This window comes from Sciurus carolinensis, chromosome 16, assembly GCF_902686445.1.
Source record: "Sciurus carolinensis chromosome 16, mSciCar1.2, whole genome shotgun sequence".
Lineage (NCBI taxonomy): Eukaryota > Metazoa > Chordata > Mammalia > Rodentia > Sciuridae > Sciurus > Sciurus carolinensis.
In genome coordinates, this window is record NC_062228.1 from 1112792 (window position 1) to 1249992 (window position 137201).

General features: G+C 64.1%; 2 protein-coding genes across 4 annotated transcripts; both read right to left on the reverse strand.

Annotated features, from left to right (window-relative positions):
• Positions 1-29935: 29935 nt before the first annotated feature.
• Positions 29936-82389, reverse strand: Zfpm1 (zinc finger protein, FOG family member 1). 3 transcript variants are annotated; one of them, XM_047530120.1, is made up of 10 exons: positions 82004-82389; positions 60980-61108; positions 58757-58885; positions 44025-44158; positions 36649-36751; positions 34973-35173; positions 32773-33006; positions 32447-32542; positions 32223-32369; positions 29939-32083 (listed from the first exon to the last, which is right to left on the reverse strand). In XM_047530120.1, exons 1-10 carry the CDS (start codon positions 82041-82043, stop codon positions 30348-30350), a joined length of 2949 nt encoding a protein of 982 aa, XP_047386076.1. In that variant the 5' UTR covers positions 82044-82389; the 3' UTR covers positions 29939-30347. The 3 variants fall into 3 exon arrangements, with proteins under 3 accessions (XP_047386078.1, XP_047386076.1, XP_047386077.1); XM_047530121.1 differs by having other exon boundaries at positions 29941-32038; XM_047530122.1 differs by lacking the exon at positions 44025-44158 and having other exon boundaries at positions 29936-32083; positions 34973-35154.
• A 9168-nt stretch (positions 82390-91557) lies between these two features.
• On the reverse strand, positions 91558-105894 carry Znf469 (zinc finger protein 469). The gene is made up of 2 exons (XM_047529894.1): positions 105867-105894; positions 91558-103887 (listed from the first exon to the last, which is right to left on the reverse strand). The coding sequence occupies exon 2, from the start codon at positions 103758-103760 to the stop codon at positions 92556-92558; it is 11205 nt and encodes a 3734-aa protein (XP_047385850.1). The 5' UTR covers positions 103761-103887; positions 105867-105894; the 3' UTR covers positions 91558-92555.
• Positions 105895-137201: the final 31307 nt, after the last annotated feature.

Consider the following 137201-nt stretch of genomic DNA (forward strand, 5'->3'; position numbering starts at 1 on the left):
CCTTTTCTCGTTTCTCTCTTCCTGGCCTGTGAAGATGCAGGGAGAAGGCAGCCCTCTACAAACCAAGAAAAGCCCTCACCGGAACCCACAGTGTGGCCCATATCTCAGCTTCTAGCATCCAAACAGAAAATAAATATCTGCTGTTTAAGTCACCCTCTAGGGGATTTTGTAACCCAAGATAACTCATCTATTTATTTATATGAAATATCCAGAATAGGGAAATTCATATAGTCAGGAAGTAGAGTGGGAGGCATGGAGAATGTTTATTGGGTACAAGTTGCTTTGAGAGATAATGTCTGTTTGATTAGGGAACGGTCGCACAACTTTGAATATATAAGACCCAGTGAACTGCATGCTTTGAAAGGGTGAGTTTTGCTGCATGTGGTGGTGCACACCTGTAATCCCAGCAACTTGGGAGGCTGAGGCAGGAGGATCACAAGTTCAAGGCCATCTTGGGCAATTTAAGGAGACCCTGACTTGAAATAAAGACTGGGGATGTAGCTCAGTGCTAGCATGCACCTAGGCCCTGCGTTCAATCCCCAGTACCACACACAGAAAAAAAGAGTGTGTGTGTGTTTTATGATGTGTAATTATTTGTCAATAAAGCTGACTTTTTTTTTTTTTTTTAAAGAAAAATAAGGAGAGATAAAGGTTAGGGGAGAAAGGGAGAGGGAGAGATGGGACAAATCTGCTTTCCAAATGAATCTTGAATTGTCCTTTCCTCTGTGCTGTCCACTGCTGCCACCATCACCTCTGCCAGGGTAAATGCCACAGTTTCCCTACTCTGGCTTTTGCCACTGCCCCATCCTCTCCCAAGCATCCAGAGCTGCCTTTTCTAAATCTCATGTAGGTTTTGGTCTCTCGCTTCAGCTTGAGACCCCTGCAGAGGCTTCCTCTGGACACCAGGTAAAATGCAGACTCCTGAGTGTGATGCACCATGCTCCTATGATCTGGCCTTGTCAGGCTGAAACTTGCCTTCACACCCTGGCTTCCTCCACATTTTTCTCTGCCCCCAGATCTTTGCACAGCCATTCTGGTTGTCAGGAACATGACTCCCACCTTTCTCCCTTGCATGGCTTGCATTTGGTCATTCTTCAGGTCTCTCAGCACCCACAGGCTCCCCCGGAGCCCTCCTGATGCTCCCGACCAAGTCAGGGTTCCATGCCACCTGTACTTGTCACTGGAGGGAAAAGAAAGCCGGGGTGAAGTTCATAAATGATGCTGAACAAAAAAGTCAAGTGGCAGAGGAAAACAAAGATGATTATATTAGTATAAAGTTTAAATGAACTTTTGCGAGGTTGTGGGGCAACTGGGATCCACTGCTGCTGGGAGTGTAAATGGTGAATCATTCTAAAAACATCTAAAAGGTCAAGAAATACTAGTACGAGTTATTTATTTTTTGGGTACCAGGGATTAAACCCAGGCATGCTTAATCACTGAGCCACATTCCCAGCCCTTTTTAATATTTTATTTTGAGATAGGGTCTCACTAAGTTGCTTAGGGCCTTGCCAAGTTTCTGACTTTGACTTGTGATCCTCCATCCTCAGCCTCCTGGGCTGCTGGGATTATAGGCATGCACCACCACACCCAGCAGTATGAATGCTACTGAGATAGGAAAAAAATGTGAGAGAGACAAGTTGAAAATAGTTGCCTTGTGGAGTGGAAGGGAGGGAAGGACAGCTGGCTTTTAAGTCCACATTGAACGAGTGATCTGTGAAGTGTCAGGTGGAGTTTTTACAAAGTGGATACCAGGCAGCCCCACCTGACTCTTGTCAGCCCTCCCATGTGCCTGGCATACCTCCCAGGGCAGACTTGGAAATTTTCTTCCAGTTCCCTTATTTCTAGAAGGGGAGAATGGGCCAGGAATTGCTTGCCTGCAGTCACACCCTGGCTTAGCCACTGAGCTCACACTTAAGATCAGATCTCCCAGCTCCACTGTGTGAAGCTGCTTCCAAAGAGGATGATGACCGCACCACTGAAGGGGAGGGGGACCACAGCCAGACTCCTGAGCAGGAGAGTAGAGTAGCATGTGGGTGATTTTTATTTACTTATTTACTTATTTTGGTACCAGGGATTGGAACCAGAGGCACTTTACCACTAGGCTGTACCCTCAGCCCTTTTTACTTATTTATTTTTTGAGACAGGCCTTACTAAATTGCCCAGACTGACCTTGAACTTGTGATCCTCCTGCTTCAGCCTCCTGAGTCCCTGGTATTACAGGTGTGCATCACCATGCCTGGCTCATGTAGGTGATTTTAACTCATAGTTGATAACTCCTATGTCCGAATCACCTTCCAGTCTGTTGCAGTTGAATGCCTTTTCTCTGGTTTTCAGTGATCTGTTCCTTTTTGGTAGCATGCCTGGTAACTTTTTATTTAATGCTGGATGTTGTAGATCAATTACCATGAGAGGGCTAGGATAGTGTCACCTGCTGTAAAGTAGGTGAGGCTTTCCCTGTACTGGCAGTCAGCCCGTTGGGGCATCATGTGGGCCTTGTTAGGGCTTGCTCTGAGGCTTTACAGAACTGGTCTGTTTTTTGGGGGGAGCGAGCCCTTGCCTCTGGAGAGTGGGACTTCCGTGCTCTCATGGGAGAGCCCTGGGATGTTACCCAAGTCCTGCCTCGGTGAGCTCTGCGTCAGCCTGATCCTTGCACAGAGTGCGTGCTGGGATGCAGCAGTTGCTCCTCCTGCAGGAGGCCTGGTGCAGGAGGGATAAGCCGTGACCTGTGGGGAATCTGCACCAAGGTTTCTGAACTCCACTTCAGTTTTTCCCTCCTAGGTTTGCTTGACTCCAGTCCCTGTTTCTCAGCTCAGCAAGGCCCAGAAGGTTGTCTGCTTTCTCTCCTCTGACACCAATGTGGGGAAACCGGGGCACCGGCTCCCCTGTTCCTTTACTCAGACCCCAGTCCTGTGGTGTGGGTGCCCTGCCGGCCTCAGTGCTTGTAGGCACAGGCTCATGGGTGTGTCCAGCCTCATAGTTTTCTTTAGCGAGAGGGTTAGCCCCCAAGCAGTTCTGTCTGCAGGGAGCATTTTTTATGTTTATGGGTGCATTATGATTGTACTTGATAAAGGGGCCATAGTGCTGTGTTCCAAGGTGCACATAGTTTGGTCCAGCTTATGCCCGACTGTCTCCTCTCCCCCATCTGCTTGCTCTGCTCTCCTTATGTTGTTCTTGTTTTCATTAATGCATTGTAACGTGCAAGATTTGTTGTGGCAAAGTCCTATGGTTTCATTTCTCGGTTCTCCCCAAGCCCTCCCTCCATCCCCTTCCTCTTGGTCTAGAAGCAGCATTTTAGAGCAGTCCCTGTCCTAATTTCTCAGATGGCCAGCAGAGGACGCACCTGCTCACCCAGCCTCCATTCTCAGGGCAAGCAGTTGTGGGTGTGGCTTGGAGAAGCGGTACACCCTGGGTTGTGTGGGACCCCCACCCCCACCCCCTCCCCACTTTTACCACACTCCTACTCCCCAGGCCGGGAGATGGTGAGAAAGGGTGGGGCTGGCCCAGCGGGAGGTCTGAGGGATAGAGGGTTATCTGACCCTACCCAGCCTCCTCCTTGCCTTGGAGACCTGCAGGGGCCCCACTCCAGTTCTCACAAGCCATTGCTGCAGCCCTGCCTCCCTGACAGAGTGAGGCCCCCAGGCACTTGGGCAGGATTCCTGGCCCTTACCTGAGCCTGGTAAGGTCCCTGGAGGGCCACAGCAGGCCAGGGAGGGAGAGTCAAAGAAGGAGTGTCACTCTGCTCCCACCCCGTGGCTGGGGGTCACTGAGGCCTAGTCACAAACTGCGCCCTGAAGCTCTGCTCTGTGTTGGTGTGGACCAGGAAGCCCCCCTGTGATCCAGCCAGGGCCTCCCCACGGGGCCCTCAGCAGAGCCCTTTCTGGAACAGTGGCTGTGGTAGCCAGTGTCCAGAGGCCCAGCAGAACCACCCTCTGTCTGTGCTGCCTGCCACTCCCAGGCAGCAGATGCAGAGGAGTGGTGCTGAACCTTAGGGAGGCCTGTGGGGCTGTGTGGGCAGTCTGGCTACTCTGGAGAGGCCTCCTGGAGAGGACAGGGCCCCAGGCACCCCAGCCTCATCCCAGAAGCTGAGCACCTGGGAGGCGCCTCTGCAGCCGCCTTTGCTGCTGCCCTGCAGGGTGTTGGCTGCAAGTCTCCTGGTGCCCACAGGGGTGGGCGTGGTGTGAGAAGAGCTGCAGCTTACGCCCTGGCAGGACTGGGGCAGCGGCAGAAGACAACCTAGGTTGTGGCCACGGTGACCACCACTCTCTTGTCCTGGTGGCTGGAGGAGAGGAGGCTGCAGGTTCCAGTCCTGCTGGTGAATGAGTTTTCTCCTTGTCGAGGGTGTAAGGTGGTGCCCTCCTAGTTGTGAGGTGTCATGTGGATTGGTCAAGACCTTTGCATGGTCCCCAGCGTATAGGAAGTGTTGGATAGATTGTGACTGTCATTGGAAGTCTCACTCACTGTTGCTCCGAGCTCTGGGACTTGGGGCAAACCACTTGCTGTGGACTCATGCTGTCACTTCCACACGTGGGAGCCTGGGGCAGATGGCCCTTGGTTCCACCCTACACCACACGTTCCTTTCTGCTCCTTTCAGATTGTGCCTTGGTTTCTCTGTGTGATAGATGCAGCTGGGGTGATTTCAGCACCTGCTGGGGTGGACAGCATCCCAGGAGCTGTCCCTGGGGCTGAATTCATGAGGGCCACCTGAAGGAGGAGACAGTGGCAAGTGAGGTGGGCTGGGGTGGCAGCCAGGATGGAGAGATGGGGAACCTGCATCTGCTGGTACAGCCTGTCTTGCAGGCAGCTCCCTGTGGGTTGTCGATTGGGGGTACTGGGGTTCACAGTCTGCCTGGTGTGGTTGTCCCCTCTGCCACCACTTTCTCTCCCGTCCTCATCCGCCTCCACTCATCTCTGGTGTCCTGACTTCAGCTGGGTCCTGAGAGTCACGTCAAGTGGATGGAAGGAGCATCAGCTGGAATTCCCATCCAGGGTGCTCACGGCAGCCTCGTCCTGGCCCACGACTGGAAGCAGCCAGGAGCCTGTTGATGGGGTTGTCCTTGCAAGGATCCTAGTGCAGCCTGACTGTGCTTCCCGATCAGCCCAGCGACAGGATGGGTGCATGGTTATATCTGGTCTGTCCGATCCCACACAGTGGAGAGAGGAGCTGCACTTACGTGACACAGGTGGAGCCACAGTTGAAAGGCAGTCTGGCATTGGGTGTCATCTGGTGGTGGTGGGTGGCCTCAGGGACGCTCTAGTGTTGACCTTATTGCACTACGCCACAATTTTTATGTGGTGGGTCTCCTCTGCACACTGCACTTCAGAGTATTAAAGTAGAAGGCGAGAAAAGCATTAGGGGGCATTGAGTTTTCTAGGGGAGCTAGTTTCTTAAAATCCACGTCCAAGGAACCACCCTGGGAGCCCTGGATTCTGTGAATCTAGGGTGCAGCTGGTGAATCTGCATGGCGGCCAGGTCTCCACTTGGTTCCAAGGCCTGGTCCTGTGGCACTGGACTGGATTGTGCATTTTTAAAATCTCTTGGCCAATGGTATTGGCACCAAAATAGGTAGATCAGTGGTACAGAATAGAGGACACGGACACAAACACAAATAAATACAATTTTCTCATACTAGACAAAGGTGCCAAAAATATGCAATGGAGAAAAGATAGCCTGTTCAACAAATGGTGCTGGGAAAACTGGAAATCCATATGCAACAGAATGAAACTAAACCCCTATCTCTCACCCTGCACAAAAATCAACTCACAATGGATCAAGAACCTTGAAATCAGACCAGAGACCCTGCATCTTATAGGAGAAAAAGTAGGTCCAAATCTTCACCTTGTTGGCTTAGGATCAGACTTCCTTAACAGGACTCCCATAGCACAAGAAATAAAAGCAAGAATCAATAACTGGGATAGATTCAAACTAAATAGCTTTCTCTCAGCAAAGGAAACTATCAGCAATGTGAAGAGAGAGCCTACAGAGTGGGAGAAAATCTTTGCCACTCATACTTCAGATAGAGCACTAATTTCCAGAATATATAAAGAACTCAAAAAACTCTACACCAAGAATACAAATAACCCAATCAACAAATGGGCTAAGGATATGAACAGACACTTCACAGAAGATCTATAAGCAATCAACAAACATGAAAAAATGTTCACCATCTTTAGTAATAAGAGAAATGCAAATCAAAACTACACTAAGATTCCATCTTACCCCAATTAGAATGGTGATTATCAAGAATAGAAGCAACAACAGGTGTTGGTGAGGATGTGGGGAAAAAGGTACACTCATACATTGCTGGTGGGGCTGCAAATTAGTGCAGCCACTCTGGAAAGCAGTATGGAGCTTCCTTAGAAAACTTGGAATGGACCCACCATTTGACCCAGCTATCCCACTCCTCGGCCTATACCCAAAGGACTTAAAATCAGCATACTACAGAGATACAGCCACATCAATGTTCATAGCTGCTCAATTCACAATAGCCAGACTGTGGAACCAACCTAGATGTCCCTCAATTGATGAATGGATAAAGAAACTGGTGTGTGTATATATATATATATATATATATATATATATATATATATATATATATATAATGGAATATTACTCAGCTATAAAGAATAATAAAATTATGGCATTTGCAGGCAAATGGATGAAATTGGAGAATATCATGCTGAGTGAGATAAGCCAATCTCAAAAATCCAAAAGACGCATGATCTTACTGATGAGGACATGTAATGGGGGAGTGGGAGGGGGGCAAGAATGGAGGAAGGAGGGACTGTATAGAGGGAAAAGAGGGGTGGGAGGGGTGGGGGGAAGGAAATAATAACAGAGTGAATCAAACATTACCCTATGTGAATGTATGATTACTCAAATGGTGTGCTGTTACTTCATGTACAAACGGAAACAACATGTGTCCCATTTGTTTACAATAAAAATAAGTTAAAATAAAAAACTCTCGGCCATTAGGAGAAGTAGTCTTGGACCCAGGACCCCTCAGTGCTGTCTGAGGACAGTACCAGCTGTCCCCATGTGGGAGAGCTGCACATCAGCCCCAGCAGGAAGGGCCTGGGCACGTCCGTGCCTCTGTGTCTCATGTGGGTTCCTGTCCCAGCCCCTCTGCCCCAGCAAGCTACTCCCCTTCATGCCTGGGTCTCCTCCCAGACCTTCTGTGCCATAGGGACTGCTCAGTGTCATCCCTCTGCTCCTTCGGGTCCCAGACCACTGGGGGGCCCCTCTGGAGGCAGTCGAACACCAGAATCACCTTCAGATGCCAGACCTCCGAACACCCCCACCCCCTCCCTGCCAGTCCCAGCTTGGCCTCCCGTGGACAACAGGACCTGGAGACTTTGACCCCGCACCTCCCCTGGCCCTCTCTGGGTCTCATCCTTCTCTCTCAGGCCAGGGATTGCTCAGCTGGCTGGCCAGCCTTCTGATTGGCTGACGCCTGGGTCCTTTGCAGCCTGGTGGACTCCTGGGGAGCCACCTGCAGTCTCACAGGTGCCCTTGCTGCAGAGGCCATGTCTGTTGGTGCAGCTGACGCTGGGCTTTGGGCTCTGCAGGGGAGGGGCGGAGGGACTGGAGCCAGAAGCGGCGGCTGCGTCTGTTGACTGAGAAAGCCCTCTGAGGGCAGGAGCCAGTCTCCTCGCCAGGTGAGTTCCCTGGCTTAGAAGTTTCTCGTGGGCCTGGGCTGAGAAGCAGTGGTCCCAGCTGCCAGAAGAGGAGAAGGTTCTGTGGGCAGACAGCAGACGGGGGCTGTGGAGACGGGGCTGCAGGGCCGGACCCTAACCCTGCCGGTCTGTGTCTGGAGGAGCCACTGTGGGTCGAGCCTCCAGAGGGTCCCCTCGGGCTGCCAGGAGAAGGCAGCCCCCGGGGGAGCAGCCGGGTTCTGGCTGTCGTTGGCTCCTGCTAAGTGCACGGGCTGGTCTTCAGGACTGGGGATGGGGTCGTGTGGAGCTGTGTGTGCGCTCAGGCGCGTGGTGCGCGGCACGGGGGTCTGAGTGCAGGCCTGTGCTGGGGAAGGAGCTGCTGCAGGGCTTGCACGTGTGTCGGCCCTGCGCCGCGGCCCGGGGTGTGCACGTGTGTGGCTGTGGCGCAGGTGTGTGCTGTCACCTGTGTGCGTGTTGCCACGTGCTGTGCCCCAGCAGGTGCAGGTGTGGGACAGCGTCCTCAGAACTCCAGCTTCCCCCTCCCCCACCTTGTCCTGCAGTCCTAGTTCCTGCCTGACGGTGGGCCACGGGCACTGCTGGTCAGGAGGAGCTAGCTCCCTGCACTGTCCAGCGGCCCTGGGGCTCGGCCAGCAAGTTCTGCACCTGCTGCAGGGGCGCCCAGAAGGGGGCACTGCTCGGGCTGCTTGGGTGTGAGTGGTGTTGCAGGCCTGTGCTGTGCTGTGCTGGGGGCCCTGTGCACGTGTGATGTGAGTTGTGTGTGCATGTGTGTCGTGTGTACGTGTCTGTGCACTCAAGCCCTCAGGGGTCTGCCAGGTCCTGGCTTCCACTCTGCTTGCTGAGCAGGTCTGACCTGACCAGCTCACTAGGTCCCACGTGGTGCCTGGTGCCAGCCCAGGGTTGCACCCACCTGGCGACCCCCGGCCCTTGCTCAGTTGGCGCCGTGTGTCCCCAGCACAGCAGCCCTTCACTGGAGGAAGGAGAGTCCCATGGCTGTTTGGGACTCGGCCTCTGCAGCTGTGCCTTCCTGCCCTCAGCCATAGGCCAGGGCCTTGTGGACACTCCACACAGCGGCATCGTCTCTGCCGGCCGCTCCACCCTCGCCTCCACCTCCAGCCCTGCCTCCAGGAGCCCCACGCACTGGGCCACCTGTCCCACACCTCAGGTACGGCTCCGCATGCCCGCAGCCCAGCGTCCTCCTGGCTTCCTTCCCTGCGTCCTGCGTGCCACCTCCAGACCACCTCAGGTTTGTCCACGCCTCTCCACGGACACCACCCACCCAGGCCCTGCCCTCCTACCTGGACTGTCCAGAAGCCGCCCCACCTGGGCTCTGCCTCTGGGACCTGCGGGTCCCACCATTGCTGGGAAAGCCTTTTGAAGACAGGCTGGGTCGTGTCACTGACTACATCCCACTGGAGGCTTCCTGCTGCAGGAACCCCACCAGGGCCCACGAGACCACCGACTGGGCTGGGACACCTCTGCTGGGCCAGCACACGTAGCCACAGGACAGCATGTCCAGCAAACTTGCCTACTCACCACCACAACCAGCTGCAGGGAGTGTTTTACCATCCCCCACCAGACAGAAGGGGAAACTGAGGCCCAGGATTAGTGCCTGGTGGCATTGACTACTTAGCAGACTCGAGACCCAGAACCTTCTAGGCCTTACCTACCTCCTGAGTGACCACAATGTCCTTGGCAAGCAAGTGCCTGTCCTTCAGGCTTCACAGATGAGACATTGGCTTAGGGACGCTGGGGGATGTGTAACTAAGGACCACGGGCAGCTGGGTGCTCAGCAGCCGGGCCAAGGGCTTGGCAGCTTTAATGACCCATGGACTCCTGCGTGGGAAGGCTCTTCCCCGTGTTTACGCGAGAGCAGACAGAGGCCTGCAGAGCAGCAGCATTGCCACCACTAGCCAGGATGGCCAGGCTAGCGTGGGTGCACCTGTTCCGTCCCCTCGACTGCTGAGCCGCACCCTGTGCCAGCTGGTCACAGGCCTGCAGCACCCGTGGGGCCTGTCCCACCCAGTGGCTACCTCCCAGCTGCCTCCTCTTGACCCCTACAGGCATGTCCAGCGCCACAGAAGCTGTTGGCAAAGTGGACACCCCAGGAACGTCTCACTGGCCCACAGCCATGCCACCCGGAGCCTGCCTGAGTACAGGCCAGCTCCATCCTCTTGGTGCTGCTGGTGTGCTCTGTGGGCATCACAGGCAACGCCGTGGTGGTCCTGGTGGTGCTAACCGCTCTGGACCTGTGCGCATCCACCAACTACTACCCGGTGAGCCTGGCCCTCATGCTGGTGCCTCAGGCTACCCAACATGTCAGACAGCATGGTGGGATCGTGGGTCTATGGGCGTGCGGGCCGCCTGGGCATCAGCGTCTCCTGCTCGGTCCTGGCGTTTGCTGTGGAGAAGTAGGAGCCCTTGCAAGCAGACCCCATTCTCCTGCTTCATCTTGCCCACCACAAAACCGGGGAGCCGGGCTGCAGGCAGGGGTCCCTGGCAAACTGAGGCTTGGGTGAGCAGCAAGGTTTGTTCCCGCTTACCCAGAGCATCTGTCTGGGACCTGGAGCACCGAGGGGGGAGAGGAGGTAGGGGCTCCCTTGCCGACGGGTGCCAGCCTCTGTGGCGGTCAAGGGAAGCCCCCGCGCTCTCGGCCCGCTTTCCACCTGGAGACGGGCACTTGGGCAGCTCTTCTGAGTCTCCACGCTCATGGGCAGGACCATTTCCTGGGGGACGGAGGGGCCACTGAAGAGACTGCAAAGGAGACGGGCTTCCTCAAGGACAGCCCAAGAGTCCGATGCCACAGGCAGGGTGCCTCCCTCCGCTCTCCCGGAGCGGCACAGCGTGGAGGCCCGTGGCCGGGTGGGCTCGGAACCTGTCACTGGCCTGGTGTCACCACTGTTTCCTTGGCAGGCATCTGGACACCAAGTCTCTCTCGGGGTCCCAAGGAGCCCCGGGAACCTCTGCAGCCCAGCCCTGGTCACCAGGGTCAGCCCATTTTCTGAAGGCTGTGAGCCACCCCAGGCCTGCTGGTCCAGTTCATGGCAGGACAGACGGTCCCTCCCTTATCATCCAGGACTGTGCTCATACAGGGCTTCGAACCCTGTCCTGACCAGAGGGGGTGGTGGGCCACAGTGTCCTGCCAGCCTCTGAGCAAGCAGGTTGCGTGGTGCGGATGTGGGATGCGGGTCCGGGCAACTGGCCTTGTCCTCCGTGGCACACAGGCTCTGCCCACCTGGGCACATGGCCTGCGCTTTGTCCAGGAGAGCATGGTTGCTCAGGTCAGAGCTGCACCTAGCAGTTCTCCAAGGATGCTCGTGGGCACCTTGAGTCAGGGCATCAGGCCCTGGTCATGGTGACACCAGGACGGAAACCTGGACAGGAGAGGCTGGGCGCCTCAGCCCCCTAGGCGCCCTGCTGCCCACCTGGGCCCCAGGCAAGTGGACAGTGACGTCTACCTGAGTGATATCTTTACTCTCAGCACTGGTTCCAACCCGTCTGTCCTCCAGTAACACCTGACACCAGGGCCAGCGTCGCCGCCCTCCCTGTCGCCCCTCAGCCCAGGCAGCAGACATGCGGTCAGCCCCTGACCGGCAGTGGCGCTCAGCACTGGCTTCCCCTTCCTCCCTTCTGTGCTGGAGCAGTGGGTTGGCACGGCCTCCCCGAGTCCTGGCCTCGGGACGGTGCCTGTGAGGACCCGGGGCTCTGATCTGCCCCACTCCCGGGGGGCTCCATGTTGACAAGAAGGAATGACAGAAGCACCACGGTGGAGCCCGACCCTTGGCAGGAAGAACGCGGCCAGCGCTTCCGGAACAGCAATGGAGACTCCGCCAGCAGTGTTGGAATTCACACTCTTGAGAGAAGATGAGACTTTTGGAAATCCTTTGTCCACCACTGGGTGCCACAGTGGCCCTGGGGCAGCAGCTTCTCCGGGGAAAGTGGTGGGATGCCAGTGCTGTTTTGGTGCCTGTGGTGGAGGGTCGGCCACCTTCGGGAGGACCCACGTGACTTGGCAAACTTACGTTTTTCAAGTGCCCCGAGGCTGGATGTTCCAAATCACGCCTGAGCAAAAGGCCCATTCAGGTTGCACAACAGACCGGAGAGCAGGAGCAACGTGACCACAGGCTGCACTTCAAGGTGCTTCCAGAACCTTCCATTGCTGAGCTTTGGCTTGCCATCTGAGGGCAGTCTGGGAAGGCCAGGAGCACGAGTAGTGTCCTGAGCCTAGATGCTCTGCGTAGAAGCCATCCAAGATGACATCTTGCAGGGCATCAACCACAGACAGACGGAACCTGCTGCCACCCAGGCCCAGGTGATCGTTGGAGAGCACTCTCACTGAAGCGTCTTACCTTAAAGAAAATCGTTTTCTGTAAAAACATTTGGTATGTTAGCATGTGATGGGTTCATTCCTGTAATTTTTAAATAAAGTGAATTTTACAAATTCTCAGTGTTCATCTGTAGCAATGTTTGTTTGTTTATTTTGGTACCAGGGATTGAACTCTGGGGTGCTTAACCACTGAGTAACATCCCCAGCCCTTTTTATTCTTTTATTTTGAGACAGGGCCTCACTAAGTTGCTGAGGCTGACTTTGAACTCAATCCTCCTGCCTCAGCCTCCCCAGTTGCTGGCTTTACAGGTGTGCACCACCGGCTTGGCATGATGTCTTTTCTTAAAGATACAATACTTCTAGATATAACCCACACAGTTCAAAGCTTTGGGATCATCAGTAATTTGTAAGAGTGCGAATGGCTCAGACCAACACGTCTGAGACCCATGCAATCAGATCATAGCTGGGAATTAAACTTTTAACCCAAGTGTTTTACCCAGATGCATTTTTCTTGCTTTAAATATTGAATTTTAATTGCCAAACTCACTTAAAAGAATCAACTCAAAAGGTCAAAAGGTGCTGCTTTTCCTTTTCTCCCCTTCTAGTGTGCGAGGGAAAGCGGTGGGCAGCAGCCGGTGCTCTGTGGGGAGCCCCGGGGCCTCCTGCGGGAACTCCCAGCCGAAGCAACCGGAGTCTCGCGCTGCAATGCCCCGGGTGCTGCCCCGCAGTCCTTTCTTGTGATGATTTTGTTTTGTTCTGGTGTGCAACACAGTTATCCACATATGTTAAGTAAGGGGTAACTTAAAAATAGCATTAAAAACACCTCTGTTTCTAACACAAAGAAATAGCCGAAAACTAGCATGCACGGTGCCCGTCAGATACGAGTCCTTTTTTTCTTGATATGTATTTTTTAGTTGTAGGTGGACACGATACCTTTATTTTATTGTTTTGTGGCGCTGAGGATTGAACCCAGGGCCTCACGTGTGCCAGGCAAGCGCTCCACCACTGAGCCACGACCCAGCCCTGGTACTGCATTACCTTTTCCTTTGGCTTTGGTTTTGGAAACCGAGGTAGCCGTAGGAGAGCTCTATCTACAGACACAGGCAGGGCCGGCTGCTGGACTTCCAGCAGGGCGCTCAGCTGTGCCCACCTGTTCTCTGGGGTCCCGCCCCTCTCCATCCCTCCTCTTGTTCCTCCCACTCGTAACTCCCGAGGTCAGCTGGACATCCTCAGGACACCTGTGCAGAATCCACCCCGGGGCAGAGCATGGCTTCCCACGTGTGCCAGGGACACAGGCATCAGAACACCCAGAGGAGAGCCAGGCGAGTTGGTGCACAGCTGTGATCCCAGCGACTCAGGAGGCTGAGGCAGGGGGATCAGAAGTTCAAGGGCAGCCTGGGCAACTTAGTGAGACCGTGTCTGAAAAAATAAAAAAATTAAAATCAGATATTTAAAGCAAGAAAAATACATCTGGGCACGGCTCAGTGGTAGAGCACCCCTAGGTTCTGTCCTAACACTGAAAAACTAAGAGCCCACATCTCCAGGAGGGCGTCTCAGACTGGACAGTCAATGCTTGCCCTTGAGGATCTCGTGTTCCAGGACTAAACCCGACAGTCACCCCCATTTTAAAGTGTGACGGCACGTGCTCATTATGGAAACTAGGGAGACCAGGGAGAGTGACAAGAACTCTGAGTACTTCTCATTCAGAAGGTGCAGCACAACGCAGCTTCAAGCTCAGCTCTCACTTGTTTCCTGGCAAGCCACGGCGGAGGCCACGGCGGAGGCCCCGGCGGAGGCCCCGGCCTCTCGGTAGACCAGGGAGGCGTGGGGTTCCTGCGGTTGCCAGCACCTGGTCGAGTCAGACCCCCTGCTCCTTCCCACCTTCAGCTGTTGTGGAACTAGAATTGACAGCCCCTCTCCTGCCAGCCCAGAATCCCCCCGCCGGTCGTGGGGAGGGGAAGGACGTGCTTGGCCCAGCCGGTGCAGCCGTCCCACGTCCCACACAGTAACTTGCCCTTGATTTTGGGGCCTGGCTGCACCGAGTGTCAGGCAAGGCCCATCCAAGAGCCGGGGTTGTTGGAGGGAGTCTGTGTTGGCACCTGCCTTCACCTCAGGGAGGGGTGAGGCTTCTCAGCCCCACCTCCACGGGCAGCTGACTTGGGCTCAGTCTTAGCTTTCACCGGACCCGACCGGCACAGCTGTACAGGAGGAGAGGTTTATTTGAGGGCTCACGGTTTCAGAGGTCTCAGTCCATAGACAGCGGCTACATTCCTCGGGGCTGGAGGCGAGGTAGGACATCAAGGCAGAAGAGTGTGGCAGAGGGAAGCAGCTCACATGATGATCAGAAAGCAGAGAGAGAGAGACTGCACTCTCCAGACACAAATATACACCCCATACCACATCCAGTTCCCACCTCCCCAGCCACACCCCACGCCTCCTGTCACCACTCACTGGTCCCATCAGCAACCGACTCACTGATTAGGTTAAGGCTGAGAGGCAACCACTTCTCCTCCAAACCTTCTTGCGTTGTTCCACATGTGTTTCTGGGGGACACCACATCTAAACCACAACAGGTTCCCTCCATGGGACACTACAGGAGAGGGCACTGACTTCTCGTTTGTGGCTCAGAGGGATCGCTCTCAGGCCCTTGAGGAAGTCCCTGGATTGCAAAACTGGCTCTTATTTAGCTTTATAGAAGTATTCACATGATTTTAAAGAGGCACAGAAGTAAGAGGTCATTTCTAAAGCAAATGTACTAAGAAAAGCGAAGGAAAAATCTCCTTCCCCTTTTGCAACAGGGAGATGTAAAGCATTTCCCGGTTTTCAGTTCATACTTGCCCTTCCCTACCTTCCAGGATGTCTGGAGAAGGGTCAGAAGGTTTGTGCCAGCTTGCATCAAACTGTGAGCAGAGCTGGAGGGGCAGGCGGCGAGGATGGAGAAGCAGGCCCAGGAAGGAGGCAGCAAGTCGGGTCGGCTGAGCCAGGGGCCTGCCCAGTTCTCACAGGTGCCTGGGGCTGCAGAGGCTCTTCCTGCTCAGGGCCCGGGGGCCAGGAGCTGGCTGTGGGTGTGCCGGGGACTGTGCCGATGGAGAAGAGAGACGGAGAGGGGCAGAGGAGAGAGCGGCCAGCGGGCCTAGCGCGGGCTCCCAGGGTACAGCGAAGCAAGACCACCCGAGATGAAGGCCTGGGCACAGCAGCACACTGCGCAGCTGCAAAACCCAGCAGGAGGGAGGAGCCGGTCACTGAGCCGGTCACCTCTGACTGGCCCTCTGGGACTGCAGCACAGCCACCTGACGCCCCCCGGCCCCCACCCCAGAGAGCTCTGTCCAGCAGCAGAGAAGAGCCTGGCAGGGCCAGGCATGGGCCTCCCCGTGCAGGGAGGTCTGCGTGAGGCCCAGGGGCACAGACGTGTGGCCGACAGGGAGCGTGGAGGGTGCTCACAGCACACTGCCCATTGGTTGGACGTCTGCACTGACAGCTGTGGGGACAGGCAGTGGGCACGTGCCACACAGCTTGCGGGTGGCTGCAGACGTGTGAGGAACGAGGCTTCTGGCCAGAGAGCAGCTGCAGGCTGCAGGCTGTGGGAGGCGGGCTGGATGCTGCTGGGACCCAGCGCATCACTTCACGGGGACGCTGTGGGGAGAGGCGGGCAGCAGCAGGGTCTCCCTCAGAGCCACTGCCTAGCCCGGGGCGTCCTGGCCCGTCACAGGGGCTGCCCCTCCACTGAAGCAGTGCCACCTGTCACTTCCCCAGGCTCTAAAGACCCCACCACGCCCCAGGAAGGGGCAGTGCCAGCGACACTTGGTCGCAGTCCAGCAAGCCTGCGGCCCCCAGACCAGAGACAAGCAGGAGAGGCCTGTGTCCTCCACCCTGCGCCACCTTCCCCTCCACAGCCGCCTGTCACCTCCTGACTGGCAGCTCACAGCCCTGTGATCTTCTGTGGAAGCTGGAACACTGTGTGTGGCCACTTTATCGGATCATGAATGTCGTCACCTCCCAAAAGCCGTCAGCTTGCTTGTCAGCACTTCATTCACACGGCTGAAAAATCATGGCTTTAGTCAGGCACAGTAGCCACACCTGTAATCCCAGCAACGGGAGGCTGAGGCGGGAGGATACGTGTTCAAGGCCAGCCTGGGAGATTAATGAGAACCTGTCTCCAAATACAAAATAAAAGGGCTGGCAGTGTAGCTCAGTGGTAGAGCTTCCTTGGGTTCAATCCCCAGCACTGAAAAAAAAAAACATGGTTGAGGAGCGGACAGGAGCAACGGTGGTGACTTCGGGGAATTCTTTTCAAGGGCTGGGCAGAACCTGTTCTCACTTGTGATCTGCACCTGGGTCTGTGAGGCCACGGAACCTGACCAGGCCTCCAGCCTGGTCTTCCAGATGCCTTAGGTGCCTGTGGGTGCAGGACTGGTAACCATGATGTGGGACTAGTAACTGTGATGCAGGACTAGATACCACGATGCAGGATTAGTAACCACATTTCAGAACTGGTATCAGTGATGCAGGACTAGATATCACGATGCAGGATTAGTAACAGTGGCACAGGACTAGCAGTTGTGATGCAGGGGTCATCCTCACCTGACCCAGAAGGCAGGGTCTGTAAACAGGCAAGAGCAACCAACCAAGGAGAAGTTCCAGCCCAGCCTAGGGCAGCCACGACACACGACCCCAGACCAGGGTCTTAAAGCGGCAGATAGTTATGCTCTCGTGCTCTGGAGGCAGGAAGGCCCCTGCCCACCCAGCCCTGGAGGCCCAGGTGTGCTCCCCTCGCCTCCCCCGCCCCGCCTCCCCGTGCGTCTTCTTGCGAGGACGCCATGCTTTGGGCCAGTCCCTCTCCTCCAGCACCACCTCATCTTGCCTGGGCTGCATCTGCACAGACCCTGTTTCCAAGTGAGGCCCACGGCGCCCGGGGGGAGGACAGCGTGACAGCCTCAGTGAGGGGCTGGGGAAGCCCGTCCGGCCCCTGGTTGTGTGGGGGTAACGACTCTCGGACACCGAGGCGGGGTCAGGGCTTGGCTGTGGAGAAGATCCTGGAAGGGAATCAGCCCAGGCAGGCCAGGCGGGTCTGCGTCGGGGAGCAGAGCCTGGTGGGCCCAGTGGGCGGGAGGCAGGCCACACGAGTCAAGTGGGTGCTGTAGGTCTTCCCGGGACACAGGGGTGGGGCTGAGAGCCGTGGGCGCCAAAGCGGGGACCGTTGCCGGAGACAGACCCCAGAGTGCTTCTTGGCAGGCATCACAATGGATGGGGCCCTGGGTACATGTCCCTGTGGGATGCAGAGCTTTCTTGCCTTTATTCTAGGGACAAAGACACAAAGCCCAGAGAGGTGGAGTGGCTCTGCCCGGGCTGCACAGCTGGAGTTTGAGCCCCAGCTCAGTCCCACCAAACTCACAGTGCAGAGCTGTCCCCTTCAGCTGCCAACAAGCAAGGGTCAAGATGCGGCGAGCCCAACAACCACGTGAGCCCACGCGTCAGAAGCCAGCCCGGGCTGCGTAGGGAGAGCCTTCCCCAAAACAAAACAAAATTTAAAAAGTGGAACGTGCAGGACAGACCGGCACTGACCAGTGGCGGGTGGTGAATGCAGTCCACTCACACCGCGAACCCAGGGCAGACAGACTGCGCCCTTCCCTGGATGTGTGCCGCACATGCGGATCCACGGGATGCCAGGCGGGTTGTCGGGCGGGGAGGACAGCGGCGGGCTTGCTAGCGGGGCAGGGTCCCGGGGGCAGGAACGCTCTGGAAACAGAAAGAGGCGAGGGTCGTGGGGCGCGCGGACCCTCGGGCCGCCTGGAGGGACACTCCCTCCACCCTGGTGCCACTCCGCTCTGGGACTTGCCACCCTGGCCCTGAGGACGAGGACGTGGGCTGCTCCAGCACACTGCCCGGTGGCAGGGCGCCCCTCACTGGCCGAGCCTGGAGCAGCGCTGCCCCGAGTCTCCCTGCGCCGCGGGGCAGAGGCTCCGAGGGCTGACCCGCGTGGTGCATCCCAAGTCTGCTTCCGTGCCTTGGGGTGGGGCAGCCTCTCACCCGTGCTGAGCTCGGACCCCGGACTCCCCTTCCCCAGGCCCTGAGCCCCCAGGGGCGTCGGCTGCCCTGACCCAGCTCCACCACTGCTCTCCCTGGACCTCTGCGAGGCAGGTCCAGGGCCACCTCTCATGGCTGTTGCACTGCCAACTGCGTCCTCTCTCCCAGGCCGGCTGCCCAGCCTGGGCCCTGTGCGCCTGGCTCAGGCGGGGTCAGAGTCCATGGACCCCTGGGGTCACCTGGGCTGGTCGTAGTCATCTCCTTTGCCTGTTTGGTGGGTGTCGGGGGGTGCAGTGGCCCTGGGGAGCAGAGGGGAGAGGCACTGTCCTCGAGGGCTGTGGACAGTGAGGGGCAGAAGGCCCCTTCAGTCTGAGAAGAGCTGGGGCGGGGTGGAGTCCCAGCCTGAGGAGGGGTGGGTGGGCGGAGCATTCTGGAAGGCCGCCCCCGCCCACCTGCACCCCCTGTGTTCTGGTAAGAAGCAGGACATCCCAGGAGCCTGCTGGGTGAGGCCCCGTTTCCTGAGAGCCGGCTGACTGCCAGCCAGTGTCAGCTGAGGACTAAATTACTGGCAACCTCACAAGCTCAGAAGTGACTCCAAAAGTCAGAGCACAGCAGTTAAGGGCGACCCCTTTCATGAAATGTGCTCTGAAGAGGTGCCCTCTCTAACCAGGAAGCTGACTCCTTGCAAACAGCCAGATTTGGGCTGGGGGCTCAGTTGTGAGAGTCTAAAGCAGTGGAGGAGCCCTGCCCATGCAGTGAGCCACTGGGACCCTCCGTTTCTTCTTCTGCAAGGTGTGGCAGAGGAAATCTTTCCTGGGTCCATAGTGAGAGTGGGGGTGGCGGTGAAGGTGATACTGGGGGCTGAGCCACTCCGTGGGGAAGACCTGCCGTGTGCCATCCTAGCACTCGTGGGGTTGAGGTGTGTTTTTACAAAATATTGACAATATGTTAAACAACAATTTCAATAATTAAAAAAATTAATGTCACTATCTGGCAAAAAATAGAGCAAGGCTGAAGCCCCGTAACCCAGGGTGGTCCTCCACAGTTTCCGGCTTGTGATTCTCCAAAGTCCAGCACCCTGCTCTGGGGTGGGGGCTGATGGGGCAGAGGCCCTGGGAGAGCGCTGGGGGCTGAGCTGTCCAGTTCAGCCGGGTGGGAGGGTCCAGGGCTCAGTCAAGCAGACTGGGCTGGAAGCGCCTTTCTCTGTGAGTGGGTGGACTGTTCTCCTGGGCAAGGGGACTGCAGAGGCTGAGGGCTGGAGCCCAGGGTGTGCTCCTCTGGCCTGTGGAGGACGGAGCCCTGAAGCCGTGAATCGGTGGTTGCCGCGAGGAGTGGCCGGGCTCCTGAGATCGGGGCCTCCGCTCGTGCAGACGCCGCGGGGCTGCCCGTCTGACCCTGAGCAGCGGGACTTCCCGCCTCCTCTGCTCTCTGTCGGGGTCCCGGGAGTAGGTGTGCCCAGCCTGCCCAGGGTCCCCGGGGACAGGTGCAGTCTGCTGCGCCCCGTGCCAGTGACCTCCGCCCAGCCTTTCCTCTGGCTCTGGGGCTGGTTCAGGGCTTGGTCTCAGTCTGCCCAGCTGTGACTCCGAGTCCGCACGGAATCTCTGCTGCAGCTGGCTGTGTGGACTGCTGTGTCCAACCCATCCTCAGGAAACCTGGAGTGTCTCCACCGCACTGGCCTGGTGAGGATGGGGGTCCTGGAGAGGAATCTCTGGTCTTGTAGCCGGCAGGGTCAGGGTGGGAACCTGGCCAGGGGCATCCGAGGTCCAAGTGCGTTCCTACCTTTCACCTGGACGATCTTTAGCTTTGTTTTTCTCACTTTCTGCCAGGACACCTGAGCAGAGGCTCCTCCAGAGCAGGCCCAGGAGTGGATGGCAAGCTCCTGCCGGGCGCTCAGCCTCCCTGGCCACCAGCTCAGCCACCTCCCATGGCCGAGGTGGAAAGGCCAGAGCCCGGCTGGGAGGATGAGCGAGCTGCAGCCCTCGCTGGTGGTGGGGAGATGTGGGGTGGGCAGGCTGGGCAGGGCCTGGCAGCAGCTCAGAAATTAGGCCTGGAGTGGCCACAGCCCCAGCAGCCCCCATGTAGAGCCAGAAGGGACAATGCATCCACACGGGAACTTGTGCTGGAACGCGGTCACGTCGTTGTTCACAAAGGCCCAAGGGAGAGCGACCCAATGTCCCCAGCTGATGATGGACAAGAGAAAAGCAGTCCATCCAACATGGAGGATTGCTGAGGCGTGGGACGTGCAAGGGTGTTACCTGCCATCGCCAAGGCAGAGCAGACCTGGTCGTGAAGGGAAATGATAAAGACCTCACCCCAAAAAAACAGCACCCGGGGAAAGGCCAGCCCCCAGCCTCTCTCCAGGAAGCCCGTTAACCCTGGGTCCCTGCCTTTCGGATTGCAAGCAGCTGCCCCGGGTCCACCACCCCTTGAAACGTGAGCATCTCTGCGACCGGGCCTGCAAAGGCCTTCAGCCAGGAGGTTAGGAGGGGTTTTTAAAGGGAAAAACCCCGATGATAGGATGGTTCTAAGATGAACCCACATGTGTTGTGAGAAACCGTGGGCCAGGGCTCAGAACCCGGAGCTTCCTTTCCTCTGGGCCCGCCAGCGTAAAAGGAGGTTGGAGTCCTCCTCTGCCGCTGCTGCTTGCTGCCCGTCGATGGGCCTGCTTCCCGCGCCCCATGGCTGGACGGTCTGGGACACAGAGGCCACAGGCCCACATCCCCGGCCCTTCACACCCAGTGCCCGGCAGGCACCCAGAGGCGGAGCGCAGGTGAGCCCTGCCTGGGCTGGGAGTGGGGCTGGACCCCACGGCAAGGCTTGTGGGGGCGGAACCTGACTGCAGTTGAAGGTGGCCCGGCGCTTGGGTGGGAGCACAGTGCATAGCCCGGAAACGGTTGGGTGGGCTGCGGGTTCCAGCTCAGGAGAGGCTTTCCTTGCCTCTGACTCAGGAGCCGGTGTGGGGCTTTGAACATTGACCGAGGTCAGCTCTGCCACTCTGCAGGTCCCCTGGACAGCAAGGGCTTCGGGGAGCCCCTGCCCTGGAGGAGGGACAGGCCAGGCTGCCCAGACCCCAGGGGGACCCGCAGTCCCTGCTCCCTCCTAGGGCGCCACACCCCCGCGGTGCCCAGGGTCTTGGGAGAAACCCAGGCTCCTCACGGAAGCCTCCTCCCTTCCTTCCTCCCCTGCCTCCTGGCTGGGATGGGCAGACAGCTGGACTGACTGCAGGGTGGAGGGAGCAGCAGCAGAGTCACCAGCTTGCCCCTCTGGGCGGGGCTGGGTTTCCTCCAGGAGGCTATCAATAGAGCCCTGGAGAGTGAGGCTGGGACTAGTCTGCCACCGCGGCCCGTCCTCACCTCAGCCTGCCTCTCCCACCCTTGTGGCTCTTCTAAGGCTCACTTCCTTCTCTCTTCCCTCTGCTTCTGTACATCCTTTCTATTTTTCTGTCCCCAAACCTGGGAAGCAGGGACCCGGCAAATCAAAAGGTTAATTCTAATGGAGACTTCTGCCCACTGAAGAGACCCTCGCCTACTCTCCCAGGGTTCCGTGGCGAGGTTGGACACCCACACACTGCCCAGCAGGGGCCCGGCTGGCTTGGGGGCAGCTGGGAGCCCAGCCTGTCCTCACTTGCTTGTGGCCACTGCTGCCCTGGAATGCTGCGCTAAGGGGCAGCTGGCAACACGCACTCTGCTGCAAACAGGTCAGGCAAAGTCGGCGCTGGCGGCTGCGGACCTCGGGCACACCCCGTCTGCACTCCAGCAAGTCGCCAGCAGGGGGCTCTCTAGGTGATGTTCCCCTTGTGGCCAGGCTGTGCTGGAGGGTCAGGGCAGGCTGGACTTCTGGGCTCAGCGTCCATTTGCAGAGGACACACAGTCCTGCCAATCAGAAGTGCCTTGGGCGGGGTTGGGGTTCTTCCTTGGACGTGTAGGTCTGCATAGTCCCTGAGTCCTTGTCCCCTGGGTCCTAGAATGTGGCCTTCCTGGAATAGACACTTTGGGTGTAATTAAGGCAAGGATGGAAACAAACCCGTCAGGGTGGGTTCTAAATCCAACAAGAACGCCCATGTCAGGGACAGAAGAGGAGACAGACAGGAGGAAAGGCCACCAGGAGGTGGAGCCCGGAGCCGCTCGTCCGCAGAGCCAGGACCGTGAGAGCCCAGGAGCTGGCGAGGCAGGGACTGAGCCTCCCTCAGAGCAGATGCAGTCAGGGTAACAGGAGGTCCATGGGTGGCCTGAGCCAGGGGCCGCTCCTCCCGAGAGGAGGGAGATCTGGAGGTGGAGCGACACAGACTCAGGGAGGGAGCCTTGGGGACAGGGACTGGAGCAGCGTGACCCCGAGCTGAGGAACCAGGAGCCCCAGGAGCTGGCAGGGGCAGGACTGGGCCCGCTGGCTGCGAGGGAGCATGGCCGCCCACGGCTTGTCTCTGCCCCTCTGTTCTCCACACTGTGAGAAGTGGCCCCGTGTGGTGTCATCCTTCCGGCTACCCCAGGAAACTCGTCCAGGGAGGGAGTGGAGTCCAGAGGCGGCAGGAGCAGGGGACAGCTGGGGTCCCTGGAGTTGGAGTTGCAGACACAGGACTCTATCCACAGCAGCCTCTGTCCAGGGGTCAGGGTCCCAGCCGGGTGGGCTGCTGGGTCCAGGGATGATTCTCTCCCTCCCTGCCGGACCCTCTGTCCTGCAGCAATGTCTTTTTCAAGTGTCAAGCCTACCCCATGGGGGCACCTGGACGAACAGCGTCTGACTGGCTCTTCCCCAGAGCCACAAGCTGACATCTGGGGGCCACGTGACCCGCCCGGCCCTCACACCAGTCCTCTCTGTGTGAGGAGCTCCGCCCCTCCCTGGCTTGGGTACCTTGAGAGCAACCCTTCTGGTCTTGTTCTGAAGATGGCTAGCTGGCCACAGGGGTCCTTCCCCAGTGCTGGGAGGGAACCCAGGTCCCTCATGCCTGGCAAGTGCTCTACCTCTGAGCCACACCAAGTGCTGGCCAAGGGCTTTTAACCAGGGCAGTTCACCTCTGGACACCTCTTCATCTGCGGATCGGGGAGGCACCAGGGAAGGGACGACATTCACTCTGGGTTTCAGGGGCTGTTGGGAAGCCGGAGACCACAGGAAACAGGATGGCTTGTGGAAGACAGATGCAGAGAAGGCCACCCCCCGTCACCAAAGCTCCGGCTCCTGGGGTTATGCTGGGTGTCCAGGTTCTGTGTGAGCTCTTGCTGTTTCCAAAGTTCCACTGCAGGCTGTTGAAACTTGACAAGAGCCGGGCAGAAGGCAGTCTACTTCCCGAACCCAGGCTGTGGCCCAGAGGGCCCCGCCTGCTCATGGCCTGCTTGTGACCTGCCCTGCAGGCCTCGAGGGCAGCTGGGCTCCTCCCCATCGTAGGCTGTGCTTAGGGCTCCCACCAGGGCTGGCCTCACGCTCAACGCTGAATCTCAGATTGGGGGCCGTCCCCAGGGCCAGCGGCTTGGTTCGACCTAGCTGACTAGGTTAGTCTGTAGGTGAGTCCCTAGCTGTAGGTTAGTCCCAAGGCAGGGACTGGAGGTGAATATTAGCATGAGTGGGGTCACGCTCTAAATTCTTACCTTTTGGTTTTTAAAAGTGCATTTAAACTATGTATTTTACACACTGTGAGAAATCATCCAGGAGAGACGCCCTGTGCATCCGCAGCCAAACCAAGTCTCCTGTGCGATGGTGGAACTGATGTGCTTCCCTGGGCAGCTGTAGGAGATGGGTAGTGGCTGGAAAGTGCTAAAAAAATGATCTGCACAAAACTCTTTACTGGATTTTGGAGTTGTGTGTTCATTCCCCCTGTGGAAAACCAGGAAGGACCCTTGCAGCAGCTGGGGGGCTGAGGCTCCACCCAGAGGTCAGTGGCAGGTGGCCAGGGTGTTGATAGGCTGGTCAGGAATCACTGGGCTGGGGTGCCTGGAAGGGGCTGGGCCTGGGTCTTCATGTGGTTTGCACCGTAGGAGGTTAGCCTTACTGCAGTGGGGTCTGTCTTCTGGGCGAACCCTGCAGGAAGGCCTGGAGGTGACCAAGATGGAGCGAGCAGCGATCACTAGGCACCGTGGGTTAGGTCCATGCTGGGCAGCAGGTCAGACGGGCAGACACCTCACTCCCGTCCGCACTGACTCAGGCAGACCCACCTTGGGTCAGGTCTTTTGCCCATTCTCACTTACCCACATGTGCGTAGGCAGAGGCCTGTGGGCCCCAGGGGAAATCCACACAGTCTAAAGGAGGAGAGACAGCCTGGCCTGGGGAGCCGGGCCTCGCCCCAAGAGGCTGTGTGTCCACACGGGACTCTTCAGCAGCCCTGCCTGTCTTCTAAGTCGCATTCCCAGGAATCCATTGGGTCACAGCCACAGGGAGGAGCCTGGCTCCTGGCCTGGACTGGCCCATGTGCACTCTGAGCATCGGGACACTGTCCTCCCGGGGCTCAGCCTTGCTGCCCGTGGCACCCAGATGTGCCCAGTGTTTCTCTGCCCTGGGCAGACAGCATGAGCCCCTGACACTACTTCCTGTCCAGGGAGGTGCCCTCAATGAAGAGGAAGTAGGGAGGGGCTGCCAGAAGCCACCCCAGCCACCTGTGTGCCCAGGTGGGCAGAAGGTAGAGGGCGGGCTCACAGACCAGGACAGAGAGCGCCCAGCCTGCTGTCTTGGGCCCTCGATGCTCATGATCGCCTGCAGAATTCCATCTGCCCCTTTGCCAGCTGAGCCCTCCCCTGCCTTTCGGTTGACACCTGCTGGGCACTTTCTGAATCTGACCCAATGCCTGCCAGGGAGAAGGGGCTCAGTGGCACATGCCCAGCGGCCGGACAGTAACACTGTCTTAAAAGCAGGTTCTAACAATGATGGAGTGAAAGACCAGAGTCTATCCGCTGGTGACGTGGCCGTTAGGCAACTTAGGTGCAGGACAAAGTGGAGTTGGGTCTGGCTGGATGTCCACAGAAACCAGCTGTGGTGCCCGGGGGAATGCTGGCTCCAGAGTCAGCACGGGACATCTCAGCAACAACAGCTCGTGGGAGTCAGGCCGCCCAGGCACAGCTCCGGGGTTCAGGTGCAGGCAGCAGACACGCACAAAGGTGCAAGGGTGGGTGCGGGCAGCAGATGGCCCACCCCAACCCCAGCGGAGAAGAGCGAAGGCACAGACAGAATGGAGGCTGCCCATCAGCTGGCCTCAAGATGAGACTGTCCTGACCGCTGGGTGGCGAGGAGTGCTCGCCGGCTCCCGTAAGGGGAGAGGAAGTGGGGGGCAAGTGCTGGCTTTGAAGAGGGGAGGGACCAGGAGCCAGGGACGCAGAACCCTTTGCACGCTGGAGAAGGCTGGGGGCAGATGGTCCCCAGGACTTCCAGGAGGACGGCTCTCTGACCACATTGGGCTCCTGCCCCCAGCACCGTGCTCTGGAGGCACCAGGTCTGTGGCTCTGGCTGCAGCCTCATGGGAAGCACGCCACACGGAACTCCAGAAAGATTGAGCCATGGGCGGCAGGGCTGGCCAGGGCTGCAAGACGTCCCTTTTACGCTGGTGGTGGACAGGGGCCTGAAAATGGGACCATCTACTTCTGTTTGTGCCCTTGCGAAGCTAATACCAGGAATAGCACTTAGGGCTGGTCTGGAAGAAGAAACAGCTATGGCTTCAGGCAAGACAGAAAGGACGCAGAGGGCAGACACCAGACAGTGGTGACAAAGGATTCGCGGGGGCTCCCCATGGCGCTGGGGCCTTAAGTGACCAAGAGTCCATGAGCTGGAGGGACAGTCCAGTCAGAGCCTCCAGGGAGGGTGGGGGCAGGGACAGTCTCCTGCAACAAGCAGTTGGGATCCTCAAGTGCACCATCGCCCTGTGGACAGAGGTGTCTGAAGGAGCTGTACCCCAGAGGGCCAGGTCATGCGCCAGAAGGACAGGTGAGGAAACTGAGCCAGGTCCAGGTCACACAGAGACCCAGTGGCAAAGCTTCACCCGACCTATGGAGAGAAACCAGCCCCGAGAAAACCAAGTGCGGAGGATGGGAGGGGGCGCAGGCCTGTCCTGAGGAGGCGGGCGCTGCTCCAGAATGCCTGCGTGCTAACAGGACAGTAAGGAGGCCAGAGGAGAAGACCAAGAAACCCCAGGAGGGCTGGGGTTGCCGCTCATTGGCGGAGCGCTTGCCTTGCACATGTGAGGTACTGGGCTTGATCCTCAGCGCCACATAAAAATAAATAAAATAAAGGTATTGTGTCCATTTCCAACTAATAAAAAATATATATATAAAAGAAATCCCAGGAAAGCAGGAAGGTCAGAGAGCCGTGGGTCAGGCAGGAGTTTGAGAACACAGAATCAGCATGTGCCAGTGTGTGTGACCAGCACAGCTTTCACCTGACACCGAGGCAGAGGGCAGGTAGTGAGTTGTGGGTGGCACAGGCACAACCCCAGGTGTCCAGCCTCAGTGCCCACACCTGTGGGGTCAGTTGTGTGCCCGGGCAGCAGGGGACTCAGGGATCTGGTGGGGTGGGGTGCTGATCACCTCTCCTCTGCACAGGGAGAAAGCCAGAAGCATCCAGTGGCCACCGGGTCCTTGTGTGTGGTGGGACTGGGCGCGGTGACGCTGGTGCCAGTGCTGGGAAGGCTGTGTCCTTGCATGGGCCACCTGTGACCTCTGGGGAGGTGGGCTCTGGGCAGGGTCTAGCCTTTCTGACTGGAGATGGGGTGCCAGGCTGCTGTGGCCTCTCTGGACTGCCTGGGGCTTGGGCTCCACCCAGAGCAACTGGAACACCCAGGGCACTCCTGAAATATTCAGGACCCTCTTCCTGCCTCCCCTCCCAGGCCAAGAGCCCCCTCCTACCCCGTCCCCCTAAGATGCTCCTGTCCTTCCAGGGTCAGCCCTGGTGGGCCCCCTCCTACATGGAGCAGTGTGCTCCAGGCTCCTGGAGGCCCCCAGGCACTGATGGGCAGGACTGCAGAGTGGGATCAGGGCAGAGCGTCTGTGGGGGCAGGGATGGCCCTCCCTGCCCTGCCCAACCTGGCTCAGGAAGGCGTGAGGCTGATGTGCAGCCTGGGGACAGAGGAAGGTGACCACACCTGCACCTGCCACGGGTGTGAGCTTGCCAGAGAAGCATCTGAGGTCACCTCTGTCCCTGGACTGTGTATTGCCCATGCTCAGGTGATGCCAAGGTAGGATTCCAGCCTGAGAGTGCCCCAGAATGCCTGCCCTTGAAGGATGCTCCAGCTCAGTGGCCACAGGGCCTGCTCAAGGCTCTCCCAGGGCTGGTCCAAGTCCGGCAGGTGATGAGGTGGAAGGGCGTGGCGTTGGGCTGCCCCTCCCAACCCTCCTCCCTCCTCAGGGAGGACTGGGGCAGACCCCAGGTTGGCAGGCAGCACTAGGACAGGCCCACTGGCTGCTGCCCGCTGCTGTCTTCACTGGCTGCAGCCCCTGAGGGCTGGTTTGCTAGAGCAACCTGCAGGGCAAAGGCACTGCCTGTGGGAACAGCGCGTAGGCCGGCAGACCCACACGGCGAAGAGGGAGCACGCACAGCCCAGAGCCACAGTGCCGTCCTGCTGTGGGGGGAGGTCCTGCGGGGACTGCCAGCTGCGTGGGGACTCCCTGCTCCACACTCCCCGGGCAGTAGCGGGTGTGGGCTGCTCAGCTGACTGCAAGTCTGGCTGGGCTGGGGCGCCGGTTTCCAGAGCATGGCCAGCATCTGAGAACTTGGGCACTGGGAGCAGAGCGAGTGGTCAAGGCCCAGTCACACCAGTCGGGCGTCCTGGGCAGGTGCTGGTCCCCCTGAGGGCAGCCAGGGAAGCTCCACAGCTGACTGTGAGAGGGGTTTGGAAGAGTGAGGGTCTCCTGTGTCTATCTCACAGACATTGTGTGCCAAGCATTGTACGGGGCTCAGGGGTAGCTGGACGCGGTCCTGCCTGGGTGCTGCTGGCCTGGCCGGCACAGAAGCCTGGCTTCAGCCCGCAGGTCAAGCAGAAGAGGCTTGGAGGCAGGAAGGAGGATGGGCAGAACCATCTTGTCTGAGCACTCTGCAGGGGGCAGGCCTCAGGCCAGTCTCGAGGGGAGCAGGAGCTGGCAGGGGGTGCGGAGGGAGGAAGGGATGTTGGGGATGGCTTACAGATGCTCCCAGGGACGAGGGCACTGGCTGCACACAGGATTGGGACGGGGTTAGAGATGGTGGGTGTGGACGTGTGCAGCTAGTGGGGTGGCAAGGTATCACCGGCAGGGCTGGCTCAGAGGGAACACGGGTGAACAGTGGGGCGGTGTGGCTGAAGGCAGGAGTCAGTGGGGAGGGGCAAGAGGACTGGGGAAGAAACCCTGGTGACCCAGGGAGTGAGCTCCCACCAGGGGAGAAGAGGGTAGAGGGCACTAAGGAGGGTGCACACACGGGCACCGGGAGCCCCTTGAGGTGCTGGCCTGAGCTGCCAACCACGGCCAGGGTGTTGTGGGCAGGCAGGACAGGGCTCCACAGGGCGTCTTCCTGTGTGCCTGGGAGCAGGGCACCATGGGCTTTGCAGGGCACCATGGGCTTTGTGAAAGACCAGGGATCCAGTGGTGGAGGAGGGTCTCGTGTGGGCAGAGTGCCACCTGGAGGTCTGGACTGGGACCAGGGCAGCCCTGGAAGTGGGAGGGGCAGCAGCTGTTCCTAGAAGGCCAGCTGGGGGGGTTGGGGGGACCTGGAGCAGTAGTGGCGAGAGGACTTGAGGACAATGCCCAGGCTGGGACTCTGCCATGAGGATGTGGATTACCAGACCATGGTGCTCTGGAGGAATCACGTTGCTCTGAGAGCAAAGCACAGCAGGTGGGACCCCGTCAGCAACACGAGGGCAGAGGGAGGGGAGGGGACACACTGCAGGTGAGCCCCTCCTGGATGTGCCCTGGGACTGAGCTCTGGGGTCCAGTAGATATGACCAGTCTGGACAGATGCTGGGGCATCCCTGTGCCCCTGGGGTTGGGGGGCCAGCATCTTGGAGCAGGAAGAAGGCTCCCTGGGGGAGTGCGAGGAGTCCTGGCTAGTCTCGTGTGCAGTGGCTATTGGGGCAGTTATGGGCTAGAGGCAGCATGGCCGGTCCTGGGAGCACAGCGGGATTTCAGGGAGAGGGCGGCAGGGGATTCAGGGGACACAGGGAGACTGACGGCACCTGTGGCGCTACCTGTGGAAACTCCCATCCCAGGGGATGGGCACATGCCAGAGCAGGGTCCTGGGTGTAGGAGGGGACTGACTGGCACAGGCCTTGTGCAGGTGTAAACCTAGGACGGTGGGGCAGCAAATGCCCAGCTCTGCACCACAGGGGCAGTGGAGGCTATGGGATCCACTGCACCTGAGGTTTGTGACGCTGCTGGAGGGACCTGCTGGTGACAGGGCTCAGCCCAGTTTACAGTTCAGCCAGGGCTGAGCTCCTGGAGGGGCCACATGATCATCTCCTGCCATTTCATAGGTGTGGAGACCGAGGCACATACAGGTGGCTGGGGGAGCTACATGGCCCTGGGTCATTTTCTGTGTGCTATCTCAGCAGTGGAGTGTAGGAGGGACAGGAGGGGCAGCACGGGAGGCCTGCTCACATCTGGAGCCTGCCTTGGGCCTTCTGCCCCTCACTTCCTGTCTGGCCTTCATGAAAGAAGCACCTAAGACAAACAGGCAGCCTGGAGACCAGGATCCTTACCCAGCCAACTCCCCTGGGATCCAGAACCACATCCCAGCCCCCAATGCCTGGTGGCCTTGGCAGTACGCTCTGTGGTGGGTCCCCATGGGCAGGGCCTATGAGCCATGACTCGGGACCACTAACTCTTGTACACAGCCCAGCCCAGTAGCCCCCCGCCCTTGAGGGCTGGGTGGGAAGGAAACGAGCCTTGGGTAGGAGAGGCCACCTGGGTGGTCTGCTGGGTGACACCTCATTGCCATTCCCTGAGTACTGACTGTGCCTTGCAAGCTGCTGAGGGAGACCAGCAGAGTTGGTAGAGAAGGGGTGTATTCGTTTCCTAGATACACCAGGCTGGAGGGCATTCCTGGCTGCCCAGCTGCAAAGCTGTGGCCAGAACGTGTTCAGCCCAGCATTGCCGCGTCCACTCTTGGCCTGTGCAGGGCTTAGCTCAAGCAGAGTGGGTTGGAGGTGGTGCTGGAGAGGCTGACGCTTTGGGCCTGGGCAAGCACCGGGCTGCAGCCTTCCAGTGCACTGCCATACCCTGAACCCCAGGGTGGCCCATGCCCAGTTAGGCTCGAGCTCTTTCTCCGGGCATTGGGGGTGGATGCGGGGACTGTGCTCAGAGAACCAGGCCCGCGGCCAGCGCGCTGCTCACAGCGAACGTCTTTATTGAGCGCCCGGGTCCACAAGGCCTGGGTCTGCGCGGCCGGCTCACTTCACGTGCTCGGAAGCGTGCGAGGAGCAGTAGTACTTCTTGTGCGCGATGAAGGTGGACAAGCTGCTGAACCTGATGTTGCATAGGCGGCAGTAGCGGTGGCTGGGCGCCTGGGTCGCGGGTGGGCCCTTGCCGGGCGTCGCTGCGCCCGGGTCAGCGGGATCCGCCGGGGGCGCAGGCGGGGACGGAGAGCGCGGCGCGCGGCCGTCCGGGCTGTCCGGCGCGCTGGGCTCGGGCCGGGTCACGCGCAGGCCGTGCGCCTGGCGCAGGTGCTCCAGCAGGTCGCCGCGGGCGCGCGCGCTTGGGGGGCAGTAGGGGCAGGCGGCGGCCGGCCGCAGCGGCGCGGCGGGGCACGAGTACTGCTTGTGCGCCAGGTAGGCCTCGAGGCTGTGGAAGCTCACGCGGCACGCCGTGCACTCGTGGTAGTCGGCCAGCGCGGGCAACGCAGCCGCCGGGCCGTCTGGGGGTTGGCGCCGCGGCCGCTTGCTCAGGTCAATGGGGCCATCGGCCGCCGGCTCGGGGGCTGGGCCCGCGGTTGTTCCGCTTCCGGGCCGCGGCGAGGCGGGCGGCTCCGGCGCGGGACCCGGTGGGGCGGGGGCGGGGCCTGTCGCCGGCGGAGCTGGACCCGCAGCGTGCAGCTCGTACAGCTTGCGGCGCCTGCGCGTGCGCACGGGCGGCGCGGTCAGCGCGGGCGTCCCGGTCCCCGGGGTGGGCGCCGGCGCTGGTACTGGCGGCCGGCGGGGTGGCGGGTCGTGACGCGAAGCGCAGTAGTAGCGCTTGTGCACCGTGTAGGTCTCGTGGCGACTGAAGCGGATGTTGCAGGCCTCGCACAGTGTGCGGCTGGGGTCGTCCTCTGCGTCGTCCACCGAGCTGCCCGGACTCTGACTGCCCTCGCTGCCCCGGCCGGCTGCCTCGGCCTCGGGCGTGGCGGCGCCGCCCGCTTCGTCCTCACGTGTCCCGGGGCCCGGCGACGAGCGTGTTGTGTCGGGCTCGGCGGGCGGGCCGGGGGTGGCCCGCGGTGGACCCGGGGGCGCCTTGGGCCTGCGTGCGGCCTGTGCGTCCTCGGGCGGGCGGCGGCCGGAGCAGTAGAGCCGCTTGTGCACGTAGAAGTTGTTGACGTTGTTGAAGGTGATCTCGCACTCGAAGCACGTGGCGCCCTTGGCCCCGGCGAAGAGGCCAGCTGGTGTCCCCGTCACGCCCGCACCCTGCTGCAGCCGACTGTGCACCAGCTCGGACATCTTGGCCAGGATCTCCGAGGCCTGCGGCGCGCCTGGGGGAGCGGCCGCATCTGGCCCGAACACGTAGTGCGGCAGGAAGAGCGCTCCAGCCAGGCCCAGCTCACCGGGTCCTGGGCTGGAGCCGGGTGTGGGACTGGACAGCTCTGCTTTCACCCTGGTTGCAGTGGGGCTGTGCGGTGATGGCGTCCGCGACAGAGCCTGGGGCCCTGGCTCTCCAGGGGCTGGAGCACGGGCTACTTCTGGCTCCACTGCCTCCACCTTGATGCTCCTGGGAGCCGCGGGGGTCTCACTGCTGCCACCATTCTGGGGGGCCACTCTGGCCTCTCCGTTGGTGGCCTCAGCCAGAACCTTTCTGTCCTGTCCTGGTGATGGGGTGGGTGCCAGGCCTAGGTCGGTTGAGGCCCGGGAGCCACGTGGAGCTGAGTGCTGCTGGATACTGGCCAGACTGTCTGCAAGGTGACCACAGGGGTGGCTTCTCAGGCTGGGGCCAGGCTCTGGCGGGGCCAGAGGGGGAAGAGGTGTGCTTGGTAGAAGTGGTTTATAGTCACAGCTGAAACTGACCCTCCCTGCCTGTGGACAAGCCCCCTTCCCCCCCTTCTGGAGGCCTGTGGGGCAGTGGCAGGGACTGCTCACCTGGGGGCAGCTTGGCAGCTGGATGTCCGGCCCCTGGAGAGTATATCTCACCCTTAGAGCCCGGCTGGCAGACCATGTGGTTGGTCACTAAGTGGCTGTAGAGGATGTCCCTTGTGGTGGAGATGAAGCCACAGCTGTGACAGACACCTGCGGACCATGTGGTGGTCAGAGCCTGTAGCAGAGGTGGTGGCCCACAACCCCCTCCTGTCCCCCAGCCCACCTACCACTGAGTGTGTCTGTGTGCACCTTGAGATGGCGCTCGCAGTTGGCCTTGGTGGTGAAGGCTGACAGGCAGATGAGGCACACGAAAGGCCGCTCTCCTAGAACACATGGGGGTCAGGGGCCAGCTTGGGGCGCGGCCTGGCCATCAGCCCGAGGGCCAGGAGGCCGGGCCCAGCCCAGGCCTTGCATAGCGTGGATTGCTCTGTAAGCACCCTTTGGCCCCTAGGACCCGGGCAGGGGCCCTGCCCTGGGCTGACCGCTAGCCACAGGTGGGCTGCCCGCTCAGGGGCCCGTGCCTTCAGGACCCTCTGGTCCGGGAGGGGCTCACCACTGTGGCTGCGCAGGTGGATCTCCAGGGAGCTGGCGCTGGGGCAGCTTTTGCGGCACTGGGGGAAGGGGCAGATGCGCTCGTTGGGGTGGGCCTCCTTGGGCTTCTCCTCGGTGGCGGCCGTGGCTGGGGAGCCCGCACTCTGGCGGCTGGCGCAGTAGTACAGCAGGTGGGCTTGCAGGTTGCGCTCGCTCCGGTACCAGATGCCACAGTCCTTGCAGGGGAAGACGTCCTCTGTGGGGCAAGGTGGCACCCGCTGAGGGTGGGCACTGGGCAGCAGAGGGACCTGGGCCCGAGGGGCTGTGTTTGTCTTGCCCTGTAGTGGCTACTTCCTGGCCATCCTTGGTAGCCCTGGCCCCGTTTGATGGGTTTTGAGATCCTTGAGGAGTGGGACCTTGGTCATCCCCAGGCCAGCCCTCCATGCCTGCTGCCTCAGAGCCCCCTCCCAGCAGCGAGCCCCAAGGAGACGTCGCTGATGACCCCGAGCCCCAGATGCCACAGGAGTGGTGGCCCTGGCCCTCCTCCAGGAGGCCGCCTCTTTGAGGGGACCCAGCGCTGCCTGGCTGGGGGAGGTGGCTTCTCCCTGGTACCTCATTTTCCTGGTGGCCCAGCTCCTGCTGTGCTGTTTATCTTTGTTCTTGGGTTTTGCTGATTTGGGGTCTCAGGCAGCTCTGCTCTCTCTGCTAAGGCCTGCGGGTCTGGACTCCGAGAGGTCACCAGAGGGGGATCTGTCTGTCTCTGAAGGCCATAGCTGGGAGCCATGCTGCTGGCTGGGTGAGGGGCAGGGGCTGCAGCCCTGGAACTAAGCCAGGATGGCCCACCTACTGCTGCCAAAACCAAGCCCTGGGAGGTGCGGCTCAGCCACCGCAGAGCCTCGGGCGTTGCTGCTGCTGCCCCTGCGTGGCGGGAGGAGACAGGCCTGGGACCAGGGTCTGAACACTCTGGCTTGGTACAGCTCTTCAGACCGCCAGCTCCGCAGAGGCCTGTGCCCACTGCCCATGGAGGAGCTGGGCAGGGTTTCAGATGACAAGGTGCCCAGCCCACTGGTGTCCTTCAGCTGACATGTCCTTTGGACGGTGCTGTGTGGGACTGAGGTACTGATCCCTGACCTCAGGCCCTGGAGGAGGAAGCTGGGGCCCTCTGAGCGGCCAGGCAGAAGGCTGGCCTTGGAGGTGGGCACGTAGTCTCGCAAGCTGTAGAAGGGCACGGGGCCTCACTAACCCACTGTATCTCCCTGGAGTCAGGTTTCCCAGGCACCCCGAGAGCCAGCTGGGTGGCGCTCCCACCCCTGGCCCAGGTGAGGTGGCCTCCCTGGCCTCCTGGAGGCCGTTCCAGCCTCCCATGTCCCTCAACTCTCCTTCCTGGGGAAGAGACAGAAGCAGACGCTCCTGCCCATTTGCTTCCTGCCACCTCCTGGCCCCTGCGGGCCCTGCCTTCTCGCCTGCCCATCCTTTCTGAGGGCCCTGTGTAGAGTCCTTGCGGAGCCCCTTACCTGGAGTCACCTCCGAGGTATGCCTCCTGCCAGCCTGGAGTGGCCATCTTGGGGCCTCATGGGCTGTGCACCGAGGCTGGGCCTCGCCTGGCCATTGTGTCTCCAGAGTGGCTTCCCCAGCGCCCTCTTGTTTCCTTGGTGGCTGCGCCAGGGCCTGAGGCTGGCTGCTGTCTGCCCCAGGTCAGGGGAAGGGCTCTGCAGGGTGGCCATGCTGCCAGTCCCACTGGGTCCTGGGTTTTGTGGCATGTGGGGAGTGGGTGTCCCGTCCTTGCTGTCCTCACTTAAGAGGCAGGTGTCCAGTCGTGCTTCATGGAGAGCCACAGGCTTCCCATTGGGCGTGGGGATACAGAGTCCAGTCTGGGCTTCAGGCCAGTTTGCCTGCCCTTCCCATGGTGTCCCTGCCCTGGGGCTTGGCCCCACTGCTGCCCTGGCACCCTCTTGCCCTGCTCCCTCTTGTGGAACCCTAAGTCCAGTTGCTTTGCCCTGGAAGCCCCTCTGTGCTCTCCAGCGCCTGGGTGTCCCCAGCCTCAGTTCAGTGGGCTGCCTGTGGGTGTAACATTTTACCTTCTGGGCGTCTTGGGGAATGAACCTAGGTCCTTGTGCTTGCTGACCACAGTCCTGCCCCCGAGCTTCCTGTGGCCCTCATCTTTAGTCCCTGAGCTCCTGGGCACACCACAGCCCAGCCCCGGTGGGGGTCAGTGCACTTACTGTTGATGACTGCAGAGGCCAGGATGGACGCCATGCCGGCCTGCTGGGGCAGGAGCTGGATGTCAGTGTGCACCGGGGCCGGACACTCGGGCTCTGCGGGCTCCTCCTTCACGGCGGGACTGCAGGGCTCAGCCACGAGGAACACACGCAGGAGTCCACCTGCAGGCACTGGCTTGGTGACCCTGCACCAGAGGGTGTCATCTGGAGGACACAGGCAGCCATGATGCTGGCAGCAGCAGCTTGGGGCTCGTTGCCACTCGTCCCTCCCTGTGTCCCTCAGCGAGTCCTGGAGGACCCCACGCTGCCTGGGGTGAGAGCAGGGTCCAGGGCCACTGCAGGAGGTGCGGTGCCTGGGTCTGCAGCTGCACCCAGCTGGTTTCTGTGGTGTGCTGTCCTCCCTCTGGCTGAGTCTCTGGGCAGGAGGCACAAGGCCTGCTTGCTCTCTGTCCACCCCGTGGGAAGGCCCTCAGGGTGGCCAGCCCAACTGCCCCATTCCCAGGAAAGTAACTGGAGGGGAGACCTTGCATAGCCACTTGGGCCCCCAGGAAAGTGGCTGGAGGGTGGCCTCAGAATGGTTCCTCTGGAAGTTGGCCAGGTATAGCTAGTCCCACGGAAGCCTGTAGGGGGCAGCCTCTGCCAACGAAGCACAGGAGAGCTGGGCCAGACTGGCTGCTGGCTGGCAGGACCCCGGGAGCCTGGCTGGGGAAGGAGTGGCAGCCACCCTGTGCTCGGGACAGGCTCTACCGACCAGCGAGGCCCAGAGACCTCTGAGACTGTGGTGTCCCCAGCCACTGCCTGTCCCAAGGCACAGGCACCACCCACGTGAGCCACCTTGTTAGCACTGGCCCTGGGAGGAGGCTTGGCCTTCCTGGGTGCCACACCGGGCCAGGGCCCCGTTGCATGGGCTGCAGGAGGGGCGAGCCAGGTGGTTGTGATCGGCCTGTGCCCAGCCAGGCATGCAGACTCACAGCTGCCTGCTCACTGCCCACACCCAGCCCTGGTGGCCGCGGTGCCTTCTAGCTGGTGGCTCTGGGCCCTAAGAGCATCTTTTGGTGGGGCAGTGCTGGCCCAGGCCCCTGGAGCCGCGGGCAGCGCAGGCCTCTGGCTCCGCCTGCCTGTACGGGGCTGTGCTGCAGAGGCCACCGCCAGTCGGAGCTCTGAGGCCCCAGCACAGGAGCCCGGCACGCGGGAGCCTTCCTGCCCCGCTCTGGGAGGGTGGTGGGCGTAGGGGCAGCCTTGCTGCAGCCCCCTGCTCAGCCACGCTGTCCACCCTCCAGGTGGGGAGAGTGGCCTTGCCCAGGGTCCCATAAGGAGCACAGGCACAGCTGGGTCTGGACACAGTCCTGCCAGCACAGCTGGGCTGGTGGACACCTGTGGGTGTCTACCACCCCTGCCAGTCAGCTTGGGCCTCCCGAGTCCCTGTGAGCAGTCACCGCTGGAGCTGGGGACAGGACTGCGGCTGAGCCAGCCTGCAGCCCAGCCCGCCTGGGCTCCCGCACGGGCAGGCGGACCTCGGGTCGCAGCTCCCTGGCCCACAGCAGCTGTGCGCTGAGGCTTGCCTCCCCAGCCGCAGCCTGACAGGCTGGTTTCCCTTTAAGGGCCAGCCCAGGCAGAGCCAAGCGACCCCACCTTCCGGAAGGCCCCTGAGAGGAAGGGAAGCGCCACATGATACCAACCCTTCCTGTAGATCTCTGCGTTGGCTTCGGCCTCTGTCCGGGCCTGGGGCAGTGTCCTCAGCCAGCAGGCCTCGTCCACCAGAAGCAGGGTCAGGGCCGGGCCCTGGGGAGAGGAGGGGTGGGGGGCTCAGTCAGCACAGGAAGAGCCGTGGGGTTCCACAAGACAGGCTCCACAGTGCCTGCTGTCGCCAGGCTGCCAGTGCTTTGTGCCATGGGCGGTCAGTGGCTTGGCAACTGATGGACCTGTGGCCTGCATCCCTGTCAGCACTGTGTCCACCGCTGGGACTCAGAGCCACAGCAGGGAGCAGCACTTATAGTTGGGTGCTGGGTCCTTTTGGAAAGTAAGGCCCAGAGTGGTCAAGCAACCCACCCAAGGTCACACAGCCAATGAGTGGTACATCCTGAATTGCACCTGGATCTGTGTCCCCACCATACCCACTGCCTGGGCATCCTACCCCACATAGCCCCTGCACCCTCCAGATGAGCACACCAGCCCAGAGTACGGCTTCCTGGAGACTGACTGTCCCCCATGGTGGGGCTGCCTCTGCTGCAGAGCCAGGGGCAGGCAGGGTCACCTTTGTCCCTGAGGCTGGCCCAACCACTTAGGCCTAAGATAGCTGTGTCACATCGGGGCAGCCCTATGTGCACCTGGCCTGTCTCCTGGGAAGCAGGTCCTCCCCACCTCACAGGCAAGGAAAGGGCACCTCCAGCTGGAGCTGTGCACACCCCCTGCAGCTGGTCTGGGCTGGCCCCCAGCCCCTGGGCAGAGGAGGCACAGGCCAGTCCCAGCCCACTGTTGAAGGAGGGTCCCGGTGGTGTGTGGAGGGTGAGCTGCAGGCCCAGCTTGCGGTAGCTGCCGTCCCCTGGGGTCAGGCTCAGGCTCAGCCCCACTCCCTGGCCCCAGGACTGCGCTCCCTGCACAGTGGTCCCACCCTGGCCGGGCGTGAGGACCATGCAGCGCACTCCACACGTGACTCATCTGGGCACCCCTGTCTATGGGGCAGTTGGCCATGGCCCCAGTGGGGAGGGTCAGCAGGAGGTGGGGTGGCGACTGTGGGGCCCTGGCAGGCCCTGGGGACCTCCCTGCCCAGTCTGTGCTCCGCTCCCCAGGCGGGGCTGCCCACTCTGCTTTGGAGCCGGGCAGCAGGCCCAGCCCGGGGGGCCTCTCTGGACCACCTCTGCTGCAAGCCCCATGCCCGTGGCAGGGAGCCAGCAAGATCAGGCCTTGGCGGACCCTGGGGATGGGCCCAAGGCTTCCGCACCACCTGCCTGCTGCCCCGTGGCAGTCACGAGGAGGAGCGGGAGGAGATGAGCGGCCAGTGGGCCGGGAGAGCCCTGGCCTGGGAGGGAACCAGCTGGGGCCAGCACCCTGGCAAATGGGGTGATGCCCCCACCCTCGCCTGGGGCTGCTGGGAGCCCTGGGAGGCCCCCGGGCCCCTGCCTGTGCTGGGCCTGTCCTTGGCCTGCGGCTGACCCTTGTGGGGCTGGCCACTGCCCTCCCATCTTGGCTGTTTCCTCCAGGGACACTGGGGTCTGAGTGAGGGCCTCAGCAGGGCCTGCCTCGGTCAGCACACGTGAGCTTGGGCTGCCCTGCTGCCAGTTTCCCCTGGGCAGTGAGGCCAGGCAGTCGGGCAGGCCCCACAGGGACCCCCGATGTCCTCCTGGGTGCCTCCACCACTCCTGCTGCAGACAGGCTGGAGCCCGAGGGCGCCTGGGACCCTCAGGGCTGCAGGGCAGGGGGTGGGAGCTGGGTGCCACCCGTGGGTCTCTGCTGTTCAGCAGGGCACCTGTGAGGCCAGGCCAGGGGGCAGATCCCAGGGCGGTGGGCAGGTGGGCCGGCACGCAGGCTGGGGACAGGCGGCTCCTCCGCCCCGCAGGCCTGGGCTGGTGGCTCTGGCGGGTGGGCGCCGGGCTGGCCCTCCCTGCGGTGGCCTTCCAAGTCTCTAATGAATATTAATGAGTGGAGGAGGGCGAGAAAATTAATCTGCCTGATCCCGCGATGGGTGCTGCGGTAACGATATGAAATCTAATTATTCGTCCCAATATTTCTAAACCCTCACACTGAGACTGACAGCCTCGCGGTCGGTTTTAATGCTTATCGCTCTCAGAAGCAGCGTGTTCGCAGCGTGATAAAAACGTGCGGCTCTGCTGACGCGGCACAACCCGTCTTCTGTGGAGGTCCGGGTGCCGTGGCACCGGCTCCCGCCACGCCACCAGCAGCAGCGCCCCAGGGCGCCGTGGGCACGCCTGGGCACCACGGGCACGCCTGGGCCCGCCCCGGGTCAGCCTGAGCAGGGAGGGACCGGGCCCTGCCTGTGTGGGACCCCAGGGGAGGGGCGGCCATGACTCCCAGGCCGGCCCCAGCCAGCTCCCGCCCAGGCGGGAAGGCCGACCCAGGTCAGCCTGAGCCACAGGCCTCCCCACTCGGCCACTGTGGCAGCCGGGCTCCTCCACCTCCCTTTGGAGCAGCGCTGGACAGAAGCTTCTCTGGTGCTGAGGCCCTTCCTGTCCTGCCCTACCAGGGGCCGTGGGGACAAGCTGAGGGGGCCTATTCCTAGCTCCCTGGCCTGGCCCCTCTGCCTGGACACCGCAGACAGGAGCTGGGCCTTTCCCTCCCTCACGGGCTCCACGCCCAGCCTGGGCCCCCTTGGCCTGGCAGGCATGTCCAGGGCCTGGGGCCTGGCCTGCTGGCTGTCCCTCAGAGTCACTGTCCCTCCCGGCTCCTGGGCCAGCCCCACCCAGCCTGGGATGCTGGTCACCACTTTAAATTCCCCAGTGGATCTGAGAACCCTCCTGTTCCCCAACAAAGAGGTCAGTGTCTCCATTCTGCGGGCTGATAACATCGGAAACTCTATCTGCACCACATCCGCTGTGACAACTTTCTCTGAGGCTGTTCCCAACCCTCGCTGTGCCCACCACCTTGCCACCGGGAGGGGCTGGGCCATCCCAGGCCAGCACAGACTCGGGGAGGAATGGGGCTCTGTCCACTGCCCTCCAGCCCATCTTGAGTCCCTCTCCTGCCCCAGACGCCACCTGCAAGGAGCCTGGCTTGCAGGTGAGGGCCGAGGCCTGCTGAGGCGGCCATGCAGGACAGAACCAGGGCCACAAGGCTCTGCCTCACCCACAGCTTGTCTGTCCTTCCCTCTTTCATCCCTCCCCAGGTGGACAGTACCCGAGTGCCAGTGTGTGCCGGGTGCTGGGGCCACAGGGGATGGGACAGGGAGCAGCGAACTTGAGGCTTGGCCGTGTGACCGGGCTGTGCATGTTGTGGTCAGCAGGTGCTGCCCTGGGCCCCCAGAAGGGGCGGTGAGGCCTGGGAGATGTCTTGAGAGGCTGCATGTGCCCCATGCCCCTCTTGCCAGCCATCCAGTCCCAGCTGCCCTCTCCCTGACTCCCAGCCCTTCTCTTGGGGTGGCCCCTGGGCCCAGGGACAGGAGAGTCAGGGCTTTCCGGGGGCGGGGCAGGTGTCCTGGAGCCTGGGATACTTTCCCAGCTCCTGCTGCCACAGGACCTGCCAGGCCTCCCGTCTCCCCCATACCTGGTGCTCCGGCAAGACCAGGCCCCTCAGGCCGTCCTGTGGAGGGCCAGGGTCCTGTGGGGCTGAGCCAGCTCTGGGGAGTGGGCTGAATAGGGCCCCCAGGGACGCCCACCTGGAGCCTGTGCATGCTGCCTTATTTAGAGAAGGAGTCTCTGTGGGTGGGCTCTGTTAAAGATCTCAAGAGATCGTGCTGGGTTAGGTGGGGCCTAACTCCTATGCCCCTAGAGGGGAAGAGCTGGGGAGGAGTCAGGGAGAAGGCTGTGCAGAGCCCAGGCGGTGTGTCCACAGCTGAGCGCCAACTGGGGCCACCAGAAGTCGCAGAGGGGCCGCCCACCCACACCCTGGTCCCGACTCCTGTGGCTGGAACTCCAAGACCCCTGGCTGTGGTGCCCAGGGGTCTAGGTGGGGAGGGGAGTTGGCTCTGCCTGGGTGATGACCTGCTGCTGGCCGTCAGGACTCCTGGCACGGCAGGAGGGCCCTTCAGCCCTAGCAGTGCCTCCGGAGGCCCAGCCCCAATCTAGGAGAGGGCGTCACAGACCACTGTGGCCTCACTGGAAGGGAGCGCCAGCCCGTCTGAGCAAACACTGGCCAGAGCCACGTGGCAGGGAGGGTCCACGTGGCCACCTGGGTCTCCAGCGTGGCTTGGCTGACAGCCCAGCACTGCTCGGTGGCCCTGGGTCTTTCGCTGGTCTCACTGAGACCATGGTGGGCTCATGGCTAAAGCAAGAGAACTGCGGGCCACAGGACAGACAGGCAGACAGAGCCAGTACAGACCGGGCTACAGAGTGGGCTCACTTGCTCACCCCCACCTACCCACTCATCTGTCCATCCACCCGCATGCCAATCTGTGCACCCACTCATCCACCCATCTACCAGTCCATCCGCTTACCCACCCATCCATCCATCCACTGTCCATCCACCTACTGTCTATCCACCCTCCACCCATCCACTCATCCATCCATCCACTGTCCACCCACTTGTCCACTCTCCACTCATCCGCCCACCCACGTGTCCATCACGAGTGCTCCTTCTGCATCTGAACAGGAAGTCTGGAGCTGGCTGGCCCCAGGCCCTCTTCTCCAGTGCCTCAGCGGCTCAGGGAGGGAGGGCGAGGCAGGCTAAATGGACACCCACCCCACTCGGGCTCTATGCGTGCAGTCTCCTTCCCAGGCACCAGGATGGACGTGTCTGGTGCTGGGCACTGAGGGAGCCTCCCCCAGCCTGCCTGCCATGAGCAGCCCTGACTCCAGCCCTCAGGGGTGCAGGGGGACAGGGTCGTCACGTCCAACCCGGGCCCGCTGCCTCCTCTCTCCTCTCTTGAGAAGAGGACGCCTGGTGGCTGATAGGACAACCTGGGGCAGGAGGTGCCGTCATCCTGGGGAGGCCCCCGGGGAGCTGGGCCCCATCAGCGGCGCTCACTAAGGAGCCACCGCAACGGCAGCAGAGATATCTAGACAATAAGCGAAGTATCGGAAAGGGGCCTATCTTTCAGAAATCAATCATCCTGTGCAGTGTCTGGACACTCGGCGCCAAGGCAGAGATAGAGCCTCGCTGGGGAGATAAGGGTTAATCAGGGTTTCGTTCTGCAGGAGACAGAGCAGGCAGCCGCTTCCTCTCCAACCCTCTGCAAGGGCCCCGGAGCTTCTCCGCTCAGCTCACTGCGCTGGACGCGTCTCGGCCTGGGAGGGTTTCTGCCCTCGGTGGGTCTCCCCAGGCCGACCTGGCCCTGGGCCCAAGGCCAACCCTGGACAGGGCCAGGCACACGGGGAGGGGTCCTGAGGGGAGGCTCACTGGGCGGGTTGCATGTGGGCTCCAGCTCTCCCCTGCTGCTTGATCCTGGTCACTCAGGCAAGTCACCTGACCTCTGGTGCCTCAGTTTGTCATCTGTAAAGTGGGGGTGGTGGCAGTGCCTCGCAGGGCAGGACTGCAGCTGGACGGCCTCTGACGTGTTGGAACACAGGCTGCCAGACCCAGTCCAGCTCCTGGCCACTGGGCAGCAGCAGAGACCCAGCCCAGCTCCTGGCCACTCCTGCCTCAGCCCCGGTCCCTCGATGGGCCACTGGGCAGCAGCAGAGACCCAGCCCAGCTCCTGGCCGCTCCTGCCTCTGCCCCGGTCCCTGCGTCGGGTTCTCGGGTTGCAGGGCGCACTGGGAGCTACAGAGCTCCTGTCCTGTGTCTGCCTCCCATCACCAGTAAGTCCTGCAAGAGCCAGTGCTGCCGGCTGGCCTCCCTGCAGGACCAGCCCCTTCACACGGAGCCGTGGCCCACCAGGCGGGGCGGCCCACAGAACCCCGCCAGGGTTGGGGCCACCGGCTTCTCTCCTCTGACTGCCTGGGCCCTGGCAGCCTGGGCCCAGCCTGGCATGCGGCCGACCTCACTGCACAGACGGGCTGGCGGCTCTGTCCCCGTCTCCTCCACAGGCAGGCAGGAGGGTCCCAGAGGCCGAGGAAATGGAGGCTGAGACTGGGCGGGGCCTTCCTGGGACACCCCAGGTACTGGGCCAGTCTCCTGCTGCTTACCACAGGGCCTGGACCAGCACCCGCGCCTCAGGGCTGCAGCTGGAGAGGGCGGTGGGCAGGGGTCCTGGGCTGGGCCCCACTGCTTGGTTTTAGACGCTGCCACAGGTCAGGTCAGAGCAGGGTGCGGCAGCCAGGCCCGGGTCTTGGCCGTCAGGGGCCAGAGAAGCCCAGCCTGCACAGCCCCATCCTTGCCTGCAGAGGGCGCCAAGAAGGCCACCTAGGACCCTCAGGACCAAGAAGCCCAGACTGTGAGGCACTGGCCAGTCAGTGCGTAGTCTGGATCCAGCTGCACCTCAGTACCACGTCAGGAAACAAAAAGGGCTCGAGACGTGGCCACACATACACACTGGGCACCCAGCCTGGGCTCCCCAGGTGAGCTCTGCCAGGGCTGGGCCACGAATCCCCGATGCTCGTGTGCACGGGCCTCCGCAGGTCCTGCCCAGCGCTGCCCCCGCTGCTCACTGGTGCTCAGTGAGGTGGTGCCTCTCGTGACTGAGGTGCATCTAGAAGGGACCTTTGTAGCCCAGCAAGAGACCAGCCGGGCGTGGAGGCGCACGCCTGTCATCCAGCAGCTCAGGAGGCTGAGGCAGGAGGATCCTGAGTTCAAAGCCAGCCTCAGCAACAGTGAGACCCTAAGCAACTCTGAGACCCTCTGTCTAAATGAAATACAAAACAGGGTTGGGAATGTGGCTCAGTGGTCAAGTGCCCCCAAGCTCAATCCCCCGTACTTATCTCCCCAAAAAAGAAAGAGAGAGAGAGCCGAGCCCAAAGTGGAGGGAGGCTGAAGAGGAGGCCCTCAGGAGTATACCTAGGACAAATGACCCAGTGGACTCAGGCCTGATGGGGGGCGGCTACTGCGGAAGGCTTCGTCCAGGCAGGGACGCCCGTGACCAAGGGAAACTAACCAGCAGGGCATGAAGGACCCGTGCCTGCTGTTGGGAGGACCCTCAGGGGCCATGGAATGACAGACCGCCCGGCCATCCCTGGGCTCCTGGGGAACACTGGCCTCTGAGGCCCAGCATCCCAGCAGGACAGCTACAGCTCCTGCTCCTGCCCGGGTGCCGCTCCCAGCTTCCCCGTGACAGCTGGCCCTGCCCCGACGTCCCCAAGGTCCTGTCTCCCCTGGTGCCTCCCAGGGGAGGGCAGGTTGTCCTCCTGCCCTGTGGGTCCCAGTGCCTCAGATCCCGCCTCCCGACAGGCTCTGCCCAAAGTGGCCAGAGCTCCTGGCTCGGGGCGCCAAGGGGCCCACACCCTGGGCTGGACACTGCCCCGAGTACCTGGTGGGCAGTGGCTCGGTGGGCTGGGGGCGGGCTCCTTACCGGTTCTGCCTGCTGGGGGGAAGAGGCTCTGGTCTGGATGCTCCCGTGGAAGGGGCCCCAGGACAGGCCCTGGGCGAGGCCCAGCCGGGCCTGCACGCGCCTCTGCCGGTCCTGCAGCACCAGCTCCAACTCCTCTGCAGAGAGACGCGGGGTCAGCTGTGCCCGGCCTGGGGACACCCGTCACTCCCGCGGGGGCTGTGCCCCCTCGCCACTCCCAGCCCCACAGAGCTCCCGGGTCGGGGCAGAGGAGGGTGGCCTGTGGGCCTGGGTGACGGTGCCGGTGGCTGGTGCCCGCGGGGAGACCCCGGCATGGCGGCTGTGGACACATGGCGAGGAGCCACCCGCTGCCCGTGCTGGGAGGGGCTGTGGCCTCAGCCCAGGCGGGGAAGAGGTCTCTGCAGGTGTGACGGGATCGGGGCCTCGAGATGAGCTCCTCCTGGGTCAGCAGGGGCCCTGAATCCGAGGGCAAGAGTCTCTCAAGAGGAGGCCGGTGGGACCCGCTGGTGTGACCACGTGGGACACCTGGAGCCGGGAGAGGCACAGGGCTCCCAGAGCCCTGCTCCCGAGGTGAGGGGCGTGTCCGCTGCCTTCGCCTCGCCTTGTGCTAACGTGCTGGGTGGCCACAGGATGCGCACATGCCTGGCCACCACCCGCCCTCCCTGAGCCTCTGCCTCCTGGCTGGACAAGAGATTGTGGTGGCCACTCCCTCGGAGGGTGGTGCCTCCCTGGCTGGCCACCTCATGCCCCACCTGCCAGCAGGCTGCCAGGTCCACGGAGGCCTCACGGGGCCAGCCCAGTGCCCTGGCCGAAGTACCAAGCAGCCCCACTTCCTGGAGCCCCGTCGGGAGGCTGAGGCCTTAATGGCGCGATCGTCAGATAGCCGCTGCCTAATGGCAGAGATAAGGTGTGAGTGCACCAGGAGGCCTGTGGCGGCCTCACGGGCCTTTGTCTTCCCCAGGGCAGATACGATGGCAGCAGACCAGGACTGGGAGGCGGGGAGGCCCGAGCAGGGACGCACCAGGGGTGCAGGGGCCCCAGGCAGGCCCCACCCTGCTGCTCCTGTGGCCCAGGCCACCCTCCACCAGCCCACTCAGGACGCATGGGGCCTGGCCAGGGCTGTGCCACCCTCTTCCCGGCCCCTACAGACTTGGCACAGAGTGGACACTGGATGGGCTGGGTCCCACCATCAGAGCTGGACAGTACTGTGTGGCTTCATGGGAACACATTATCCCTGCACCGATGAGGAAACCGAGGCCCTGAGTGGCCCACAGCTGGCAATGGGCCCAGGATCCACACCTGGACACCTGTGCCTCCCATGCCGTCACTGTGACATCAACTGGGATCCTGGCCTCCCCTGTCCCAGCTACATCTGGGTCTCTGGTCCCCCCTGGTCAGCCCCTAAGGGGAGCTCACGGGTGCCCACTTGCCCGTCAGTCTGTGCAGCACCGCTGGGGCCCTGCTGGGGGCCTCTCTTCCCCTGCCAGGCCCCGTGGGGACAGGCAGCTGGCACGGTCACTGCTGGTGAGGTGTGGGCCGTCCAGCCCCTCTCCCCAGCTGGCAGCCTCCACCTGCCCTGCTGGCCACACCACGGGCCAGGGAGGGTCCTTGGCTTTTCCTGCCCTGCCTCCTGGGGACGTGCAGGTGGCAGAGCTGGCGCCCTGTGCCCACCACTCATGCCCACAGGCAATGGCCCCACCCTGATGGGAGGTTGTGCCACGGGCAGCCTCCCAGATAGCAGTGTGCCTGGTCTCCCATGGGGCTGCCCGCTTCCTGGGTATCACACCCCACCAGAGAGGGCTGGCGGCCGATAAGGCAGCTGCTCCACGTGCCTCGGGCAGAACCCACACTCAGGGCTATCTGGGGGCCAGTGGAGGCCAGGGGTCCCCGCAGAGCCCAGCATGTGGGGCTGGGGACCTATAGTGGTCACCACGACACCCACCTCCCTGACCCAGGGTCCAGGTGGGTCATCAGAGGGCTGTGCATTGGCACATCACCTCCTGTGGGTGGATGCATGGCCACATGGGCACCTGGATCAGTAAGGGGCATACATTTGGTCTCAGTCTCAGTTTATCCCAGTGCCTTGTGAAGGACACAACCTGTACAACTGTCCACAGAGGCCTTGGTGATGTTCAACGTCTGGGTGCTCAGATAACCTCTCTGGCTCCCCATTTCTGCCCCAACCCCTCATGTGACCAAAACAGGGTCTAGCAATTGTTAAAGCCCAGGTAGCACCAGGTGGAAACCTGTTCCCAGCAGGAGACCACACTGCATCTGGAAGGTGGGGCTGGCTGAGGCCACCTGCTCCTGGCAGCTGGCACCTCAGTGGCTCATCTAAGGCTGAGGACAAGTGAGACCAGCTGAGGGTGGGGGCTGGCGGGAGATGCTGCGGGCACAATGGCTTGCTTTGCAAACAGCCCCGGACATGGCTGCAGGCCACGGGGACTTCAGTCCTGACCACGGGAGCCTGGCCCAGCGGGCCAAGGAGTGCCCACGCCACACTGCAGCTCGGGAAGGGCACAGGGCTCGTGCAGCCACAGCCACGAGTTCCTGGGACACAGCCAGTGGCCAGACACCGCTGTGGGCATGGTGGGCCTCTGGTGCCCTGTCCACCTGTCACCCCAGCTGAAGAGCAGGCCATGCCTCTGTTGCTGGATCCTGCCACAATCCCTGGCAAGGGACTGCCAAGCCCAACTTGCAGGACAGAGGGGCTCAGAGAGGACAAGCAACCAGCTCCACAGTACCCAGCATGTGAGGCTCTGAGCCAGCGCCCAGCCACGCTCAGAGCCGGGACTCTGCACGCTCTGCCAGGTCCTGTGCCGCCTGGTGTGCTCTCTTGCTGCCGGGCCTCAGCTTTCCCTCTGCAGACTGGTCTCCTAGGAGGAAGCGCAGCCCACTGGTCTGGACTCCCAGTCCAGGGACAGCTCCCAGACAGGGGCTGGTGGGCACAGGTGCACAGGCTGCTCAGGACCCCAGAATGGACACCCGGGTCCAGTCTACCCCCAAGCCTCTTGGAGGAACCAAGTGAGAAACTGCAGCCTTTGCACATGTGTGTGACCCATGTGTCCTGGGATCTCAAGCCCTCAGACGCCACCCATGGCAGACTGCGAGCAGCCCCTGGCTGGCAGCTGTTCTGGCCCTGGGCAGAGCCAGGCCTGGACCAGCAGTCCGCAGCCGGTCCTGCTGGAGCCTCCGCTCACCCACCTGTACAGGGGTGCTGGCCTGGCATCCTGATGGTCTGCTGGCTGTGAGGTTGGGGACATGCTTGTCCGTGTGGCCAGCATCGTCCCCTCTCCCCCAGTCGCCCAGTGGGCTGAGAAACTGTCCTGGGCAGCATCCTAAGCCGGGGACTTCTCAGATGTGACCTTGGGCCTCCGGGTCCCTGATGGCCTCCCTCCACGACACACACAGCTCGCAGACCCACACGGTCTCTCTTCCCGTGGGCACGGCAGCATGGCTGCGGGAGGCCAGAGCCATCCAGCAAGCCCCTGAGGTCACAGAGCCAGGAGAGGGCCAGTCAGGGCCCTCCTTCTGCAGAGTGCAGCACTCAGGTGGTCTGCCTGTGCCCACCCTCACCAGGCCCGAGTCCCCCGGCAGGCTGGCGGCTCCTCCTGCACCTGCCAGGCCCCGCCTGCCACCGCCATGGCCTCCCGAGCAGAGTCCAGCCGCCCTCAACCCCCTGCCCTGAACAGTGGGCTCTGTGGTCAGCACGTGGGTGCCCACCCGGTCGCCAGAGCCCACTTATCTAATCGGCCATCACTCCGCCCGCCCCACCCTGTGGCTCACAGGCCAGCTGGGGAGCGGCCCTAACTTGGGGATCGCACTGTTTGCCTTTGACAGACGTCAGAGAGAAGGGAAGAGAAAGGAGTGGGGGAAGGAAAGGCCCAGGCTGGCGGGGCTCTGGAGGACTCTGGGTCTGGGCAGCATGGGGCAGGCCTGGGAGGGAGCAGGCGGACTGTGAGGCCCAAGGACATCTGCTTCCACCCCGTCCTGTACACACATGAAAGCAAGGCCCAGAGAGGGCAGCCACTCCCTAAGGCCACACAGCAGACTGGGAGGTGGGGATCAGCTGGGCAGAGTATTCCCCGGATCAAACCACATCTGAGCACCACGTCAGGATCTAAAAGGAGCCTCTGCTGGATTCCAGTCCTGTCCCTGTGGTCACAGCACCTCTGGACAGGCCCTGCCCACTGCAGGCCACAAGCACTCCTGTGACTATGGGATCAGCACAGTGTGGGAGGACAGGGCTGCCGACAGCTCTGGGGGGACAGTGGCCATCTCCTGCTCTCTGCTGAAAGCCTTTGAAGGGGCCAAAGGACTTTCCTGAGGTTGCACGGCTAGCAAGGGCCAGGAGAGTGGAGCCCAGGCCTGCCGACCCCAACCCAGGCCGAGCCGCTTCACTCAGCAAATCCCACTCGTCTGGCAGCTGGGCACTTGGGGCCTGCTCCAGAGCCTCTCCCAGCTGAGACGATGATCCTGACGGCCAGCTGGACCCCAGCTTTCACTCCCAGGGAGCCACCAGGGAACCCCAGGCCACGTCAGCGGCACAGCCAAGGCAGAAGGGCCGACCTGACTGCTGTGTGGCGGATAAGATGGGGGCCCGAGTGCTGGCCAGGGAGGCAGAGCCTCTCCAGGGCGGGGGACAGGCCTACAGAGAGCCAGGCCAACTTCCCACCCTGTCCCCAAGAGGGTCTGGACCCTGCAGGAGGCTGAGTCTGGGGTGGTGGTGAGAGGGCCTAATGCTGCAGCTAGGGGCCAGCTGTCCACTGGGACCCCAATCTGCATGCAACTCAGGACCCTGGCTGAGCTGGGAGACTGGACACCAGGCTCCCACAGGCTGGGAGAGAGCTGGAGCCCAGGACAGTGCATACCACGTTCGCCTGCCCGCCCTGGCCACCATATGGCCACGCCCCACCCAGGGGTGGGTCTTGGACACTGTTATCAAGAGCCGGGTGCTGTGGACATGATCATGGACAGCCCACTGCCCACTGCCCAATGCCGTGCCCTCCTGCAGTGCCCTGGTCACTCCCACCAGCTGTGGCTCTGGCGGAGCGCCCGCCCGCCCCTGGCTGGGTCTGCTTAGTGCCTGGCCATCTGGGCCGGGCACCGCCCTGGTGGAGCCTGCAGGTGGCGACATTCTAGGAGGCCGCCGGCAGAGGGGGCTGTAAGGCGCAGGGGCTGGTGGGTGCCAGGTGGCCGCCTGCCATGGCCCGGCTGGGGAGGACCGGTCCCAAGGTGCTGTGTGGACCAGGAGCCTCAGCAGCCCACCTCCGCCTGAGCGGCCTCCTGCGCCCAGGAGGGGGGTGCCGGCTCAGGGTTCCAAGTGTGGGCACCTCCATGGGGCACCAGGGGCCCTGTCTCTGCTAATTGCTCACTGGACTGCTGGTCCTGAGGGAGGCCAGCAGCATCTGGATGAGAGTGTCCGTGCTGGAGGTTGGGCAGCTGGCTGGGCATCGGAGGCCCTGGGCCCTGACCCTACTCCCCCAGTCCTGGGGAGAGGCACAGAGGCCAACCCTCCCCTGGGGCTGCAGCCTCCTCCTCAGGTGGCCCAGGTGGTCAGGTTCTCTGTCAAGCTGCCCATCATGGGCATCATGGGACAGGCTGGCAGGTGGCGGGGTCAGGGGTACCTGGAGTCTGCTTGGGGGTGGGGCCAGGCCAGGGGCTGGCCCTGCCTGTGACCCTCCCTGAGCCCGGGACTCTGGTGGCAGGTATTGATCTTTGACGCGGCAGCAGTCTGTGACTACCGGCTGAACCCTGGCCCCAGCGACGGCGGCGCAGGTCCAGCTGGGACAGCATGCCGTGCAGGGTGGGGCTCTCTGCCTGTGGGCCCAGCAGCCCGTCCTGGGGCCGTGTGGGGCGACCTGACTCCGTCCGGATGAAGCCTGTGGGTGGCTCAGCCGCTCTGCAGCAGGTGGTGCTGGGAGGTGCCTCGTGGTAACGTCGCCCTCTCTGGGCTGGGATGTGGTCTTGGACATCTCCTCTGCCTGGCAGTGCAGCCCGGAGCAGCTGGACTGGCAGGGGCCACAGGGCCCAGGGGCCAGAGCCCCTCCACGGGCCCTTGCAGCGCCCCTGGCTGCAGAGGTGGGTGTGGGAGGAAGAGCTTCTCGCTCTCTCTGACCCTTACTGGCCTGGGGACCATGGCCCTTCCCCACCTCTGGCTCCAGTTGGACCTGCCTGGCCCAGCCCGGCCAGCCTACCCGTGGCCTGTGCAGTTCAGGGCAGCCCTGTGCTCTGTTCACTTGCCCTCTGGGTCACTGTCTCTAAGTAGGCAGGAGAGTGGGTCTGAGGGCAGGTGAGGGTCTGGGCAGTGACCAGAGGGTCCATGAACACTGCTGCCCTTCTGAGGCCTCAGGAGGGCCCTGGGCTCTGCCAGGGGCAGGATCCAGCTAGAGTGTGTCTGGGAAGCAGAACAACCCTGGGAACCGTTAGGGCACCTCCTCTGGAAGAGCCTCCTGGTTTCATAGAACACAGATGGCTACTTTCATGGCCTTGGTCAACTCCATCAAGGATGAAGAGTTGGAGGGTCAGAGAGGCCCTGGCCACTGGGGGAGATGGCGATTGTGAGTTCACACCCAGGCTCCCGACAGGGCTGCCCTTCCTCACGTCCCTCGAGAGGGAGCTGGGGAAGAAGGGTGCCCAGAGGTGAGCAGGGTCACTGTTCGGAAGAGGAGGTGGCCTGGAGGTCTGACAGACCAGTCTGCCCCAGGCCCAGCCTTCTGCTGCTGTGCCTCTGCTCAGGAACCTGGGGCCTCCATTGCCCCCCAACCGAGCACCCTGCCTGGTTGTCCAGCAGAGCCGAGGCAATGGCCTGCTCCCCAGGACCCAGGGCCCTGAACCAGAAGCATGGTGCTGCTTCCGCCTCACATCTAGTCCCGTAGGCAGGAGCCTGGCGCTGGTCAGAGCAACTGCCCATCCTGCAGCAGGGCCTTGGGCATGGAGAATTTTGGCAGAACCAGCCACAGGCATAAGGAGCAGCCACGGGTACAGGGATGCCCATGGCAGCCCAGGGAGTTGCTTCCTGTCCTCTCCCAGAGGTTTTGACTCCCCTCCCTCTGGGTAGGCTGGCAGGTCACCTGCGCTGTCCAGTTAGACAGCGTTCCTGGATAGGCTCCTGGAAGCCTAGGGCCAGGTCCTGAACTCAGGAGGCCCTGACCTGCCAAGTGCAGGCTCTTGCTGGACCACGTGGGCAGGATGGGGCCCAGGATCCCGCGGCACCTGCAGGAGGTGAGGGACAGCCAAGACCCTGTGGCTCTGGGGCCCGGGATGGCCAGATGGGCCTGGGTGGGCAGCTCAAGACACAATGAGTCCACGATAGCATCTCCTCATCTCAGGCCCCGCTCGGCCCTTTCTTGCAGGATATGACCAGCCCTCCAGCCGACGGCGGCCCCTTTGTCCCATCTCTGGGGACCGATCTTATCAGTGGCGTCCACAGCCATCGTAATGGAAAAATGTGGCGAGGAAATCAGAAGTTACGCGTGGAGATAGAGGAGTAATAAATAAATAAGTAGGGCCGTCCTGGCTGCGCAGCGGGGCCGGCAGCCTCTGGGTCGCGTGCCGAGTCCTGGGGCGGGCGGGCAGCTCACAGGCTCAGTCCACTCACCAACCAGCTCCTGGGGCCAGTGGCTCATGACACGTGTCTGGGCATGAGGGCACGCTGCCCTGACTGGGCAGGGGTGGAGCCAGGGCAGCGCTCAGTGTGGCCGCTGTGCCCCCCGGGGAGGGGACAGAGGCCTGTGGGCCCAGCACACACCACTGGGGGAAGGAGCACCACTTGCCCTGCTGGCCTTGCCATGCTGGCCCCACAGGGACCAGGACAGGGCCAGGCCAGGCCCAGAAGGCAGGTCCACAGCGAGACCAGGGCCTCTGGAGGCGGGTCCGCTGGGCCGGGTCCGCGTGTGGGCACGGTGACGTGCCACTCGCAGTGGCAGTACTGTCCCTGGGGATGCGTGGTGACCAGCCGGTGCTCGAGTGGCACCGATAGCAGGGCTGGGCGGCCCTGCGCTAGGGACGGCCCAGCTCCTGCCCTGCTGTCCCGGGTCCTCTGGGCGCACGTCTGTGGTCATCTTACTGTGGCCATGGGCTTGGAGGGTGGAGAGACACCGGAGCCGCAGTGCGGGGACTGAGGGGTCTGGGAAGCAGCAGCGAGGCCTCCCCAGGCGGGGCCAGGCCTGCGCGCCCTCTGGGCCGGCTGTGGGGGCAGCTGGCTGGGCAGGAAGCCGGGTGGGAGGGCGGAGGAGGAAGCGGCTTGATTAGCGCCTGTGGCCAAGATAGGCGGCCCTGGCCACAGATAGTGGCTCCGGAAGGTGGGCAGGTCAGCGGGCCACACGCGGCAGGCAGCCAGGCCGAGGCCTCGCTGGCTGCAGCTGTGCTCCTTGCTGGGTGTCCAGCTGTCCACTCAGCGGTCTGCATGGTGTCCACCAAGAGCCCCTTGGGGCTGGGTGGTGCGGGGCTCCCCGACACAGGCCTGGCTGGGGGCTGCCCGCCTCCCCCTGCTCGGTCTCCCCAGCGCCTGCCGCCTGGCCTCCCTGTTCCCAGCTGGTCAGTGTACCTGTCCAGCTCCCTTGCCCTGCACTTATCTCCCTGCCTGGCCTTCGGTCCCCACTGCTCCAGTGCTGGCCAGACCCAGCTCCAGGCCAGGCAGCGGCACCAGCTGGCCGTGAGTGGCTGTCCAGACGCCTGTGGCCCCACCCTGCCTGCAGAGCTACTGCAACCCAGAGGGCTGGCCGATGCCCCTCCCCGGCTCAGGTGCGCTTCCTGCCTCTTCCTCGGATGGCGGCTGCAGCGGCCACTGCTCCCTGGAAGGGGCTGCCCTGCGGGTCTCAGCCAGCGAGGTGCCAATGTGAGCGCCCTGAGCAGCCGTGAGGGTCAGCAGGGGTCTCACAAGGCCCTGGCCCTCTCCCCACAGGCCCTGGACCCTGAGGACCACAAAGCCTGTGACCTCTGAACTCTGACTCCAAGACCACACTGGCACGGGGGCCCTGGTTCTCAGCGGCTGGTCCCTCTCTACCCTGTGCTTGGACTCGATAGGACATTCTGCCACTTGCAGGATGGCCTCTTCAGCTGGATGCGGGGCCCCTTGGTCTCACTGTCCAGTGTAGAGCAGGGGCTCTGGGGGCAGTGCCAGCTGGCCCGGGTGGCACATGACTATGTGGCCCTCCTGCCCTGGGCCCTCTGGCCTGTGTCCCCCATGACCCTGGGAGGTGGGCCGTCTCCGTTTCCCCAGCCCCCGGGTGTATGCCCACCTCTGGGTAAGGCAGGGCTAGCTGCAGGACACAGGCCCTCCAGGGCCTCTCCAGTCTGCTCCACCTGAAGCGGGGGGTCAGGGCGCCCAGGGTCTCAGGAACACGACTCTCCAGGGGGATTTGGAGTGGGTGGGGGGCTGGAGACCCTCCGGGCACCCAGGAGAGGCGGCTCCCCGTCCAACTGTGGGCCTGGTCTCTAGCTGACCCCAGGCTGACCCGTCATCTGCCAGCGCCCTTCCCCCGCCCGTCAATCTAAGACAAATAGGTCTGCGGCCAGCAACGCCAGGCCCTGATAACACAAAATAGCTGAAATGATTTTCCCACCCACACATGCTGGCCGGCGGGGGGAGCGAGGCCAGCATATCGGCCCATCTCCCGGGCTGTCCATCAGGACAGGCCGTCCTGCCTCAGCTGCCCGCCGCCCGATAGTGAGACTTGAGGTCCACACAGAAGCTCCGGGCCTGTGAGATCAGTCAGTGGGCACAGCCCAGATAACCGCCCGACGCCGCGGCTCGTGCTCCCGGGGGTTCCCAGCCTCGGCAGACCCCAGGGGCCCTGGAAGGGGGCCAGGCGTGGGTCTGGGCCGGAAACGGCCGGCAGACCTCTGGCCCACAGGACTGCGCTTCTGCCCTGGACCTCAGATGCTCTGGCCCTGGCCCCTTCTCCATGGGCAGCTGACCAAATGGCCCAGAGACCTTCAGAATCTTCATTTTATGACCAAGGATGTGGGGCCTCAGCTGGGGACTGCTCTGTGACAGAGCCCTGGGTCCATCCCCAGCACACGGAGAAAGATCAGGGTGTGAGCTTCGTCCTTGCAGTAGAGATGCTGAGCCCAGACCCTACCCTGTTTCTTCCATCCCCATGTGGCTCACCCACACTGTTCCATTTGAACCTCAGGTCCTCTTGCACAAATGCCTCACTCCATGCCAATCTGCCCTTGGAGCCTCAGCTCAGCGATGGAGGTTGGGGCCCTCCTACGGTGCCATTATCCACCACCTCTCCCACTCGAGCTGACCCTCAGGCATCCCCTCTGCTGACCACAGTGCCTGGGACAGCTGCCTTCCCAGCCCTGCTCAAGGGCTGGGATGGAGTCAGACAAAAGGCGTCTCCTAAGGTCAGGCCAGCTGACTTTCAATTTGTCCCAGCGCCACCAGGAGTGGCCCAGGCCCCAAGAGATCCCTGGTGGCGGGGACATGCCCTCCTGTTCCTTGTCCCCTCCCACCCACCCCAACCAAGCCCATGCAGTCCGGGTGAGCCCCATCTGCCTCAGGTCTAGGGAACCCAGGGGCCCCAAAGGCCCCGCTCTGTGCACCCTCCCCCAGGAGGCTCAGGTCACGGCCAGCCCTGCCAGCTGGGCCCTGTCCAGGGAGGCAGCCCATCTCCACCTGCTGCCCACTCTTCCCTAGGCCTGTTCCAGGGGACCAGGGCTGCAGGCCCCCGCAGGGTGCTCGGGCGGCTGTCCCAGGGCCTGCCCCTCATCTCCAGAGAGCCCGGCACCCAGAGCTCTGCCTAGGGATGGCCAAGGGGGTCTTCCTGGGTCGGAAGACGCGTCCCAGAGCCAACGCTGCGGCCTGGAGTGGGCATGTGGCACTGCCAGGTGTCCACACTGCCTGGACAGTGACCGCAGTGTGACCTGCACTGCACTCCACACCCCTGCCCCCTGCCATGGACCCCACGCGTACTGGTCCCCTGCCTACCTTCAACGTTTTGCCCACTGTTCTGTGAACATGCGCAGTGGCTGCCAGGAGGGAGGCCAGGCCCTGGGCTCTTGTGGGTTGCAGGGACCCTTGTGGAGGCCCTGGCCACCACTTCCGTCGTGGACCCTCACACGGAGCAGGCAGGGTCCCTGGGGGCTGCCCTGCCGAGGGTCCTGTGCTCTGCTGAGGCCTCAGCCGGCCCTTCCCACCTGGGAGTCAGAGTCAGAGTCGGAGAAAGGCTCCACGGACAGGGACTCGGCCAGCATAGGTGGGCAGGGGCCCAGCCTGGGAGGCTGGAGGGAGTACTGGTCTCTGACCACCCAGGGCTCTGGCCAGGCCTATTCCGAGTCCACTCCTCAGTCCTACGCAACCTTGTGGAGGAGGCGGGTGGCCAGTCGCCTCCCTCCCTGAGGCTGGCCTGGCTGCTGGGCAGCCCCTCGTTTGTTGCTGGACAGGCCGTGGACTATGGGCACTGCCTCCAGACAGGCGGGAGCAGGGCTGAAGGTGGGCGCAGGAGGACCCTCCACACCGAGAGGGGCTGGTGTGTCTGCCTGGCCACCTCCCTTCTGCTGGCCTTAACTGGGCAGGGCAGGGGCGCAGGACACGGGTGTCCCCACAGCCCAGGACCCCGGCTGCTGGGCCACACCGTGCAGGAGTGGGTGACGGCTCCTGGTCATCTTCCATCTCTCCACCAAACAAGCTCCCTTCCCGAGCACCCCTCTCCCTTCCAGCTAGGATCCGGGCTTGGGGTCAGGGGAGACCAGGCAGGGGCCAGGCAAGGGCAGCCCTAGAGCCCAGGGCACAGGCGGGGGCTGTGCCCCGGGCCTGGCCGAGCTGCTCTGGTGCTGGCTCTGCTTGTACCTGCTAGTGTCTGGTGGCTAGGACTACTGCTGCCATAGGGAGCAAGAGGCGGCTTCCCCGCCCCGCGGTCCAGCGGTCCAAGCACGAAAGCAGGGTGCTCTTGGCCGCACAGGGCATCGCAGACCCGCCCCAAGCCCCAAGCCCAAGGAAGCCGGGCGTCCCAGGCAGATGAGGAACCTGAGGCCCCAATGGTTCTCCTCATCACAACGGCCCAGATAAGGAAACCAAGGTCAGAGAGGTCAGCAGCCTGCCTAAGGTCACTCAGCAAAGCTGGGCTCCGGGGCCTGGGCTCCCGCCTCCAAGAGCTCACTGCTCTGGCTCTCAGCAGCAAAGCGGCAACGCTCAGAAATGCAGTCGCCTGCAGCTGGCAGGTGTGGAGGGCTTGAAGGTGAGCAGAGCCAGACCCTGGACCGAGGCCACCAGGCACCGGGCGGCAGGAGGGAGTGGGGCCACGATGGCCACCTCTTGCCCCAGAAGCAGCACTCCAGCGTCTGCAAAGCCCTGGCGTCCGAGACCTTGCTGCGCTGCAGTGTGTCGTGGGCCCCGGGGGTCCTCACGGCCATCTGATCCAGGCCGGGACCACCAGGAGGAAGGGCAGCCTCACACACCCACAGGGAGGTGCTCTGGCCAGCTCTGCAGGGGCTGATGGCCACTTCTGGGCCCCAGGCATGGTGCCCTCCCCCAGAGGGGTGTGATGGGTCAGTCCAGACAGCAGAGGGCAGCCAGGAGGGCCAGTGGCAGCACGGAGGGAGCACCCCCGGGAGCCGAGCCCTCGACGCCGGCTCTGTGGTGAGGCAGGCCCACTGCAGCAGGGCAGCTGGGACAGGCTCAGGCCCAGTGCTGTCCCCACAGCCAGCTGGTCAAGGCACATTGCAGTCCCTGCAGTCCCACCAGCCCCTCCCAGGGAGGGTGCCCAGGCCAGGGGAGGCCAGGCCCGCACGCATGTGCTGCAGGTCGGAGGTCAAGAGAGACGGGGGAGGCAGGGGCCCTGGACAGAGGTGGGGCACCGTGGAGAGCCCAGCAGGCCACAGGGCTGGTCACCAAGCTGGGCACTGCCCTCAGGCCTGACCCAGGCAAAGCCTGATGCCCATGCCGGCACGGGCAGCCCCGAGATAAGAGCCCGCTGAGGCTCCGCGGCTCCCCACCGGGCGATAAGCGCAGGCTGTGCGGGCCCTGATAGGCAGTGGCCACTGTAGCGGTTGGCCGACGGCGGCTTATCAGCCCATCACTGCCCACTGCACAGAAATTCGTATCTGCGGGAGCCGATAGGACGCCTCGGGGCCCTTGAGGATGCAAAATAGCGCAGGAAGCGCGGGGCGTGCCCAGCCCCAAACCAGGCCGCAGCGCCCAGGCCGCTACCCGTCAGGGCGAGCCCCGAGGGCCCGTCTGTGCAGGGGTGAGGGCCAGGGTGCCACGCGGCGGGGTCAGGGAGGTGCGGGCTGACACTGAGGTCCACCAGCCGCAGCCTGGGCTCCGGGCTCGTATGGACACGTTCCTTCTCCGCCCTGAGCTGGGGTGTCCTCCTCCGTGGAGCCCTGGTCAATCTGTGCTGGCCAGGCGGGGCTGGCGTGAAGGCCACCCTATGCCCCAACTGCCCAGGGGCTCGCTGGGTCCTCGGCAGGCAGTGCTCACTGAGGGGGCTGCAGAGCAGAGGCCAGAGGGCCCACCTCACCACCCACTCCAGAACGGGGGATGGACCAGAAGCCAGCAGTCTGGGTGTGGGCCTCCTGCCCACCCAGGGCTCTGTCCTGCGAGTGGGAAGGTTCCCGTGGACCTGGGCTGTGAGGCCCCGAGCGCTGGGTCCCTCGCCAGGTGTCTCGGGAGAAGGCTCCTGCCAGGTCACCAGTCCTGCCCTGTCCCTCGCTGGTGCTGGGGTGGGCGTGCTGGGGTGGCAGAGGGGCCCCGGGGTGGCCTGGCCAGGCACTGCTCTCAGGCAGCCCCACAGCCCGTGGGCTGGCAGCGGCTGGGCAGGAGCTGGCTTCCATACGCTGTGGGCCCCCACCTGGGTGTGGCCACCAGGCCAGGCTCTGCGCCACGCCTGCCGGCCTGTCTGCCTTGGCTCCAGGCCATCACTGCTCTCTTGAAAGCCCACATGGCCAGTCGGAGGCCTCCCTGGCCCTCTCTAGCCTGACACCTGGCCCCTGGGCCTCAGCAAAGCCTTCCCTGCCCGCCAGCAGGGCCAGCCCCCGCCACGCGCCTGCTCTTCACGGCCTGGTCTCCATAGGGCAGGTCCTCAGCAAATGCCCGCCGTGGGCATGGGTGCGCAGGATCCGAGCTCCTCTTCTGACCCCGTCCCTGCTTCCCTCCCCTTCCCGCCAGCTCTGCACGAGGCCCCAAGCCACCCCAAACTCACTGCTGGGCCGCACTATTTATCAACTAGGGGCAGAACAACCTGGCTATCTGGCCTGCCCTATGGTCACAGGCGGATGGACTCTGCCAGTCCAGGAAGGGGTGGCCACGGGGGACATGTTCACGACCCGAGGTCAGAGCTTGGCTGTGAGCGAGTTGCAGGGCAGGGGTGATGTGGCCGGCCCTAGGGGACTCCCATGGTCCAGGCCTGACCCACAGATGGCAGCCAACTCCCGTCCTGGGTGGGGCTGTGGCCACTCAGGGTTGGGGTCCTCCCCTGCCCTGCCCAGGACACTCTGGGCTTGGAACTGGTCCCTCTGCTGTGCAGCCTGGGCCCAGCTGGCTCCAGACACACCCTTGACTCCCTTCCTGGGACAGGTTCCTGCCATCACCTGGCTCCTCATTCCCACCAGGTCAGGCCCCACCTCCTGGGATCCTCCAGACGACTCTGCCCACAGGGGCTGGGATCCAGACCACCACCACACAGCCAGCTGCCCAGGCCCGTGGACTCCAGCACCTCGAGAACCCGGGGGCCCAGCTCCCAGCAGGCGGGGCCACGGCTGCCCTGGGAGGTGCTGCTGGTTACCTGGCCCACTCCAGGGGCTGGCTGCTGCCAGGGCCGCCTCCTGGGGCCTGGTCTCTGGCTCCTGCTCCTCCATCTCCTCGGGGCCTCCTGGGGACGTGGGGGTCGCTGGCGCTGGGGGCGGATTCGTGTCTGCAGGGAGGAGAACACCGTCACATCCCTGCTGAGTGAGGCCCTGGGCACCGAGCTGCCCCTGCTGGTGGCTGCAGGGAAACTGAGGCCCAGGGTGGCAGCGCCCTCCTGGCCCGCTTTAATTGGAGAGGAGGGGATTTTCCTCTTGGCCTTTTGAAACCCCTCGTTAGCTGCAGCCGCGACTGCCAGTCCAGCTGCTGGTGACTTGTGCAGAGGCCACAGGTGTGCCAGGCCAGCAGCTCACGCGCAGCCCCTGGCTCCTGGTCTCCGCTGGCAGCTGGGGCCCCTCCGTCAGGCCCCGCACCCAATTCCAGCCCAAAGGGCATATTTGCCTTCCCAGCGGGGCTGATAACCACCATGGCCCCCAATCGATGAGCTCCCATAAAGCCCCCCGGTGACGTCACGCGCCCGGCTGATTATTAATACCCGAGATAAGGGCCGTGATTAACATCAAATAAATCAATCACACGGTATAAAAGTCCTATTATTTTTGGCTATAAATCAAAGTGGCTGGCATTTGAGCTCCAGCCACCGTGAGGGAGCCGCCGCCCGCCTGAGCGGCAGATACGCTCCGCGCAGCCTTATCGCGCCCATCGCAGCGTTATCACCGGGCCGGTGCCAGGTGCAGCCCTGGCTGTTTTTTCCAGCTCCTTCCCGGCCCCGCCCCCTGCCCCCCGTGCAGCCCCAGCTCCCAGATCAGATAAAGGGCCTGGCTCCCCGGAAGGCCGGCCGGGCCAAAGTCCACAGCAACCTGCCACATGCCCTTTGGCAGGTCTTGCCCGGCCCCTCCATCAGCACCGAGTGGTGACAGGGGTGGTGGTGTGGCTGGGTGGCCACTGGGTGCCGCAGCTCAGACGTGAGCCCTTGGCCAGCTCTCCTGGGGGTGTCTGGGCGAGCTGAGGGTGAGGAGCCTGATGCTGGCTCTGGTGACCCCACTGCTGCTGGCCAGTGAAGCTGGGGTCGGCCGGCTGCGTGTGCCTGCCCAGGCTGATGCAGGTGGGCTCCTGGCCTGGGGCTCTCCTGGGGACCCTGACCCTCGGCCTGGAAGTGCTGGGGTTCACAGTGCGGAGGTCCCCCTGCTGGCCAGGGACGATGCCCCTCTGGGCTCCCTGCGTCCCTCCTCCGCACCTCTGGGCCGACCCTCCGCCTCTCACACAGTGCCGCGCACCCGAGGTCTCTGACCACCCCAGCCCATCTGCCCCCGGGTCACGTCACCCACTCACCACCCTCCCACATGGCCAGCTGTGGCCGCATCACCCTGGTAGAGGATGGCGCAGGGCGGGGGCTGCCCCTGCAGGAGAGCTGGGCTCAAGGCCAGGCCGAGCCTGCCGTGCCCCTTGGACGGCTTCCTCCTCTGGAGCGTGGGTGCGAGAGACCACTCCTGGCAGGTTCACCTCTGCGAGGCCCTTTTCTGGGGCCTCTCAAGTCTCACCTGCTGCCCTTGACACCTGCGCAGGCCTCCTGCAGTCGGGTTAGTTCGCTCCAGGAGGGTCTGGGTCTCCTTCCAAGGTCTGCCTCAGCTGGAGAACTACCCCAACCCTGGAAACTGCTACCAGGAGGGCCCAAGGAGAGTCTCGAGGTGCTTGGGGTAGAGGCCAGGAGAGTGCAAACAAGACCCACTTGGTGCATGTGGGCTGTGAGACCCCAGACCAGTCACTTCACCTCCGGGTCGCGTTCCTCCCACTGTGAAGTGGAACGCTGTGCATTGACAGGAGGAGCTATGCGTACTGAGCGCCCAGTGTGTGCCGAGGCCCAGCGGACACTCAGTGAGCCACCCCTCAGCAGACTCGGGCCCTCCGAGTCCCCATGTCACAGAGGTAAACTGAGCCTGGGGTGTGGCTTTCCAAAGTCACTCAGCAATCTGTGTGAATCTCCATCTTCCTCCTCTGGCCTTGGTCTTCCCACCGGTAGCACAAGGACTGGACTCGGGCGTATGCTCATAGGGCATGTCTGTCATCTCCTGGCTACCTGGCTCCTCCCATCCTGGGGAGGCCTCTCTGCCCTGGGCCTGGTTGGGCCACAGACACCCATCACCTGGCTGTGGCAGTGCAGGCCTCAGGTGGACATGGGCGGGGGGGGGCACTGCCATCTCACCTGTGCTGGATGGACTTGGGGGCCTGGGCTCCTCTGGGGCTTGGGGCTCTGGTGCCGGGGCCTCCTGCTCCATGAGGCTGGTGTCCATGGCCTGGGCCTCCTCTCTGGTCTCCATGTCTCCGAGGGAACCTGTGGACATGGCCCAGGGGGAATCAGTGAGGAGACCTGGGAAAGTCCATGCTGATCTCCTGACCCATCTGGGCACAGGCACAGGCCCCATGCCTAGGAGAGTCGGGCAGCAGGCAGGGGCAAGGGGCAGCTGCCACTGAGGTCAGAGGCTCCGTGAGACCGCTCTGCTTGTCCACCCAGTGTCCACCCTAAACCCCAGACAACTCCTAAGCCTCTGCCCCTCCTTGTTGTCCTCTGGCCTCCACTGGCAGGTGGACTCCACTCGCCAGGATAGGGTCCCTTCCTCCTGTGCCTCCTTCCCACCCAACAGCCCCCACTCCACTGAGTGGAAGCTGCGGAGCAACCGTGGGGCCCCTTCTGGGTTGAACCTTGGGCTTGGACAGAGGCCACGGCACTCTGCATCCCACAGGCCCACGCCTCTGGGGCTCCCGGTGCCCCAACACCCACCCACGGTCTCCAGGAGGGACACACCCACATCCTGCTCTCTTGCAGGAAGCACCAGGGCCCGGGAGCTCCTGAGGGCGGGGCCCAGCACACAGCATGGTCCTGCGGGAAGGAGATGCTCACAACCTGGGGACCAATCAACCACTGACGGACACAGGCGGCACCCATGCCCTGGGTTCCCTTCCCTAGAACAGGCAGGGCTCTGTGGGCAACCTCCTCAGTGACGCCCAGAAGGCCTGTGAGCAGGGCAGAGGGTGATGCGGCCCACAACATCGGGCACAGGGTCAACTGCCTGTGTGGTGAGAGTGAACCCTAACCCTGCCTGGCCCTGGACGCCTGTCCACCCTTGTCCCGTGAGGCATGGAGGAGTCTCCTGACCCCCAGACACCCACTTGGAGTAGCAAGAGGCCACAGACTCCACGCCAGCCAGGCCCGTCACCAGAGAAAAGGCGTCAGAAGCACAGGCCCTGCAGCACCCTGGCGCTCCTGTGCGGGAGAAGCGGGAGGGCCCGGGCAGAAGGCGCCCGGGAGGGCGGCCGCCCAGGAGGCTCAGCTCCCGCCCCTGGAGACAAGCAAGGAGCAGCGGTCGCCGGATCTGCACCCCTGTGGCTCAGGGGCTCCCGGCCCTTGCGCGCGTGACCCCTCTGGGCGGGAGATGAGAAACCCACCCTCCCCACCTCGCCCGGGGTCCTCCTTCCTGGGAAGGCAGGGGCTCACGGAGCAGGGCGCAGCCAGACACGGCGTGCGCCTGGCCAGAGTCCAGCACTGCTCCCTCCAGTGGGTCCCTGACGCTTGGTCAGGTCAGGGGGACAGAGTAAGCCCTGGCTGGGACCCTGGGGCCAGGCTGTGGCCGAGCTTCAGCCAACCTGAGGCCAGCAGTTCACCAGGAGGGGTGGGCGCTGGCTGTCTGGATTCCACTCTCATTGTAGGTAGACGCAGAGATCGAGCCAAGTCTCCACTTTCCTGCGTCCTGCTGACCTCTGAGGGTCAGCCATGTTCTGGGGTGAGGGGACACACCCTGGGACTTCCAGGTGGCATGGAGACAAGCTGGAAGCAGCAGCCAATCCAGGGACACCAACAGGGAAGGCAGGGAGGAGGGGGTGAGGAGGGCCTGCTGCGGCAGACCCCTGCAGGCCCGTCGAGGGCGGGCGGGCCAGCTGCCCGCGTCCAGGCTGAGGGGCAGGTCCTGGCAAGCTGACCACGGAGGCCACGGAGGGAGAGCACCCTCATCCTGGGGCAGCAGGGAGCCAGGGCGGGTCTCAGGCAGAGCACAGCAGGACTGATGTCCCAGATGCAGACCTCTGGACCCACGAGGCTCAGCCTCTGGGGACATCTTGGAGCTGTTACTGGAAACCTGTCATCGATGTGCCCACAGGGTGCCTGGGTGGACTGTGGGCACACCCCAGAAGGGTGTACCTGTGCCCTGGAATAGGTGGGGGTCTGGCGCCGGTGGCCTCCCCCAAGCAGTGCTGCAGTGGAGGCCAGCAGGCCAGCCTTGGGGGACACGTCCTTCATGAGGCCAGATGGCTCTTGCCTGGCCTCAGTGGGTGGCCCCTTTGCCCAGGCCCTGGCAGAAGCCCCGCGTCCCCGCCAGGGCTGCGATCCGCCTGTGCACGGTCGTGGGACCTCAGGGACGCTGGGGAGCCAAGCAGTGGGCGGGCGGCTGGGGGCATGCGCCAGTCACCCCCAGCCCCGCACAGCCCCAGGAAGGCAGCCCACGCGGTGCCCACCCACGTGGGCCTCAGGTGCTGGGGGCCCGAGCGTGCAGGGTCTCCACTCGGGGAGAACAAAGGGCCAGCTCTGCACAAAGCCAGGAGATGAGCGTGGTGAGGAGGCGGCCAGCGCGGGGGTTCATCCCGATGCGCTGATTCGGTTCCAGCACAATTAGAAGAGCTGATAACGCGGGAGACGGCGGCCCACCAGCAGGCTGAGCCCACAGAGGGCTGGGGCGTGGCGAATCCCACCCCACGGCCACCTCGGCCTCCTGGGAGCCTGCGACCTGTGTCTGCTAGGGTCCCAGCTGGCACTCCCTCCCAGACACACCTGGGGGCCACGAGAGCTGTCCAGGTGGCCAGGGTATCTGCTCACCACAGCTGGACACTGCTGCCCCACCAGATGCCCTGTGCTAGGTAAGAGCCCCTGTCCCTCTGGGGAGCTCTGCTCTACCCAGAGACCCCAACAGCTGGGCCAGGCTAACCCACAGCCAGGCAGGTGGACAGATGCATATTGTGTCCTTGCTCTGTGACCTCGGGCAAGTTACTGCACCTCTCTGTCTCCTTGGTCTCCTTGGCTACAAATGGAAGCCACTGCAGCTACACCTTGCAGGATGAATGTGCTCTCACCTGCACATCACGTTGCTCAGGTGCCCAGGGTAGGGGCTTCTCAAACACCAGTTGGCACTACTGCAGCACACTGCCCCCTGGGGCTGGGGGAGGGGCACGCGCTGTTACTCGGCACCACTTCCCAAACGCTCTCCCTTAACCTGTGGCCCCTGCAGCCCAGGGAGGTCTCCCTCCAGTCTCCACCTCAGATGGGGAAACCAAGGCACAGAGGTTTGGCGGGACAGATCTCGGCATGTATGGGGAGGCAGGAAAGGTGTGGAGGGTCAGAGAGGGTGATGGAGGCGTGGTGGCGGGGGACACCTGGTACGGCAGGGAGGGGTGGAGGTGGCGGGATCCCCAGCCAGTCATGACCCAGTCCCGCCCCTCAAGAACGTCCCAACCCCAGAGGGGAGCTGTCACACCCATATCACCTCGAGGGACCCGAGGCCCAGCAAGGTGACCGACATGCTCGTGGTCCCTGGGGAGGCCGGGAATGTGGGGCACAGCTTCAGGACTGTCCCCAACACCCCCATCCTCAGCGCTGCCTGGGGCCACACCCCCTCGCCCCAAGTGCCACCCGCCAGCAAGGCAGACGCTGACCTCATTGCCCGGCTGGGGCCCAAGGCCACACACCTGCCCAGGGGCACCCAGGGGCCACGACGGCAGTCACCAGCAGCTGGGGCGGCTGGGCGCGGCCCCCGTGGTGCCCCGAGCCCCTCGGTTATCACAGTGAGCAGACACCCGAGCGCCCATCCGTCCCCTGCTCATTAAGCCGGACGCTGAAATGGAAATGGAAACATAATAGCTATTTGATTGGGGTGAGATATTTTGCATATTGGCTCAGCGCTGATAGCGGAATTTCATCAACTCCCTGTTTTCATGCTTTAAAACTGAATTAAGGAGACAGCTCGTACGGCGGGCTCCTCTCCACTCCCCTCAGGTCCCACGCTGGCCCCGTGACACAGCCCCTCCTGGCCTCGAGGGCCGTATGCTGGGGGCCTTCAAGCTGAAGCTAGTCACTGAGGGGCCCGCGGTGCCCGGACTGTGGCCGGGGGCCTGGACAGGGTGACCCAGGCTCCCAGGGGAGTCCCCAGTCCCTCCTGGCTGTGAGGGGTAGGCAAGCCCCCTGAAACTGCACTATTGGCCCGGGTAGTTGTGAGAACCAGGGCAGGGTCAGGAGCACTCCGTGGGGCCTGGGGCCCCATGGCCTGGGCCCAGAGCGCCTGCCAGGCCAGCCCCCCCTGGGAGGTGCGTCCAGCGCCCCTTGTCTTCCTCTTACCCCGCAGGACACAGAGGTGGCAGAGCCTGGAGCCGGGAGAGTGGGCAGAGCTGCGGGGTGGCCCACGCTGGCCAACCTCCCCTGGCTCTGTGCTCAGCCACCCCTTCCTTTGTCCCCCCAGAGCCCCTGGCCATCACTCTAGCCCTTGACGCTCCCTGAGCTGCAGCGGCCGACGAGCTGGCACTGACCAACACCAGCCCCCAGAAACCCAGAGTGTGAGGCACGGCCAGCAGGAACGGGCTCCACGAGAGGCTTCCCGGCTGAGGCGGCCCGTGAGGAGCCATCTGGTGGGGCCTGCTCCCCAGTGCAGCTGGGGACAGGCTTCCGGGCAGCGGGCACCCCTCCCCAAGCCCAGCTTCCTTGTGGAAAATTGGGCGGTATCAGTGGGTGGTCAAGGGCTGACGTCAGTGCACCAAGAGGACCAGGGTGCCGGGCTCTCAGGACGGCGCCTCCCCTCTGGCTAGAGGAGGGCTCGGGCACAAGGTGGAGGCTGCGGACTGAGGAGGGCAGTGGAGGCGGAGGAAAAGACCCTGCGCCAGCTGGCCCAAGGCCTGGCTCCTTGCCTGCTGGCCCTGGGCGGCAGGTGGGCGGGAAGGGCACGACACTGCCAGGAGGGAGACCCTGGCCTCTGGGCAGCACAGAGCAGTCAGATAAGGCCTGATAACAGCAAGAAAATAGCAACAGATCCAGACTTTCCCACTGCTGGGCAGCGGGGAGCTCGGGCCACGGTGGGGCCAGAAAGGCGACAGGACAGCCCTGCCCTCTGAGGGGTTGCACAGTTGGGAGCTCAGGGTGACCAGGACCCAGCTGGGCTTGGGGACTGTGACCAGTCATCCCAGGAGCCCTGTGCTCCCCAGGAAGAACCTGGGAGTTGGTGTAAAGTGCAACCTCTTGGCCAGAGGTGGACACATGACTGGCAGAGTGGCCTCTCCCCAGGCCCACCTGGCAAGGAGGCCTCTGATGACAGGCAGGAAACGCAGCAGCCGGTGCCCGTGCTGCAGGGCGAGCCGGCCCTCAGGAGCCGACGCCTAGCCCACATGCCACTCCAGTGGCGGCTCAGCAGACGCCCAGGGCCAAAGCAGATGGCCGGGAGCAGACTCAGGAGCACTGGGCAAGCCTTCGGGGCCAGCCGGCTGCCTCAGGGCACTCCAGGCCCGCATTCCCAGCAGGAAGTTTGCTTGGCAGGCGCCCCAGGGGCTGGGCTTCCTCAGTGGGGTCTGCTCACACCTACCCTCACCCCGAATGTGGCTCTCAGCAAGTGCCCCACCCCACGTGCCTCCCCGCGGGGCATTTGTCACTGCTGCCTAAACCAGCATCCCCAGGATAACAGCCAACCTCCTTCCCACTGTCACCGTCTGCCTGGCTAAAGCCGTCCTCCCTCGGAATCTGCTCCATGGCCCAGCTGGGTCCCCATGGTCTGTCCTCAAGGGCCCTAGCTCAGCTCAGCCAGCACAGCCTCCCTGGGCCCAGCAAAGAGCTAGGTAAGCCCAAGACAGAGGAGTGGCAACCCCATTGCAGAACCAGCCCTGGCAAGCCAGGGCCACACCTGAGCCCATCACCACTGAGCTGTGTGCCTGGGCAAGGGAGCCAAGGCCAATCAGCTGGACCCTCTCTAGAGAGCTTCGCCGCAGATGGTTCTCGCGTGCCCTGTGCGACAGGGAGCTCACTGCTCCATCTGGGCGGCAGATGTCTGAGCCTGAGTCCTTCTGCCTGGAGTCTTGTTCTCTCGGGTGGTTAGGGCCCCCTTGTGCAGTGGGCAGCTACTGTTGGGGGTGAGCTCCTGAAGGGCCAGACCTGGTGGGCTTGGCCTCAGCTTAGCCGGTACTGGAGGTGCAGCCCTGGGCATCAGCCAGGCTTGGAGGGTGCTCTGGGCCATCCTGGGGCAACTCTGGCAAGATCTCAAATGCTCAGGCAAATCCAAGCAGGGCCCTGACTCTGAACCCCAGGATCCACATTCCACTCATCGTGAGCCGCTGCGACGGACACGCACAGTGTTCTACTGAGATATAATTCACCCGCAGTGAGATGCAGGCAGGACTGCTGGCTGAAGAACGGGCACGGCAGTAAGAGGCAACCCGGGAGAACACAGGGTGCCACCTTGCTCACTCCCATGCAGAGCGGCACACGCCAGCCACCGAGTCCGAGCAAGCCAGTGGAAGTCTTTAAACATCTCCTGCCTTTCTTTGCTGATTCTCGCTGACTCTGGATCTGACCGAAGCCCACGGTGCCCTGTGCACGTGGTGGCCCATGGTCTCCCACCCTGCCTGTGCGTGAGTTGTTCCAGGGACTCTCTCCTTCTTCTCTGGGCACTCCCTCCATGCCCACTTCAACTCCTTCTGGGAGATGAGCTTGGAACTAAAGGGTGGCAGTCAGTGAGTTGAACTGCCCTGGGACAGGGTCGCACAGGGTTTCTGGGGGGCCCTTCCTCCAGGGCCTCTCCTGCTCTGGAGTGGTCATCCTACCACAGGGCTCTGGCTCTCAGGCAACTCACCCAGGGCATCCTACTTTGCAGACAGGGAAACGCAGGAGCCTGCTCCAGGCCTCTCAGCCTGCTCGCCCTGCCCTGCCCCGAAGGGGTCCTCCCTCAGCCCATCAGAGACCCGCCCAGGCTGTGGCTCACGCATCTGGCAAATGGGTCAGCAGCCTTGCAGAACTGCCTGCCCTGCAGAGGGGCCAGCAAGGCCCTGAGCTCAGGAAGGCCCTGCAGGGCCATTCCCAGGGGCAGCAGGCTGAGGTGAGCAGACGGGTCCAGCCCAGATGGGGTGGGGACATGGACCTCAGCACCACATGGGCAGCGCTGCGTGCAGGATGAAAAGCGGGTGGCGTGGGGGCTTCCTGGAGGAGGTGGCATTCAAGCTGTGGCTGAGAAAAGCCCAGGAGGGGTGTCCAGGCAGAGAGCAGGGCCAGGGCCTGCCCTGAGGTGGGAAAAAGCAGAGTGGGCTGGGGAGGCGTGGGGGGGTCTGGGAGGGAGTCGGGGTTCATTCTCCCAGCAGCACGCGGCACCTCCAGGCAGCCCGGCTCCAGGCTCCAGGCCACCTCCATGAGCCCCTTCAGGACCCACCCCTGCCCTGAGCATGCCCTCTCTCAGGCCAGGGCCAGTGGCTGGGTGGGGCTGGGCTGAGCAAGGCGAGCTGAGGAGGGCAGGGCTGGGTCTGAGGACGCCCAGCCCAGCCGCTGACGGGGGGACGGGCTTCAGCGCAGCTGCGGCCGCCAAGTCCACATCCCCTCGCGCGGCCTGTGCTTACTCAACATTCATCACGCTGCACTCGGAAACTTTATCAACGCTAGAGGTTGGCGCCATCTCTGGGCCTGGCCGCTCCGGCCTCCGATGGGCCTGATAGCCGCTGATAGATTACACGAGATTGTTTCACTCCGGAGAACCGATTAGGACGCCGGGGGGCGGGCCCAGTCGGCCGCGTGGGAGCCGCAGCCCGGGGCTGTTGACGCACTTGGGAAAGTGTGGCCCTGACCAGCATGTGGCTGGCCCGGCCACCGGCCAGGCAGGAGTGGCCGAGGCCACACAGGGCATGAGCTTCAGCTTGAGCGAGAGAGAAAGAAAGGGGCGGCTGAGACAGGAGCCGGAGGTTGCAGTGGGGTCCGGGTGGGGCGTGCCTGAGCCCTGCCTTGCAAGGCCTGGGTCCCTCCACACCACACTGTCCGCTCCTCGGGTTGGCTTGGAGGCTCTTCTGGCTTCCTTTTGCCATCTGTTCACTTTGCCTCCAGGGACAGGGACAGAGATGATCTGGAGGTCAACCGGGGAGCCACTTCTGGGGAGCCAACTGTGTGTCCTGCATTGTCCTGGGGCAGCGAGAGCAGCCCAAGCGGGGCTGGCCCCTGTGGCCTGGCGGGAGCACCCACTCCTCTGGTGGGGACCTGGGCCAGAGGTGAGGGGCCTCGGCCAGTTACACCGAGCCTGGTCTGACGCCCCCGCCGCTCCCTGGCTCAGCCCCGCCCTCCAGCACGGTTCTCCACTTCTGTATACTGAAGAACGCCCGTGGCCGAGGCTGAATGCCGGAGCCCGCGGGTGGTGTGGAGAGCCATGGGGTCTCTGGCCATGAGGGGCCAGCTTCTGAGATAAGACACACCAAGGAGGTCAGAGTGGACTTAGAACAGGATGCAGAGTCCCGTAAAGTCTCCACAGCCATGATCTCCTCACATGCAAGTCTTTGGAAATGGGAACTCAGGAAGACCTCAGGTTTCTCAAGTATGGCCACAGAGAAAGGAACCCAGGAGAACCTGCTGGCTCACCCTCAGGTGTAAATGGAAACCAAGGCCCAGCGAAGGGAAGGGGCTCAGAAACCATTCTGGGAGGCAGAATAGACCCCCTTCCCATTTTATAGATGCATAAACTGAGGCTTGGCAAATGGGCACTCTATGCCCATGTCCCAACCTAGGGCCAAGTTAGGTTCTGCATGAAAGTTACAGTTGGCGGGCTCTGGGGAACAGCATGCACCAGGTTTGTAGGGAGTCCAGTTACCAGGGTGGGCAAAGGGAGCTGGCTGGCTCTGGCTGTCCCTACCCAGGCGAGGAGCTCAGTGCTCCCAACTGGCAGTCAGTTGTCAGCACTGATCTTGGGTCCTCCGTGTCCTGATCCCCCTAATTCAGGCTGTGAGGGTCTGGCGGTTCTGATACTGTGCCAGGCAAATGGCTGGCCCTGGCAGTGAGGCCTTGAAAAAGCCGAGTCTGGGGGCACCCCCTCCAAGGTCAGGGCCTAGGGTGGGCACAGTGTCCCCAACTTTAGGGGAGGGCCCGTCCTCTATGGAGGCCCATCCCATCCACAGCAGCTCAGCCAATCACTGGGTCTCGCTCCTGCTCATTTGCATGCACCATTTCTATTGGCTGCCAGCAGGTGGGTGAGAACCGAGGCCGTGGGGGCCATGGGGGTCCTAGTCTGAGGGGCGTGGCTGCAGCAGGGGGCGGGGCTCCATGCCCCCGGCCACCTGGCTGGATGGAGCCTGCCACTGGAACTCAACCGGGGCTCGGGGTCAGCCGCAGCTGCCCAGGGGTGTGTCTGGGAAGTGCTGGGTTCTGGGTGACCTTCCCCAGGTCCCAGTCTTAGGCAGGAAAGGGCTGCTTGGGGAGCAGTGTTCTAGGGCAGCTGCGCCCAGCCCGACCTGGGCCCTATTCCAAGACTCGCCTTCCCCTCCCAGCAGGGCCTTCTAGGCATCTCCAGCTGCCGTGGTCAGGGCTTCCTCTGCAAGGCCAGGGTGGCGGTGCTGGTGAGGACACTTCCACGTGCACCTTCCCTCTGGATGGTGGCACCGTCTCCGGGCTCCGAGCGGCAGTGGGCCCGTGGGTGTGTGCGAGTGTGTGCTCGCCTTTGTTCCTGGCATTTTGGTGGGGCGAGATAAGGGGAAACAGAACCGCTCGGAGGCGCAGGAGATAGATAAGCGATAGCGACTCCGCGCCGCAGCGCTATCGCGCTTTCCATCGGTTCCCTTTTCTTTCTTTCTTGTTGGGGGCCGGGTAGGGTGGAACACCCCGCCCCACCCCCGAGGCTGTGGAACTGGGGTGGGGGACTAGCCTTAGGTCCCAGCCAGAAAGGGCACTGGTCAGCCAGTTCCTTCCTGTGGCTCCCAGCACCTGCCCTCAGCTCCTGACTGGGAGAGAGGGTCCCAGGCAGCCGGGGGGCAGGGTCTCGAGGCCACCAAGAGCAGTAGCAGTGCTTCATCTGGCCTGCTGGCAAGTACCCATGGACACTGCCCACCTTCTAGATGAGCGCAGCGAGGCCCAGAGAGTGGACTTGCTTGGCCAGGGCCACACAGCAAGGGCAGCTGAGGGGGTGGAAGCCTGCCTCTCTGGGCCTTGTCTTCTTGTCTAGAGAGCAGGGTTGAACTCCTGGAAGAAGCCCTGGGCAGGCCCAGCGCAGGGCTGGGGCTGGGGGCCACTGGAGATGGCGAGAGCCCAGAGGGACCCTGGCCCCGGGCCTGCAGGCAGATCTTAGCATCCTCAGCCCTGTTTCACGGATGTGCACACAGGCTCAGGACAGCTCGGCGTTCAAGAGCCAGAGTGACCGGCACTCGGGACCCCAGGCTCCCGCCCAAGCACCCCGGAGCCTCAGGCTCCCTGCGTGCCTCTGGAGACGCTGGTGACAAGGGGCATCCAAGGAGCGGACAAGGGGTCACCACAGGACAGGAGGAGCCCTGGGCCTCTGCAAAGCTTAGTGAGGTCATCTGCAAATGAAGCCACTTGCCAGAAACTGCAGGAAGAACTGCGGCCGGGTGGAGGATGAGCGGCCCTGCCAGGCGCCCGGGGTGCCACCCTGCTGCCAGGACGGCACAGGGCCGCAGCAGCCCCCGCCCCCATCACGCTTCAAAGGCTGCGCATGCTGGGATTGCGCGTGGCCATGGCGCAGCGAAGGGAACCCAGGCCAGCGGTGTGAAGTCACTTGCCCAGGGGCGGGATCTGAACTCTAGCCGCTCCATCCTGATTTATCCCCTTCCCCCAAACACACCCCAACTCACTGGAAGCAGCGAACTCCCCTTAGAATACAGACACAAAGCAAAATCGAGAGGACAGAAACCAGCTTTCTCACCAAAGGAGCCCCAAGAAATAGGCAGGCGTAGAGACACCGAGACACCGTATCTCCTCATTATTGAGGCCGTATCTCGCCCAGCCTTAGCCCCAGCTTCCGCTGCTCCTGGGACAGGGCTGTGTAGCTTTGAGCAGTCACTTTCCCTCTCTGTGCCTGGGCCTTTTTCCTTGAAATGGAGGGGGCAGGCCCAATAGGTGGGGGCCCATGGCTGCAAACACCCCAGAACCTCCAGCCAGACGGAGACCCAGGTCTGGAACAAGCCTATAAGTCAGAGTCCCTCCTGTTTCCTCCAGTGCTGTGTGAACTTGAGTTAGTTACTCAGCCTCTCTGAGTCTTGAATCATCAGAGGAGAAATGAGGATATAATCACTCTTCCCAGGGGTACAGGGAGGCCCTTATTCTACAAGGCAGGTCAAGCGTGAGGCTTGCATGCAGCAAGGACTCAATAAGGGGAGCTACTGATTATGGCAACCATCAGGGTTATATAACTGGGAGTCCTAGAGACACCCAGAAGTGTTGTGGGCCCCCATCCGGGCCTCCTGCCCCCAGGACCCCAGAGAATCTAGTTTTCCAAGAGTCACTGAAAAAATAAATCCAGAAAGGCCTGCTGGGAGCCCCAGGTGGTCCTGGGTAGCGCCTCACGGGGATAGGGGCTGGGCTCAGCCCGCCACCAGCCGGGAGCTGTCCTGCTGCCGGGCCTGTCTCTCCCCCGCGGTGGGTGCTGGGCCCCTGCCCCACTGCTGCTCGCCTGTCCCTCAGCAGGAGGATTAGCCACACGCCAGCCCTAATCGCCGCTAATCGCCCCATCAGCGCAGGATCTCGGATCAGCTGAAGGAGACGGGCTTCATCCAGACAGACGCGCGACGTACCTGAGTCCCGTCTGGGCGCTGACTGTCACCGATGGCAGCCAGGCCCAGCCGCCCAGGGGAGGGCGGGGGCGGTGGGAGCAGCCCCGGGGCCCGTGGGCTTCCGAGTGGGAAGGGGATGAGGTGGGATGGAGCGGCCGGAGTTCAGATCCTGCCCCAAACACAGCCAGGGCTCTGCCAGGGCCCTGACGCGGAGTGAGCGCCGCTGTACGGCAGCCACCACCCAGGGATGGGGACCGCAGGGACCGGAGCAGGCGAAGCCCCTGCCTGGTGCAGTGCACTGCTCAAAGACTGTGCCCACTTGACCAGTGACGACTGGGGCCGAGACGGCCCGGGGGCGAGGCCAGGCAGCCGGCTGCTGACCCCATCTGCCCACCACCAGGCTGCCAGGTGCACTGCAGCTGGTCAGCCCACAGTGCTGAGCCCGCAGCCTGGGCCACGGTGCCAAGTCCAGTGGTCTCGGCTGCTGCCCTCCCGAGCAGGGGCCTGCTCCAGGCCACCCCAGCCCTGCCTGCTGTGGGCCAGCTTGCCCGGCAGTCTCTGTACAGAGCCCACGGGTGCAGCCGGACACTGGCGGCTGCCCGCCGGGCGGGAGCACCGGCCAAGGGCTCCCTTGCGGGGTTCCGTCCCCCACCCTTCTCCCTACCTTCTTTTTCAAAAACATAATTTATCTGTGTATTATCAAGAAATCCAGACACTTTAATCAGTGAGCTATGAAGTCAGAATTTCCATTCTTATCTGCGGGAGGAGTGGAAATGGAGGAGATAGGCCGCTGGCTGGTGGGGAATGTTAATGGAGGGAGGCTGGGCCACTGGCCACCGAGACGCCCTATCTCCTCCATTATCGAGGCCGTATCTCGCCAACCATCTCGGCGCAGTAATGGGGACAGTTCAACTTTCCGAGTTATCACAGGAGCTGAAACCTGCGCCCGCCAGAGGCCCGGACAGGGAGACAGTGCGGGACCAGGCTTCAGCCGCACCGGGAGAGGGAACGGCCAGCAGGCCAGGGGCCGGTGCCCACAGACCAGGGGCCAACACAGGGAACGCTGGGCACCTCTGCCCCTGGGAGGCTGCGTGCATTCAGTGGCGCTGGGTGAGGACCTGCGGCTCAGAAGGGGAAACTGAGGTGGGGGCACCTCAGGATCCCGTGGCTGGGAGCCCCAGGCCCAGGAGGTGGGAGAAGGCAGGCCAGGCAGCGAGCTGCAGGTGGAGCGGGCTGTGGACACACCACCCCTTGCCTTGGCAGCAGGGCCCTGTCCCCAGGGGGCCCAGCCTGGGGAGCTGAACTACCAACAGTGATCTCCTGGGGACGGACATTCAAGGCCCGTAAATGGGACACCTCTAACCACGGGGAGAGGGAAGCCCCAAATCCACTGGTTCCAACACCCTGGCGATTAACACAGGGTCTCATCCCAGGACACCCGCTGGCCAGGGTCACGGTGCTGCCCAGGCAGGGCTGGCCCCACGGTGCCCCATGAAGCTGCAGCTCTGGTCTTTCTGCTGCAACCCCTGCCAGGGTGGGGGAAGGAACTCGCCCAAGGTCAGTGTTGAGACCACAGCCAGCCATGACCTGGAGCCCCAGGAGGCCTTAGTGTCCCAAGCCTGCGAAGGGCATCGCCAGGCCGCGCAGGGCACAGAGACAGCTCTCCCAGGAGCCACCCTGCAGCCCCCAGTCTGCTGCTCCCAAGGCAGGTGCAGTCTGACCTTTACACTCCCTGGCTTCCCTTCCCCTTGGGGACCTTCCTCGCAGCAGGCGGGAGCGAGGTCAGGTCTGTGCAGCCCTGGGCATGGTGTGGGCACAGGCTGGGCTCGGGCGTGCTCAGCGGGCCCGCGCCGTGCAGCCCAGGAGTCAGACTGAGTGGGAGGAGTCTGGGTGTGTCAGTGTGGGCTTCCCCGCTGTCACTGGGGCCTGGTGGCCTGACCCCAGAGGAGCCCAGGGGCAGCTGCCAGGCAGCCACAGGCTCTCCTGTGCGGGTGGAGTCTGCTGAGGCCTTCCCTCTCCCCAGCGGAGGAGCTTCACCTGGCCCTGGGCCTCCCCTCCTGCTCTCTGGGTCTGGCTTTTGGGGCGCAGGCTTGATAGAGAGAAGCGCCACCGACGGTGATGGGTCCAAGTGGCCAGGCGCGGGCTGGACGTCAGACCCAGGAGAACTGGAGAAGCAAGCCCGGGAGGCTGGCAGGTGCAGAGCCACGGGCCCAGCGGTCTGGGGGGAGAGGAGGCCCCTCGGCCCCTTCCCTGAGTGTGAACAGGCAGATGCACCCCAGCCTGCAGGCCATGTGTGCTGTGGCCTCCGCCACCCTCCCCACCAGCGAGCGGAACACCACTGACGCAGGGAGACGGAGGCTCGGGAGCCCGTGACCCGCATGAGGACCAGGTGCCCGCAGAGCCCATCGCGGGGTCCCCAAGGAAGCCCGATTTTGCAGAGACGGAGAGTCAGAGAAGCAAGGTCACTTCCCATAGGCAGAGTGGGACAGCTGCAACTCTAGAACAGAGCCTGTCCCCAACGTGGCCGCTCACAGGGAAGCTCCAGGAGGCACCACTTCAGAAACCCCACTGCGGCTGCTTCTCAGGAAGCAGCACACCCACCAGTGCTGGGTTTTGGGGACACAGGCCCCCAGCCTAGGAGCAGGGACAGGGCTCATGCAGACTAACTCTGGCCCTTGCTCCCCACTGACTCTGTTTCCACAGCAGGAACACCACTCTATGCTGTGTGAATCTGAGGCAGCCACCACCCTCTCTGATCCATTTCCTCAGATGCAGAATGGGTTCAGAACCCCAGTCTAAACAGCTGTCTGAAGAGTCACAGGAGGGATGGCAAACACGAGCCAGGAGCACTCAGCACGCTGGGCTGAGTCAGCTGGGGCCCTGCTCCCACTCCTGGGGTACCAGGGCGAACGTAGACTTCAAAGGGCTCGCAGAGTCTACACGGCGGCCCCTGTGCTGCCGGTGGGGAAGCTGAGGCCCAGAGAGGCCAGGGCCATCCGGGGAGGCCAGAGGAGTGCCTGGCGGCGGGGGAGGGGCTGCTTCTCTGCCCCACCAGCTCTGCCCAAGGTCAGCGCCACATCCCCGCCTGGCCAGTGTCTCCCAACCACTGCGGAGGAGGGAGAAGGGAGGGGGCCCGGGGCTGCAGAGGTCCAGGGACACTGGGGACCTCGCAGGGCGCTGAGTGGACTCCACCCAGAGACACCCCAACCCCGGGCCCCTGACCAGCTCCCACGTCGGGTGAATGATGGGGCCTCAGTTTCCTCACCTGAACGACAAGGACGCTGGGCAGGGAAAGCCCAGGCAGGAGCAGGCGGCCAGCGGTGGTGCAGGTGGGAGGAGGACCTGGGGCAGAGCCCCAGGCTCTGGCAGGACAGGAGCCTGGTGACGCTGCAGCAGGTGCCAGGTGCTCCCAGGGAGCTCCTGCCACACACCAGGGGGACAGCCTTGGCCGCAGGGTGGCAGCAGGGCCAGGCTGGGCTCCTGTCCCCGGAGGGCCCTGCGGTGCTCGCCTTGGCTCTGGAGGCCTCAGGGTGCAACCCAGGCCTGGGCGCAGGCACGACTGTGCTGGCCAGCGGGCGGGCAGAGGCTCTGGGCTGCGCAGGCCCCTCGCCAGCTCCAGCTCCTCAGCCCGCAGGGCTGGAGAAGCACGAGGCCCAGGCTCCCTTCCTAGGGTCTGCTCTGAGCAGTGCTGCTCACTAGGCACCGACTGTGTACCAGCCCTGCTGGAGCAGTGGACGGCCTTGGGGACAGACACGCTGTCCCCACGCTCAGGTGAGAGGCCCAGGCTGCAGTGGGGCTGATGGCAGCCCAGCCCCTGGGCCAGGAGGCGGGCCCGGGAGCCCCCGCCGTCCTGACCCTGTGTCTTCAATTCAGGGCATGTGCCCAGCCGGGCTGGGGCAGGGGCCAGCCCCAGGGTCCACTGGAGCCAGACCACCCCAGCTGCAGGGGCTGGTGCCTGTGTTTCTGCTCCGCCTCGGCTGGACCCTCCAGCTCTCAGGCAGCACCTGCTCGAGGCTCTGGGGCATTGGTGGTTCTCATTTGAGAAACGGGAGACTGGACTGAGGCATGCCCCTTGGTCCAAGAGCACACGGGGCAGGGAGGGCCACCACCCTGCTGCCACCTGGGCCCGGGTACACAGGGGGAGGAAGAGGAGGAGGGAGAGGAGGACAGGAGGGGGAGGGGGGAGGGCAGGAGGGGCGCAGAGGCAGGAGGGCAGGGGCTTCCCACAGACTCTCCCGACCCCGTGGGGACGGGTGCTGCCACTTCCCTGCTCCACAGACGGAAAGCTGAGACTTGGCAGGCCTTGCGGGCAGCCAGACCAGGACCTGGGCCCACATCCGTTTCGTGCTGAGCATCTATTTGGTCCCAGCAGGCCTCCAAGGTGGGATGGGACAGTCCCATCCCTGCCCTCAGGGAGCTCACAGGACCAAGTGGGCAGCGGGGGTCTGAGCCAGGAGGCCTGGGCAGGCACGCACAGTGGTCGTCGCACACGTCCATGCTGAGGAGCACCCTGCCAGACGTGAGGCAGGAGGGAGCCGAGTGCAGGGAGGAGACAGCGGACCTGGGCTTGAACCCCAGCCCCCAAGCTGGCTCCCCTGTGCACAGGGTCACAGCGCGGCTTGTGACCTGTGGGTAGCTGAGCTCCTGCCCCACCTTCACCTGCCCCCTAAGACACAGCCAAGGACAGGAGATGAGTGGAGTGGGTGGGGGTGCCAAGGTCACACAGCAGGGGCTCCTCCTGCAGGTGCTGTCCCCCGCTCCCAGCCCCTTGGGACAAGGCCAGGCCTCCTGAGGGGAAAGCCGTGATTTCTGGAGACAACACGCAGCTGTATCCTCAGTCTCCCCTTCTGTGAAATGGGGACAGAGCCTTCGGAACCTCCAGGAGACCAGGGCTATGGTGGGCAGGTGGGCAGGAGCCCGGCCAGGGCCTGAGTTTCTCCAGGATGGCCTCCAGGCAGGCCCAGGCCCAGGTCCACAGGGTTGGCGATACCCATCGGGGAGGCAACAGCTGCCTCTAGGAGGAGGGCTGTCGATGGCAGATAGGCCAGCCGGGAGTATTATTCACGAGCCCGTCAAGCCCCGGGAACGTCTGGTTGGCATAGAAACAGGAGATAAGGGGCACAATTAATGGCATCGCATTCCTCCTCCTTTCTTCCCCAACTGACCCACTTAAATCCCGGAGTGCTCAGTGCCATGCTGGGTCCTGGTGACCTCCAGGGAGGGGCCCCGGGCCAGAGGGACTGGGTCCCAGGCTCAGGCCCCGGTCAGGGCTGGGCGAGGCCCCCCAGGGGCCGTCCCGAGCAGTAACATCTCAGGAAGGGGCACAGTGGAGTCGAGAGGGCAGGTCAGAAAAGGCCCCGAGGTCCTCTGCGCCTCCTGCAGGCCCATTTCGCAGACGCAGAGACTGAGGCCTAGGGCTGCTGGAAGTGGAGAGGCAGCATGCCATTCAGGTCATGGTGGTTGAAAGAGGGGGCCAGGCTACCTTCACCCAGGTCTGGCTGGTCTTTCTCGGGAGAGAAACTTGGTTCTCTGTGCTGTTTCCCCAGATGCGCGGCAGAGGTAGGAACGGGACCCGCTGCAGCCATCGTTAGCATCGTGGGTATTCTCAAACCACAGGGTGAGCTGTCTGTCCTCTCGGGCCCAGGAATGCAGGATGGTCCACGGCCAGGAGCCAGGGCGAGGCCCCACAAGTGTCAGGGGATGGCGGTGTGGGCGCCAGCGTCCACTGGAATCCAGGAGTCCAGGTGCAGGACGTGGATGGCAGAGTCCTGCCCCACCTCAAACTCCTCTGCCACAGTCAGTGGCTCTGCACCCTCAGGACAGAGGACAACCTGGACGTCCAGTGCAGGCACACTGCAGTTGCTGCCCCAGGGTGGTGACGGGGCTGGGGGCAACAGGGGCAAGGCCAGTCCAGGGCAGGACTTACATGTGCTGACCCTGGAGTAGCAGACCCGGTTACGCCGTCTCTCAAAAAGGAAGTGAGGGCTGTGGAAGGGAAGGACCTGCCTGAGGTGGCCCGGCGTCAAGTGCAGCCAGGCCACCAAGCCCCTCCCCAAGTCGCTGGGCATGGTGAGGGGGTCCCTGGGTGCCTGACACTGAGCCTCATAAAACGTCACCGCCACCCATCCCACACGGCTGGCCGCGGTGGGCGTTGTGCTGCTGAGGAGAGCAGGCAGGTGGCTTTGAAGCGGAGTGCATCAGTCATCCTGTGGCAATTTGTTTAATCAAACTCTGCTGATGTGTGAGAACACCTCCCCTGCTGTGGGCTGGCAGGGAGCTGGGAGGGAGGGCCCAGGTCCCCGCACCTTCAGGAAGCCCCGTGCCGTCGGCCAGGTCCATTCGGTATGGGGGTCCACACTCCTCCCACCGAAAGGGCTTCTCCAGGTCTCTGATCTCAAGACCAGTCTTAGACTCCACCACGCTCCTGGCCTCCACCTCCACCCCACACAGGCCTCCCCTCCTCCCAGGCGTGCCCCTCAGCCCTCCACTCCATACAAAGAGCAGGGAACTGTCGGCACGTTTTCTAGAGCTGGAAACAGGTCAGTCTCATCTCTGGAAGGGCCCCCGTGGCTGGCCTCTCCTTTCCCTTCTGAGAAGCATCCCTGAACCCCCTCCTCGGGTCCCTGGCTCACTTATTCAGTCCCTATGAGAGGGTCCCCAGTGCTTGCACACAGCAAGTGCTCAATAAATACTTGCCCAGTCAAGGCAGATCAGGACAGACCATTCCCTGACCTGGGAGACTGGGAAAGGCAGCAAGCAGCACCCTGGGCTCCTCCCCAAGTGGGTCCAAGGAAACCACCTTGAGTTTTTCTTTAAGAAAACTCCTAGCAGGTTACACCTAAACTTGCCAGGAACCAACAACCCAACATGATTCAGGGGAAACCACCTCTTCTGCAGGTGACAAACCCTCTGGCCCACTACCGCCATCTAATAGGAATTAGGGGCGGGGTGTCCTCTCCCTCAGCTCCGGCCTGAGCAAAGTCAGTTTTCTTTCATTTTGATGGACTGTACCACCGGCCCAGGGGGAGGATCAACTTCTTGGCAATCAAGCCTGTTTGGGGAAAAGCTCCCCAGAAGGACCCCGCGCGGATGCCTGACGCCTGCTCCCCAACCCCCGTCCAGCCTCCCGGGCCCCCTCTGCCCCAGCCGCCACACCCCCGCGATGTTGTTGCCTCGAACCCAGCCGGGCCTGGTGGCCTTAGATAAGGCCTCTTATCGCTCTTGGCGATCGCCATCGAGCCGACCGGCCCACGCTTATCAGAGCTCACATCGACCCGGGCGGGAGGAAAGCTGCGCGGCCCGGGGCGCCGGGGGTCCTGAGCTGCGCCCTGCCCTGCTCACCCCGCCAGCGGCCCGGCCTATCGTGTCAGCCATCTGGCCGGCCAAGGCCGCGCTCCTGCCTCGCCCTCCCCCCGCTCCCACGTTTGAAGTTAATAAATGGAAGCGCCTATCGCGGCCGCCATCGGTTGCGCGCCTTATCAGCGCGGCACATCTATCTCCGCTCAGAACAAAAGGCGCACAGAGGCGCGGGCAGCTGCGCCCAGGCTTTGATGGGGGCACGGGGGGGGGGGGCGGCGGCCCGAAGCGCTCGGCCCCCTCCCCTCCACACCCTGCGCGGGGCCGCAGGTGAGGCCAGGGCAGCGGGCGCGCAGCTGCGAGGGCCGCACGCACAGCCGCGGGCAGAGGGCGGGCGGGCGCCGCCGCTTGGTGACAATCAGTGTTCTCATCTTAACGCGCTTAGATCTGCCAGGGGAGGAGGCGCCCTGGGCCGAAAGCTGCAGGGAGGGTCCCTGGGCCTGCCTCCCGGGTCCTGCCCAAGTCCTGGGCCGCGCTGAGGTGGGTCGCAGGGACTGACCCGCGCAGTCCCAGTCCCCAACGGGAGCGGCTCGCCGACCCAGCTGGGCCGGCGCTACTCTGCTCCCGCGGCCTTATCGGCGCTGGCGATCGGTTCCCAGCCTGCGATCTCCCTGCCGGAGTTATCTGCGTTTCTCATCACGCTGAGGCGCACTCACACACTCGCGCCGAAGGAGCAGAGGCTCAGGGGAGGAAGGGAAAAAGAAACCAGAGAACAGCGCAGATCGGGACCCGTGGGTGGTTTAATACTTGAGTTGACATGATGGAAGGCGACTTTCGGAAAACAGGTCCCGCTTGCATTTGGGGAGTCGGGTTACGGGAACCCGGATTCGCGCTCGAGGGCCCCTTTCCTAGACCACAGCAGTGGAGACGCTCCCACAGGCTAGGGCACTGGGTCCTGGTGGCAGCGGTCCTGTGGGCACAGAAGGCAGTGTCCATGCGCGCGGAGCTGGGCAGCCAGCCGGACCCTCCTCTCACCACCGGCTGGCCCGGATGACCAGCTGTCTGGCCAGTGGGAGGCGCTGGGGGAGGAAGCCGCGCGCCGCGCCTGGGCCCTGGCCGCAGAGGCGCGAAGTTATTATTGGTGTGGTGTGGGGTGGGGAGGGGCGCTTCCTGTGCGCTGGCTGGCTCCTGGAGTCGCGAAGAGGTCCCGCGGCAGCCCAGTGGTCCAGAGAGCGCAAGACGCCTTATCACGCCGCCACGGGTAAAGTGGACGTGCAGTGGCCCCTCAACCCGGAGGGTGCCCCGCACCTGAGAGAAACTTGGACGCGCGCAGGGGCAACGCCAGAGGCCTGAGTCCCCAGAGCTCCTTCATTGACTCAGGGCAGCCCCCTCAGGCCGGGTGTGTGTAGGTGCCCACCGGCACACAAGGGCACTGTTTGCTGCCTGGGCAGGGACACTTGTAGGGGCAGACTTGTCCCCAGGCAGGCAGAGCTAGGGTTCAAACCCCCAGCGCGGGGGGGGGGGGTCTGGGTAGCTAGAGCCGAGCGCTTAGGCTGCTGCGGCAGCTGCACACCCCCCTCCCCCAGCCATGCGGCTCTGCGGCCAGCACTCGCGGGAGGCGCCGCCTGGTCCCCGCCACTTCTTTACGCCGTTCCTCGCAGCCCCAGGTGCCCCCTCTCGCTCCCTGGTCTCTCTTTCTCCCTCTAGATACAAAGCCTGGGAGAGTCAAGCGCGAGAGATAAGATCACAATTTCAGCCCGTCCCGACAGAGTGATCTTATCAGGATGGGACTTGCAGAATGGAATATTTTAAACTTTATCTGAGCCCAGATCGGGGCCGCCCTATCGCCGCACCATCTCGGAGATGCGGGGGAGGGGCAGGCCGCGCGGTGTCCGGGCCGCGCCCCCAACCACCCTCCTCCGGGTCCTCTGGGCAGTCACCCCCTCCTGGGCCGGACCCCCAGTGCCCAAGCCCAGACGCGGGGGCCCAGCCCGCCAGTGGAGATTAGATTACGGCGCGCTTGGCACACAGCGCGGGGGGCGAGGCGCAGGGTGAAGGTCGCCGCGCTCGCGGGCAGTGCCGGGATGGGCGGCCGCGCGGGGGTGGCGCTTGGCGGCGGGGCACTGGCGGGGGTCTGCGGGCGGAGGGGGACGGCGAGCAAAGTTTGACTTACGCTTGATCTGCCGGGGGTTGCTCTGTTTCCTCCTGGACATGTCTCCGGCGCCGCGCGCCCTCGCGGCGGCCGCCTCTAGCCCCTGACGGGCGGCGGCGGGCGGCGGGGGCGCGGCGGGGCCGCGGGGTCGCTCATGCCCCCGGTTCCCGGGTTCCACGGCCGCCCGGGCTCGTGCCCCCAGCCCGCCGCGCCCGGCTGGGAGCCGCTGGCGCCGCCGCGGAGGCCGAAGGCCACGGCCCTGCGCTCGGGCGCGCGGACTGCCCAGCGGGCGGGCGGCGGGCTGGTGCCGGCTCTTCGGCTCCCGCGCAGACACCGCCGCCGCCGCCCGGCTTTTCTCAATGGAACCTGCGGGCAGCAAGCGGCGAACCGGCGGCCACCGCGAGGGCGCTGCGGGAGGGCGGGCCGGCGCGGGGCGGGGCCAGCACGTAGCTGGCCGCTGGCCTCTTGCCCCGCCTCGCCCTGCCCCCGGCTCCGCAGCTCCGCCCCCGCTTGGTCAGTCCTTCCTCCAGAAGGCCCCGCCCCCTCCTGGCCAGCCTTCCCCACGCTGGCCCCGCCTCTGGCGCCGTGGTCCCGCCCTCCTGGCCAGTCCTTCGGCTCCTGGGCCCCGCCCCGAGGTCGGTTCCCCGTCCTACGTAGATCTCTAGCCTTTCCACTCCCCCTGGGTTTCTAAGACTATGTCCTCAGGTCACGCTGGGACTTGGCGACCTATTCCGTTCCTCGGCGCCAGCTCCGTCCCCAAACCAGACCCGACGTGAAGGTCCCTAGAGTCGAGACCGCCCCGCCCCCTCCACTCGGTAACCCCGCCCCATGGCCTTGGTCCCGCCCTGAATCTGGGACTCAGGGGCCTGTCCACTTGCGCAGTGGGCACGGCTAGCACGGGTCTGGAAGCCTGACACATTGACACCCACGTTTGTCTTGGGCCAGACTTGGAGTGTGGAGGGGTTCTGGCCCAGTAGGGGCTTCGGTCGAAGACTGCCTTGGAAGCGGCACGCGGCAGCAGTGACTCCCTGCGGTGCAGGTCTTCTTTACCTTAAAGGGAGCAGGAACCTGGGTTCTTCCCCCTTGGGTTTAGACCTGACCAGAAAGCAGGCAGGGTCGCGGAGGCCAGCAACCCCTGAACGCTGCCCCTGGGGCCTTCTTCTGTAGGCTCCCTTGCCCCTTCCTAGGAGGTGCCCAGCAGCGCCTTCCCGATTCCAACGGCAGGTTCGCAGATGAGGAACCCACTGTCTTGTTCTTTGGGATATGTCTCTGGGGTCCCAGAGGTGGCCCCACTTTCCAGTGAAGATACTGAATCTCAGGAACGCTCTGAACGTCCACAGATTAGAGGGTTATCCCCACTCCCAGAGAAACCACATTCTTTGCTTTTGTTATTCTTGGACTGCATTGGATGCCTGCCCCCTCCCCACATGCTCATAAGACAGGAGGGCGGGGTACAGGGTCTAACAGGAAGACTTTTCCAGGGAAGACACCCTGACGCCCTCCCGCAGGCAGACAGTCACCACATGGCACAGCAGTCTCCACCGTTGTCAAGTGCAGCGGCTTGCCTGGCCTGGGCGCTCTACCTGGAAGCCCCATCCCATCCCAGCTTCTGTTATGAAGGCCCCTCTTCTGCAAGAGGAGGGTATCCTCCTGCCCCAACCACCACCCCAAGGACACTGTGCAGGAGATGCAGAAGAGTTGCCAGTGGACAGGGCGCTGGGGTCCACCCCCTTGGATAGACAGAAACAGACTGAGGTCAGGAGCCCAGAAATCTGCAGACAGATGCTGGGCCTGTCTCTTGTTGCTGTCTGTGCAGGGCAGGGGTGACTGCCCTCCCATGGGTAGGGAGAGGGAGCCACGTCCTAGTGGTTCACTAAACCCAGGTCCCCCCAGCTAGGTAGAGCACTCCACCTAGCACTCCTCCCGCCTTCTCCCCAGGGGAAGGGACCTAGGAGCTGGGGGTGATGGAGGAGGCAGCTGGGAGGCCAGCACCTGTTGGGGTTGAGGCTGGGTGCACAGCATGAGGCATGAGCTGGAGCCTGTGGAGTAGCTAGAGATCTGTTGGGGTGGGTTCTGAGGCTCAGAGGAGGATGAGCCCAGGGGGTGGGTTAGTGGTGGCTGTCCAGGCTGCAGGAGAAGAGTGCCCTGTGTACCTGCGGCCCCTTCTTTGCCTGCCTGGTGGACTTCTTCCATCCCACATATGGATGGAAACCCTGAAGCCCTGAGGAGGGACACATCGCCCAGCACAGGGTGGGGGTCAGACCGGAGCCTGGTGACCCCTGCAGTGTGAAAGCACCGGCAGTGACAGCAGTGCTAGACCCGGGCAGCCTCCGCACCCCAGGGGCCTGTCCCACCTGGCCGCTCCCGGAGTGCTCTGCACTGTGCCCTCCTCTGCCTTGTGGGGAGCAGCCCCTGCCCAGGTGGGACAGGTGGAGCAGGTGGAGGGTGCTGAGGTGGCTGGGGGAGCCCGCCCACCACAGGCTCCCACTGGGAGCCATTTCCGCTTGGCCCTTGTCCCAGTCAAGGTCATCAGTGGAGGACAGGGTCACATTCACCAGAGCCCAGTGTCCTTGACACCTGCGGGGGGCTCTGCTTCCAGTCACCAGCCCAGCCTGGCCCCATTTCTTCCTGCTTACCAGGGCTGCCGCAAAGCCCGACTCCAGGCTCCCAGAGGTGCCCAGGGAGGGTGCCAGCCCGGGAAAGGCTGCCAAGGGGCCATCTGCCCAGGGTGTCCACCCTAGAGGCGGTGTCCCGTGACATCTCCAGCATGCTGTCTTGGAATCTGGGCAGCTTTCTGGTGGTCATGCCCGTCAGGGCCTCCCCGGCAGGAGACAGGGTGTGTCTGGGATGGGGGACGCTGGACTGGCAGGGCCCAGAGAGGCCTCCGGCCTGAAGGGGAGGTTTTGGGTCAGCACAGGCCCTCACCCTTCTCTGCCTGAGCCCCAGGGCTGGTTCTGGGCTGCGTAGGGAGGGTCTCTTCTGTGTTTACCCTCGGCTCCGGATGGCTTAGTGGGCCTCCCCTCCCCTCCCTGGACCCGCATCAGCATGTGGGGCTGCTTCCAGGACAGGTGTGTTGTCGGGGGCTGGCCAGCGTCCTACACAGTCACATTCTATGTAACCGCTGCATAGCTCTCTGGGGCAGGGGCACATGGTCCCAGAAAGGGGTCCATTTCCTCTCTAGGAGCCCAGCTTGGAAATGGGAGAGCTGGAGGCCGTCCCAGGAGGCCGTCCTTCGGAGAGCCCCTCCTTCTTTTTACTGGAGATTGAGCCCAGGGGTGGTCTTACTACTGAGCCACGTCCCCAGCACTTTTAACTTTTTATTTTGAGAGAGGGCCCTACTAAGTTGCGGAGGCCAGCCTTGAACCTACGATCCTCCTGCCTCAGCCTCTAAGTGGCTGGGATCACAGGTGTGGCCTCCTTACCTCGTTCTAGAGAGTCCTTCTTAACTCTGGTCTGGAGGTCAGAGTACTGCCTTGGATTCTGCTCTGCTGTTTTTGGGTGACCCTGGGCAGGTTCTTGACCTCTTTGGTCCTGTTTCCTCATAACCGAGGAAGGTGGGCTGTACCCTTGGGGCTCCTCTGGCCCAAGCCCTGTGGTTCTGGTCTTGTGCCTTGGCCTGCCTCTGTCTTCTGCCCTGCAGGCTGCTCCTCTGATGGCTTGCTTCTAGCTGGCCTGCCCCAGGAGGCTCTCTGGGCAGGCGTTAACTGTGGGTGGGTGGACTGAGAGGGGCCCCTCCCATGTGCCAGGCCCTGCACAGGCAGTTGGGCTACAATCAAGGGACTCACAGAATGTTCTAGAAACTTAAGCTGGACCTTGAAGGATGAAGAGGATACTTAGGAAAGAGTGCTGGGAGAGGAGCATAGGGCCAAGAACGCAGGGGCAACAGCAAGTGGTGTGGCAAAGGCCTGAGGTCAGAGGTCAGGGCTCCCGAACTCCGGGCCGCATGGCGATGTCTCTGTCCACCCCTGCAAACCCACTTGGGGGTCAGCCCATGCCTGGTGTCTGTGACTGTACCTCGGGGCTCCGAGATGCCCAGAGACACTGCTGCCTTCTCCACGCTGCTCCGCCACCACCTCCCCACCCCCGTCCTGCCCCCACTGCAGGCCGAGGCCAGGGGGACTTTCTGGGCACCACTGTGGAAATCCCACACATGCCTGCCGTCCTGAGGGCCTTAAGAAGTCCTGTGGCCACAGGGCTTTGCACGAGCTGTCCCTCCTGTTGCCTGGCCAGAGACTCTCAGCACCATCAGACAGCAGCAGGCCTCTGTGGCAGCTTGCAGGGCGGGGCCCAGCTGCCTCGCCACGTTCCGCTGGGCCTCTTGTAGCATCAGAGGAAGGAGCTCTTCCTCCTGGAAGCCCGTGCGGAGCGCTGACGGACGCAGCCCCACCTCTGCTCCAACCGCTCTCGGGAGGAACTGCCAGAACTGCCATTTGCCAGGCAGACACACTGAGGCTCAGGGAGGTCGGCCCCTCGCCTGAAGCCACCCAGCAGGCCTGGCAGCCCTGGATTCACCCTGGGAATTGCACACGCTTTCTCAGAGTGGACGCTAGGGGCTGCTGGGGGGCAGACCTGTCACCTGGCCCTGCCTGACCTCCCGTCCCCCTCCGCCAGTCACCGCGGGCGCTGGAGTCAGGGGCAGCTACGCCGGGGCCATCCTGACATTTGTCAGCGCTGGCTCTGTGAAGGGTTTAATTAACTTCCTGTTTCAATGGGGGATAATGAGTTTTAAACACCACGTGACTCCATAAGGGGGTCAAAGGCAGCGAGATGTCAGAGTGAATTAAGTCTGGAAGTGGGAGGCCGCCCCTGGCCCTGCGTCGCTGCCCGATGCTGCCCAGCACCGGCTGGGGGGTGTGCCGCCTGCGGCCTCGCTGCCTCCGGGCTGCTGGCTGGGCCCGCCTGGCTCTGGGTGATGCTCCGGCAGCCCTCCTCCTGGGGACCTTGCGATGCCTGAGAACTGCAGAGAGCCAGCCGGGTCCTGCTGCACAGGGCCTCCTCCTGGCCGCGGTGGTCCTGTGAACGGGAACCGCTCTGTGGGGCCCGGCGCTGGGGCCGTGGCCAGGGTGCAGGGCTGTCGTCAGGAGTCTCTCCCGGGTGTCGGCCGAGTTTCACCCGTCCATGCAGCTGTCCGTTCCCTGCAGGCAGGAAGTGCCGTCTGGACTTTGCTTCTCTGGGTGGCGGCGTGTGGGCCACACCACAGACAGGATCTGGGCCTTTCTCCCCTCCTGGCCACCCTCCTCTGCCTCCCTTCCTTCTCTCCACCCAGAAATAGCTGTGGGGCTCCAGGCTAGGCACTGGGTGTCCAGGCGGCCCCACATGCCCTGTGGCTATGGAGCGGGTTCGGCAGGAGGGGGACAACAGAGGCAGTGGGCAGGCTGTGGCATGTGCCTGGGCACGGGGCTGGAGGTGGGGCTGCCCCCTGCCATGCTTTGCATGCTGCGGGTCCCAAGGCCTATGTGTCGAAGGCCGGGTCCTCAGGAGGAGCCCCTGGGAGGTGGCGGGGCTGCAGGCTGCTTTGCCCCGTGTGCTGCCCGCCATCACCACCCTCACAGAACAAGCCGAGGCAGACACTGTGTCCTCAAACCTCCCAAACCGAGCTGAACAAGCCTCTCTTCCTAAGCTAGTGGCATCAGGCATTTTGTTGCAGCAACATGAAGCTGACTAACCAGCATCCCCTGCAGGGTGGCCGGAGGAGGCCAGAGAGGTGTCGTGTGAGCAGAGACCTGCAGGAGGTGAGGGAAAAGCTGCCAGGGCAGTCTGTGGGTTCAGGGTGTGGAGCAGGCCATCCCTCCCAGACCACACACAGGCCATTTCCTGCTTTGGCCAGTGAGACGTCTGCAAGGAGAGGCTTGTTAAGTGGGCACTGACTTGCTGGACCCCACGCCATGAGGAAGCCTGTCCAGCTGCCAGCCTCTCCAGCTGGCCTGCCCACTGACAGCAGCTGCCTGCGTGATCCCAGATGAGGCAGCAGGACCTGCCCAGCCAGCTCGACACATCTTAAATCCTGGCCTTTCGCCGCTGGCCCTGGGTTGATTGTGTAGTAGCTGAAAGCTGATACAAGACCAGTATGTGGATCATGGGGTCCATACTCACTCTGAGCCTGGGCAGCAGGCAGGCGCTGGAATGGCAGCCCGTGGGGTCCAGTGCCACCAGCCAAGTGCTCGCTGAGGAGGCGGCAGGCTACTGTGGTGCTGAGAGCTCAGGCCCGTGGCCAGCTCGTTCTGGGCAGGGGCTGGAATGCTGTGCAGGCTTGGTGCAGAGAGAAGGGTGCAGCAGAAAGAAGGGCTCTGTCTTCAAGCAGAGCCGAGAGGAAGATGCCGGAGAAAGCGGACCACCTCTCCAGCCAGAAAGATCTCCAAGGGAGACTGACTTCAGAGCAGCACCTGCGTCAGGTGTGCTGCGAGCCCAGAACCCCAAGGCGGGTGCAGAGGCCCCGGAGCCCAAGCAGCCCTGTCCCCCAGCGACTGGACAGTGCAGGGGGCAGAGAGTTGTCCGTGTGAAAGGACACCTTGTCTGGACCATGACCCTAGGGTGAAGGTAGACATGCGGAGTCACTCTCAGGGGCAGGGCTGGGCTGGTACCAGGAGCCCAGTGTGGCCGGGCTGGAGTTGGTCCTGCTCTGGGTGTGGGGCTGCTGCTCCTTCTGTCCCCCATGTGGGGGCATCACTGGCCTCTATCCTATGTCCTGAGTCTCATGGGAGAAGCTGCACCCAAGGAATGCTGTGGGGCCTCACCCACTCCTGGCCTGATGGGGACAGTAGACCCCAGGCCCCTGTCCCTGATGAAGTTCCCAGAGAGGCCTCAGGGCGGGAGAGCAGCCAGGATGGCTGTAAACTTGGTGCTGTGGCTCTCAGCTGGCCCTCCTCCAGGAGGCGAGGCCCAGCACCTTGTTTTGATTTTGTGTCCTGTGGATTGAACCCAGGGGTACTTTACCATGGAGCTGCTCCCTAGCCCTTTTTATGTCTTATTTTGAGACAGGATCTCACCAAGTTGCTGAGGCTGGCCTTGAACTTGAAATCCTCCTGCCTCAGCCTCCTGAGTAGCTGGGATCATAGGTGAGACCACTGTGCCTGGCCCAGCCTCTTCTCTAGTCTGGGCTGCGTGGCTGCCTCTCCAGCAGGATGTGGCTGTCCAGCTTCCACTTCCTGTCAGGCTCTGGGCCACCGTGGTGAGGGAGCTGAGGTGCTGATGCGTGAGCCCTCACAGGACTCCAGCCAGGCTGCCCTGGGCGGCTCTCTGCACACTTCCCAGGCTCTCAAAGGCGTGGGTCCTGGAAGTGCCCACGGCCCCACATGCCCAGGAAGGCTGCTTCCAGCGATGGGTTCTCCAGTGAACAGGGAGTCAACTCCCCAGGAGCATAAGCCGCAGGCCCTGAGATGCTCTGACCCGGCCCGTGGGCTGCCTGTGGTCCGCAGCCCAGCCGCTCTGCTCCGGCTCTGCAGTCCTGTCCTGGGGCTGAAGCCAGGGCTCGGCCACTGCCCCCCAGGCTGTCTTCTCTCCCACCCCACCTCCCTGGGCAGGTTTGGGGCCAGACCGTGGGACCTCCCAGGGGACCCATCAGGGAGGCTCTGTAAACACACCACCGTCCCGTCCACCCTGCAGCTCCCATGGTGGGGCGCAGTCCTGTGAGGACAAGGTCCCCTGGTGGGGAGGCTTTGTGTGCACAGTAGTCCTGACTGTCTGACCCCAGGCCTGGGGCTTCCCGCTGCCCACTGCAGGGAGCCCAGTGGGCCCCGACTCCCAGCCCCTGTGCACTGCTCCTGGGCTCCCAGCTCAACTCGGGCCCCTCAGGGGAGCCTGCCCAGGACCCTCTTAGATACACCTGGAACCACTCGTTGGCCAGGGGACCCCTGTCCTGTTCCGGGCTGAGGACTGCTGGCCACGTGTCCTCGCTCCTGGGTCTGCGTGGGAGCAGGTGTGCCAGCACACTCGTGCCTGCTGGTGATGTGGGGGCCCAGTGCCGGGGACCCAGGCCTGCACACAGCCGGTGGTTTGTAGGCTGAGTAGGTGTGAGGAGGAGGCCAGGCTCCCTGGCCGGACAGAGGCTGCCACCTGGTGGCCAGGCTAGGGAGGTCCCCGGGAGGGTCTTGGCCACAGGGTGGGCTGGGGGCCACCGGGGTGGGGGGTGGAGGGCATGTGTACTGGAGCAGGGCTCGCTCAAGCCAGTGGGGCTAGAGGGTTGGGGAAGGGTCCTCGAGTCAGCCCCTCCAGGGCGTGTGACAGGCTAGAGTGCCCTTCCGTGCAGGACACCTGAGCACAGCTTCCTCCAGGGACCAGGCAACCTACACTGCCAGCCAGGTCCCCGCCCAGGATGGGCTGAGCTGAACAGGGCCAGGCAGGACTGCTGACCTGGCTGACCCCAGGTCTCCACCCCGAAGCCCACCAGACCCTATCTGAGACACAGTTGGGTTGGTCATTCCTCTGACCATTCCTGCCCCGAATGCTCAGGCAGGCCCCTGTGATTGGGGCCCTTTTCTTCCTCCTCCCTGTTCCTGCTCTCCAGCCTCCTGTCTGAGACCCCTGGAGACCAGAGCCTGCTGCTCATCACCCCAGGTGTGCTCCATGCCCCAGAATCTGTTTGAAGCCCCTGGGCAGGGCTTGGTCTGGCTCCCTTAGCATGTGCCTGGGCCAGGACAGGTGACCACAACCCCACTCTTGGGCAGGTCACGCTGTAGAGTCGGCCACCTGCAGGGCCTGGCAGAGGCTGCAGGTCAGGGGCTGAGCTATGGGAGTAGAGGAGACCACTGGCTGACTGGGGTAAAGGGGCACTGCTGTGGAGGGGCAGTGTGGACAAGGGGGGCATGGCCACATCCAGCAGACGGTAGGCCTGTGGGGAAGATTGGTCACCTGGAGAGGAGGCCCGGGGCTTGGCCTCTGTGCTGAGACCGCGTCACGTCCTGTGAACTGTGGGCTGTCTTCCCCCAGCATGGACGGTGGCGGCCTCCAGAGCAGCCTCACTCCTTTGCTTGGGATGAGACGGCCTATCAGGGTGTGGCTGCCTGTCCCTGGACACTGGGGCCTTTAAGGACAGGCCCCAGGGTTTGCAGCCAGGTGGGAGGACCTGAGGGTGCTGCCCCTCATGCCGCCCTGCACCCGCTAAGCAGGGCCTTGCTAGATACTCCCCTGTCTCACCTCAGCTCCCGAGGGACTCTCTCAAGGGCCAGGGAATATGGAGCCAGCTGAGGATGCAGCTGCCTCCTACTGCACCTCCACATGGCCTGCACCGTCAATGAGCCTGAGGCCTGCCAGCCGGGTGGCTCAGGGATCAAGCCTGGCAGCTGTCTGCCTGGCCCTTGCTGACCTAGCTCTGCCAGGTGACCTTGCTCAAGACCCCGACCGCCTGGGCCCTGGCGTCCCCCTTCAACGGACGTGCTGAGCCTGCCACCGATGCCTGGTGCAAGCTTGGTGCCCAGCCCTACGCCTGCTGTGCCCCTGGGTCCGCATGTGTCCTAACGGGCTGGGCACATGTGTGCACGGTGGCCCTGGGAGGTGACAGTGGAGCAGATGCTCTGCTCTGGAGCGTGGGTGGGGAGGTGCAAGGAGAGACACCATGCAGCCGGGGTTTTCTGTGAAAATAGTGGGAATATATTTGAGAAGATGAGTCAGCTGTGATGTTTACAGTATGGCTTCAGAGTCCCCACCGTCTCCATCCACATGAAAAACTTGCTGAAAGACCCACAGCACCTTCTGGAGAGGCCGTTTGGGCCTGATTTGGTCTCTTTTGAAACGTCAAAATGACACACACACTGCACCAGCTAAGAACTCACAGGCAGCCTGGAGCCTGAGCCCTATACCAGCCCGAGCCTCCACCCGCCAGCCCCTCGGACTCCACGATCTCCCAGATTGTGCACCTGTGGGGTCGGTCAGTGCTCAGGACGACACCCCACCCGCGGCCCTGAGGGTGTCCCTCGCTGTGGGGACTTCGGGCTGGAGCTTGGCTGGGAGGCCGCCTCAGCTGGGCCTCTCCAGCCTCCCTGACCCGGAGTCCTGCCCAATCCCCTGGTCCAAATAAAGTCAAGGCGTCCTGTATTCACATTACAACTTGAAAGTAGCACCAGAAACGTGAGAGCTGAGCCCCTGGACAGCAGAGAACAGGATCCAGGGGCAGCAGGAGCATCCACAGTGTGGCCGGTGGCCAGCCTGACCCTGTGACCAGAGGGAGGAGGCCTATTGTGCTTTTGGGGACCAGGTGGCTCAGAAATGGCCCAAGTGGAAGGCCCCGCCCCCCGGGATTCAGCAGTGGCAGCAGCAGCAAGACTCGGGGTCTCCGGCCTCCACTTACTTCCCCTAGGTGACAGGGTCCCTGTGCAAATCTTCCAGCACATTCCACAGCAGGTGGCGCCTTGCCAAGAGGGCACGGGGCTGGGGAGGAGCATGGACTGCTCTGCCTTCAAGTGCTGGGTACCGAGGAGCCGCAGCTGCCCGCCCCTCACCTGCGGCCTTCCGGCGAGCGAGGGGCTGCTGTCCCGCCGCCCTGCCTGGAGCACTACCCTCGGCTCCTAGCGATGATCGGGGGAAAGTCAGTCATACTGAAGAAGGGTGGCCGCAGAGCAAGCCACGCCGGAGCCTCCGGTTACTCCGAAGTGCACTTCTTTAAAGGAATCTTGAAACTGGTCAGTCTCTGGCCAAAGAGCTGGCTGAGGAGGTTGCTTTGGGACTCTGCGGTCCGGTGGTCCCGGAGCTCAGTGGCTTCTGCACCATCGACAGCCCTGCCCCTCTTGGGGGACTTGAGCAGGGGTCTGGCCTGGGGGCTATACCTGCCCAGTGCCCCCCTCCTGTGGGCACGGCTGTGCCCCTCTGGCTGCTCTGAGGGCTGTGACCTCATCTTACCATCCTGGCTACTGGGTCTGGGCTTGGCGGGAAGCACGCGGCTGGGTGTAGCCTGCTTTCTGGGGGTCCGCAGGGGCTTGTTGGGGGCTGGAGGGGCTCTGCCCAAGTTCCCCACAACTTCATGCGGGGTCAGTTCCGTGGCCTGGCCCCGCCTCCTCTTTTCCCTGTTCTCATCCATCTCCCTGGGACCTGGGAGACCCCGGGACCCCTGGTCTCCAGCCTCTCTTGGTCCCTTGGTGCAGCCCCTGGCTTGGGTTCGAGATGGGGGCTTGTCTGAAGTGGGGTTTGGGCCAGGGTGTATGGGTCCTGCTGGGGTGGTGGCTGTCTCGCTTTGGAGCCGCCCACTGGCTGGTTGGGGCTGGCTGCCACCCCCTGGGCCTGGGCCCCTGCTGCCCTGGGAGCTGGTTCTCGGCTTGGCTTTGGGGGAGGTGGGCTTCGCCCTGTCCTCGGTGCTTTGGGTCAGCTCTCTGGGGGCCGGGCTCTCCACCCCCACAGGCTTCCTTGGTTGCACAGGGAGCTTGGGCGCCTTGCTGGGAGTGGACGCTGCCGTTCTGTGTTTCAATGGCTTGGTGGCGCCACCCTTAAGGGAAGGACCCCTTGTATCCCTCTCAGGTGCCATGTGGGGTGTGGACACGGGCCTCTCTTTCTGGAGCTGGGAGGGGTCTCCGGGGGAACAATCAGAGGCACGCATACTGCGGGCCCCCAGGCTCCTGTGTCTTCCTGAGAACGGGGGAGGAGCCCTCTTTTCCTCCGGGGGAGCCTGCTGCTTGCTGGGCTGAGCCTCATCCTCGGGCCTCTCTAGGGTGGGGTCCAGTCTCTGGTCACCTTTGCCACTAGCTGAGGCAGTGGGAAGAGGTGATAGAGCTGGGGGTGGAAGCTCCTGACTGCGTGGTGGCAGCTCGTCCTGCCCGACTGGGGGGCTGGCTGGGTCGGCCCACCCCTCAGAGGTGCTGGGAGCCGCCTCCGGGCAGAGATGGGGCAGGCCAGGAGGGGAGCCCTTGCTCAGGGTGGGGCTGCCCAGGGGCAGAGGCCCGGCTGCGGCCACGCCGGGTGTTGCGGGGCTGCTGGGCAGGGCCAGCTTTCGCCTTTTGTTGGGCAGCACGCCCTCCAGGGCCAGGGCCTTCTGCCTGGGGGTCCCAGGCCGTCTCACACTGCGGAGCGCGAAGGGCTGCTGACCGCCCCTCAGGTGCTTGTCCATGTGTCGGTCAAACTGCTCCTTCTTGGCAAAGGTGTAGTTGCAGGAGCTGCAGATGAAGGACCTCCTGATGACGTGCATGACGTTGGCGCAGAGCTCACAGGCGTACAGCGGCGTGTGGGGCAGCTCCCGCTCCTCCCTCACCCCGTGCGCCCCGCCCAGGTGTGCCCGCAGCTCCTGCGGCTCAGGGTAGACTCCCGGGCACCGGGGACAGAGGTAGACGCGCCTGGGGCTGTGCACCACCAGGTGGCGCTGCAGCTTGAAGGGCTTGGGGAAGTGCTTCCCGCAGTGGTGGCAGTCTCTGGAGGGGTCCCTGCAGGCGGCGGGCGCGGGCCCGGCTGACAGGAGCGGCTCGCCCTGGGGCCAAGGGTCGGGGGCCAGGCTGGGGCACAGCTTGGTGGAGCCGGTGGCAGAGCCGCTGGGCAGCCCACGGCGTGACTTGGTGCGGTCGGTGCTCAGGGACCCGGCTTGCGCCTGGGGCTTTGCCGGATCGCTGGCGGCGTCCCTCTTGGCTTCTCTTTCCCCCTCTGACATCTCCCTGGCGCTCCCACCCGTCCTGTCCACGGTGTGTCTGCCGCGGTGGGGTCTGCCCGGCGCCAGGGTGCTGTCCAGGGAGGGTGTGTGGGTGCTCTCCGGCTCCGGGCCGCCCGGCAGGCCCCCTGAGGACGGCTGAGCCTGCCCCCTGCGGGCGAAGCGGGCGGCGTGCTCGCGCAGGTGCTGGTTGAACATCCAGACGTCGGCCACCTCCTGCAGACACATGCCGCAGGCCCAGGGCCCCGCCCTGCCCTGCAGGTGCCTCTGCTGCAGGTGCTCCCGCAGCCGCTCCCGAGAGCAGAACCTGCGCTCCACACACAGGTAGCAGGTGGGCGGCGGGCAGGGGCTGTGGGCCAGCCTGTGCAGGTCCAGCTCGCCCAGGCCGCGGAAGCGCTGGAAGCACACCCTGCACTTGTAGGAGGCCCTCCTGCCCCGAGGGGCCAGCTCTCGGCCTCCAGCCTGTGCCGCCCCGGCTGCCCCCTCTGTCCTTTCGCTCGCGGGCCCTTGTGAGCTGGCTGCGGCCTTGAAGTCTAAGAGACTGGCGCTGAGGAGGCCTGCGAGGTCCTCACAGGGTCCCAGGAAGCACAGGTCTTGCATCTCCAGCTTGGCGCTGAGCATCTCGAAGTCTTTGGTGTGAAGCGGCAGGAGACTGGCGCTCCCGGGAGGACCGCTGTCGTAGTGCTCTCTCTCCAGGTCTGGGGGCTCTGGGCTCGCCTCTCCCAGGGCCGTCTCGTCGGTGGGGGCCCGCAGGTCCAGGCCCCGCCATGCCGCCGGGACCAGGTGCAGCTCGGGGATGGCCTCTGACCCAGCTTCTTCCGCACAGCAGGAGGGAGCCTCTTCCCCAGGGTCAGCTTCCCTGTCGGGCTCCGGGGCCCACAGGCTGAGGCTGGGGGCCCAGGGGTCAAGGCCAGGTGCCTTGCCGCCCAGGAGACCGTCCAGGAGGAAGGGCTCAGGCAGCACCAAGGCCTCATCATCCCAAGGGTCCTGCAGGGAGAGGCAGAGGGAGCCCGTGTCGCTGAGGTCTGTGGGCAGGTGGGTGGGGCACAGCAGGCTACGTCCCTCACCGAGGGGCTCGGTTGGTGGCGGGCGCTTTGGCCTCTTGCAGCGCTTCCCATAGACTCGGGGATTCTTCTTTCGAGTGAAGCGGCCATCCAAAGGGAAGAGCTCGGAAAAGTACACCTCGTCATCAAGCAAGCTTGGAGGGTCCCCAGGTCCTGGGCCATGGGCTTCAGGAGCAGTGCCCTGCGGCCCCTGCCCCTCACCCCGGGCTCCTGGGAGGCCCCGAGGGCGGCCGCTGATGGAATTGCTCCCTACAGAATCGGAGGCCTCCGGAGCATCCAGTGGCCCCTCCGTGGTGCCCTTGCCTGAACTGCCCGGGGCCCCTCTGCTGTCCTCTGCAGGCCGGCTCCCAGCAGCCCGTGCAGCCTCTCTGCACAGGCCTGCTGCCCCGGGTTCTCTCCGTCCCCGGGACCACCTGGCCGAGGCTCCCTTCCGCCCCACTGGCAGCTCCCCAGGCAACACCCCGTCCGTCGGCCCCTGCGCCCTCCCCCGATGGAGCCTCTGGTTTCTGGGTGACTTTGGAGCCACCTCTGCACACAGAACCCCCAGGCCTGTGTCTGCCGTGTCCTTCAGCACCTCCGGCCCCAGAGTGGCTGAGCCAGGCATCTGCCCCACACTGGCCTCTCGCTCTCCCTCTGGCAAAAGGCAGCCGCTCAGAGGGGCCAGGGGGTTGGCCACCGGTGGGCTGGAGCCGCGTCCCGCTAGACCCGGGTCAGCAGAGGCTGGGGCAGAGCTGTCCTCCCAGGCCCGTGGTTTCCCCACGTCCTCACTCAGCTTCCCCTCTGGGCTGCCCGGGGAGCCTGTGCACTCTGCAGTTTGCCTCCAGCTGTCTCTGTTCTCTGTCTGCGTGGGAGGGGGCTGGCCCACCTCTGGCGGGTCAGGTCTTCTGGGTTTGGGGGCTGAAGCCCTGGTGCTGTGCCCCTGCGGCACCAGGCCTTGGTTGAGGGGGCAGCCTGATGTCCTGGGCTCCCCAGGGCTCCTCGCCTCCTCCAGGGTCTCAGGACCCAGGGTGTCCTCAGGCACCGTGGAGCCCTGCACAGGAGACGGCCCGGGGGTGTGGCCGGGGCTCCTTAGCGGGACACTCGGTCTGTCACCCCCAGGCCCCCTGTGGCTCCTCTTCCTAGGGCCCCTGCCGGCGTGGGCAGTGGGTTCTGCAGCGTGGCGAGCGGGCGTGACCGGGGGGCGGCGCTGGGAGGCGGCGGTTTGGCCCGGCTGGTGCTTCCTGGCTTTGTGCCTGTTCAGGCCAGGCCTGGAGCGGAAGTGGGCAGAGCAGATCTCACAGGTCACAGGTGGCCCAGGCCTGGCTGGGGGCGGGCTCTTCTGGTGGCCTGTGGCTGTGGGCTCTGGCTTCTTTTTAAAGCCACGGGGTCTCTGCTTGGGGTCCTTCTGGGGTGTCTGGCAGAGGACACTGGTTTGGTTCTGAGGGGAATCGGACCTGAGGTCGCGGGCTGTGCTGCTTGAAGTGCTGTCCTGGGCCTCGCCGAGTCCCGAGGGAGGCGGGGTGGTGACCGGGCCACTGGTGCCACCTCTAGGAACTTTTCTCGTGCCAGGGTGCCTGGCCCCCAGTGTCCCTGGGTCCCCCTCTCCCTCTTTGCCAGCCCCCGTCTCACCTCCTAGGCAGGCGTGGAGGTCTGGCCCTGTGGCCCCTGGTGAGGTGGTGTCGGTGGGCACAGCTGAGGTGCTCTCCCCTTCCCCATGGCCAAGGAGAGGGGTGTTGCTGGGGGGCTCTGAGGAGGGACCTTCGGACACACTGGAAGGGTCAGGGTAGGTGGCCCCCCTGAGCAGAAGCCCTCTGACTACCTCTGTGCCATCTTCGGCAGGAATGCTGGAGGGGCCAGCAGCCTGGGTGACCACCCTTGGGGAGATGGCCCCCCCTGGAGGAGGGAGGGTGTGACAAGCAGGAGGCCTTCCCAGCCCCTCTCTCCTGGGATCCTCTAGAGTTCTCAGTGTGCTGTCTTTGGGGCCATAGCACTTGTAGGTGTGGGTTGAGGCAGCACCGAGGCCAGGCTGGAAGTGGGGAGGGTCTTGGGGGCTGCTGACCCTCAGAAGAGGGCAGCCCGGTGGAATCTCCTGGGGGCCACCGTGGCTTGTTGTCAAAAATGGAAGAGCTGCCAGGTCCCCCCTGGTTCCGGCACCTGTGGGGGCTTGCACACAGCTGGGCCCTTCCCCCTGGCCCCGAGCAGAGTGGGATGGCAGACCCTGGACACAGGAGGCAGATGCTGGGAGCAGCCCCTGCGGCTGGGCTTGGGCCCCGGCCAGGTGCTCGAGGCTGCAGGGAGTCGGGGTGGTCCTGACGGTGGAGGTGGGGTCACGGGTGTCCAGGCTCCCGGAGTGGGGTGCAGGCCTCTCCCTGCTGAACAGCGGCTGCGGGCCAAGGCCTGGGCTGGACACCTCGGGAGCTCTGTCCTCAGGCGCCTTTTGGGTGAGGGCCACCATCGGGGCTGGCAGTGAGAGAGCCCCACCAGAGGGGGCAGGGCCTGGAGTGGGCTGTGTCTGCTCCCAAAGGCCCACGGTGGCCTGGCTCCCCAGGAGCTCAGGGGAGCCCCCAGCTGGCCTGGCCAGGGACTTTCCAGGATGGGCACTGAGCCTGGCCAGCTTATCTGGGTCTGCTGGGTTCCTCCAGTTAGCCGACTGAAGCCGGCGGGCCTCACCACAGTCCTCGGGCTCCTTGGCTTGGCCAGACAAGCCCAGTTGTCCATCTGCCTCGGGCCCCAACTGTGGTCCAGTGGCTGCAGGGACAGATGTTACCTGCTTGCACTCTGGGGGGCCGCTTTCCGCACTGTGCCCTCCGGGGCCTGGGGGGCCCCTGTGTGGAGAGCCGCAGGCAGCAGCAAGCAGTGCCCCCGCCGAGCCCTGCAAGCTGGGCCCCAGGACCTGGAGTGGCTGGGAGCAGAGGGAGGCCAGGGCCTGCGGCCTCCTGCTGGGGCTGGCCTCAGGTGCCCACGCAGGGCTTGGCGTGGGGGGGTCCCGAGGCTCCCCACCCAGGAGTGCCGCCGGCCGAGAGACCCCTGCTGGGGCGGCCCCCTTGCCCTCGAAGCCAGGCCCCGCTGTCAAGGGGAGGAACCCAGCCTCCTCAGACCCTCCTGCTCTGCCCTCAGAGTGTCCCTCGGAGGTGACACTGTGACGGGCACCTGGAGGCAGACCTCCATCCCCTCGAATTGCCAGGTCAGAAGCCAGACGGGCAATGGGGTTGGGGTTGCCCCGTGCGCCCCACGCAGGAGAACCTCGGCAGCACCCCTCTGCCTTAGGGGGTTCTGGGGAACACTCTCTGCTCTGTCCACAAGGAAGCCACCGAGGGGTGTCCTCTGTCCCCTGTGTCCTGACCGTCTCATTATTTTTAAGAAATAGAAGTTCCTGCTTTGGGCTGCACTTGGCTGAGTGTTGGGCCACACGCAGGAGCTGCCCGCTGGGGTCTCTGCCGTCTTCTGTCTCTGAGACTCTGGCCTTTTCTGCCTGGAAACTGATGCTGCTTCCTGGGGGGCTGAGAGGAGCCCCAGAATCAGGCTCTTTGTGGGTGCTTGGGGGAGACACTGCTTTTCCTGGGCGGCAAAGGGCTGGGCAAGGCCACTCTCCCTGGACGCTCCCCAAAGCCCCTTCCGTGCTGGCTACAGCCGTCTCCATACCTTCTTCACGTCTATTAGATTCCCCAAGACGTGTGAGGTCAGCTGTTGAGACTGTGTCCCGGGGGGGTGAGGCTGGTTCTGGGCCTGGGGTGGGGCCCACGCTGCCCGCAGGGGCCACTGCGCCGGGCTCCCCTGGGGCTCTCTCTGTGCCCTCCTTCCTCTGCAGCTGGCTTTCCAACTCGGTGACCAGTCTCTTGATTTCCAGTTCATCCTCCGACAGGCTGCTGAGGCTACATTCACTTCCCTTCCCAGGCACGTGGGGCGGGCTGGGCGGTGCCAGCGACTCGTGGGGACACTTCTTACCCAAGGACTTTCCCCCTGAGGGGTCAGGAAACTGGCTGGGCAGCACTGGTGACTCTTCTGCCAACAGTAAGAAGGAGGAGTACAGTGGGTCTATCAGAGGTTTCTCTGGGGGAGAGTTGGCCTGTGCCAGGGGCGTGTGGGTGTCCACATCTGTGGACTGGCCATGGCAGAGTGACCGGTCGAATCCGTCCTCACGCAGCCCTGCAAAGAGGGATGTGGACTCCAAGGTCAGTGGTGACGGGACATTCCCCAGGTCTGCGTCAGCAGCGTCAGGTGAATGCTTCAATGGTTTGGGCTCAAGGGCGTCCATGCTGTCCTGGAGGAGGCAGGAGCCACTGGCCCTCTGCACATGGGGAGCTGAGGGCTCAGAGCACAGGCTTCCGGGGTAACAGCCCTCGAGGTCTCTAGGTCCGAGGAGTAATTCGCTGGGTGCACTGCTGCTGGCAGGGGGGACCCCCTCGGGGTCTCTGTCAGAGTGAGCAGGGTCACAGCCTACCTCAGCGTTCTTAGCAAGCAGGATGCGGGGCTCAGGGTAGGTGGCACCGGGCCTCAGAGCTTCTCCTGGCTGGTCAGCAGGACAGTCCTCTCTGGGGCCTGGGGCTGGCGTGCTCTGGCCGGCCAGCATGGGGGCTCGGCCTCCCGGTGGCTGGGGTCTGTCGGTGTTGCGTCTGCTGCGCTGTGTTGGTTCTGGGGCTGGGGGCCTGGCGCTTTCTCCCACAGAGACGGCTGCAGAAACGGACCCCTCTCTGAGCTTGGAGGCTGATTCTTCGGCTTTTGCAGGCTCCTGGGCCTTCTGGGGGAAGTCCAAGGGTGGGTGGCTCTCCTCCGGGCTCTTGCTGTTGGCAGGAACCTGTGGGGGATGCTTAGGGGACGCCGTGGGGCCGTCAGCATGCTGGCGACGCAGCCCCACAGTGGTCCCTCCAGCAGCCGCACCTCCTGGTGGGCTGCATGGCCCCATGGGGGCCAGGGAGCCCCTGTCCTCGCTGGCTTCGTGCCTCAGGCCTTTCCTGGGGCCCTGGGGTGAGTGGTCCTCCCTTTTCCTGCATTGGTGCCACCGTTGATGGCCATGGTGGGAAGGGCCCCGGGAGCCAGGGCCCCGTGTCCGGGGATACTCCTCCTCGGATTCGGAGGTGCACTCGGTGAGCCTGCCACCCCGGGTGCTGGGCAGGGCCCTCGGGGGTAGCGGGGGCAGCGGGGGCCCCCGTGGACAGAGGCCGTGCTGGGCCTGGCGCCTGTGGAGCTTGTTCTTCTGCCGCACGATCTTGTGGATGAGCTCCTTGCTCCAAGCACCACCCCGCACCCTCCTCTTCCTGGGGTCCTTTTTAGGGGGCAGTCGCAGGCGCCTGGAGCTCCTGGTCTCCGTGGCGAGGGAGCTGGCTCTCCGGGCCTGGCCGTCTGGAGCTGTGTGGCCCTGGGCCTGAGTTCTGAGGCCCCGGGGGCAGGGCGGGGGCCGATCCGTGCCACAGCCCCTCTTCCTGGGCCTCAGGCAGGGCCCCTTGGGGCCACTGTCTGCCTCCAGTTCTATGCGAAGCAGCTTGAACTGCTTCCCTCTTCGCCGTCTGACCGGGCTGGCGGCATCTGCCTTCACAGGTGCCAGGCCCAGGGAATGGGTTTTGGGCCGATTTCCAGGGGGGCAGCTTCCATCCGCAGGGCAAGGGGCTGGGAGCAGGTCCTGGGCACTGTGCTCTGGAGCCACCCCTGGCCGGTTGTGGGTGGGCAGCCCAGCTCCAGGTCCTCTGGGGCCAGAAGGCTCTTCGTCAGCGAAGACGTCGATGAAGCTGCTGTCTATCTCAGGGTTGTCCGACTGGTCTTCCATGCCGTTCAGCGCCTCGGTGATGAGGCTGTCCAGTTTGGCCTCGTCCTCCATGTCCAGGTCTGAGGCAGGGAGTGGGAAGGGGTTGGCCAGGCTGGGCAGGTAGCTGGTCCTCAGGGGATCGTCCCTGGCTAGCAGGAAGGGGACAGTCTGACTGTGGCTGAGGGGGCCTGTGTGCGCGTGGGTGGGGGCCTTGGGGGCGGTGGTGGGTGCAGGGGGCCCTGGGGGCTGCTGGGGGCCGTCTCCTGCCCGGGCCGGCCTGCAGAAGTGCCGGTGGGCCAGGAAAGCTGCCAGGCTGCCATAGTTGCGGTCACACTGCCTGCAGGTCAGCAGCACGTCCAGCTGGTCCAGGCTGGCACTACTCAGGGAGAAGTGGTGGCTGGGGTAGGGGGGCGGCTCTCGGGGGAAGCCCTGCAGCAGCTCCTCTCCTGCCCTGGGGCCCTCGGCCCCCCGCCCGTCTGTGGGGAAGGCGAAGGCCTTGGCCGGCTCCAGCTGGTAGTGGGTGGGGAGGGCGTGGGGGGGCTCTGGGGACGGGAAGGCGCTGCCCGTCTCCTGGGGGCGGGGGGCCGGGTGGAAGAAGGCAGAGGGCCCCAGGGGGCCGGGTAGCTGGCCGTCCTCAGGGCTGGGGTTGGCGGGGCTGCTGGAGAGAGGAGACAGGGAGGAGCAGGAGCTGCTGCCCGCAGTGGTGGTGGCAGGCGAGGGCAGCGGGGACTCGCTGGGGGAGGCGCCCACCACCCTGGGGGGAGGCAGGCCAGGGGCCCCTCGGGGCGATGCCTGGGGCTGGGCTCCCCCAAAGAACAGGGGCTGGGCCCCAGGGTCACTGGGCCCACTGTAGGGGAAGAGCCCCGGAGAGCCGCCTCTCACGCCCAGGGCCTCCGCGGGCAGAGCTGCTTGGCAGGCAGCGCTGAGGCCTCCATGGCTGTCTCCCTGCCACTCGGGGGTGCCCCTGGGGAATGGCAGCTGGCTCAGGATCTCCATTCGGTGGGGGCTTGGCCCAGGGGTTGGGAGCGCTTGGGGCCAGGGCACTGGGGAGCTCTGGGGGAGGCAGAGCCCCTGGCCTGGGCCAGGCTGGCCTTTGAGGAATGCTGTCCCGGTGGTGTCTGGGGGGCCCACGGCAGCTGTTGGGTAAGCGGCTGCTGTGGGGTCCCACAGTTGGGGCAGTCGGGTGGGCGGAGGCCCCGGGGCGGTCAGCTCAGTGTCCACAGGCTCTGGGCTGGCGCCCACCCCGTTGGCTCCATATGCTTGCCCTGGAAAGTGCCTTTGGGACAGAGGGTTTGGGGGCCCTCTGGGGCTCCCCATGCCATCATGGGCTGAGGCGGCTCCGTCAGGAAGGACTGTGGTCAGGCTCTTGTGCAAACTGTCAGGGAGGGGGCTTGGGGCCAGGTGAGCAGCACCAGTTGGGGAGAGGGCACCGCCAGGGTCTCTGGGGTCGTCGAGGCCGCCCGGCTGGCTGGGGTAGCAGGGGAGGGTGGGGGCGGCAGGCCCGGCAGGCAGCGGGTAGGCGGCACCTATGCCCACGCCAGCCTCCTGCCAGGTGCCTGTGGGCTGGTGGAAGGCAAGCACCAGCCCCCTGCCAGCGTAGTCCTGCCCGGCCGTGTCTGCAGGGAAGGACTTGGGTGGACCCTGGGCTGGGAAGGGGAACTGAAAGGAGCCCCTCTGGGGGCTGCTGGGCCTGCTACCTTCAGAAAAGGGCTCTGGCTCTGGGGGAGGGACCCCAAAATCAGCACCTGGGAAGTCGTTTGCAGCAGCTGGAGGCCAGGCGTTGTCCCCCCTGGCCTGGAACTCAGGGTAGGAGGCTGGCCCACGGGGGCTGGCCCTGCTGCTCTGGGGGACCCTCAGAGGCAGGGGCCCTGGGGTGGCCTTGGGTGAGGTATAGTCGGTGGAGGTAAGGCTGGAGGGGGCCTCCGGGAAGCACCTTTGGGAGTTGCGCCCTTTGGGGGCAGGCAGGGCCTTGGCCTCCAGGAGGCTGGGCCTGGGGTGGGCTCCAGTCTGTGGGCCCCTGGGGCCTTCTGCTTCTGGGTCCTGAGTGGCCTCACACGGGGAGCCCTCAGGGGTTGCATCTAGGGTGCGTTTGGCCCTTGAGCGGGTGATGCTTAGACTGCAGAGCCGTGTGGGACTGCGGCCTGCCCCGCCCACTGCCCACTCGGGAGCCTGGGAACCACTCCTCCTGGGCGGGGCCTGGGTACTCAGGAGCAGGGCCGTGGCCTCAACCTCCCTGGCTTGCCTTGGCTGGGCCTCGGGAGGCTCCCGGGCCTGGGCCCTACCGGCTGCTTCCCTTGAACCTTGGGTGGTCCTGCTGCCTGGGGAGTGGTCTTCGATGGGGGGCTGGAGGGGACGCCCCAGGCCACCGGCAGCTTGGCAGGGCTGCAGGTCTCCGGTCATGGTTGGGGGCGGTGCTCTTCGGGGCCGCTCCCCTGGCATGGCCCCGCCGTCCTGGGCGCTAGGAGGATACAGTGGTCCGAGTGGGGCCACAGGGAGTGGGCTGGGTGGCCATCCTCACCCCTTGGGGGTCCCCAGGGAAGCCTGCTCTCATGGTCCTGAGCGGAGCCTGCAAGGAAAGGGCAGAAGTGAACGGGGGCTCGTGGGGGCTGGGACGGCCCCAGCCTGGCAGGGAGGCCATGCTGGGCCTCCCAGGAGGCTGTGGCCAGGCCAGAAGCAGGAGCTGCAGGTGTGGCCATCACAGACGTCCTGCTCTAAGGGAAGGGGCTGTGCAGCTCAGTGCCTGGGGGAGCCAAGGAGAGGGTTTCATGCCAGCCTGAGCCAGGGACTCTGGAGGGTGGTGGGCGAGAGATGGATGGGAAGTGGGGAGGAAAGCAGGGGACAAAAATGGGAAGGAGGGGGACAGGGGAGGGCCGAGGGCCTGCCTGGGGTCAGAGGTTCTGGGAAGACCACTAGGCTCCTCCCACGCCCTGCCAGGCACCTGCCAGGTCGGGAGGGGAAGGCCCAGCGTGGCCCACCAGGCACAGATGCAGGTGGGCGGGTGCCCCACTCCCCAGCCGCAGGACACGGGGGCAGTGTGGACCTCTTGGAGGCTATGCCCGACTGCTGGGACTGTGGAGGACCTCTGCTGCTGGCCACACCTGTGCTCGGCTGGAGCCCCTGCCCTGGGGGCTGTGCAGGAGGCCTGCAGCCCCCGTTCCGGAGTCTCTGCCTCAAGAAGGAGCCGACCCCTTTCGGAGCTCCTTGACCCTAGCCCAGGCTCTGGGGAAGCCCCTGCCTAAGCCCAGTTTCTGCCTGCCGAGGCCCCAGGGGCCTGTGTGCATCCCCTGCCTCCCTGAGCCCACTCCTACCTGCCCCACAGCTCCACCTTCACCTGTGTGCCCCAAAACCTTGGTCCCAGGGCTTCCTGGGCCATCCGTCACAAATCACTTATCCTCCCCACTTCGAAGGCTGGCCGAGGCCATGCAGCCTGCTTCTAGGGAGCTCGGCCCCTTCCCCACTCAGGCCGGCTCCACTCCGGTCCCATGGGTCCTTAGGCCCCTCTTCTGGATGTAGATGGGCCCAGGGTTGCGTGGTGGGTGGGTGCTGGGGCAGGGGCTCCTCCCCACCTCCAGAGGCATTGGCCCCAGAAGAGAAGCTGACGAAGGGCCCAGGGGGCTCTGACCCCAGGCCTGCAATGGCACCAGAAGGGCCTGGACCCCGCCCACCACCACAGCCAGCAGGCAGAGAGCCTGCTCCCCACATGCGCTCCCAGGGCTGCTCGAGGGCCAGGCCCAAACGTGCACATCCAACCAGGGACAGCAACGCAGAGTTGCCCTGGAGTGCCCTGCCCAGCAGGGGCGCCTGCCCTTCTTGGGGCCTGAGGGTCCCCGACCCTCCCTGGGTGCTGTACCAGTGCCCCTCAGCAGAGGGCACCACCATAGAACCCAGAGGAGAGATATGCTGGACGGTGAGGTACCCCTTCCTCCAGGGCCACCGCTGGGCCCCTTCCTGTCCTGTTAGTTGGGGAGGGCCCCTCCCTGTCTGCTCCTCAGTGAGGGTCAGGCCTGTTGGGTGAACAGGTGACCAGGCAGCAGGGCAGAGCTGAGCTGCTGAGCACTTTCAGGTGTGACTCTCGCCAGCACAGTGGGTCTGGCCCCTTGGCCATTCCAGACACCCGCCTAGGGCCAGGCTGCAGGCAAAGCCCCCGTCTCATGGGTGACATGAAGGTCAAGAAGAGCCTTGGGCTGGGAGCTGAGGAGACCACCAGAGGCAGAGCCCCAGCTGGACAGGGGAGGGGAGTGTGCCCACAGGACTTGTCCCTAGGGAGGGCCACCAGGCTAGGGAGGCCTCAGATCTTGGCTGCTACACAAGGACCACCAGATCACAGTGCCATGTGGCCACCTGCCCAGCTCAGGGCTGGGTTGCCGGCCTGTGCCAGCCCTGATGCCTGGCTCTGGGGAGATGGGCTCCTGGGGAGCCAGCTGGCAGCTCCGTCTAATGTCCTGTGTGGGAAGGCAGAGGCCAGGCGTGGGAGTCCTGGGGGACAAAGGCATCTCCGGACAGTGGCAGCTGCCAGCCTCCAGGCAGCTGGTGACTTCTACGTACCTGGGGAGCTGGGGCCCCTCGGCGTGGTCGACGCACGGCTTCCTGAGGAATGGGCCTTTCTTGGCTGCAAAGAAAGGAAGGGGTATTGGTGCTACTGTGGAGCAGGGCTCTGTGCCCAGAGCCCCGGGCAGCAGGCAGCACAGCCCCCTTGCCCACTGCCACCCAGGGGCAGAAGCTTGCCCAGGGGAAGTGGGTGCGGAGCCCATGAGACCAGAGGCGGATCCGACCGCTGGGCCCGCAGGCTGGGGTCAGGGGGGTCACGTCGTTTCTCTGCACTCACTTGGGTGTAGGTCATGCGCTGGCGCAACTGGAAGGTGGGGGTGGGAAGGCGCTGTCCTCCTCCCTGCAGACCCTTCCCCAGTCCTGCCAGGGAGTCGAGGGAGAAGACGCAAACGCCAGCAGACGGGGCCGACGTTCCCACTCCCCTTTCCCAGACACGTCTGCCACCTCGCCACTCTGCACCTTCCACCCTCAATACCCTGGAGACCATGCCCAGGGCGGCCACAGAGAGGCTGCTTCTGCTCACCCCCCACCCCGGCCACCCACACACGGCTGCAGATGGGTCCATGTCCCTCTGGCCTGGGCCTTTCGCTGGGTAGTGGGCAGATGCACTTGTAATCTGGAGAGGGGCTGTCGGGTCACCCCTGTAGGGTTTAAACTGTGGCCAGGTGTTCTGTGACCTGACCCTGGTGAGGTGCAACCCAGTTGCTCCCACTTGAATGTGGGTCAGGCCCAGCGACTCCGCTGACGGCAGGACTGGTGGAAGTGAGGGCGTCGCGGCCTGTGCAGACCAGAGAGCCACTGCAGCCTCCCTCCTGCTCTAGCCATGCACAGGGTGCTGGGGGCGGGGACGCCAGCAGCCACGTGGCCAGACTCGGCCCACGGAGGGTCTGAGTGTCTGAGCTGAGGCTGCCGCCCAGGCAAATCTGCAGCCCCAGGGAGCCTTCGGATGGGGATGCAGTCCCTGCCGACTCCCACCTGCAGCCTTGGGAGACCTGCTGACCCCTGCTGGGCTGCACCCCTCCCTGACTGAGACCCCAGCAAGAAAGGTTGTACTAGGCGGCGACGGCGGCAGCGCGATTGGCCACTTCTCCATGGTGCCACTAGGAGTGCAGGTCCTCTGCACCGTGTGCAGTCCAGCCCACAGAGCAGCAAGCTGGCCCTCCTGAGGTGGACAGCTGGCCACCATTCACTCACAAAGCATCACATCTGCACCAGGTGCTGTGCTGGGCACTGGGCACATGGCCGTAGGTGGCTGATTCATGGCCTCCCACTTATCACAAAGACAGAGTCAGCAAATAGCCACCCATGTGGGGTCTGAGTCTCAGACAGGTGCTGTGGCCTGGGTGAGGCCACACAGCCGGTACGTGGCCCAGCAGGTACCAGGGCAGGCCTGCTGTCCCTGCGTCCCTCTGCTTGACACACGCTGACTTTGTGCCTTTGGTGGAGGCTCCACCCAGCTGCCCCATCACTCTGTCCTTCCCACCTGGTCCAGGTTCTGGGGGTGCCCCACCTCCGTGTCCAGCTGTTGGGCAGAACTCAGCCCCCCTGCCCATCCTCAGTCCTGGGTGGTGGCCCCTCGCTTCCTCAGCACCCCAGGGCGCAGGAGTGCAGCCACCAGCTCCCGTCCAGAGCCTAGGATGAGGGGCAGCAAGGGGCAGCGTGGGCCCCATCTCGGGTTCCAGCCCCGCCTGGGCTCTTGGCAAAGCCCCCTGCGCTGGTGTGGGTTTCAGCAGGCCGGGCCCCTTTGAAGAGCAGAGATCCAATCCCAGGCCCCAGGCGGCCCAGTGAGCCCCAGGCAGTGGGAGCAGTTCCCCTTGGATGGGCTTCGGGCGCACCTGGTAACTCAAGACCAGCGTTGCTCAGCTGGCTGGCTCCGTGGGCCTGGGGGCCGCTGGCCCCCGGGAGTGGCCAAGCCCACAGACACAGGCCCCTGCAGCTGCCCGTCCTCTCTGCTCCCAACGTTGTTCCTTCACAGCCTCTTCCAACCTGCCCCGTCCCCGCCGTGGCCTTCCCGACTGCAGAGCTGGGCCCCCACTCCAGGCTGCTCCTGGCCCGTCCTCCTACATCAGGCCTTGGCCCAGAGCTCCCTGCACAGACCTCCTGGCTCCTGGAAGAGCACCCAGTGGCCTTGGGGCTCGACAGATGGGCTCTGGGGATCCTGGCTGTGGGTTTTGGGCCACCCAGCCTCTCTGGGACAGTCCCCTTGCCTGTGGAAAGGGACGTCAGGGGTGGGCACTCATGGGTGTGGCTGGAAGAGCTCACCAAGGCGTTTCATGCAGACCAGCAAGAGCCTGTGGAGTCTGCCCTGAAGATAGCCATCCACAGGAGGACCTGAGGCCAGTTTCTAGCCCTGCCTGGCCCAGTCCTGGCCTTGGGGCCCTGGTGGCTCCCTCACTGTGGCCTTGGCTGGTCTGCTGTTGCGAAGGGTCAGTCTTAGCCAGGTGCGGAGAGAGAGGCTCAGGTGTGTGGGGAGCGGCAGAGCCAAGGCCAAGTCAGGCAGAGTCCACGTCCCAGAGACACCACAGCATCATGAAGGCGGAGCCAGGGCCGCTGCCCACCGTGAAGCCACACACTCACACTCATCTGCGCCTGTGCTATGCTACTCAGCACTGAACCCCAAGTCCAGCCTCCCTAGCCCGCACTGCAACTGGCCTCTGGCTGGACACAGACCTTCAGCCAGTGGCCACTCTCCAGCGGGCAAGCTGGCTGAGGCCAGATGCCCCTCACGGCGCTGTGCCTCCTCTTGGTCACCCATGACGCTCTCGGCCATGCCATGGGCCCTGTGTAGGACATTCAACCTTGGCCCTCACCCTGGGTGTCTCCCTCTGCCCCACACACCCACCCTGGCCCTGTCCATGAGGCCGGGCGTCCTGGGGAGCGGAGCCGTGCAGGGGGACACTCCAGGCTAGCTTGCAGTCCTGGGCCGTGGCCGGGGCAAGCTGCCAGTATTTCACAAGATTCCCCTTTCCTTTCCTTCAAATGCTGCCGCTTTTCTTAAAAACGGTTACCTGAGCGCTCAGGTAAAGCTCTGCAGGTAAAGCTATATCTGAGATACGGCCTGGAGGCAGGCCCAAGAACACTGCGGGTTATCGCTGCATTTATCTTAATTGCTCGGGAAGTGGAGGCTGGAGAGCAGGCCTGCAGGCAGGGGTCTGTCCCGCCTCCTCCGTGCACCTTGGAGCCCAGCGGGGAGCCTGTCTTCCAAGATGCCAGGGCGCAGCTGTCGGGCCAGGGTTCCTGCTTGAGGATGGAGCCCGCCGCCCGCCAGCTGGCTGGGAGCTGGCCCAGGCGCTGGGCAGGTGCTGGTCACCCTCTCCCCACCGCTTTGTGCCACAGAGGCAGTGTTCAGGGGGCTGGATATTGTTTCTGACCTGGGCGCCTCGCTCCCACCAGCCCTCCAGTGGAGCACCAGGACCTCCTGACCCAACCTACGTCCTCGCCGAGGGCAGCCTCGGGCCTCCTCGGGCCTCCTCCAGCACGGCTGCCTGACACGGAAGCTGCCTCTCCAGGCCCCTGTTAGTCCTGACTCTGCCTCAGGGCACCTGGAGGGTCAGAGGCCACTCCCTCGGCCTCCCCTGCATCCAGAGGCAGAGGTGGCCCAGGACAGCACCCTGGGGATGCAGCTCATCCTGGCCTGCTGGTCCTGAGCCCACGCCTCCCTCGGCCTCCTGGGCACCGCACACATCTGGCTTGCAGGAGTGGCCCCAGGGAGCCCCAGTCCTAGAGGCACAGCCAGCGAGAGCCAGGCTGTTGGAAGCCCAGGAATGGCTCCTCCTGGGGCTGTGTGGGTCCTTGGGACACGTAGTGGAGCCCACATAGCGACCCCAGGGCTCTGTGGACCTGCGTTTAGGACCAGAGACGGGGCTGTATTTCCCTGAGACGAGCGGTCAGGCGGTTCTGTCCGGGAGTCCTGGAACAAGGCTGGACCAGCACATTCACGTCACAGATGGGAACAGTGGCTCAGAGGGGCTTGCCTGAGGCCACACAGCAGCAGACGGTGTTCTGCTCCCCTGGTTCAGAGCTCCCTGCAAAGGCGATGCTTGATGCAGCCAGTGGAGGAGGCAGAGGGCAGGGTTTGGGGCCCAGCTCCTGGGCTCCCGAGGAGGGAAGGGAAGGCCTGTCTGCTTGCACAACAGCTCTGGAGAAGAATGGACAATGTCCTCCAGGTGCTGAGCCCCCATCACACTGAGGAGGAAGCCACGTGTGGGGCGGAAGCCCGGAGACCCAGGAGCAGCCCCCGCTGTGCCCTGGCCTTGTCTTGGGCTGGAGCCTGCCTTCTGCTCAGCTGCAGACTGGGGGCCTCCCTGGCTCCGCCTGGAGTGGACGCCCAGGCGATCAGGCCCTGTCCTCCACAGGCCTGCTGAATGCCCTGGCCCCAGCCCTTCAGCCTTGGCGGCCTGGCCCTGTGGGTCACACTGAGAGGGCCTGGGAGGGCGTACGGTCTTGGAGGCCTTTGTGAGGACAGCTGCTACCGTCCCAAGCTCACAGACTGCCCACCCCACCTACACGTGACTTCTTGCCCGAGAGGCAGCCTCTCCTGCTGAAGCGCGCATGCTCTTGTGAGGGGCTCCCAGACCCTCTGGGCCAGAGGCCTGGGCTGGCCACTGCGCGCTGTGGGAGGCCTGCACTGTGTCCCGTGCCACACCTTGACCCAGGGGGGACACGTGAGGAGGCAGCAGGGGAGAGGGAGGCCTGGGGGTCTCTTACTCCTGCAGCTGGGGCAGCCTCCATCCATCCCTCCGAAGAGGAGGCAGTGGCCGCCTGGTGGAAGATGGATCTGGAGTGGAGCCCAGAGCGCCCTGTGCTGTCCAGAGGAAAGGGCCGCCTCTCTGGCTTCCGGGAGCCGAGCCCTCTCACCCCAGGTGCGGCCTCCACCTGAGCAAAGGGACCGGTGGCCCTGTTGGAGGGCGACTTCCTCCTGAGCTCTCCTGAGTGACAGATCAAGGAGCCTCCTCCGCCTGGGGCTGTGCTCATTACTCTCCTGCCGAGGCTCAGAATCCTATCAGCCTCTTTTTTCAATTAAAAGTGATGATAATTTTGCTTCCTAAAGACAAGAGGATTAGTTGGCCATGCAGAGACTGGGCGGGAGGCTGGGCGGGAGGCTGGGCCCGGCCTCAGGGTGTGTGTGGGTGAGGACTCCAGCCTCTGTGCTGGTGAGGCTCCTGCTGACACTCCTGTGCGGGTGCCTGAGCCAGCTGGCCACCTTCTTGACAGGCCCGGGGGTCTTGCTGAGGTGTGAGGAGGGGGGGTGGTTCTGGAGGAGGTGGGGCCAAGGCCTGTGCTGCAGGCTGCCTGTGCTGCAGGCTGCGGTGGCCCCTGTCCTGCTCTGACTGGCCCTGCTCCAGGTCTCACCTGGCCAGCACCACCACCTCCATCCTCTGGAGAGTTCTCTTGCTCTGCATGGCTCAGGTGAGAAACTGGGGCTCAGAGAGGGCAAGTGACTGCTCTAAGGCCACAGAGCTAGGAAGAGGCATGTGGGGACAGGAGTCTCCTTGTAGACAGCTCGGGCTGTGACCTTCCCATTGGCCACAGTCTCCCGAAAGGTTCCTGGGTGGCAGGCCCTGTCCTCAATTGCTGTGTGGCCTCAGTCTCTGGGCAGTAGGATGAGAGGCCCAGTTCTCTTGTGGACTCACACGGATCTGGCAGACTCGTGGCCTCTGGGAGCGTCTAATGGCACCCTCTCCTGTGGGCGGGGATTCCATCCCCTCAGGAAGGCCAGGCTTGGTGGTGGGGGTCGTCTGGCGGACAGTTCAGAGTGGGCCCCTGGCAGCAGCACCCTGGCAAGGGGCAGCCCTGCATGCTGGGCTCTGCAGGCGCTGTGTGGCCCGCCCTCCTGCTGGGTTGTCCTGTCCCTAGGACAGTAACCCCTTGCTGGGAGGACAGAGGGGGACCTGCCTGCCGCCTCTGGCTCTCTTGACTTTCCTCAGGCTCACTTGTGGGCACCATTCCTGATCCTCCAAGGCATTGCCTCTGGCTGGCCACAGGGCCTTTGCTCTTGCTGCTCTCCTCCAGGAACCTGCACCTCTCAGGTCCCAGATCTTGTGGCTGCTCTCCTGCCCCCTGCCCATGGCCTTCCTGAGCCTCTGGTGACTCATTTGTGGCCCTTTGGCTCTTCTGAGGAGGTGTGAGGAGCTTGTATTCCCTTCTTGCCATTCCCCACCAGAGACCCCGAGGAGGCAGGGGCTGCTAGGACCCTGAGGCCCCGTGTTTTCCTGATCACACAGCAGCTGGCTCCCTCCCTACCCCAGACCATCCCAGCGTGGCCCCCTCAGCCATGGGCACAAGCTGCACTCTGGTTCTGGACCCTCCTGGCCCCACTCACGGATGAGAACCGAGCTCCAGGCCAGCGGTGGCCGCAGCAGGGTGGATTGAACACAGGCTGGAGCGCCTCACCTTGCAGATGCCGGCACGGTGCTGCTCTCCCGAGGCCAGGTCTGCAGCAGACGGGACTGGCAGGCATCAGCGTCCCTCCTGCTGGGACTGAGTGGGCCCCGTAAAGTACCAGAAAGCCACGGTGCTGGAGGCAGGGCCGCCAGGTCTCAGCCTGGGGACGGCCCTTCCTCAGGGCCGCTCACACCACGGCCTGTAATTTACTGTCTGCACGGCAGCTCTGCGGCCTGGGAGCAAGGAACCTCCGCTGCCCGCTGGCCTTCCTGGCCATCAGGGCTGCCACTGCCAAGATCCACCTAGGGTTGTCTGGGTGGGGCAGGGGCAGGGGCGGAGGGTGGGGGCCAGTCCTGCGGCCAGACAGATGCGGCCTGGGGCTCATCCTCCTCTGGCCCTTCCTCCTGGACAGCCACGGTTTGCCCAGCTAAAGGCACGTGACCAGGCGAGCACCGCTTACAGTCGCATCCTGCGTCCACGCTGGGGCAGAGCCAGCGCTGGAGAGGGACTGGCAGGCGGCTGCCCACGGAAGCCGCGGAGCTTCCTTCCTTCCACTCGCCTGCTCTGCTCCTTCCCACGCGGTCACAGGCCACATCGTGGAGGGGGGTGGGCGCCAGATCCTCCCTGGCCAAGGGTGACAGCCAGGAAACCGGCTCAGCAGGCTTCCTGGTTTTCCAGGAAAAGCCAGAAATCCAGGTTCTAAAGCGAAACCACCCTTTCTGACACCGGCAGTGGCTTCACGCGGAGCTGAACTGCTGTGTGGGCCGAGCCGCCGCCGGGTCCAGCCTGAGCCGCGAGTGACCTGTCCCGGTGTGTGGCCTCCAGGATCTCTGGCAGGGCCGCCTGCTCACTCGCTTCTCCTGGCAACACGGATGGAGCCCCGGGAGTGGCTGCGGATGGGATGGACACACGACCCCCAGACCCTGACAGGGCCACGTCCAAGGTCACCTGCCCCATGCTGGCTGAAGGACGGCCATGCTCTGGAAAGTCCCAGAGATCCACAGGGTCACTATCAGAGCAGGAAAGTCCATCAGAACAGGATCCTGAGAGCTCCCCATGCTGCACTGCTCAGAGAGGGCGAGGGCGCCACACAGCAGGCCGTGGAGAGTGCACTGCAGCCAGTACACCCCAGGCCCGTGGCCCTGTGGCCCTGCAGGCTGGGCCTGGGGCGGGAGAGGGCTGAGCTGGAGGGTGGCAGCCTTGCGGCCCCACAGAGGCAGGGTGGGCCACAGGCCCCACACCTCCTGATCCGAGGCGCGAGGCCAGCAAGGGGAGGGGCCCCAGGGCACCCAGCACAGGGCAGCTGTCGCCCCTGCCCAGGCCGCTGGCCTCGCCCGTGGGGCTGCCAGGTGTGGGTGTGGAGCCAGGGTCAGCACTGGCATCTGCCCTGGCTTCCTGGGAGTCCCGCCGTGTCTGCAGCCCAGGGGTCTCTGCACCACCTCTCCAGCCTCCCCAGGAAGCCACGCCCAGCGCCCCTGCTCCCCAGCACCCCCGCCGCTCCTCCCTCCCCAGGCCTCACACCTCCACGTGGCACCTGTGCTCAGAGCGTCCAGGGACACACTCACAGGCGCAGAAGTGCGCGTGCCCCTCCTACCACCCGGGGCCTCCTCCGCCTGCCACCCCCGCCTGCGCTTGGCGCAGAGTGGGACCCGCGTGCCCGCTCTGGCCGTGGGGTCCCACAGGCCTTGCCGCCTTGCAGAGGAGGCAGCTCAGTCCCCGTGCGGCCAGGAGTTGGCTCTTCCAGCTGCTGACTGAGTCTGGGGACCCGGCAGACCCTCTCTGGACAGGCAGGTCCAGCTCCAGGTCACACCCGGGGTCTTGGGCCATATGACCCAGCCTGCTGCCAAGGGCCCAGCCCCAGCCCTGGCCCCAGAGCCGCTGCAGAGGGGCCCGCTGGCGCTGGCAGGCCCGGGGCGCGGCTGGATAAAGCTGACATTCATCCCACGGGCTTGCTCTGCTCTGGGGCCTCTGAGGGCCGCCAGCCCCTCCCTCCTGCCTGGGGTCTCCTCCATCCACTGGAGGAGAGCTGGGCAGGAAGCAAGCAGGATGCCCTGCAGGACTGGAAACACCCAGGGTCTGCTTGCTTTGATGGGGCACCCGGAGGCTGGGACGGGCAACAGTGTGGCTCTGCGGGGAGGGGCCAGGCCACAGTGCAGAGGCAGCCCAAGAAGCCCACGCTGGCAGGATGACCAGGAGTGGCTTGAGAGGGTGCGGGGAGGTGCCCAGGACCAGAGCCGGGGATCGGCAGACCTGGCCTGTGGCTAGTCCCGCCCCTCGTGTGGCCCCGGCACCACCCCGTCCTCTCACCCTCAGCCGAGGGTGTTTCTCCTCCCAACTCCATTTCTTCAACACTTCAAAGGCGCGGAAGGAGCTCCAGCCATCGGTGTGACAGCCAGGACGCAGACCTCAAGGCCACGCCCTGAGCTCCTGGCCTCCAAGGCGAGAAGGGAGCAGGCGCGGGGGCTCGGCCCCTTCTCTGTGGAAGTGCATCTGGGCGGCAGTGCTCTCCAGGAAGGCCTCCCACCCACCCTGGCCTCAGGGCCGTGGGGTCGCAAGAGGCGCGGTGCTCACCAAGGCCCAGGCCCCCGGAGCGCCAGGCCGAGCCCACCGCCCACACCCCCTCTGCTTCCGACTCTCGGGGGGCCCAGCAACCCTGCAGTCACCCTGAGCCTGGAAGCTGACCGGGCCCTGGCCAGCCTGGCCCCCTCCCTGGGCCATGTGGGCCAGCCCCGTGAGGGCCTGCCGGCCCCGGAGCCGAAGACCACGACTCAGCACCAGGCGGCCGCCGCTCTCACAGCCGCCCTGTCTCCGTGGCTGCCGGGCCTGGGGCACAGATGAGCAGCCAGGAGACACTTTACCAGTGGCTCTCAGAGGCCGCCAGGACCTGCTTCACCACTCTGAGCTCCGACCCTGGTCAGTAGAAGCCCTCAGGCAGGCTGACTCTGCTTCCTGCCAAAGGGGCTGCGACCTGCATAGGGCAGGCCTGCAGGTGACGGGTTACAGGATAAGCACCCCTTCACTTTGCTGTGTGACCTCGGACAACTGACTTAGCCCCTCAGCACCTTCTGTCCCTGCTGTAGATGGTCTGGCAAGTGTCCTACCTGGCAGGGACTCATTAGCAGTCAGCTCAGGATGGCCTCAGTGCCAGCGATTGCTCCACATCACCAGGGCTGCACCAGCCCACCCTCCCGCTGCCCCGGCAGGCGCAGACACGCGGGTATCTAAGAGCTGGGACTCCACTTTCCTGTCAGAAATGAGGACGTGGCGCGCACAACCCGACCCTCGGTGCTGCCCATCCTGGGGCCCATGGTTGTCCCCAGCCCTACTCCTGCAGGCAGGCTGTGCAGACGGGAGTCGGCAGACGTGCGCCTGTGTGCAGCCCCCTCCTCACTGCCAGACACCTGGCTCCCAGCACAGACCTAGCAGAGCGGAGACGGGGACTCATGCGTGGCCAGGACCGAGTGGACGTAGACCAGGACCAGCCTGGGCTCCGAGGCCCAAGTCAGTACTCAAAGGCAGACACTGCTGCCAGCCTCGGCTGCCAGGGACGCTGGCCACAGGGTGCTGGGCTCCCATGGGGGTCACATCAGGTGGTGGGCAAAGGCCCAGAGGCCACTGGCTGCCGCGGTACCAGGGAGGGGCTGGTGCTTCAATGCCACGTCTCTAACAGCGTGGACGCGGCCCGTTTGTATTTCTGAAGAGTGTGGCCATGCTGAGTTTTCGGTATGAGAGGTTGCAGGGAGTAAAAGAGAACTCCGCCGCCGGCCCAGCGAGCCGGTGCCCTGCCAGCACACCACCGCTGCGGGGAGGGGGCCGGCCCGCGAGGCAGCGGCCTGTCTTCCCTGGGCGTGGCCTGGCCCCTCTGTAGAGGAGCTCAGTGGATCCAGGGGCCCCTCGAGACTGTGCCCCTGAGCAGCGTTCATGGCAGGAGGAACCAGGAGGGGCCACCGAGGCCCCTGTCCCCCCGCTGTGCGCGGATACCTGCTGGACGGGTAGCCCTGGGGAAGAGGGATGTGGGCCACAGGCTCTGCAGGGCACCCTGGGTGGGGGTGAACTCAGGCCCTCAGAGGCCACCCCAGCGCCACAGCGCATAGCACCCTGCATGGCCACCGGTAGCCACCGTCCTCCCACCTTGTTGCTGAACAGCTGGGGCCCCAGGCAGGGCAGTGTCCCCCCTGGTCTCATCTCTGGCCTGGGTGGCAGGGTGCAGCCGGGCGCTGTGACGGTGGCATGTGGGTGGATGGCCGTGGCTGCACCCTTCAGAAGTCTGTCCCTGGCTCCCCACCGTCCACTCCCTCATCTCAGCTGGTCTTAATTAGCTTCCTTCAAAGTCCCCAGAGCAGTGCAGCCACGTTATGGTCCCCAGCTGCCCAGAGCTGCTGGCGTGCCTGTCCTGGGGGTCGGGGCGGCGGAACCGTCCGAGTGCCGGCTGCAGGGGCCTCTCTGCTCTGGGCCAAGAGCTGCAGAGCCTTCTGGCCTGTGCCATGGGGCGGCAGGGTGGGCTGTGGCCCCGGGCAGCAGGGGTTGGCCTGGGAGCCTGGCCACTCCAAGCTCCGTCCGTCCTCCTGGGGAGCTCGGAGCACCCTGGTCTGCGGGCCCAGCTGCACCCTCTGCTTCGCCCACTGAGCTTCAGCACCGTCTCCTCCAGCCTCACTGGGCCCCTCTGCACACCCTCCCCAGCCTCTCCTTTCAGACCTCTAAGGTGCAGAGGCCAGTGCCCAACACAGCTGGGGGAGGACATGAGGTGGACACATGAGGGCAGGGACTATGGCCACAGGGACTTACGTCCACCCCAGACTGGGCTGGCCCCACCCAGCCACTGCCTGGGAGTGGCTCAGGCTGGGCCCACTTCCTCTGGCTTCCAACAGAAGCCTAGATATTCTTGTGGACTTCTAATAGCTTGAAAATAGCCTGTGGGCAAACCAAACGTGCTGGGTGGGCTCGGCCCTGGGCTGCCCAGTTGCCATCCCTGCCCACTGTGGCTGCACCCCAGGGCTCAGGGGAGGGTCTTCCTGCTCTGCCTCACTTCTACCCCTGCAAACATCCCCCCATGTGACCACCCTCTCCTCCTGATTGGCTTCCTCTCGGAAGCTGCCTCCCCAGGCTGAGCGCCCCTAGGGTCCAAAGGCGTCTGACCACATGACCTCACGAGGGGGTTCACGGTAGCCCTGCTGGGTGCCAATTCTGTCCGGTTCTGCTGTGCATCTGCACCCTGTCCTGAGGGTCGGCTCCTTCCTGTGGCCGTCCTCCTTTGCCCTCACTGAGGGTCTCTGTGCCTCTCTCCTGGCAGCCTGTGCCTCCTTCCTGGTGTCCTTTGTGCCCCCTGCGTAGAGGCTTCTGACCGTCCCTGCCTTCCGTCCTTCCCAGTGGCCAGGGCACAGGTGCTGTCCCTACCTTGCTCACGGGCAGCACCTGCCCTCCCCTCCATGCGGGCTGTGAGCACACCCCCGGGACACGCCTCTGGGGAAGATGTTCTGGGTGCCCTCACCGAGCCTGGCCGGTGGCAGGACGGTCCTCTGGGACCTGCTCTGAGAATACAGCGGGGCAGAGGTGGCTCGGCCCCCAGGGGCTCCTGCCTCTGCTCTGAAGGTCCCAGGAGCCGCTTCTAGGCAGACAAAGACAGGAGGCGCAGCTGGCTGGTCCTGTGCCGCTGCGGAGGGGGTTTCTGAGGGAGCCCCGGGCAGGTGGCTCCAGGGCCGGAGGCCCCTCTTCCCAGCCAGTGCTGGTTCTGTGGCGTCTGGGGAAGAGGGACACCAAGACCTGCCGGTCACCTTTCACCACTGTCAGAACAGCAGCCACACGCGCCTCCTCCACAGGCTCCAGACCCGCCTGGTGTGTGACAGGAGTGTCCACGTGGTCGGTGTTTAGAAAGGGAAGGTCCAGGGCGAGGCAGGGATGGCAAGGAAGCTGGACATTCACCCTCCCAGCCGAGGGCTCCTGGCTTCCCGCAGACAGGGGTTGACCACCCTGAGGTCCCAGCCGGCCAGACGCCTCAGGGCTGCCTGACGGGGGTTTTGCCCTGGACTGTGTCCCTCTCCCAGGTCAGAGGCTGAGCTGCCCACCTCTCCCATGAGGCCTCTGTACGGAGGCTCAGTGCTGACGTCTGGCCTTTCTGTGGGGTCTTCCTGTTCTCAGCAGCTGGGGGGCCAAGAGTCCTCAGGGCCCAGGGACAGCACAACTGACTGAGTGACCCCAGCTGGTCCTCAGCAACCCTGCCCTGCCTCAGTTTCCCTATGGTAAAATGGATTTTGGGAGGACATCAGTGGGAGATGCCAGCTCAGCACCCCAAGAGGCTTAAAGGAAGGCAGTGAGTGGTGCGGGGTGGGCACGGGGACACTCCCTCAGAGGGAAACTGAGGCCCCTGGGGGCACAGCATCCTCTCCATGGGGTCCTCCAGGCGCAGCTCTCCACACCCTCTTCCTGCACCAGCACCCCGGACCACCTCCTCTGCCCGTGCTGCCCGACTGTCCTGTGCACTCTCCATCCTGCCTGGATGCCTGCTCTTGGTACTGAGTCCTAAGCATGGCTGGGACCAAGTTCTTGATCCCCGTGAACCCTGGGGAGTCTCTTTTCTGCATTAGACAGGAAGCTCCTGGGACAGAGGCTAGCGGGTTCACCACTGCGTTCCTTGTAGGATGCCTGGAGATGGTGCTTGGCAGGTGCCTGGAAGACGGCAGTCACCACCTACCAGTCACCCCCTTCAGCCACCACCCATGCGTTCTTCTACCCCCCATCCATCCACCCACCACCCATCCATCCACCCATCCACCACCCATTCATCATTCACCCACCATACATCTGTCCATCCAGACACCGTCCATTCACCTACTATCCATCCGTCCACTCACCCACCATCCATCCACCACCCACCCATCATCTACCCACCATCCATCCATCCATCTATCCAGACACCATCCATCTACCATCCATCCACCCACTGCCCATTCATCCACCATCCATCCATCCATCCATCCATCCATCCATCCACCATCCATCCATCCATCCACCATCCAGCCATTCATCCATGTGTTGTTGGGTCTAGAATTTGGGTGTGGGGACCCCATGAGCTGTACTCCATGGTCCACTGGTGACCTGGGTAGGCAACTGCTCTACTACCCCTTAATGCCTGTTTGTTCCCTGCCTTGGGCAGAGGACATGCACCATGGGAGATGGATGGCAAGGGAATTGCAGGACTGTGGTCATTAGTACCGTCTCTCTCAAGGCTGAGGAAGGGACAAGTTCCTCCTCCCTGGACAGTCTGGTTCCTATGGGGTCGGGAACTATGTCTAGCCTTCTGAGGTCTGGATCCCCCTTTCTGCTTGAAACTGTGGAGGGTCCTTGATCTTAGGGGTCAATGAGTCCATGAGGGGCCAGGGCGGAGGGAGCAGGGATGGCCCAGGACAAGGCCTCTCCTTTCCCTAGAGTGGACACTCTTCCCTCCTGCATTCCCAGGAGGAGTGCTCCGTGGTAGCTGTTTCCAGGCCCCTCCACGCACCCAGTCCTGGCCACCTGGTCTGGCTCTCTGCTCGGTCCCCTGCAGTAGTAACCACCGTGCTTAGGTCACTGAAGACCTTCCCACGTGACCCTCTGAGCAGGCCGATTTGGTGATTCCACTCAGGGTGGCGTGACCCGCCTAAGGACAGCGAGAGGCAGCCGGGCCTGGGTGTGCTCCCAGCTCACCTGCAGCCTCTCTGACGGCCCTGCGCTGAGGGCCACCAGTGGGCCCTGACCCACAGGGATGGGACAGACCAGCCCCGGGCCTCCTGCTGCTGCTCTGTTTTCACAGCTGAGAGGGAGGGACTGATCCCCGCAGCTGGGTGCTTGGCCCCCGAGGCTGCCGGGCTTGGAGCTTCCGGAAAGCAGGAATGAGCAAGCCGGCCCCATAGCAGCCTGGGCCAGCGCCTCGGTCTGCTCGGCCCAGGAGCAGCAGGAGGGGCCCAGAAGGGCCGGGCATGGGCCTGGCCAGACTCCCCTCTGGAGGGAGGAGCCGTTGCCCGGCTGGTTGGCTCTGCAGCAAGGCTTTGGGCCACCAAAGGCGGGGAGCGGGTGGTGGGTTTCTCTGGGCTCTCAGCAGGTGGGGTCACAGGGGCACTGGGACTCAGGGGTGGTGGCGTGGAGTGACTTTGTGGTTTGGGGCAGAACCTGGGTCAACTTAGGCTGTAAGGCCCAGAAGCCAGGCTCTTTCCTGAGCTCAGCCCTGGTGGGGAGGGACACCACTGCCCTGGGCACCGTGCCTCGACCCCAGCATACCTGGCTGACGTGCACTGACTGCTGCCGCGGGCCCATGGCACAAACCGCTTCCTCAGCGAGGAGCCTGGGTCTGGAGAGGGGCGGCACTGGCCTGGGATACTCAGCCGGCAGGGCAGGGCTGCCATGCTCATTCAACCCAAGGTCAACATGGGCCTTGAGTGCGGCCTCCATCCTGCCCCGTCTCAGTCCACCGAACCCTGGGGAGGGGCTGCTCGGGCCCTGCCTTGGCTGCTGCCCCAGGGCCTGGCACCCATTTGTCACCTCTGGACTCCAGTGGGGACGGTGGCCCTGTCTGCCCCCATGGCTCTCTACCATCCAGTAGAGGCTGGTGCTCAGCTGCCAGGGGTCCAAACAACCAGGGCTCCTGTGACCAGGCCTGGAGAGGGTGGTGGCCCGCCCCGTCCCTGTCTTCTCCAGGTCCCACGCGCTGCCCCAGGGCATGTGCGTCTGTGGCTCCCAGGCCCAGGCTGTTCTCCAGCCTAATGTCAAGACGCACTGGTCCCAGAGCCTGGTGCAGCAGGCGTCCTGTGCATCGAGGCCTTGCCTACAGCGCAGAGCGGAGGGCTCTGTACCGCAGCCCCAGCCCGCTGCCCACAGGACGTGCGGCCAGGGGCTCCTCCAGCTCCCTGCGTGGCTGAGCCGGGAGCAGTCAAGGCGCAGCTTGGGCACAGAGCCCTGCAGGCACCTGGCAGTAGATGGCTGCATCCCAGGGCTGCTGGGGGCACCCGTGGGCTGGTGCAGGTCAGGTTCTGGGCACGGCCAGTGCAGGCAGGTGGCCTCATAGGCCCCAGAGCCCCCTGCAGTGCTCCTGGGCCCGCAAGGACGTTGGCCTGAGGGAAGGATGCTGGGTGCCCCCTGATCTCAGCCACAGATCCTGACCCAGGTGCCCTCTGGCAGGCGGGCTGTGCCCAAGGCTGCCCGGCCTGGCTCCCGCTGCTCATCCCTCCTCTAGGATGCGGGTGCCATTACCACCAGGGGGCCACCGGCCAGACAGGGAGGACCCAGCACCCTGCCAGTCACCCCAAGGAGTCAGACACACAGCGAGGGCTTCCTACCTCGGAGGCTGGGATGGGAGCCCGTCTGAGGCCGCTCCCTCCACGTCCTCTTATCTGTGCACAGGAAGCACTTGCTGAGGATTTTGCTCTGCCTCCTCTGGCCTGCCTTTGTCCAGGCCTCCTTTGTGATGGAGGTACCCCGCTATCCCCTGTGCCTGACTGTGGGTAGGGCAGAGGGGACCCCGTGCCCCAGAGTCTTGGCACCCCGACTCCAGGACCCCGAGCTCAGTGGAGGTTGGGGAGCATCAGGAGCCCCCAGCCCTACCACTCGCTCCCAGACGCACAGATCCGGCCTGTCTGGGACAGAGCTGGAGGCCTCCAGCACTGGGGTTTCATCTTTAGTAGGCACCGAAGTCTTTGTTCAAAAGTAAAACAAAAAACCTAAAACAAAACAAAAAACCTCACAGAGGAGATGTGCCCATCTCTCTGTATCTCCTATCATTCGTCCCTATCTCTCCATTACCTGTCATCTCTCTATACCTATCTGCCTCTCTCTCCATGTCGCTCTCCCTATCTCTCCATCGACCCATCAGCTATCTCTGCCCATCTCTTCATATCTATCTCTGTCTCCCTATCGCCTCTCCTCTCCATAGCTATCCATCCTTTCATCTCTGGGGCCATTGAAGCCGAGCCCCTGGGCCTCTTAGCCACCCCTGAGGAAGGGCTCCTGACATCAGAGACAATGTGGGGGAAAGCAGAGCCCACAGATGAAAGGGGGCAGATTTTTGTGGACCTGGCTACGGCTCTGCCTGAGGCCTGCTCATTCACCAGCCATAAGTTGCCTTCTGTGTTGAGCTGAGCTTATGTTCTCAGACTTGAGAGACACTAAGTACAGGGAGAAGCAAAGCACAGCTTGACAGCCAGAGGGACACTCACGGGAACGAGCCACAGGAGAGAGAGTGCTCAGCGGGATACACAGCAGGACCCAGAAGCGACGGAGGAGCTGGGGGCTTTCCTGGAGACCTCTAGCTCTGCCACACTCAGGAAGCTTCACGGCACAGGGCCAACCAGAGTTCACCAGGACAGCCCAGGGCGCGGGCCCGCAGACAGTTCAGCTGAACACAACACACGCTTTTGATGGACGCAGGCTGGCACGCATCAGCCTCCTATGCCTGAGAAGCCACGCGACCCGTAGCTCGTGGGGTGCAGAGCGACCGGCCACTGCAGAGGCACCCACGGGGCTGCTACCCATCTCCCTGCTGGCCACAAACCCTGGACAGACCACCTCTGCCGCTGGGCCTCAGGTGGGGACTATGGTGCTGTCATGCTCCTGCCCGGAGGGTGCACAAGGATGGGCACCAGGAGGCGGGCTAAGTGCCCGCCTGCGTCTGGACTTGGCACCTGGGATGGCACCCCTGCTGGGAAGCCCTGTGGGGTGCAGAGAGAGAGGTGAGCAGACCCAGTCTGGGCTCCCTGAAGCAGCAAGACACCCAACACACGGTCATGCCTGCCCACGAGCCCAAGGACGTGTCCATGGGCACACAACCCCTGACCAGCTCCCCATGGCCATGAGGGAAGCTTCTTCCCGGCCCCCTGCCTCTGACACCCCGCGGACAGACCTCACTCCATGCAGGCAGGCCCCAGGGCTGGCTCACTCCTGGGGGCTGCATGGCCAAGACGTGGCCGTGAGGCCCAGGCCCAGATGGGCAGCCGACGCGGGCAAAGCTGTGCTGGGCCAAGGTGCCTGTGGAGCAGGTAGGGTGCGGTCAGCCCAGAGGCTCAGGGCTCCTGGGGTGGACAGAAGTGTCTGCAGGGCCATGAGGGGAGGGACCTTGAGAAAGCTTGTGTTCACAGGGCTCCAGGGGCCTCGAGACAGTGGCTTCTCCCTCACGCCCTTGCTTGCTTGTGGTCCCCAGGGCTGGCTGTGCCTCGGGGCAAGGGAGCCACCGCTGTGGCCAGCATCCCACAGGCTCACCGCCCAGGATGCCCTGAGTGGTCCAGCAGCCAGGACAGAGACCCTGCCTGGGCCCACAGCTCTGCCCCTTGCTGCCCCGACCACACGCACACACCCAGGCCTCAAAGACAGCATTCGAAGCACAAGAAACGTCCACTGACGGCGTTTAAACACCCAGCTTACAGGTTGGAATGAAGTTTGGCTTTGCTGGTTCAACAGATGCACCCTGGGCCACCTGCTGGCCTGTGTTCGCTCACAGCCATCTAATTTGGGACAACACTGGCTCATGCCAGGTCACTCAGCCAGAGCAGGTGGAGACCTGAGCCCTCCCTGAGGCCAGCGCTGCTCTGCACTCCAGGACCCGATGGCCTTTCCTAGACACAGTGGCCTGGACACTGGTGGCCAGAGGCCGTGGAGCAGTGCCTTCCCCACCTCTGGCAACAGCAACGGCTGGTTGTGGCCCTTTCAGACCAAGCGCCAGCCACATGGGTCCTCGCCCACCCAAGGAGCCAGGCCTGGCCACCCCAGGGCAGGCGGAGCCTCAGCAGAGCACGCGACTCCACGCTGGGCTCGCGGGCCACCCCTGTGCCACACGGGGCAGCGCTGCCCAGCCAGGCCCACCTTCTTTCCCGAGGTCTTGGGATCTGCTTGCCCTAGAGATGCGGCCAGCAGGCCCCTCTGGAGACCCTCATTATCCCCAGGCCCCAGCCTGGCGTAAATACAGCCCAGACGCCAAGAAAAGCAGGCTGTCGGCACGCGGAGCCCTTCCCAAAGCTAAATGCAGCCTCCAAGGGCTGGGCAGGCCCTGTGTCGGAGACTGCTTGGATGCCACAGGCCCTGAGCTGACCCTGGAGTGGCCTGTCCCCACTCCCTGGGAGTGGCTGCCTCGGCCAGGCTCAGGGGCCACCGGCCGCCTTTCTTCCGCTGGGAGGGCGCTCTGGGGCGGGCGGGGCAGGAATGCCCGTGGGCTGGTCTGGGGTTAGAGAGTATTTATAGTCTGTCCAGGCTGCCAGTCGAGGGGTGCCCGGAGGTCAGCTTCCTGCCAGGCCCTGCGGCCAGATGTTTACTGAGATTGCAGAGAGAGCAGCCCACCCACACATGCCCGGACCGATCCCACATCCACGCGCCCAGGGCCTCTGCTCCAGGGCCTGGTGGGGCTCCTGGACTCAGGACAGTGATCGTCTTGAGAGCCCGTCTGCAAAGGAGCACGGAGCCCCCATGCACCTGCCGAGGCGAGCTCCCAGGATGGCTGGGGTCTGCCGCGCACTCACAGTAGACCACAGTGTGCCAGGGCAGGACCACGAGCCTGGAGGCCTGGGCGAGGGTTGCTGCCAGCACACCGCCAGGCCCAGGGTCAAGGCTTCACAGAGCCACAGCTACCAGGTGTGCAGGTGCTGCAGAGAGCAGCCAAGCCTGCCCCGTGAGTCCAGCTCAGCGGGCTGGGAGGCAGAGACTCTGCGGTTCATCCAGCTCCCGAGAGGGAGTCTGATCCAGGCTACTGACCTCGCCGTAAGACACTGTTTTGAGAGGCAGGAGGACAGCAGTGACCACAGATGGGCGAGGAGGGCCGGGTGAAGGGCAGCGTGCTGGGGCTGGTGTCGGGTGCAAGCTGACAGGCCCGAGACCCTGACCAGGCTGAGTGGCTAGGGCGGCGGCCACGGCACGTGTTGGAACGGAGACTGTGGTGGTGTGGAAGTGCACTGGCCGGGAGGCAGCGGGTCAGCGTGCGGAGCCAGCTCTTTGGTCTACACAGATGGCGTGTCAGAATGGTGTTCTGAACGCCCGCCGTCCAACGACACTGGTTTCACCTGGGCCTGTTTGTTTCCGAACGCTGTGGTGAGCACCCTGAGGACCATGTCCGCAGCCTCGTGAGCTGACGCTGTGGCCACGTGTGGCAGCGTGCCCTGGAGGTCACACCTCCCCAGCGCCAGGCACAGCCTCAGAGGAACGGCCTGCTTTCCAGGTGGCCTGACCATCTCATGTGCTGCACTGGCAGTTTCTTAGGCAGCACTGACCCTGGCCTGCACAGGGTCCAGAACATTCTATTCAAACTTCCAGGTTACTCCTGGCCTTTCAAAACAGGAGACTGCATGTCACCTTCTCCTGAGAGTCCAGGAGCGGAGGTCATGCTGAGCCTGCCTCCTACAGGTGGTACCCTGGGCCCACGGCTACCACTGCCTGGCAGCCTGGGGAGCATGGAGCCTGGCCTTTGCTGGTCGTAGAGGCCAGGGAGGCCCAGAGAGGGACATGTGTGCCTGGGAGTGAGTGACATGGACTCCCTGGAGTCCTCCCTCCGTCTGAAATGATGACCCAGGACTCGCTGCTCCCAAGGACTTCACTGAGGTCAGATCTGACCCCAGACACAGGACCTGGAAGATGAGGGCACGTCCACAGCCCTCACCAAGTGCCCACCAAGCTCACCTGCACGCCCGCTCAGCCCTTCCCGCCCTTCCAGGGAGCTGCCCCTCGGGCCTCTGCACACGCCTCTCCATGGCCACCCCACACCAGGTCCCTACTGCTCATCTCTCCATTGTGCAGATGAGGAGACCGAGGCTCAGCACGGGCTCTCGGTGGCAGCATAGGAGTGCACAGCCCGCCTCCCACCCTCTTCCACAGCACCCACAGAGGACAGGCTGCACTCCCGGCAGCCACCTGGGGCACGTGGGTCTTGATGAGGAACCACCAGAGGGCGGGTCCAGCCTCGGGGCGTGTCTGCGCCCGTGTGCAAGCTGCTTCCCTTGCCTGGAGCCATCTCTTCCATCAGGAATGCTTGGTGAACTCCTAGTCATCCTTCAAAACCCAGCTCAGACACCCCTTGCTCCAGGGAGCCTTGCTTGGGACCTCAGGCACCAGACTGCCTCCTCAGTCTCCTCTGTGGGTTTGCCCTCTCAAAGGGGCAAGGTGGGGGTAGTGTCCACACCAATTACCGCAGTCCCTGGCCAGCAGTCCAGGCTGCTCCTCAACAGAAGTGGGCCGTCGCAGGGACACGGACGCGCACTCAGTTCTGCTCACATCTCAAGACGCTGCCACGACTCGGCACCAGCCCCACGCACAGAGACAGACTTCATGCCCGTGGCGGCGTTGTGGGCACGTGTGGCACACGGACGTGGGAGGAACTGGCGGCTGCTGGGGGGCGGCTGCGGAGGGCACACCGCCCGGGGCGAATGCGGAGCCAGCACGCGGACACTGGCGAGGCGCACGTGCTGCCGCCTGGGATGCGGCTGCTCCTGCCTCGTTCCCACACCCTGCCGGTGGCTGGAGCGGTCGCTTTTCACTCAGGTGGGTGCAGGTGCCCTGGGGCAGGGGCCCAGGGGTCCCTTCAGCTGGGCCTCTTGGGGTGACAACCCGTGCCACGGCATGGCCCTTGTCACGGGCCAGCATCCTGTCGGAGCCCAGCTCTGGCCGGTGCCCCGCAGGCACGCCGTTACTGGGAGCAGGCGAGGGGGCACAGGCCCCGGACGGGCACAGGGATTCCTGCAAGTCCCTCTCCCTTCTGTGCCCCGGTTCCCTGTCTGTGAAGCAGAGTGACTGTGGCTGCTTCCGGGGAGAGAGGACCCCTCAGGGGTGGAGGCCCGCAGCCGGGCAGACCCTGACACGGGACCTGGGCCACTGTCCACGGGCCCCTGGAGCCTGTGGTGAAGGGCTGCGTCAGGGCGGGGCCAACTTCTGGCTGCAGCTGAGGCCGCAGCACCGTCTGGGCCTTCTCCCCAGGACCAGGCCTGGCCCGGCGGCCTCCCCTGCCTCTCTCCAGCCTCAGCCCCTGGGCCTGGGACGTGCTGCTGCCCTCCACCTGGACCACCTTCTCTGCCCCTCCCGACCTCCCAGCCCAGGGCCCGTGTCCATCTGCCTCCGCGTCCTCCACCGTCCACCCACTGGCTGCCCAGCCAGCTGCAGCGGTGCAGAAGGCACCCTCGCTGTGGTGGACCGTGGCTGGGCCTGACACGTGCTCAGCCAGCAGCACTGGGTTGCTTTCGGGGGAAGGCCGGGCAGGGCACAGGCGGGACCTCCTGTGGACAGGTTCGGTCTTCAGGGGCGTGGCCTGGGGCTGTGACCACCACCTCTGCCTCCATGTCCCTGTCGGGGGCGGTCAGCCCTGGCCCCAGCAGCGCCACCTCAGCAGGAACTCACCCACCGGGCCTGGTGCCTCGTCCAGAGAAAGAAGCGATTCCCACACACTCACAGGCTGAGGACCGGGGTGCGGCCACCAGGGAAGACCTCAGGCAGCTCCAGAGGACCCCTCGGACACCATCGGGCCACTCACCAGGGTCCACCAAGAGGGACGAGCTCACACCCCGCAGAGTCCTGGCCTCAAAGGCGCAGCTCCCCACGCCACCCAGAGCAGGCTGACGGGAGCCCGGGGAGGCTCGCTCTGCAGGACGCACCTGCCTTCGCCGGCCAGGACCCCAGCCAGGACGCGAGGCTCAGCCCGAGGCCAGACACCAATGCCAAGGACCAGGGGCGGGAGGCAGGAGGTAGCCGGAGGCGGGAGGGTGGCCAGGCTCTCTGGGGGCCGCTGCGCACTGTGAAGGGAGCGCGAGGTGCAGAACCGAGTCTGAGGACGCCCCCAGGCAGACGGGCACAGCCCACACCCTGCCCTGCAGGCCAGGCCACCCGGCCAGGGTCCGGGCGTCCCCGCTCCTGCCCTCAGGAAGGCCTGTCCTGCAGCCTTGGTGGCCACGTCCAGGGCCCGTGGGGCAGGCCTGTTCCCAGGCGGCCACCTTGGCCCGGGTGGGAGGAACGCGGAAGTGCTGCTCAGGGACACCTCCCGGCCGCATTCTCAGGCGGCCGCGTGCCCAGGCAGTTGGGCCCCGATGGCCACTCATGAATGTGGACTCTGTTTGGCTGCTGGCTGGGACGCTGGCTCCCAGCAGCCAGAGACAGGACAGACGCTGCGAGGCGGCCAGGGACGGAATGTCCCCGCCCTGCTGCTGGCCGCCGCCCGCAGGGGGGCGAGGGACGCGAGGGAAGCTCCTGGGCAGCGCTCCCGGCTCCCTCCACACGCGGCGCTGCCTGCCCTCACCTGTCTTGGCTCCTGCAGCCGCCGGCTTGTGCTCTCTATGGCCTGGGCTCCACTCCTGGGCCATGCTGGGGACGCAGGGCGTGGGGGCGGCAGCCTCCCCAGGCACGTGGTGACAGGAGCCGGGCTCCCGGCCTACAAGGGACGTGGCCCGGGGCACAGAGGCCCCAAACTTACCCACCTGGCCCGCGGGCGGAGGCAGCTGGGGGGCCGGGTCCCACCTGGGGGAGGGCAGGAGGCCTCAGCTGCCAGCCCCTCCTGCTTCAAGCCCTGGTGTGGGGAAGCCTGAGGGAGGCTGAGCCCCAGCCTCCAGGCCAGCTCCACCTTCCGAGGCCAACACCCCCGGCACAACCCCAGCTTCTGCGGGGGCTCCTCCCGAAACCAGCAGGGTAGTTCCCAGAGACCACCTCACCGCGCGGCTGGTGAGTAAGGCAGGAAGCCTCTGGTGTGACGCTAGGGTCACAGCCCCCACGCTCCTGCCAGCATGTGGCTGACCTCACTCTGGCAGCTGGGACCCGGATGGCAGCCGCAGCAGCCCTGGAGGGGGTGGGGCCGCGCTCTGAGGAACATCTGGAGGCGGAACGCACAGTGCTAGCCACAGCTGGCCCAAGGCCGCGGCACCCTGGGCTGGGCCCTGCCCACCCTGCGTCCCACCCCTTCCCAGGGTGGCCTGGCGCACCTGGGCCCAGGGGGAGATCGTGGGGGGTGATATTGACCCAGAAGAATGTGGGGGGCCTGGACAGGGACAGCACCTGAGGAGGGAGGAGGGAATCCCAAGTCGGAAATGACATGCCTCAGCTGTCTGGGCCTCTGGGGGTACAGTGACCAGCCCGCACATGGGAAGAGTAGCGGGCGAAGTCCTCGGGAGCGAAGACGGCAGTGCACGTACAGCAGGCACATCTCAACTGGGTGCTTTGTGTACCTTTGAGTGTGCAGGATAAGGTATGCACTGGGTGGGCACAGCCTGGGGTGTGTGCAGGTCTGGGGAGCAGCCTATGGGCTGGGCAGCCTTGTGCAGTGTACAACTTGACTAGTGGTGCTGGTCCACCTCTCCTTCTACCCAGGGAAATGGAAGGTCCTTAGCTGACTTTGTGGTGGGATTGAAGCATGAGATCATAACAGTCCTCAAGGACGCAGCAGCAGCTTGCTGCCCAGCTGTGGCTACCATGGGGACAGAGAGGATGAACTAGGAAGGGGAGGCCAAAGAAACAGTTCTGGCAACTGAAAACCCACCTCACCTGGTCCCCAACCCCCACCACAGTCAGCTCAGCCCTCTGCAGAGTGTCAAGTCCATCAGAGAAGGAGGCTGGCCCTGGGGTCAGTCCCGGGACCTGGGAGCACTCAGCTACCTGGAGACGCGGCACCACGCAGTTGTCCAGTCTGGATGTGAACCAGCTGAGCCCGGGTGCAAATCCTTGGAGGGCACTGCCCCAGCAGGGAGGCCCAGGTGTCACCAGCAGCCTGCAGAGTCTGCTGAGCACCCGCCATGCTTGGCTCGACAGGGATGTGACCCTGACTCTCCTTCAAGGGAGACAGTCTAGTGTGGGGTGAGACCCACTGAGGACAGGTGGGGCATGGGAAGGTGACGGGGCAGGTGGGACAGGCCGGGGGGCAAAGCCACCTGTGGTAGTGGCCAGTGGGGATGGGGACAGGATGGTGTGGAGGGGGAGGGAGCAAGTGTCCCAAGGTGGGTCTGGAGAACTGGCCAGGGAGGGGAAGGACTGAACTGGGCTGGCCTCTGCTCCCTGTTCCCTTCTGCCCCACACCTCCAGCGGGAAGCAAGGTGCGGGGTGGAGAAGCAGCACCAGCAGGGTCCCGGCTACCGTGCCCCCGACTTTCAGTCACAGCCTGGCATCTTGAGGTCTTTTGTCTCTTCAGACCCGTCGCCAGACCTGCGGGTGTCCCCAGGTCCCTGCCGTGACCGAGGTGGCCAGAATCCACCATGTGGGCCTGCGCACGCTGCCTGCAAGCCCATCCCATGGACCTGGGAGAGCCTGCCGTCTTCCTGATGGACGGCCAAGCCTCAGAGAGGCTGGGGACTTGCCCAAGGTCACACATCCCTGTGCAGAGCCGGGCTCTGGCAGGCGCCCATAGGCTCCCCCGCAGTCTCTGCCCCACGTGGGGGACGAGGAGGCAGAAGGAAAGGGACTTCTTCCTCAGCATCTGACCGGAGCTGGCGAGAGGTGCCACTCAGAGCCCTGGCGGCAAGATGGCGGAGGAAAGGGGAGGGCAGCCCTCTGCTCCCGGCCCAGCTGGGTTCAGGAGGTGAGGGAGGGAGGGCCACTGGCAGTCGAGGCAGGAAAGGCGCACACCTGGACTAGGGTGCCGGAACAGCATCTCTAAGTTCTCCAGAGGCGCCCGTGAGTCACTGAGCCTGAGGCTGCGCACGCCCGCCCCGCCCCCAGGGCAGGACGGCCAGAACAGGCTGTTGTGATAGGGAGCCAGCACCCCGTCCCTGGAGGTGTGCAAACAGACCAGGAGGCAAGGTCTGCAGACCCTGAGGCACCGGCAAGCAGCGGGCATCCGTGACCTCTGCGTTTCCTTTGACCCTGAAATCCTGGGACTCGCTGGTCTACACACCACCCAGGGCTATGGCCACACATCTCTCCCCTATGCTTCCCCCCAGGAAGCCTGGGCTTTCCTATGTGGCTCAGACATGCTGTTCTTCCTTCACACTCACAGGGAGAGTGACTGGGCACATGGCCCGGGAAGGCTGTTCCCTCCCTGGCCACCTTCTCAGAGGCTGCCTTTCCTAAAACAGTAGCACGGCCCCATCCTCCCGCCACCCTCCCCAGCCCTGGCTGTCCAACACCACCCAGGCCTTTTACCTGTTATCTTGTTTATTTTCAGGAGGGCAGGGTCTTGGCTGTATTGGTGCACCTGGGCAGGGCAGGACACAGACAGGGCCTCAATACACCTTTGTCCAGCTAACAAGCAGAACTGGACCAAAGTCTATTTTGGCAGAATGAAAAGGGGCTGTCAGCAACTCTGCCACTTAATTGCTCTGCATCGTGGCCACTCTGACCCTCTGTTTCTTCCCCCAGAACACGGTACCATCCATCCCATGAGGTGAGATTCAAGGCAATCACACGTGGCACTCTTCCTACTCCGCGCGGCAATAGTGTCTACCCAAAGCAGTTAATGGTTTAGCCTTGCCTGGGCCCCCGGCACCCCGCTGCCCCCGTCTCCAGTCCACTCTGTGGGCACATGCCTCTCCCTGGGTGCAGGACCAGGGTCTGGGTGTCCGTGAAAAGAACTGGAGAAGACCCTGTGGGCCTCCTGGTCTTTCCTTCCAACCATGGCCACGCGGGGCGCAGTGGCCCCACGGGTCCCTCTGGCTCAACTCTGGGCGCAAGGAGCCGCCCTGGAGGCACAGGGCTGGGCGGGAGGGGTGCAGCGTGGCCTCCTGGGCCTCCAGGCAGGAACCAGCCCCTCGGGTCACCAGAAAGACCCCTTGGCAATCCAGGCACTGCCTCTGCGGCCAGCTCCCAGGCTGGGGCCAGCAGCGGGGGCGACCGAGGAGGTGGCGGCGGGCTTGCGGACTAACCGCTCCACCGGCAATGAATGAGCCCCTGTGCGCTCCCCGCAGCCCCAGCGCCCCACTCCCCAGGCCCGCTCTGCGCGGGCGGCGGACTCGGGCGGCGCTTCGAAAAGCACCGGGTGAGCTGGCCCGGAACCGCCGAGCGAGGCTGGGGCAGCACAGCGGCCAGGCCGCCCCACCGGCCCGCGCGTCCCCGCGCTGCAGCCCCGTGTCCTGGCCGAGCGAGCAAGGCGGAGGGTCCGCCCGGGGCGCCCACCGCGGGCGCGGGACACGGCGCAGCCAGGTGACACCCCCGCCCCATCCAAGCCGAGCCCCCGGGCGCCGCCCGCACTCACCTCCCGCTCCGGGGCCCGCGCCGCTTGCCGCGCTGGCGGCGGCAGACGAGCTCCCGGGACGCGCGGGGCGCCGGCGCCCGGCCGCGCAACCCCAGCCTCTGCGGCGCGGAGGCGCAGAGCTCATCCCCGGCCGCAGGCCCGCCCGGGCCGCGCAGACGGGCCGCCCGCCCGCCGGGCACCGAGCCGCCCCGCCGCCGCGCTGCGCCTGGGGCGGGGTGGGAGGAGAGGAGAGCCGCTCCACCCTGCCCAGGTCCGCGCGGCCGGCCCAGGCGCGCGCAGCCAAGTCCTCGGCCGGCGCTCGCTCGGAGGCCGCAGGCCGGCCGTCAGCCGCGGGTCGGCCGAGCTCAGACCCGGCTTAGGTTACACGGCCCTCCCCCCTCGGCTATTTTAGTGCCGCTTTTCCTAGGTGTTGGTTTCGTGGATCCACCCTAGTCGTAGTGGTCCCCAATGGGACAAGTCTTCCTCCACAAACCCGCTCGCTCCTGGCCAGCCCACCCCCAGCTGGCAGGGCTGAGTCGGAAAGGCTGGATTTAGCACAGCTTTTAAAAACTGCCATGGTTCCTGTGGCTTCCCTTGCTGCTCTGTCTGTCCCTCCTGGTCCCTGGCTCTGGCCCTTCCTACCCCAGCAGGCTACACATTTCCTTGAACTTCTAGGTAGGGGGCTGCCCAGTTGGCACCTGCTTGGGGAGCTCCCGTTTGAGGCCCCCAGGCTGGTACTCCGATGGTGTAGTGGGAGGAAGTGCCCACAGACACTTCATGGAAAGTGGGACCTCGCACTCTCCCAAGCCCTGCGGCCTTCACTCAGAGCCCCTTCAGGCTGGCCAGGGAGTTCTGGAACACAGGGTGGGAGGAGGAACCTCCCAGGCCCCTGAGCAGGGGCCCCTTTTGGTCCTGTTCCCAGGGCTTCATTCACAGACCAGGAGGCCCAGCACATGGGAGGCCTATGTCCCCCGGCCCAGAGTGACCTGGGCTGTCCCACGTTAGGTGGACAGAGGCACAGACCTGTGGGCTTATAGGAAGCAGCATTGTGGCTGGGGGCTCCTCACAAAAGGAGCCTTCGGGAGTCCTCACGCCCCCTGAGAGCTGCTTGGTGAGCCTCCGTTACACAGTTCTGGTTTCACCCCCTCTTGGGAACACCTTTATCATGCACAGCAAGGTGGCCAGCCCTGGCCGGGCTGCCAACTGGCAGGGGCCCGCCCAGCCCCCCGGCCTCTGGTCTGCACCGAGGGCCTGGCTGAACAATCCATGCAGGATTTACCACAAACGGAAAGGAGCTGGGAGTTGGAGTTTCTCCCTGGTGGCTCAGGGTTCCATGGGGACAGATCCGGGAACTCCTGCAGGCTGACCTGGTGCGGGGGAAGCGGGGCTGAGGGCCGAGAGCCCCCACCTGCCCAGCCCCCAGCCTCGTTTCTGCAGCATCTGTCTGGCCTGGGTGCCTGGGGTGCCCCTCCAGGGGAGGAGTGCGGGAAGGGACTAGGAAACGCTGAGCTGACGTTTAGGGGCGCGTTTCCCAGTTCTGGGACCAGGGGCTTCAGAGGGGACTTGGGAGCATCCTTTCCTGACCTCCCTGCTGGGTGCATTCCTCTTCTCTGAAGGGTCCCGGCTTCAGAAGGCACCGTGCGTGGGTTCACCTGCACATGCGTGCTGTCGGGTCCTGGGCCTCTAAACGCTGCGCAGCTGGAGACGTGGCCGCCTCCCAGGGCCTGCACCTACTACCGCAGACCTGATGGGTGCAGCTGTGCTCACCTGGGCTAGGTGGGCAGGTGTGGGGCAGGGCTCCGACGACCCTGCTAGGGAGGCCACACACACACAGGCCCCTGAGCCCCTGTTCTGATCCCTCGGCCCCCTGGCTTCTGACTGACTGGATTCACTTGGTTGCAGACACCCGGAGGCTGAGTGGTGCTGGGGAGGGAGACCCCAGAGCGCGGGACGGTGGGCTCCACGGAGAGGAGTCCTCTGGTCCACGTGCCGTTCCTTCAAGCTGGGACCCTGGTGTGGTGGCTGTCCTGGCGCAGGCTGCAGGCTGCCTCTGGATGCCCCCGCTGCCCTGGGCTCGCCCCCCGACGCTGCTTCCTCCTCTTCCCAGTGCCTGAGACTGTCAAGGCCTGGACAGGAGCGCGGCGTCCACCGTCCTGGGAGGGGCTGCCCAAGAGGGGAGGGGAGGGGTGCTCTGGAGGGAGTGTGGCTGGGACGGCCCCGTGTGGGAAGAGCCACGGGTGCCCAGCCCCGCACACGACTCGGGGCTGCCGTCCGGCCAGAGCTGAGACTCCTCTCACCCTGTTGCTGCCCCCCACGCCCAGGGCGGGAGGCCCGGGGCTGGCCACCTTGGGGAGGGGCTTCCCGGCCTGCGGTGTGGGAGCCAGCAGCCCTCCTGAGTCATCGCCTTGACTTCTGCCTGATGTAGAAATGAAACCGCGCCGTCAACCAGAGCCGGGCGGGGGCAGGGGAAGCCTCCGGCACATTCCGGGGCGCCCTGCCACGAGCCCCTCCGCTGGCCCAGGCGCCTCAGTGTGGGGACACGTGCACCTCAGAGCGATGTCCCTCTCCTGGCACAGGCTGGGGACCAGCCCCAGGACCCTCATCCTGAGAGACCAGACCACCACCGCGGCCAGCGCAGGGCCGTGGCATGTGGGTGTTTAGTCCTCTGGTCACTTCCACGGCGTTGCGCCTGTGCGTTCCTGAGCTCCTGGGCCCCTCGACCTCATTTGCCAGAGCAGGGGCCCGTCCCAGCAGCCTGGGAGGCTGGCAGAGCCCACCTGGGCACTGCCCACTGGGAGGCTCTGCCTGTCCCCCAAGCTCAGGGTGAGGGCTGAGGAGGGCAGCGGGGCCCTGGTCTGGCACCCTGGACTGGCAGGCAGGGGGACGCTGTGTGCTCAGCACTCTGGGTGGCAGAGAAGTTTCGAGCTTCTACCTCACGGGACAGGTCTCCTGGTGGACCCGTGTGCTCCCCGAGCCTGCGGTTGACAGAGAGCGAGGACACCCCGAGGTGTGACAGGCGCTGGCAGGAGTGCGCCTGGTCCCTGCAGACCTGGTTACCTGTGCTCTAGCTGCCCACTTCTTGGCAGTGGGCTCCAAGGAACCCCCTAGGAACACAATAATGTCTGTGGATTCCGTCCATTAGTGCAAAGATTCAGACTTGGGGCTGCAGAGAGAAGGACACTGGTCTCAACTCCAGCTCTGTTCCCTCTGCTTCCTGCCAGCTGTGTGTCCTTGGGCAAGTCAGCAACCTCTCTGATTCTGCTTGCTCTTCTGGGAGGCACAGACATGAGACCCACTGGCAGGAAGCAGAACTGGCCCTGGTGCCACTGTCCTCACACTTCCTGCCGTGGACTGGGTCCTGGGGTTGGAGCAACTGGGCACAGCAGTGGCTTCCAGGGCAGGAGGAGTACGTGTCCCCGGCCCTCAGGCCTGTGGCTGGGCTGAGAAGCTGCTCCCCCAGCATCAGGAACACAGAGAGGGCTTTGGCGTGGCAGGAGCAGAGCAGGACTCCTCCCAGGAAGGCCCGGCCTGTCCAGGGGCTGCTGGGTGGGGTGGGTGGGGCTCCCCAGGAAGGGCTGGAGAGTGGGAGGGGCGGGGAAGGGGTGCAGAGAGGGGCGGGACAGACAGACGGACGCTGAGCAAGGCTGCTTCTGACCTGCCTCCACGTGACCCTGGTTCTAAGCAGAAAGAGGGGTGGGAAGGGTCCCGTCCTGGAGCCCCTCACATGCGCACGCGGCTGGCCATAGGCTGGCAGAGGGTCTGGCCTGCAGGACCGGCAGCCACTCCCGCCTGGCATCCCTAGGCTGGCGCCTCCTCCTCCAGGAAGTCCTCTCTGCCCAGCACACCCCGGCCCTCCCTGTGCTCCCTGACCTGCAGGGATTGCTCCTGGCTCCCGGAGGGCACGCGGAAGGCACGGGAACAGGAGTGGCGTGGGTCCAGGTTCGAGTGCGGGGAGGGCTGGCACTGCCCGGGGCCGGCAAGGTGGGCGGCGTGGCTCTGCCTGCCCAGCAGCCTGAAGTGCCACTCAGGCGAGGGGCCCGGGCCGAGCCTCGGGACATCCCCCAGGAGGCTGCCACACTCGCTGCCCCGAGCACGCTCCTCACCCGGGGCTGTGCCTTCCGGACCCCAGACGCAGCGGGCAGTGGCGGCCCAGGCCCAAGCCCAGCTTGGCATCCCCGTGTGTGCCTCGGTTTCCCCGTCTGCTCGGAGCCCAGTGAATGCCCTGGCGCCCGCCGAGGCGCCGCCCTCCGGATGCGCTCAGCTGGAGCATCCCTGACCGCCCCTCGCGGGCCTGCAGGACGGGAATCCTTCTAATGAAAAGAAAACAGAGCTGGCAGCGAGCAGCCGGCCTCCGAAACCCAAGCCTGTGGCCGGGCGCATGAATGGGCCCTTTCACGGGGTGGCCGCAGAGCCAGGGCTGGCTGGCCAAGGCACAGCGAGCCCGGGCAGGGAGGCGAGGGCTGGCGGCTGCCGGGCGGCCTGGGCGCGGCCCCCCGCGCCTCGCACCCCCCACACCAAGAGTGGCTGCAGGGGGGACTGGCGGTCCTGGGTCCCAGTGGCCACCGTCGTGTTTCCTGGGATTACAGCTCCTGGGCCCAGGCACGTGCTGAGGCTGTGAGGAAGGCCGTCAGCAAGGGGACACTGGTGTGTTTTGTGCTGCTGGGTGCCTGGCGAAGGCGGACAACCAACCCTTTTAGCCTGTCCACGGGGTGGACAGCGCGACCTTCCCCCACCACCTGGGCTGTGTGGACGCCTGCCCCCTCCCCCATGAATGGCCTCAGTGTACACCAGTTTTCTTTTTCCATACCTGGCCACCAAATCTTCCAACATTCTTCCAGAAAAAATGTGGCAAGTTTCCCTGGATCTTTTTCTCCGCA

Bases quoted from the DNA above. Each gene is read 5' to 3' on its own strand.
- Zfpm1 (XM_047530120.1), bottom strand. From the start codon at position 82,043: ATGTCCAGGAGGAAACAGAGCAACCCCCGGCAGATCAAGC. The intron at 35,174-36,648 runs GTTGGTATCATG...TGTGTCCTCCAG, and splicing joins CGCAGAGATCTACAGGAAGG to ATGACACCCTCTGGTGCAGG. The intron at 32,084-32,222 runs GTGAGCAGTCCC...TGGCCCCGCCAG, and splicing joins AGCTGCCAAGCTGCCCCCAG to AGCCTGGCCCCAGCCTGAGA.
- Znf469 (XM_047529894.1), bottom strand. From the start codon at position 103,760: ATGCCAGGGGAGCGGCCCCGAAGAGCACCGCCCCCAACCATGACCGGA.